This window comes from Stegodyphus dumicola, chromosome 4 (assembly GCF_044657685.1).
Source record: "Stegodyphus dumicola isolate Sdum_Otavi_A_Nest chromosome 4, ASM4465768v1".
NCBI lineage: Eukaryota > Metazoa > Arthropoda > Arachnida > Araneae > Eresidae > Stegodyphus > Stegodyphus dumicola.
The window spans coordinates 16,044,933-16,189,111 of NC_140771.1; the positions used below are offsets into that span (position 1 = coordinate 16,044,933).

The 144,179-nt window shown below is 33.5% G+C and overlaps 2 protein-coding genes across 3 annotated transcripts in view; both read right to left on the minus strand.

The window, feature by feature from the left end:
* Positions 1-428: 428 nt before the first annotated feature.
* On the minus strand, positions 429-63,055 carry LOC118205498 (aurora kinase C-like). 2 transcript variants are annotated; one of them, XM_085814597.1, is made up of 10 exons: positions 62,778-63,055; positions 62,006-62,222; positions 58,457-58,693; positions 43,322-43,389; positions 35,319-35,433; positions 32,858-32,937; positions 29,445-29,583; positions 14,336-14,716; positions 6,976-7,073; positions 429-744 (listed from the first exon to the last, which is right to left on the minus strand). In XM_085814597.1, the coding sequence occupies exons 2-10, from the start codon at positions 62,189-62,191 to the stop codon at positions 738-740; spliced, it is 1,311 nt and encodes a 436-aa protein (XP_085670723.1). In that variant the 5' UTR covers positions 62,192-62,222; positions 62,778-63,055; the 3' UTR covers positions 429-737. The 2 variants fall into 2 exon arrangements, with proteins under 2 accessions (XP_085670723.1, XP_085670724.1); XM_085814598.1 differs by lacking the exons at positions 58,457-58,693; positions 62,006-62,222; positions 62,778-63,055 and adding an exon at positions 55,568-55,805.
* A 19,244-nt stretch (positions 63,056-82,299) lies between these two features.
* Positions 82,300-144,179, minus strand: part of LOC118182835 (metalloprotease TIKI1-like) — a 1,041,016-nt gene continuing 979,136 nt past the window's right edge. The window contains exons 6-7 of the mRNA XM_085814599.1: positions 93,294-93,566; positions 82,300-83,076 (exon numbers count right to left, since the gene is read on the minus strand). Coding sequence (XP_085670725.1) covers positions 82,848-83,076; positions 93,294-93,566 — 502 coding nt within the window. The 3' untranslated portion in view covers positions 82,300-82,847. The remainder of the gene's footprint in view (positions 83,077-93,293; positions 93,567-144,179) is intronic.

Sequence of the window (144,179 nt, forward strand, 5' to 3'; positions counted from 1 at the left end):
AAGATTGCATTTGCATTCAAAATATTTTTAATTCATTTAATGGATAACAGGGATGCAAACATTTATTTACTTTGGTAGGGAAAAAAGAACTATTGCCTTAATGTTCAAATATACTAAGAAAAATTTGACATCTAAACATCTAAGTTAAATATTAGGAGAAAGGGGAAAAAAAAAAAAAAAAAAAAAAAAAAAAACCCTTCCTTTCTAAAATTATTTCTTTAATTATAAAAATGAATATATTTCATACATTCTTATTAAATTAAAAATGCTTGAAATCATTTCAGAAACCTTGTCTAGATGTTATAAATCTTTTGTTTCTGTACAAATATTGAAAAAAGTGGAATCTCATTAAATATCTGGTAGAAGTAATTATAATGGCACAATTTAATTTACTTACTACATATTCTATTTGATGTTTTTAAGAAATGTGAAGAGTAATCATTTATTTAGGATTTCTATATTTGTACAAACAATACACAGACACACTACAAATATACAAATTAATTTTACATGCAGTGAGTACATAACATTTTCAAATTTATATATTGATTGAAAAAATGCAATTTTTTAATTCTAAAATATGCAGGGATGTGTTTCCCCCAAATCGTAAGAAGCTTAATATAGCACCATTTCATTCCCATATGTAATAAATATCCAGAAACTGAATGATCTAGTTGTAGATAAGACCTCTCTGTAGTTTAACATGGCAGTGTTTATACAGCTGTAACCCAGTTCAGTTATTTCCTGGGGAAATAAATAAATTGTCATTTTTTAACATATTAAAAATATATTACACTCAGAAAATTATTAATTCTAAAAAATGGATATTAATGTGAATACCAAAGGAATATTTCGAGATGTAGGAAAACCAATACATTTATTTCAAAATTAGACTGTGTCAACTTGTCCTTACAAAATACTGTTTATGAGTTTTGCTTAGCATTGTTACAGAATAATGCTGAACTTGAGAAAATTTAAAAACATCAAAAATCTTTTAAATTTAATGGCCTTTTATTTGCATTTGAAAAACTTTTAATTCCTTCAGGAAAAATATACAATGTAATTTTATAGTTTATTTTCACAAACTTTTTAAAAAATTCCTCTGTAATCTGTCTAAATGTAGACAGACATTTATGGAGATTTTAATTGGCAAGTTCTTGACACAAATATTGTTACAAAATAAAGTTTTTCTTTGCTAAATGAACCTTCTCCATATTTCGAAAGAAAAAATCTATTACTATTTTTGGACACATAATATTAACTTTTATTTACAGTTAAACTGCAATAATTTCTAACACCAGCTATAGGTGCATTTAAGTTACTCTTTCTTTGTAATTAAAAGTACATATTTAAACATATGAATGCCTGCATATTATCCTGTTCTGCTCAGAGATTTATTGTAGCATTTCAACACAGTTTTTCTCCCCTCTCTTTTGTGAAAATTTCAACCTACCCCAGTCCTCTTAGTAACGAAGTAGATTAACCCCATTTTGATTGGACTTTTTTTACGAATTTCTGACCCCCAAAAAGCATTCTTTTAAATTTTTAATTTAATTTAATGTATGTTCTATCCTAAATTTGAAAACACTAAATATTTTGGACAGTAAGCAGTTTTTGATGGACCTATAGGTGGTCAAATATGTGATATCCCATCCACTGATCACCAGTTTTCCCAGCAATGCATCCAAGTTTTAAATTAAAAAAATACAATGTGATAATTATATTTATTAACTCTCTTATTTTGATGTGTTTAATATAATATCTACATAAAAACTATTAGAATTACATAAAAAATGATTTAGAAAATGGATTTTTAAGCTTACCGCTAAAACAGCTTTAAGGCGGGAAATCTCACTGCGAAAATTGAAACTAGGACAAGTCGCACTATCTCTTAGCAATATTCAGAAATACAAAAATAATTGCAGAATTTAAAACGACATTATGAGTAATGATGAATTTAGTTTCGATGATGATTTTTCACTTCGTCGCATGGCATACAACGCCAACCTTAGAGGCACAAAAAAAGGTCGAACGTGTGAGATGCGATGCCAACCAAGGGGTTAAGGAAGTTAGGTAGCTGCTGTCAATCATTACTTACATTAGTTTTTATCGTAAGCCATTAGCATTATGACCATACCTTACTGTAAGCTAAACTTTCAGTTCATTCTGCATACACTTTCTCATCAGATATTCCATGTGTTGAGTCATCTGTGCAAGTGAAAATGACCATGAGCAAAAAAGAAAAATTAACAAAACAATGGAAACAAAACTGGACAAATGGTAAAATATTAGCAAATTGTCATGGATTTAGGTGTTGGACAAAATGCAATAGAAGGGATAAAGAAGTCCAAAACTAAATAAAGTCATAGTGTATTAAAAGAGCATGTACTTACAGTTTAAAGGAAAAGAACATGAAAAATGACGAATATGAGAAAGTGAGTGAGGAACTTTATTTGTTTAGATAGCAAAGGGAAAAAGTAATGCCCATTTCAGAACTCATTTTGTAAGAGGACACTCTCAAACTTTATAAGGAATTTCATGGAGAGCCTGGATTTTTTGCTGATGGTGGCTGGCTTGACAGGTGGGAGATGCACAATTACACAGAGTTAAGTGTTTTTGTTGAAAAACTGTCTGCTGACTTCGAAAATGTTAATAAATTCAAAGATAGTTTCCACAGCATAATCGAAAAGGGAGATTTACATGGGGGATCAAATTTACAACTATAAGTATGGTCTGATTTTTTGAATGCTGCCTTCAAAAAGGTTTGGTAAAGAAAAATAATTCCTAAGATATTACTTCCATATAAGAAGTAAGGATAGAGGCACAATATTGGCATGCAGCAATACAACAGGCTGCCATGAACTTAAACTAGCACTCCAAGTAAATGGGGAAATGTAAAAAAGGGCACCAATAAGAATAACAAAATAACACCTGTTTGGTACAGGATTCAGTTGGATGCATACTTTCCAACCTACGACACTCAAAAATCAGACTCTCAAGGACAAAAAGATTTTTTAAATGATAAAAATGTACTTTTAATAATGATTAAACTTATGGTTACTAATTAATAATTTTTAAGTGCAAAGAGTACAAAAATAGTTAAACATAAAAAAATATTATTTACATCTTTTTAACAAAAAATAATACTTTAATAAGTTTTTACGCGAATGCTATGAACAGTGCAGACTTTGCTTTCGTTAAGAAAGAAACTTGATAATTTTGTTCATAGCAATTGCCTACGTATACCTGCTTTTGCTAATAGAAGTTTTTCCAATATACCATTACAAATATTAGATCTAAATTTAGCCCTTGTTTTCGCAACAACGCTAAAAACCCTCTCATACTCTGCATTACAATGGGGAATTGTCAGGATTACCAACATTATTCTAGGCAGTTCACTATACTTAAAAATTTCATCAGTGCACCTTTCAGTTTTCCAATTAAGCTCCACTGGGTGGTTTTATAATAATTTTCCAATAGCTGGTTTTATAATTTTATCCAAGTTTTTTAATTATAAACTTCAAAACTGACTGCAATTTATCAGCTGTAACGTCAATACCATCCTCTTTCATGACTAAAGCAAAACTGGAAATCAATTAAAAAATATATCAGAAAAAGATGCATTTGTTAGAGAAGAAACACCTGCAAATAGATCATTGACTGCAAAACATGAATTAATGGAATTATGCTTTGTAAAACTGTGTTACAAAAATCAGAAGATGGAAAAACGAATTGTACAGCAAAATGAATAACCAGCATACAAATAATGTTTCATTGGTAAAATATTTAGTGTGTATACATGTTTCAAAATTTTTCTCATTTCAGAATTATGCAGCTGTTGGAATTGTTTCAGCTTTTCCTTCCTTTTAGAACTCCTTTCAAGATAATAATATATATCAATAAAGTATTTATCACACTTACTGGTAAAGAAGCTGCCCCTTTTTCAGCCACTAAATTTAAGAGGTGACAAGTGCACCTAATAATTTGCAAATCTGAATTTTTCTGTATGTAATGCTTGCAACACCAGTCTTCAAACCTACCATTACTGGTGCCTTATCGGAACCAGGTGCTAAGCAATTATCCAGAGGAATTACATTTTCTTCTAAAATTTTAATAAGTAGATGACCTATATTTAAGCCTGTCGAATGTCCTTCTAAAGCAGGGACAGAAAGTAAACTACATTCAATTTCTGAAGACACTGGATTAAAAAAAGAAACAACTGGATACAGTTTTGAGTTGAAATATCCATAGAGAAGCAAAATGGAACTGTTTTAATGCAGTCAATAACTGAAGATTTATTTTTCATACATTTCCTTAACAATTGTAGTCATTTCAGTTCTTGCACTTCTATTAGTGATTCTAGTACTTCTTAGCAATTTTGTTAGCGGGAAACATTTTTCTAACTAAAGGTGCAGCATGATCTGATGTTTTCAGTAGCAGGTTGTGCCCCAGTAAAACGGCAGAGAACAGGCATTCTGCATTTTTGGTCCTTTGTTTCCACAGAAAAATTTAATTTTTTTTCAATAGAACTCATGTTTTTGTATAGGCACATGTTAAAGAACATCGGCCCTTCCACTGTGAGAAATCGAAAAATCATAATGACAACCGGTGCACATTACAAATGTATTACATTTCCTTGAGGAAATAAAAGGAAAGTCATCTGTATATGATTTTTGAAAAGTACATAAATATTTTAACTTTTTCACAGACATAATTAAAACAAAAGATCGTAAGTCCTTAAATAAATTACTTCTTGAAAGTACGTATATTCACACGACTCAGCGACAATATGAATGAAATAACCTTGATCTTGCTTTGTGTTCATATATGCACCAGATGACATGCAGTAGTGTTCGATGCTCATTGGAGAAATTTTTCACTGATGAAATGACCTTGGTTTTTTTATTAATGTAATTTGGGGAAAAACAAAATGCTTTCAGACACCTAAAATCACTTTTAATATATATATATATATATATACAAATAATGAAGTATTAAGCCAAGCTAAATAAAAATCCTGAGAAATCTTTAAGACTAATAGTAAGTTAGGAAAAATACCTTAATCGGGACAGTTGGCAACTCTGCAGATGCATGCATATATGGAGTCTTTTTAAGGAACTGGTTTTAGCAGCAGTTTGTTTCTTTGATAAAAAAGTTTCAAAAAAAAAAAAAGGCATTTCTCATTTTTAAAAATTCTTCATCCTATCCTGATAAAGAGCAGTTATGAGACAAAGACATAAGAGTAATGTTTCTTTAACATGACTTTGATATTTCAGTTAATGGACTTTAGGCACTTGGCACAATCAATAAACTAAAGAAATTACACATGTTGGATATAGTGGGGTGGATAATGGAATGAAAGGGAACATCACTAATTTCTGAACCATTCAGGGAAAAAGTTTCAAGAAAAGCAGATGAGAGAAAATTTTGAAATAGTGGACTTACTGAAGAAAACTCCAGGCTGGGAAGAAATTACGGATGGTGATTTCGGGGAATGAATATAGCAAGATGAAAACAATGAACTTTTAAAACAATCAGACAGCCAGAAGAGTGCCATGTTTCTCCATTGCGTATGTGACAAAGCTACGTGAAGACAAAATGAGTGCAACAGACAGTCTAGTACCACGAGATTTTTTTTTTCTGCTAGAAACCACTGGTCATTTCTTAAAGTTTCATAATTTTATTTGAGATCAAAAGTTCTCACACCTATTTTTAACAATGGAAGCAATATCTATGTCTGCATTTACTTAGGGTATTTTATAACTTTCAACACAGCCTTTCTTAACTCTAGAAGCATCTACTTTTTCCTTAAAAAATGCAAGTGGTTGATAAAGCATGTACACATATATTTGAGATTTTTTTTCTTATTGCAGTATTATGCAGCTGTTGAAATTACTTCAATTTTTCGTTGCTTTTAGCAATCGTTCCAAGATAATAATATATATCAACAATATGTTCAACCACTCTAATTGGCAAAGAAGCTGACCCTTTTTTACTGCTAAATTTAAGAGGTGACAGATGCATTTCATAATTTGCAAATATGAATTTTCTTTTTTTTTAAATGTCTGAAACATCAATCTTCAAGCCTGAAATTCCTGGTGCATTTGTGGTATGGCAATAAGTGCTAAGCAATTATCCTGAAGAATTGCACTTTCTTTTAAAATTTTAATAATTAGCTGTACTATAGTTAAAGCCTGCCTTCTAAAGTGGGGACAGAAAGTAAACTACACTCAATTTCTCAAGACTCTGGATTTTTTTTAAGGAAAAAAAAAAAAGAGAAATACAGTTTTAAATCAGTATTATTGCTTCCATCTGTAAGACAGACTGAAAATGTTTGAATGCAATCAATAACTGAAGACTAATTTTTATTCTTTTTTTACAATTGCAGCCATTTTTGTCTTTGCACTTGAGAATTTCTTAGCGATTTTACTACAGAGAACATTTCTCTAAAAAGCTGCAACATGATCCGATGAATTCTGTGGCAGATTGTGCTCCAGTAAAAAGGCAGAGAATAGGCATTCTGTATTAATAACCTTTTGGTCTTTTGTTTCTTCAGAAATATTGAAATTGTTTCTAGTCTTTCTTTCAGATGCCAAAAATCACTTTTTGCACACTCTCGATACTAACAAATAATGAAGTATTTAGACAAGCTACATGAAAATCGTGAGAAATTTTTAGAAAAAAAGAATGTTGGGAGAAATATGTTAAAAATCGGGAGTATGGTCTGAATTGGAAGAGTTGTCAACTCTGAGAGAGTATCGAATTCCTTTAAGGCTTTGTTATTTAACTTATGATAAAATGGTTATGGAAATAGATACAAATAACAGTAATTATTTATATACTATTGCCTAACTGATATTACATTAATAATTATATTTTTGCTTATAAAAATATCTTAAATTATTCCAAAAGAAATTTATCACAAGCATTCAATAATACTAGATAAAGTTATAAAGAACTACAAAAGATACTTGCTTTTCTTCAGAAATCTCAGGTCTGGTGTTTTCCAACAGCCATGGATGTTGTAAGACATCATCAGTGCTCATTCTTTCAGCAGGATTTTTTCTAAGCAACTATACAAACAAAATTCAATATTTAATTTTAAATGTATATATAATTATACAGTAAACACTTAAAGTGATAATGGTTAATGTTATCGAATGTCAAAGACCTGCTTATTTGTACGGTTACGTTATCTTCTTCCTTCACATTCGTATGGATTTGGAGTGAATAATTACAACACTACTTGATGAAGTATCGAAACACACTTTATTAACCAGTATTGTAAGGTCTAAAACACGTTTTACAGTCGTTGATGAACTCCTATAAACATGCTGACACGATCAGCGACACAGCCTTCAGGTTATCAGGCTATCACGGTGGAGACAGCTTCACTGCAAAGCACCAGAGTATAGCTCCCGACTCTGCTCGGTCGTTCTCGGAACTCCACGTACTCTCGAGACTCTCCACGCTACAACTCGCGATGCACTCAACGGCACACAGAGAACGGCTCCCGACTCTTCGGTTCAGTTGTTCCCAGAGCTCAACACGCTCTCTCGACGATGCACTAAGAGACTCCTTCGGTGAATTTAACGACCCACTCAGCACTTGCTGCCCGGCTGTCAACTCCACACGGATTGACTAACTATCTCACACTTTAGACGAGGCACACTCTCGATACTAACTAACTGACTTACTGCGAACCAGCAGGGTTTATATGACTTGTGTTCGAGAACATTCTGGGCTAAACTGGTAAGAATTCATTCCAGAAGGTTCTCCATCAGTCCATGGCATATTGCCAATTTTGTAGGCAAATGGACGAGTTCTAGCCAAATGGTGCAACCCTGCCTTCCCTTGCAATTTTATGGTAACCCTAAAACTGCTTTGCGGGAAAGCCACCTTACCACGCTTGTACATTTCGTAACAGTACAGGAAAACACATTACTCAATGTGATAAAAAAAATCAGTTATGAAATTATTATCTAATGAATTTCTTAAAGTGAAGCAATGCTGGCAAAGAAAAGATAAATCATCAAATAAGATCAAAACAGAGTATAGAAAATGCCAAATAACAAAAGGCATACCGTCAAGCATCTTGATTTTGATTTACGGTGACATTTAAATTTTAAAACCTCCTCTCAGAAAAGACAATAAAGATCTACTTTAAGCATGCAAAGTTTTCAACAAATGATGAAATAAAAGAAGCTGAAGAACTAGAAATCTCCCCAATTAACACGATTTGTGAAGAATTCAATATTTAGGAATGATATTAATGAAAAGAACTTACATCAATAAAAGAAGCTGAAGAAAAAGATATTTACATGTCATTTTCTGAAACATATCCAAGCAAATACGATAAACTGAAGAAAATGATGAGAAATGAATTTGAAGAAAAATGAATTTCCTACAAATTATGAGATAAATTGGTCAAATAATTTCCAGAAACATTATAAATATGAAGAATTCTTAAATAAACTTTTGCATAATAATTCCAAACAATAAACTATTAATGACTTTTCCCTAATTAAAATGGTTACAAAAGTACGTACTTATAAGCTATGTACAAATGGGATGACATTAAATGGCATATACTGTGTATATGGTGGCTCACATTTGTTTTTGGACACTTACAATGTTAAAATTTACTTGCATTGTTCTTGTCCTGATTACTGAAACATGACCTTAAACTTTTTGCTACATTTTTCCCCTTGATGCAAAATAAATATCAAACTGTTCTTTAAAGTAATTTATTCATAGAGTTGGAAGCAATAACTTGCATAATTCAGACACCCAAAGTTTTATTGAAATGTTTAGGCAAATATTTGTCAAAATTCTTTGTTTTAAACAAAATACATTACAAGAAGTGTTTTCTGTATTTGGAAATTATTATTTATTTAGGAAAAATATATACAGTTACATACCTGAAATAAATATGGCAAGATGCTACAAATTAATGACCAGTTTTTATTAGAATTTTAATTATTCAACACTTAAGAGATGGTAAAAGTATTTGAAATGTGCAAAATATCCTTGATATAAAATGTTCAACTATTTAAGATTATAAATGATGGAAACTGAGCAGAGTTCCACCAAGGAATCGGAGATTTAGCTATGGAATATATATATATATATAATTGCTATAAAATTATATATATACAAATATAAATATTACTGCTATAAAATTTGCAGAGGATTCAGAAGAACAGTTTGGAATGAAAGTGAACCCTGAAACTATTAAAAAGTCATTAAAGCTTATGGATACAATGGATTATCAGCAAGAAGGAAATTCTTTAACAGTAACAAAACTATTGGGGGGGGGCGAAGCCTGACATTCACAAAATCAAAATAAGCAAAGATTTATCATAGCTGAACAATGTTATATTTGCAGATGAATAAAAAAATTAATATATTTGATCCAATGTATAGATTATGTAAGACAAAACTCAAATGAAAAATAGGATCCAAAAAACATTGCTTACTGTTAAGCATGGGCTGTGGTGATGGCGATAAGGAGCGCGCCTTGCGCCCTCCGATAAGTGTGGCAACCCTAGAGGAGAAGTTTCTTACGAGTAGCGAGCAGAGCGAAACAGGCAGGCTGTCGGGCAGTGTGCGCGAAGTTCCGAAATAAAGCTTAATTTTTATTGTGCACTATGTCTTGTTAATATTTATATTAATGCAGTACGAACATAATCTGTGATATGGAATTTGAGGATTGGTGGTAAAACATAACAGGAAATCACTATAGGGCGAAGGCATAATTGGTTTTTGGGTTTTGTAGCCTCTGGTAGGGAAATTAAGTTTTTGTAGAAAATAATATGGATCAGTATAAGTATATGGATCAGTATAAGTATATAAATATTCTTAAAGAAAAGCTGAAAGCATCTGCAGGAAATCTTGCAATGCAAAATGTATTTCAGTTCTATCATAACAATCCTATACGTAAAGGCCTAAATGTCACATGTGGTCATTATACAAATGTCCTAACGTTATCAAAAAACCTTTCATATTCTCCGTACTTAAATTCTAACAACAAACATATACAGAATAACTTACAGAAAACAAGAAAAATGACATTTCTTCGAAGGCTTTATTAAAAGCAATTCTTATGGAGGAATGGAATAATCTGAAAAAAATTAGTTGATCTACGATAAAATGAATAAAAAGTATAATTTTAGCATAATTAGTAAAGAACTATTAAAGATTTAGCTATTTTCAGGTGTTTATTAAACTGTTTGTTCAAAGTGTCTGAATACTTACAAGTTTATTTTCAGAATTTTATATTTACTAAAATCATTTTGAATAATTTTTTTGAAAACATGCAGATTTTAAAAAAGATGGTCAGGCACTCTTCTGCTATCAGGACCGGATTTAGAAATGTGTATGTGTATGTGTATGTATGTGTCCATGTATGCACAAATGTACATATGTGTGTATATACACACTATATGTGTATACAATACATTTCTGATTCTGGTTCTGATAACAAGAGTACTGATGGTCAGTAGTACACATTAGAAAAATTACAATCATTTAGCTGACATTTAGTACCAAATTATTCTTAAAAAAGGTCTGAAATCAAATTTCAACCACTACATATAATAACTGAAATATTTTAAACTTGTCAGAAAATCATGCATTCTGAAAAAGAATAGCATCAGAAATTATGAATACAGTCAAAAGTCGTTAATCCGGACTCGTCGGGACTTCGGCGATTCTGGATTATAGATCATCAGTTTAAATCTCGTAAGATGGCATGCAGATATTCTAAAATTAAAAATATGAAACCGTAATTTATGAAATAAAGAACAATTATGATCTAAAGGGTATCAAAATTTGCAAAAAGAAAAAGCTTAATATTTATTTGTTTACTTTATTAAACATTTCTTTCAATGTAAGTTGTTTAAGTTTTGCTTCGTTTCATGTGATAATACTTTCTCTTTAATTCTATTAAACAGACATAATTTCTTGTTCAGTTACAAAGTTCCGCCGTTCAAGTCCTATAATTGCTGTGTCAAGAACACCGACTAATTTGTCAATCGAAATTTTTTTGTTTTCAATAACCTCTGTCACTTTTCTTCGCTATCGGAAGCGAATTATAATGAGGAGGAACTTGTTTTAAATCATATCAAAGACGGAGCATATCGAGATGAAATACTACATTTGATAAGGAATTATAAGCCAAATAAAATAAAAACATCTGCGCTGAAGATAAGGATAGTGCTGACAAATCAACTTCCAATTCATTAGGCGCCCGACGCCGAGCAGCGTGAAATTGATAAACAGATTTCGGATTTCAAAACATACTTTCGCTTTAGATCCTTTTCATATTAACAAATATATATCGGAAATTCTATTTGATATAATCGAAAGTTTAAGCTTACTTTTATAAAATTGCTCTTACAGTCTGCAAAAAATAATAAGCCGGATGCAATTCGAAAATTAAGGAACAACGCAATCATCAACATTAACTGAAATAGATAAATATTTAGCTTATACGTCCATTATACATAAAATGTGCACGCGAAAACGTATTCTGCACTTGCGCACACTCATATGCGCAGTCGTAAAAGGTCTTACGCGCACGCGTGAATGCCTCTGCGCATGTGTCAACGCGGCACATGCGCAGAAAGTTTTTAGTTTTGATGTCCGGATTATAGATCCTTCCGAATTATGGGTGTCCGAATTAACGACTTTTGACTGTATTTTCAAAACTTAACATGCCAGACATTAGATGGTATCTGTAACATAAGAATATTTTTCAAAATTACTTTCACAGTTCAAGTACTGATTTTGACTTTTCAATTAAAACTTTAACTACTTCTTAACAATTACAGTACACTAAGAAAAAGGCTTCAAATGGTACTTTTCGGCTTCCCCTTGTGGGATGTTTAAAATTTTGAGAAGAGTAAAGAAGCACACTATTACATTACCTCTCAGATTCATTCACTGGGCTGATCCCTATCAATATTGGGATGAAGCTGCATAATAAATGTGATGGGACTAAATCTAAAATACCAACAATGCATTATGCCCACTGCTATTCTAATCAATATAGTAGTTAGCAGGATTAGCTATTATATCATTTGCCCCGGTTTGAATCCAAACGATTGTAAATGTACAGTATCTGTGCTGTATAAAGGCACTTAAAATATGTGTAATGGCAGACCGCACATTGAGTTGAACAGTGTTAAACGAATGTTGCATACTGCACATGCCAAGAAAACAATTTGGTGTAATTACTATGCTGGCGTGATTTGAAAAGAAGATAAATACGGTATATGGTAGATGTATCGCCATCTAATTGTAAACAAATCTGGCGTTTAAATCTTCGTAGAGTATAATGTAAATGTAAATTAATTACTGTGTTAAAATACTATTTTTTGCTGTACTGCTCAAACAACTAGAAAGCTGAAATTATTGCGAAGTAATGTGAAGCAGTGTTTAGATTCAAAATGTAAAATATAATACTTATGAAATTCTGCACATTCCTTTGGAACTGTACAAATTTTCGTTCAGAAAAAGACTGAAATTTAGGATATATTAGTTGAAAATTTATTCATTATACTTTTAAGCAATAAAAACAATTCAGGATTTACCATACATTCCATTCGTACATACATAAAGAAACACTGAGGAATATAACAAGTGCTTGCAAATAATACTGAAGAAATTTGACAATTCTTTAATGCTAGTTATTAAATTCTTTGAAATGAGAAAATAAAAGTGCGAATATACGCTATCAAACTAAGCGAGATACTCCAGTTTACAATTACTGAATTATAACATGTAAACAAATTACATTTAAATAACGAATTATTACGAACATATGTTAACAAATATTAAATGCACTGTTATTGACAAATTAAAATGAAACATACATTAGAAAAATAAGCAAGTGCAAACGGCATGGACGTTAAAATAACTAATAAGCAAAGTTCCACAACATTGCAATTTTAAACATCACTCGACAGCCATGGAGATCACGAATAAGCTAACGTAGGGTTGCTTAGTCGCCAATATTTCTGCCCGTGCCAAAGCTACACCATCAAGCATGCACAGTAAGCGAAATTCGCTTAACACTGTTCAACTCAATGTGCGGTGTGCCATTACGCCTTAAAATACTGGCGAGCTTAAAGCCTTCATGAGAGAAGTTTTGTGATATGGGAAGATGGGTGGGAGATTTTTTTCTCTGTACACTTCAAAATTTACATAACCAGGATACACTTCTCCATTCAAAACGTATGCAGAAAAGTCTTGGTACATGTATGAAACTTGCATTGCTTGAATTTATCTGTTAGCATACATAAAGTGTATCATGTAACACTCTGTGGCATAGCATAACACAGGTTTTCTTAAACTTTTTGGTGTGGGGACCCCCATAATATTTACAAAAATTTAGTGGGACCCCACAAGGATTGCACAAATCTGACACATGTGTGAGTGAAACTGTCAGTTTCTTCATTGGTAATATAATATAATATTGCTGTTTTAGGTCATTAACTTTAATTTTTAAAGTAAAATAAAGGTTTCTTTTATAAAAAAAATGCCTTGAAATGTTTTCATTTTTTTCTTTGTCTTATCTTTTCCTATTTTTGGATGCATTGTAAAAATATTTGGTAATCGTAAAATTATTATAACAATTTAAAGAAATATAAATAATGTTAAATTTTTGGCGATCTCCTACTGCAGGTCCCCAATTGGGGTCGTGATCCACAATTTAAGAATCTCTGGTATAGTGTATTAATGCAAATAAAATTACAGCATCCTTTCATTATTCAGCTTATGGTATATTCAGAATAAAGAGAGTTGGGTTGGTACTGTTCTGTTACCAGGGCTGGATCCAGAAATGTATGTATGGATGTATGTGTGTGTGTGTATACATATATGCACAGAAACACATTTCTGAATCTGGTCCTGATAAAACAGTACCGTTGGGTTTTTTTCATAAAAAAAATAAACCCTATTAAACTAAAACCATCTTATTTGCTAGATTTCTCCCTTTTTGATCCTACTGTGTTGTTATGAATATAGTGCTAAAATGTCAAACTTTCAGACAATTCAAAAGTATTCAAAATGACGTAGCTGCCGTTCTATGCCAGAAACTAAAAGAGGCATTCTCATAGCAGTTTGAGAAATATTAACATTCTTCAAACCACTGCAAGAATGTCACGAGCACTGGAACAAATGTATGTTGTTTTGATGGACATTATTTCAAAGATGACTGAGTGATAATTTTAACATTTCAAACAGACCTGTCCTATAAGCCTTTCTTCAAGCTTTATTATAGAAATATAATTAAATTACAAAAATTATCAGAAAATATATTTTAACTTACCCTGCAAATAAAATCTTGAGCTCCAATAGAGACAAAGTGAGGAAACTTCAGTACTACCCTTCGGATGAGTGAATATGTTGAAGTTACACTGTCAGCTTCAAAAGGAGGCTTGCCTACAAGAAATTCATAACAAAGAACGCCAAGGCACCATAAATCCACTTTCTCATCATAAGTTTTATTGTCTAACATTTCAGGAGCAAGATAATCCAAAGTGCCGCACATAGTTGTACGTCTAGATGATGGAGCATGAACTGACCATCCAAAATCTGCTATTTTAAGCTCTCCATTAGCACCCAGTAATAAGTTCTCAGGTTTAATATCACGATGAATAATCTTTTTGGAATGGCAATATTTCAAAGCTTGACTTATTTTGGCCATGTACTGCAAATAAGAGCATTAGATATCATGTACGTATAGTATATACATTCTAGCATATAATAATTTAAAAACTCCACGCAGGTGTCACATTCTTTTAAATTATTACTATAATATTTACCAAAAGAATTAAAATAATATCAGTACAAAGTCTGAGATGTGGATTTGGAGGGACTTTGGTTACTCCAAATTTCAGATTATCACTTTAAACCTAGTAAAATGATATGCAGAAATTATATATATATATAAATTAACATTTCTTTAAGAGGCATTTTGCATTAAGAATTTTTTTCCCTAAATTGCCCAGAGCATGAAATCAAAATGAGATGCCAACATGGTGATATATTCTGGATTTAAAACCATATTACTGATATTCACTGTTCCATCAAATGACTGAAGCATTGCCATCACAATGCAAAACTTTAGCTACATCACCAACTGCTTGCCGAGTTCCGAAGGCTCTCCTGCGCTTAGAGAAGCTAGCTCCATGAAAAATTAAGCACGACATTACTCACTGTATTGAGACTACAGGCACACCTGTATTTTCATGGCTGCACAGGCTTTCAGCCAATAAGCTTAAAGCAGCCAAACAACAATTCCAGTACCTGGTGGAAACCGGAATCTGCAGACCCTCCAAAAGCTGCTGGGCATCCCCTCTGCACATGGTGAGAAAAAGCAATGGAAATTCGTGACCATACGGTAATTATAAGAAATTAAAGTCGCCAAGGAGCAAGAAAATGACGCCAAATTGCAATATATTTTATCAAGAAATGCAACTGCAGCCCCTTCCAATTGGTCAGCCTTCAGTTATTCTGCACTGTGATATCTCTACTGGTTAACACTTGACTATCGTTCCACAGTCATTTCGTCGACCACTGTTTAGCAGCCTGCACTCTCTCTCACACCCAGGAGTTAAAGCCTCAGTAAATCTATTTGACGAAAGATATGTTTGGCCTTCAGTGAAAGTGGATGTGGCATCTTGTGCTTGTGAGTGCTTACAATGTCAGAAATTTAAAGTGACACGCCATACCAAAAGTAAAATTCGTGTTTTTGTGCCACCTAGTGCTAGATTTGAACACATGCACAATGACTTCACAGAACCTCTCTCTCCATCTGAAGGCCTTCAATACTGTCTCACATATGTCGATCGTTTTTCCAAGTGGCCTGAAGCATTTCCGTTAATAGATATATCCACACAGTCTGTTGTAGCAGCCTTCTACCCAGGTTGGATCTCCAGATTTGGATTCCCACTCCGACCAGGGAAGGCAGTTTGAACCATCACTCTTCGATACATTAACCAAGTTCCTTGGTGCAGCTCAACACTGCTCATCTCCATACCACCTGTCTGCAAATGGCCAAGTTGAAAGATTTCATCAGCAGCTGAAATCTGCAATCATCAGTGGACTGCTGTATTTCCTACAATTTTATTAGGGTTCAGAGCCACATGGAAGGATGATCTGCTAGTAACCACATCAGAAATAGTGTACGAAGCTCCAATTCGCCTTCCAGGAGAATTCCTGTGCCCTAATCCTGGAACCCCACATCCAGTGACTTTTGTTGGAAAGCTTCGCGAATCTATGCAACGCCACCTGCAGTCATGTTTTCCTTCGGAAGAACGGAGTAAAAAAAAAAAGCCTTTAGCCGCCATATGAAAGCCCTTATGAAAGATTATGACCAGTTGAGGTGACAAAGTTGTCACAACTTCCATAAAGGGCAAAGCTAAGACCGTAATTATCAATTGGCTTAAACCAGCATATGTTACAAGAAAAGGCGCTAATGACTCAGCACACGCAACGACTGAAAGCACAACTTCCGTCTCTACAACAGCAGATGCACTTACAAAATCGGAGATTACCACATCGCCAGCAGCTATTCCTGCGCTGAACTGTGAATCATCGGCAATGGTAACTTGCTCAGGCCGGTGCGTACAGTCACCGGCATAGTAAAAATCTTGCCATCGCTGGTGGGAAGGGGGGCTGCCTGTAGCGATAACCAGACTATATTTCTTGAAAGACATGCCTCGGATGAAGAAAAGGAGACCAGGTGGTGAAATGCCTCGAAGAGAGGAGAAAGACAGGCGTCGGAGTTCACTGACACTCTTGACTTGATGTTCCGAGGTACACTGTTAAAAGCTCTTATTGTTTCGATTTTAAAATGCTGTAATATTTGCCTGTGTAAAATAAATTCTAACTTGAATATGAATAATTTCCATCTTACTTTATAAAGTTTCATCAAGCTATTTATTTATTATATATTCTAATATATACTCAGTAAAAATGCCAAAGTGTATACAGTCAAAAGTCGTTAATCCGAACTCGTCGGGACTTCGGCGATTCCGGATTATCGATCATCAGTTTAAATCTGGTAAGATGGCATGCAGAAATTAAAAATACGAAACCGTAATTTATGAAATAAAGAACAATTATGATCTAAAGGGTATCAAAATTTACAAAAAGAAAAAAAAAAAAAAAAAAAAACTTAATATTTATTTGTTTACTTTATTAAACATTTCTTTTAATGTAAGTTGTTTAAGTTGCTTCGTTTTCTGTGATAATACTTTCTCTTTAATTCAATAAACAGACATAATTTCTTGTTCAGTTACAAAGTTCCGCTGTTCAAGTCCCGTAATTGCTGTGCCAAGAATACCGACTTACTTGTTAATCGAAATGTTTTCGTTTTCAATAATCTCTGGGTCACTTTCTTCACTATCGAAAGCGAATTGTAATCACAAGGAACTTGATTTAAATCATATCAAAGACAGAGTACATCGAGATAAAATACTACACTTAGCAAGGAATTATAAGCCAAATAAAATAAAAACATCTGCCCTGAAGATAAGGATAGTGCTGACAGATCAACTTCCAATCCTCGGCGTGAAATTGATAAACAGATTTTGGATTTCAAAACATACTTTCGCTTTGTAGATACAAATTACATATTAGTAAATATATATCGGAAATTCTATTTGACATAATCGAAAGTTCAAGCTTACTTTTATGAAATTGCTCTAACAGTCTGCAAAAAATAATAAGCCGGATCCAATTCGAAGATTAAGGAACAACGCAATCTGCAACATTAACTGAATTAGATAATTTCAGCTCAGCTTATACCTCCGTCACACATTAAATGCGCATGCGCACAAACATATTAGCAGCCGTAAAGGTCTTATGCGCTCTCGTAAACGCCTGTGCGCATGCGCAGAAAGTTTGTAGCTTTGAGGTCCGGATTATAGGGGAAATCTGTTCAGAGGTCTTCCCCAGAGCCTCCAAAGGAAGCTTTGGTTCTGACTTCTTTTCGGTCTCCCCTTCTTCCATCAACTGTTTCCTCGGAGGATGCAGAGGAATTGATTTCTCCTGTTGTCTCTGTTCCTTCAGCTGTACAGAGCCACGGGCACCACAAAAAAGTTTGAAATTCTGGGTCCGAATTCTGTCCGAATTAACGACTTTTGACTGTATAAATAAAATGAAAGAATGCAGCAGAAGAACATTAAAACCTTTCCCCCTACTGCCATTAAAATGAGACTTCACTTTAAATCACAAGAGCAAATCTGGTAAATAAGGAGGGTTGTTTAGAATTGATATTTTGCTAGAAACTGTTTGACAAGAATGGAATTGAACTGCACAGTCATGCAGCAGAAACCAGATTAGTCAGTTGATCTTTTAGCAAGCCCACAGCATTAAATTTTCAGAAGTCTGTCCTTAATATCTATAAATTGTGATGTTCAGCCTTCAGTCCTTTGTAGCAAAGTCCTTGCGAATTATTTCTTCTCAACCAAAAAAGACCACCAGCACAATCTTAAAGATATCTGAAACCAAGGTTTTTGTAGCTGCGAAAAATCTTTTCTAATCTATGCAAATCATGATATATAGAAATAATTTTTTTTTTGGTTCTGCTACATTAATTGAAATGCCTTCGAATCAGTAAAGATAATTTTAGTCTAGCTTAATAGCGTCTGTTATACATTATTGGCTGTGTATCACAAGATTGGGGGGAGGTAATGTTACCCGCGTCTGTGATTATCCTTAAAGTCACACGTGCCCCCTGAGTGGTGCTAAATGGGTAATTGCCACAAAGTTCTGTGGCATACTGTGGTTTATGGGATAAGGTTCGGTTTGATGATTCTTATGACGACCCAACGGACCGCTCGCTCCTCCCTGGGAAAACCGGCAATTAAGGGGAGGATTTGAAATTTCGAGGACCTTTGATCTGGAGAGGAGGAGTCTTGTAGGAAGCAGCCATGTAGAGGATACAGGAGAAACACTGAGTTTTGCGTCTCAGACCGCCAGATAGTACAGGAGCCCGGGGCAGCCTAACCAGCATGACCTGGCTGCTCTATCAGCTGGTGTATAATCTCGCCTGCCTTGTAGTTCCAGGTGGTGCCTGGGTGGGGTCCTGCATGCCAGAACGGGGGGCTCTTCTGAGGTCACTGCTGGCTGCTGAATCCAAGGCTAGCCCCTCCAAACTGGCTCTTAGAAAATCGGAAGGAATTTTTCTCCCCCTTTTTTCAATCAAATACCAAAATGGATGTTAGCAATATAGAATCATAAAAACGCATCCTCTGAAATCCCCACTTTAACCACTGTAGCTCCTTCTAACGGAGTGAATGCGCCCTTGGATGCGGACGCTCTTCTCTTCAGGACTACAGAAACCAGAACCGCTGGTGAAGGGGTGAATGTGCCTTTGGACACAGACATTTTGAATCCAGTGGGGATGGATACTGTCTCCTCTGTCAGAAGTGCTGTGCCAGATGCGCATGCGGATGGATGACCAGTCACGAATGACAGAGGTTTTAAATAAAAGAAGAGAAAAGAGACAACGCCAGAAGGAGTGGAAACAGCTGGAGAGGGCAATGGAAGGGATCTCGATCTCTGGGGAGAAGGGAGAAAACAGATAAAGCTGGGACCTCTGGAGCGACCTCCAAACTGGTGAGAGAGAGTCATTCAAGCAATGAAGATTCTCGTAAGAGAGAATGCATTGCTGCTGACACCCCGGAAATGGCCCTCAAGAAACGATGGCTTTATAGTCAAGCTGTGAGGAAGGCAATTACTCTGTGGGTCGTCAGCAAGGATGACTCCAGACACATAACATCGGCAGATTCGGACTTCATCACTTCTATAATTGATGACCGAATTATCGATGGCTCCATCACCACCTGTAGGGCCCACAAAACAGTCCTGCAGCCGAATGGCCTCAACATTGCATGTGAGGACCAGAAGACTGTAGACGCCCTAAAGACTTTAATAAATGATCTACCTGGCCCTGAAGAAAATCATCCCGGTTATCACCATATAAAGAGGTTTTTCGCTTGGTTTCCTGGTAACAGGTTACTAAGATAACATCAAGCTCCTTGATGCCTGTAACAAGTGCCTGGATGTTAAGAAGATCACCATCAAGGCAGTCATCCCTGTAGACGAAGGTAACACACTGGTGCTGGGAGTGGGACCTGAGCTCATGGATTACCTGGAGGCCCAGAATTTCAAACTTTTTTGTGGTGCCCGTGGCTCTGTACAGCTGAAGGAACAGAGACAACAGGAGAAATCAATTCCTCTGCATCCTCCGAGGAAACAGTTGATGGAAGAAGGGGAGACCGAAAAGAAGTCGGAACCAAAGCTTCCTTTGGAGGCTCTGGGGAAGACCTCTGAACAGATTTCCCCTGTCACGACTTCATTTGAAGTCGTGGGTTAAGGATGCGGCTTTTAACTCTCTCCTAAAATCCTTCAGGGTAAGTTCTTATCTCTCATTTAACCTGTTTTAATGGTTAAGGTTAGTCAGCTAAACCTGCAACATAGCAGAGCAGCTTCATACAATTTAGCTGCTCAATTAGGTAAGCAAGACACTTTTGTTGCCTTAATTCAAGAACCTTGAGTGTACAAGGGTAAAATCCTTGGTAGGCCCATGAACGTACACTTCTTTTCGTCAGAGGGACCTAATAAAAGACCTAGAACTAGCATTTACATTTCTAAAAATATTAATATTCTGCAAGAATTTATAGATCTTGTGAGTTTCTGTGAAATAAACAATATTCCTATGATTATTGGTGGTGATGTTAACGCTCACCACCTATCATGGGGCAGTTCTGATACCAATACTAGATGAGCTAGAGGAGAAAATCTCATGGAACTTATAATGAATACCAATCTAACTTGAGTAAACAGGGGAAATCGACCCACCTTTGTCAACAGAAGAAGAGAAGAAGTCATTGACCTCACACTAATTTCTTCTGATATTTATAACCTTATTGAGAATTGGCATGTAAGTGACAATCCCTCACTTTCAGACCATTGCCTTATACAATTTTGTATTAGAGATAAAATTCCAGCTGAATGTTTCAGAAACATTAAAAACACAAATTGAGACGTTTATAAGGACTCCCTGGTTTCTAATGTCATTAACCTTCAGGTTTTAAACCATAATTGTTCAGCTGAGGACAGGATTCGTACACATTTCTGCACACGGAAATTAAGTACTTTTAAGGACTTTTAAGGACAATTAATGAAAAAAATTAAGGACCTATGAGCAAATGGAAACTGAATAAATTCAATTGAAGATATTATGTATGCCTGAATTTCACTTTTGTAATACCATCCTAAAAATAAAATAGATCCCTAAGTAGTACGCATTATTACTAAACATGAATTAACATAATTGTTAATAAGTTTGAGAATAAAATAAATTTTAACAGTTAGCTTTATTTATTCATTTATTTAATTTAATTTATTTATTTATTTATTTTTTTGTGCGTGTGTCTCATTTTGTCACATACTTGGTCAATCTAGAGGTTTAGTAAATAAGCAGGTAGATTTTTATGTCAAACTGCATAGGTTAAAATGAGAAGTCAGATCATAATCAGCATGATTCATAACAAAAGACTGACTGTTGTCACTGCTGCTGCTTGTCTAGAGAGAGACCTGCTGATTAGAACAAACCTGAAAGGCCTGATGTAGGCAAAGTTGGCAAGTGTTGAAAGTTAGTCAGGCTCTGTTTGATGCAGTTAGTGCCGTAGCTTTGCATACAGTTCCAGTTGTTGTAACCCAGTTAATATACTTTAAGGTTCCAATAAGCCATTAAAGCACCAGAGGTGATAAGTTGTTCTGTATTATTTTAAGTCTTAGTAGATGCATTAGAATGTTTTACTTGAATTTTTATATTTTATCTTGTGACCAAAGTGAGTATTAATGAAAGGCAGTAACTCGTTTTAATATGTAGAGATAATTTTTAAGGTTAAGCAGTTAGCTATAAATTAAATACTACCTAATAAAAAATTAGGTAGTTTGTAGTAAAAAATTAGGCAGCTTCAGAAAGGCTGGGATATTTTTGGCCACATTCTCGTGGACATATTCGAATCTAGCTTGGTTTTAGGATATGTTCCTAAGGCGTGGAGAACTTCACGAGGTATGTTTCTCCCCAAACCAGGAAAAAGTACATATGACAAACCAAACTCATTTAGAATGATTACCCTAACATCCTTCCAGCTCAAGCTGTTGAAACGATTGATTTTCTGGCCCCTTCAGTCAGATAATCTAAACCATACTTTTGGCTTAGAACAACACGATTTTAGGCCTGGCTTCTCCACTGAGTCGGCCCTACACCAACTGGTGTGGAGAATAGAAAAAATAATTATAGACGGACACTTTGCCATTGGGACTCTACTGGGTATTGCAAGAGCCTTTGATAACATCCGTTTCAAGAAAATACATAAGGCACTTATTGGAAGTCATATTCACCCTATGATAACTAGATGGGTCATCTTTATGATTAAAAACATTAATATCTGCATTAGTCTCACTGACTGTGAAGTAAAGAAAGATATTACTAAAGGGTGTCCACAGAGTGGTATTCTTTCTCCGTTCCCGTGGAACTAGGTATTCGACTCACTCTTAGTACTTCTAAGGGAGGAACCTAGCATGTCACAGGCTTATGCAGATGACCTTATTGTGTTACTACAGGGTTTCGTTATTGGAACCCTACACAATCAAGCTCAGCAAATCTTGAATAAAGTATCACACTGGGGTGAAACAAATGGCCTATCTTTCTCTGCTGAAAAATCAGAGGTCATAGTTTTCATGTGGAAAAAGAAATGGAAACTGGCAATCTGGTTACCCAGATTATCAGACGTAAGGAATGCATTAAATACCTAGGATGTTACCTGGACAGTAAACTCACATGGATCACCTATATAAAAGAAAAGGCACAAACAGCCACAAATGTACTAGTACTTTGCGGGCGAATCATTGGTAAACAATGGGGCCTTAACCCAAAATCTACTCTATGGATTCATACTGCCATAGTCTGGCCAATGCTTTCTTACGGATGCATGGTCTGGATCAATGTTATTAACAAAAGCACATATTTAAACATTTTACAAAAGGTGCAAAAGCTTGCTTGCCTATGCATTAGTGGGGCTTTAAACAGTACCCCAACTGCTGCATTAGAATTTTTATTGAAAATTCCACCCTTGAAATTATTCTTGAGCAGAGAAGCAATTAAAGCCATATATAGGTTGAATAAAAATGGCACATGGTGCCAAAGGACAGGTTTCGGTCATAAAAGCCACACTGACATATGCCTGGACTTGGGCAATGAGATCCCTATAATCTATATGCCCAAAGATGCAATTAATAAAACAATAGTTCCAGATAAACTATTCTCAACTTATATACCAAAAAGGAATGAGATAGAATCTCTAATTGACTTAATTTCAACAGGATCAATTGAATGTTACACAGATGGATCAAAATCCAGCTTCAACGGAGTTGGAGCTTTTATAAGAACCAAGGGATCTGGAGAAGATTTCATCTATACCTTAGTAAACTAACATTTGTTTTCTAAGCCGAGGTTCTGGCGATCAATATGGTCGCCAGGGAGCTCTTAGCTAAAAATACAGTTAATAAGAATATATATATTCTCTCTGACAGCTAATCAGCCATCCTTGCCCTGGTTAATCGTGTCAAGTTACAAAACTGTGTTTTGAACTGTACTCAAGATCTCAATTCTCTAGCTCAGGCCCATAACACCATTAGTTTATAAAGTAGCTAAAGATGCTTCACAACTACCCATGTCTGGCCCAGAACCATTTTACCCAGTTTCATATCAAACTGTTAAAAAAGAAGTAAGAAGCTAGATAAAGAACAAACATGATGATATATGGTCTAAACTACCAGACTGCGCTCATTCTTAATTGGTGCTCAGTACACTTAACTTATCAGGTAAACTCGTACACCTCAGTAGAACTAATTTACGCCAGGTAATTCAAATTGTTACTGGACATGCTTACCTGGCCAAGCACCTCCACAAATGTGGTCTTGTCAAATCTCCTCTCTGCCCAGCTTGTGGAGAAGAAAAGGAAATACCTTTTCACTTCCTGGGACGATGTCCGGTGTTTTCTGTCCCTAGAAACAAATTCCTTGGGTTTCCCTACATTAGCTTTAATCAAGCCCTTCTATACAAAGGGCTCTCTGGCATAATAGGGCTTCTGATGTATACTAAACACCTACAGGAAAGGTGAATTTAAAACCACACGAAACAAGCATTGAGACACCCTGTAATTTTTTTTTTTTTTTTTTTTTTTTGTGTGTGTGTGTGTGTGTAAAAGAAACTATGCAGGGATTTCTCTCTCATAGCTGTGTTTTGGAATATAATTTGGAAATAGATATGAAATCTTTATACACCACCTGGCCATTTGGCTTAAGAAAGTACCTCTGCCCTCCTTATTTAAATAATTATTTACTTTATTTTATTTTAGACTTGCCATCGCAACCTTGTTTGGTCAAGGGTTTGCGTTTGGTGGTTGAGGGATTGAATCAGCTCTTCACCCAATTGAGAAGTTATAACGATTTAACCGACACCCTGAATTTAGAGATGGGATCTTTTGCTGATACTATATATTTGGTGTCAGTTTGAGATCTTATCTATTTATTTATTATTTACCTTTCACGGGAGTTACCATTTAAAACCTTTGATTTAAATGATCAAATGGCGGAAGAGCAATGGGCAACATCGCCTAAGCTCTTTTCCTTCTTTTCATAAGAAGGAAGCACCACTAATGTTATGTTATCACAAGATTGGCAACAAAAGCAAAGTTGTTTTGCTAAATTTTGTCTTACTCCTATTGCATACTAAATTGTATTAGTTATTTATTATACCTATTTATTTCTTGCACATGCTTCAAAGTAATCAGAGTCCTAAATAAATAAACTCCCACATATACTTAAGGCCGGTGCTCGATACCGCCTTGTGCAGTCTCTATGTGTCCTAAATTCTGCTACAAAGCAGCTTTCCTAAGTTCTAAATTTTCACCGTGCCTAAACTTTGGATCTCAGTGCTTTCCCTAAATCATAAGAACTTCTCATCCCTTAATTTTGCCATTTGGTGCTTCCCCAAATTCCAAAAATTTCGTATTACCTAAATTCTGCCGTGTGCCGATATATTCCGCCGCCACTTCCGAGTTTATGGTGAATAACATATCAGTTATTCTTAATTAAAATAGCACTAAATGTAATCTTTTGGCCTATGCGTTTCATTAACAAAATCCATTTTCAGCATATGGAAAGAAATTTTTGTTGAATTTTTCCTCGTCAACATTTCTTATAGCATTTAAAAATCTATAATCATCGCCAAGCGTAAAGCTGCATACAAGATTGCCATACTCTTGTTATTCAATTACTAATATAAAAAAAGTTTAGACAACCCAGCATGAGTTATTGATAAACATGCAGTGATAAAAGCAAAATATAATAAATAATAACTCGCCAGGCTGGCATCAGGGATATAAAATAGGTGAATGTTTGGTTTGAGATGTATGCCAAGTAGATACTCGGCTATAGAGCCAAATTATTAATCTCACAAATTTATGCTTACATGATTGTTTTTCCATAACGAGGTATTTTATTTAGTGCCTAAGTGAAATTAAGATTCGGAATTTTTAAGTGAAAATCTCCCCATTTTATTATGGAAAGAAATATTAAATGTGCATGTGTAAAGCATTAATAAAATAAATAAATAAAAAAATGTTTGTGGCTTTGAGGTTCGGATTTTAGATCATTCCGGATTTCGGACTTTGTACTGTATATGTTTTATTCCATCAAACTCAACTATATATATTTAATTACACAGAAGTTCTAAAACTTCATATACACACAGAAAGATGTACTGTATTAAAAACTAAACAATTAATCCATACGGGAAAGGGTATAAGTCTTAAGAGATAACTTAAGTATAGGTGTAATGTAATGATACACATTAAAATATTACAGACATTGAAAATTAAAATTCTGTATCTATCGAACTATGTATGCAATGCTCAATACTCACCTAGAAAAGCTGTTAAAGGTTGAGTAAAAATAGATTATACAGGGTTCACAAACATTTCTGAACACGGAAATTACGTACTTTTAAGGACCATTAATGAAAAAAATTAAGGACCTATGGGCAAATGGGAACTGAATAAATTCAGTTAGAAATATTATCTATGCCTGAATTTCACTTTTGTAACACCATCCTAAAAATGAAATAGATCCCTAAATAGTGTGCATTATTATTAAACATGAATTAATGAACATAATTATTAATAAGTTTGAGAATAAAATAAACTTTATGCAATTTATCAAGTAGCATTAAATATTTTACACTTACGATAATTGGTCATATTTGAAAGAAGATAAGCGGTATTTACGTTTTACTAACAATTAGCTTTATGATGATTTTTTTTTTTTAATGTCTCATTTTGTCACATACTTGGTCAGTCTAGAGGTTTAGTAGCAGGTAGATTTTATGCCAAACAGCATAGGTTAAAATGAGAAAAGTAAGATTATAATCAGCATGATTCATAACAAAAGACAATGTTGTCAATGCTGCTGATGAAACTGAGAAACTAGAGAAAACTGATGGATATTCTGAGGGAATTACACGGGAAAAACTCTATGAAAAATTAAGAAGACATATTTTTAGTTAATTACATAGCCAATTTTGCTTTTGCTAAGAGCTGTTTCATAAATTGTGCTTTATAGCATTATACCTTGGTTTATTTTTCAGATTCAAAATATTGTATAATAAGTTGCCAAAATGAAACTTTATAATGTGACAGCAAAAAATGAAAATGTTTTATTTTAACACTATTTTTTAAAAATATAATTTCAATATATTATCATTATTTTAATGGAATTAATCAATGTTAAAATGTTTTAAAAAAAATCGTCGAAAAATTCTCAGATCTCGGAATTAAAAAGTTTCTTATAGAAACCGATCTTAAAATCGCCAAAATGTTGAAAAGCTGCCAATTTAGAACCGTTTAATAAAAGAATTCACACCCCAAAAGCGAAAAGTTGCTTAAGAGCTCTTTACTAGAAAAAATGAATTTCGAAAAGCTCATGTTTCACTTCTTGCTTAGAAACTCGCGTATCCCATCATTTATATTAGGAATAGAAACAAGTTATAACTCATGAGCCCATTCAAAAGATAACCATATATATGGCAGTGACTCGCCAAAAATATTCCTCAAAATGCTAATTCACACTCAAAATGACAGTAGTAAAAACAGTCAGAAGTTTCAGATGATTAAAATTAAGGACCTTCTGCTGATTTGGGCCAAAATTAAGGACCAAAAATCAACTCCAAAAAATCTAAGGACTTTTAAGGACCATACAAACCCTGTTATAGGAAAGAAACTGATATTTGATTTGATAAAATGGCAGGTCATTTGCAAGTTTCACCTATATAAATCAATTAATACTGCAGTGATCTTAAATTAATCAATAGAATCTAGAAATTCACTCTAAAAAATTAATTTTCAAAACTACTGTGATATATTTCAAAATGATAATGAATGAAATATTTAGTATTTGCTTTTAGGTTTAATAACTTTATGCAGGGGGGGATTTGGGGGGGGGGCAATTAAAAACTTGAAAGTGTGATTTTCCTTATAAAGACAACGATGAATAAACAAAGATGACTAAAGTTTACATATACTGAAGAAATAAGAAAATTATCGGTATTCTTCCCTTTCCGGGTCTGAATTCAGAAAATGTATGTATAAGTGTATTGCATTTAAGTATGTATGTACATTAGAGTTTTATTTTGCAAGGCAAAAAATAAAATGTAAAAATTTTTCAGACTTTGCTTACTCCTCAAGTCTCAATGATGTAAAAGATATATACACCAAATTTCAAGATTTGATAATATTTAGAGATTGCACATTTTGATAAGTTTTGTAAAAGCAAGCAAAAAGTAGATCTTTCGATGTTAATTACTTATATTGGGAAAACTAGAAATCACAAACGCCAAATAATATTAAAACTAGATATTATGATTAATAGGTAATATGATAAGCAAAACATGCGTTACATTAATCAACTATGAACAATGCAATCCCTTCTTTAGTTCATTTGGTGATGCTCCACTACCCTCAGCAAGAATTGTTTTTGTTGTATATTCCTAAATGAGTTGTTCAACATTCTTGTGAGAGAAATTCTTCATTTTGTGGTATCATTGAAAACTTTAAGAGTGTTCACATGGCTTCCTAGAAAATCACTGCAGTATTCTATCACATTGTGGATCCCAAACAATTCAAATAATATTTGTGTTTTATAAGTAACAAAATAGCTCAGGTCTTTTCCTTCAAAACTAAATTTTTTTTCAATCTAATCATTTCATTTTCTTTTTCATTGCAGGTTTGGTTGCAAAATTTTTAGTCATATTTTCCCTATCAGCCCGAGTAATAACTTTCAATTCTGTTCAATTCTGTTTAAGTCAATTCTGTTTTTGTTTCTGACAGATACCAGATGTCTCTTAACATGATGTCTTTGGTATGGCACTTGACACTTGCATCTGAGTAAGTACTCAGAAGCTGTAGCATATCTAAGTCATTCTTTGGAGCAGACTAACTTACAGATGCCTCATGCCAAAAGCAAACAATAAATGAGGCTAACAAAATGTGCAACCTGTTTCATTCCTTTCAATTTTCATTGAGGAATATTCAATTGTTTAGTGAAGAAGACAATTGCATATATTTGCCTTCATCATGCAGAGCCCTGGGATTCAAAAACTGAAGTCATTTTGAGATCAACCTCTTAGGTCCAAGAATAAGAGTTGTAATAACTCTTAATAGTCTTATCTTGGATGACCTTCCATCTTTTAGGACATTTTGGACATAGTTAACCATTCTCACTTGTTTTTGTAGGAAGTCTTGAACGGGACTTTCTTCATCCAGCATTGTAAAATGCGACTTCTTATCAAATAAAGCTCAGAGACTTTCGAACTTCTGAAAAATCTAAATGTCACGACCACTTAATGGTATGGCACAACACACCTCAAACTCTCCTTTCAATATTAATTTAGAAGTCAAACAATATTAGCAAACAGTCTCCTTTCAATATTAGTTCCTGAGTGTGATGATGGCAAGCTCACCACAACAATATTCGTTTGAATTCCCTTTCAATTCTGATACATGACCCTTGGATCCCTCCATCAGTACAAAGCACTTCAATATTAGAGATTTCACTAGCTTGAAATCAAAGTGATTAATGTGTGTAACCCTCCAAATATTATCCAATCTTGAAATTTGGCATATCACTTAGACTCAGGGTGTAAGCAAAGTCATGTGAAAATCACATATTTAGAAAAATGAAACACCCTAATGTATATATGTGTGTGTATATACATACACATGTGCACACATACATACTTTTCTGAACCTAGTCCCAGTAACAGAAGAGTACCAAATTGTCTTCCACACACTTACCGTTGCTGCTGTTTTCTCATCAAACCGCTTGCACTGTTGCAGAACTTTATACAGTTCTCCACCAGGAGCATATTCTAGAACTAGATAAACTCTGCTTTCATCGTAGAAATATCCATATAATCGAAGAATGTTTGGGTGCCTGAAGATTAAAAAAAATTAATAAAGGACTAAACAAGTATACATACATATTTTTTTAAAATAAACACACATCGGAATTTTTTTAAAGATTTTCAACAGGTGGAAAAATTATCAGACAAACCTTACAGCTTATAAATATGTCACAAAAATTAGATAAAATATGTAAATATTATAATTTATCATTTACTGTCTTAAATATACATAAATATAAATGTAAGCATGGTACTTCTTTACGAAAGCAGCTACCATACAGGCTTTTAGCAACATTTCAAATTAACTTGATAAAAGAATAATGTGCCAATTTTATATGGCACTACAAATTTGGGGTTTTACACTTTAGGAGAGGAGGTTCTTTTTCACCTGAAAGTAAATTTAAAATGGTCACTATTTCAAAGGGACATAATTTTGAACAATAATGAATAACATCATAAGCTCAATTTTGCAGTCTATAATGAGTCTGAAAATCAAACACAGTACATCCTACAAATCTGGCGATTAAGTTTGATACATGTGTATGGTAATTTTTATTAAATATAAATAACAGGCTTTTATTTTAAATTTTAAAAGATATACCATTATTTTCAATATTTTATACCAATTCAGATATTACCATGGCTTATTTTAAGCACCTCTACAGTCATGCAAATTACAACTTCATTTCTTTCTTCCTCCTTCATGCAGACATTTAAAAAATATTAATAACTACAATACTAACCGCTGGAGAAGGTAAAGAACCATTCTTGTACTTACTTCTGTGAGTGATGGGAGAGGTTGCTGATCTAAGCGAATTTGATAGAGGGCAGATTGTAATGGCCAAAGACTCGAAAAGAGTATCTCTGCAACTGCACGACTGATAGGTTTTTCATGATATGCCGTTGTTAGTACTTATAGATAACTTAAGTGGATAAATGACATTGAAACCAGCAATAGATTCCAAGGTTTCGGAAGTCCACACATCAATAAAGAAAAAGGACGTTGGAGACTGTCCCGCTTGGTGCAGTAAAATCGGTGCCAGACAGTAGCTCAGCTGACATTGTGCAGGTCCAAGAGCAAGTGTTTCTGAACAACACACAGGTCAAGGAACACCGCTGGATATGGGACTGCGCAGCAGACATCCCACTCGTGTGCTTCTGTTGACCAACCGTCATTGTTAACTATGCCTACACTAGGCCTGGAAATGTGGAGATTGGGCCATATATATAAGTGAAAGACAAGTTACATAGTCTGATGAATAACAATTTCTCATTCATCACAATGATGGCCATGTCAAGGTATGCCATCTTCCAGGCAAACAGTTGCTCCCCCCTTTCCCACACAGCAAGTCATACACAGGTTGGTGGTGGTAGTATCATGCTCTGTGACCCTTAATTGTGGTAGAACAGACCATGAAAGCTTATGAACTATCTGAACATAATTGTGGATCAATTGCACCCTTAGATGCCATATCTTCCCAACTGGAAATAGAATCTTCCAGCAGGACCACATCCCATGTCATAAGGCTTGAATTGTGTTGGAGTGATTCGGGGAGCATAATGCTGAATTCCAATTAATGTCCAGGCCACCTAACTTGTCAGATCTTAACCCGATACAGCAAATTTGGCATATCATGGAGTGGCAGCTCAGAGCTCAAGCACCACCATGTTGGAATATCTCGAATTTGCATGACCGTGGCTTATAGATTTGGTACAACCTAGCTCCAGACATTTCCAAGAACTTATAACATCCATGCCAAAGCAAGTTGCAGCTGTTTTGCAAGCCAGCAAAGGTTGTACAACGTGTTATTGAGTAGGTTGTCATAACGTTTTGGTCTTCAGTGTATACTATCTACCAATAAGTATTGAGACAAGTGTGATAGAAGAGAGGAAAAAATATTCATATCCAATAATTGGTAAAGCCTCCATAAACAGCAATCACAGACTCAAGCCTCCAGAGCATTCTTTCCACAAGTCCTTGTATGATGACTACTGGTATTTTCTTCCACTTAGCTTGGAGAAGACAAGCAAGTTCCTTTACTGATGTTGGATGGCTGTTGCACTCTTTAATTTGGTAATCTAATTCATCTCAGAGGTTCTCAATAGAGTTTAAATCTGGGCTCTTGGAAGCGCAGTCTGTTCGGTTAACCCTGTTGTCACCACACCAATCCATGATGGATCTTGCAACATGACAGCGGATGTCGTCATCCTGAAAGTAACGTGGGTCCAGCCCATAAAACTGCCACAATGTAAGAAGCATACTGTCACCCAAAATATTGCAGTAGGAATTGGGGTTGAGTTTATCATAAATTTAGACCAAGGTCCCCATCCATACCACGAAAAACAACCCTAGACAATAATTCCACCTCTGCCAAACTTCACTGTGGACAAAATACATTCTGGCAGAAAGCATTCTCCAGGTAGATGCCACACCCAGATCCTGCCATCTGAATGGTATGGGGTGAAACTTGATTTGATACTCCACCGAATCTGTTTCTACTGATCTACGGTCCACTGTTGACGTGCTTTGCACCATACTAACAGAGCAGTGCAGTTGGACTTTGTGATCAAAGGATTATTGGGCAGTAGCACAAGAATGAAAACTACATAGATGTGCTCCCTAACAGATGATACCGACAGGAACAACACTCCCGGATGCCTGTTGAAACTCTTGGAGTATATGGGCTATCAGTTGGGTGCAGTTCTCTTACAATCACTGCTCATCTTTCACTTCTGAATCACATAGGCTACTGTTAACTTTCGGTAATTCAACTTATAGATATGGCCCTTAAGGTTAGGCAATATCTGCGACACCTGATGATCACACCTTTCCAGAAATCAGATAACTGTGCACTTCATGGAGCCTTGTATGTGACTAACTACAATGTTGTTTCCCAGATGATATTTAATGCTAGAGGGCATGACTTACAGATATCATGCATCTGAATGTGTGTCCAAATACTTATTTGCACATAGTGTACATTGCTTAAAAGAAATTTTTAATTCCAGTTATCTCAAACCAAGTAAAATGTTTTTGATGAACTGAAGTTAAAAAACATACCAAGGTATTGTAATATAGGAAGTCATGTCATATATCAGAGATTTATATTATAAAAGAAAGTGAAGGTCTCAAGACTTCAGTTTGCATTTGCAAACTTCAGGGGTGTGCTAACTATAAGAGCAGATCAGTAAATTACTAAAGAAATTCAATTTAAATGTAGATTTCTTCAGCAACTCAGTTTGTTTATAAGCTTATAGAATAGCATTTTGTCATAAATTTAAGAAAAAGAAAGAAATTTTTACCTTAAATGCGACTGAATTTCTATCTCCCTCCTGAGTTGGTGTTCTACACCATGGCTCTGCAGTTGGGATTTGAATAAAACCTAAATCATGTTGAGAAAAATTCACTTAAAAAGCATAAAAAAAAAAAAAAAAAAAAAAAAAAAAAAATCAGCAATACTTTTCAAATTACAAGCCTACAAAATAATTTCACCCATAAAAAAAATTTGAATACCTAACAATAAGTTTAAATTTGATTATTTCTTCATTCTGTCCTAAAATTAGAATCTATTTATAATATATATCTAAACTGCATCATACAACCTCATGTAATGCTGCAATGCATATACCTTTTATCCAGTCACTGAATAAGATTTCCGTTTGCAACAATATATTATGTAATAGACTGGAGGAGTTTATTGCATAGATAGAATGATGACAGTTAGACAGATGTGCTGTACATTCAACATAATGTTATTACTGAATAAAAATTCTTTAGACACATGATCTGATTCGCATACCACCATACAATTTTTAAAAGCTTGCATTTTAAATCATAAAACAGACAATAGGCAGAAGCGAGTGGTGACATATTACTTTGATGCAGGAAAGTGGGAGAGCCCATGATGCATTTAGCAGAAATCTTATTCTGTTAATGGACAACAGACGTCTGCATTGCAGGGTTACATAAAATTTTATGATAGATTAATTTTGAAATGACAGTTTAGACTGATATTATAAACATTTACTAATTTAAGAGAACAGAAAGGGGAAGTCGATTGCTTTTATATTTTGTATCTTACATACACACATACACATATACTATTAAAACAAAATAATAATTTTCCATATTAAAAGACAAATGCAAAAGAAGTTGAGAACCAGTAAAAAACTAAATTACAATTTAAGTGAAAATAAAGTAGCTAAAATATTAGAGCTAAATATTACCAAATAGCTAAAATATTAGAACGGGTAGAATGAACAATTTTTGTTCTCTTCAGTGGAATGGACAAAAATTACTTTGCAGAAGTGCAAACAAAAAGATCAGATAGACTCAATTGGTTAAGTGTTTAGGAAACTATCAACTCAAAACTTATTTAAACCACTGAAAATTCTGAATTCTATTTTCTGCAATGTCATTTTATACATTCTTGCATTTAACAGCACCAAGGTAAATAGAGAATACACCCTTTACAATTTTTATAAGAAAAAGAACACTTAGCCCTAAATTCTTACTTCCTTGTACGAAGTAAAAAGGAAGTATTGTAATCGCGAAAAGTTTCAGGCAGCATATTTCAACGAAAATATCCCATTTTGACCTCTTTCAAATGCAATTTAACGATGTATTTCCTTGATATATGTACGTAAGGACAGAATAAAACACTCTTTTAATCCAAAAAAATTATAAAACTGCTTTAAAATGAATTCTGAAGAGAATTTTTCGCGGCGTCTGTACGAACGTACGTGCATATCTCGCATAACTCAAAAATGAATAGCCTCAGAACGTTGAAATTTTGTATATAGGACTGCTATAACATGTAGCTGTGCACCTCCTATTTTGGTTGCAATCGCCCGCACCAAACGTATATAAATATATTTATATATACATCCACTCTGTTACCCGGCTCAGTGATCTCCGTTCCTTTACTCTTATATGTTTGTAAATTGTACATTTTTTGCTTTAAAAATGATTGAATTATGTTGTTCTTATCTTCCGGTTAAGGTTTTTATGCCTTTCGTAATTCTGGAAGCAATAGTTGTACAATTATCAACAATTTAAAAGCTGCTTAAGTGCAGTTAAGTTTTAAATAACATGGCGGACATATTTGTTTACATTTGAAACTGCAGAATAGTAGATTTGTTGCCAATCTAGAGAGGCTAAGCTTTGCAACAACAAAGATAACGCCTTCATTTATTATTTAAATCATGCTTAATCTTTTCTGGAATTTTTTCGAGGAAATAAGCGTTTAAGATTTACTTCGTAATTTTTAATACAGATATTTTGAGTTTTTATGTATTTTTGCCTTGTTGCTAAGTGAAAACTGAATTAATTGAATGAGAAATACTCAATCGTCTGTGAAAAACTGTTTCTTTTTTTGTTTTGTTTGCTTAATTTCTTTTATACATCATTCTAGCTTTATTATAGCATTTGAATAAAACATGTGGCAACGATTAGATAATTCTTTAAATGATATAAATTTTGTGCATTCTAAGTTATAATACGAACGAAATATAATAGTGTTAAGTGAACCTAGCGACAGAGTGTCGCTATGGTAAACAAAGTGAATTTTAAAGAATGCATTTATTCTTTGGTGGTTTATGCGGTGTCGGCGAAGCAGATTTAATTCAATCCAATAAGTTTAAATGAAATGGAAGAAAAAATGCGTATAATTTAATATTCCGTACAAGGACTTCATGTGGTGTGCACATCAGATTTTTTTTATTTATTTTCTTTATTTAAGCAAATACAGATCAGAAAACTCACTTTTAAAGCTACAACAAATTTGCTTTTTCTCTCACGGGCTAAGTAAACGTTACCAAATTTTCCTTTTCCCAGTGGTTTCCCTATATCAAAGTCATCAAGTGTCCATCTCTTCTTCCTGAAAGATATTGTTTAATAAGTATTTAAATTGCTTCTTTTTCCCTACAATTATACAGAGTTATTAAAAATTTGTATATAAATTTTAAGACAGATACAGAATTTATGCTAAGAAACCGTATTTGTATAAAAAACATGTCTGGATGCCACCTTGAATGTGCTAGAAGACATTATCTGGCAGGAGATTAGTTGGACGATTCAAGCTATTTCCATTTAAATTGATGCTTGTGAGTGAGTAGGACATCATGAAAGTGGACTGGTGAGCATTTGTCTGCAAGATATTGAAGCAGAAATGAATGAGCAAAGATAGATATGTGCCAGGAAGAGTTCCACAAAATTGTGTGCCAAATCAATCTGCAGCAAAGGCTGACTGAAAGATGAAATAGATATGATTTTGATTAAGAATAAAGGACACAGCTACATTGAAAGAAGTGGTTGCTTATCAAAATGCTACTAAATGCATTCCACATATGCAAGCCATTTCACATAGATGAGTAATCAAAATATAACACTAATTTTTTTTTAGCATTGAGTCTGCCAGTGAGATAACAGTAAGGAGTTGCTGATATGTTCATCTTAGGAAAAAAATAAGATTAATTAAATAAGATTAATTTCGAAAAAGGCATGATCATAGACTTAAGAACTCTGATCCAACACATCTGAAATTGATTATACTCTAGGCCAGGGGTTCTCGACCGGTGGTACGCAAGAGAAAAATAGGTGGTAAGCAAAGAGGCAAAGTATTTTTAACTATTAAATTCAAAAATTAAAACTCCAACAACCTGATTGAGTTTTTCTCTAACACTCGTAAATTTATGAGATCTGAGCTTTATTCAAGAGTGGTGGTGGTACTAAATGTTTTCAATTTTTGTTTAGATGGTATGCATTAGTCAAAAGGTTGAACTGCTCTAGGCTTTTCTAATAGTATCCCGGGTGTTTAGAGAATGGCAGTTGAGGAAGAGTGGAAAAGTTTCAGGCTGGAAAGACAATTTTGAACAAAACATGCTAGTGAATGAAAGCATGTGGCAGCTGGCACAACTGTTTATAAATAAAAGCATAAAATTGCAGCTAAATACAATTCAGGTGCATTAGATAGCATATTCAAATGCATAATATAATGGACTTTAAAAATGGAAGAGTTTAATAGCAGCATGTTTATGCTATGACTGACAAACAGAAAATCATTGTTGCCTGCAGGTGCTGAAACACCAAAACTGATTCGTGACAAAAAAAAAAAAAAAAAAAAAAAAAAACTGCTTGGCCTAATAAAATTTGGTTCTTGCTCCACCATGAACATAAGATCAGAATATATTGCAAACAGAACAAATTCATAGACCCTCTTTAGCCTAATGATAATTTTGCAAGTTGTGGCCATGGAATTATGGTCTAGGAAATATTTTCATGGAGTACAGCAAGTCCGTTGATGGCTGATAATAGCTATCAGCACCATAGTTTACCTCAATGTTACTACTGATCACATAGACTAATTTATGACTGCGATAATCCTTGATACAGATGGTCACTTTCAGCAAGACAATGCATCTTGTCACTGCGCATGACTGATCTCATATTGGTTTGAAGACCATGATATACTTTCATGGTCAGCTCAGCCCTCTGACTTAAGCCCCATTCCGCATTCTTGGGATGAAGTACATAGAACAAACGATGTGCACAGTTGGACTGGAAGAAGTGGCTGTATATGAAATGCTACTGAATGCAGTCTACACACAAGCTATTTGACATTTAAATGATGCTTCTAAACCCAATATGTGACAAGTATTACATGTTAGAGTCCTGACATCCCTTTCAGATTCAGTTGTTGGAGGCATGAGATCAAAATCAACAAATGAAATTTAAATGCCAGTTTTTGCAGTTGTATGCAGCAAAGCTGGACCTATAAAGTTTGGAAATGAATGAAATTAGTGCCAATATTATGTCAACATGAGCTAATATTCCTCAGAAATGATATCAGCATCTTATTGAGACACCCCATTCAGAAGAAGAGTGGCTGTGATCAAAGTTAAAGTTCGACCAATGTCCAATGTATTATTAGAAGGCGTTTGGTTAAGCAACAAGGGACACTGCAAAATAAAGATTCAACACCTATTTTGTTAGCCAGAGTTTGAAATATATTTGGCCATATCTTCTGTCACGACTTAATAAATACAGATAGAAGTGGGTGGAATACAAGAAATTCACCATTTGTTGTACAGGTAGAGTCCTGCTGAACTAACATGTGCAGTTCTGCCCCAGTTTTGAGAGAGAACGCCCTCAGGTAGCAGTTTAAGTATCTCTCACCACCATCTGAAGAAGACTTTTGGCTAGTTGTATATTTTGAATGCTTCCTTGCCACACAGACACTATATGCTTATAAGCATCCATGCCTTCTCCTAGCTCATCAATATGGCAGTCAGCAAGGTAACTCTTATGACTTAAACAGATTTACACGATGCTGTAGGAAATACCCTATGAAGTCCCAACATACATTTGCTGCTATGTGGGATTTCATATGTGATATGTAAGAGTATCTGAATATTTTCTCACCCAGATGTATTAGCTGAACAGTCACATCAGTTGGAACAATAATCAGCACACATTTCCTACTCATATATTTCTCTACAATTATCTCAAGAATTTTGTCTGCGAGACTTCCACTGAATTTGCCACAGACTCCGTCACAAGATTATAAAGGCAGCTGTACCCCACCAGTAGCTGAATGTGTAAGACCATCGAATACTGGCATTTTGTCATGGGCTTGATCCCACTTGAATGCACTGACTACATGGCTAGTTTTCCCTATGTGCAATATGAATACAAGCCAGATTTCCTTAGAAAGTTCTCCAAGAAGGCATGTAACCCTTGCACGCTTTTCCATATTTGAATAACCTAACCTTTCAGGCAGCTGGATATGTCCACAATAGACTTAGCATTTTTTCAGATGTTTATTGACCTACATACAGACATTGTAAGATATATAATGCAATTAAGTGAAAGAACTGAGAGTGCTTTCTATTTCTTTGAAAATAGATAGCTAATATGTCATAAAATAATCCTTTTATTCTTTTTATTCATTTATTTCTAGCATCTCCAGGTGGCCTTCTCGCACATATGTTGATAGATTATTAGTTTGTTCATGTGTGCCAGACCCATCTCTCAATTTATACTAGACATTTGAATTACTATGCATAACATTAACTATTGTGATAAAACAATAATTTTGAATAGCAAAAGTAAGGGTAAAAATAGACCACATTTGCACAGTATTTCCCCCACAGATAAGAAAAATGGTAGTAAATCAAAATTCTGAACATTTTCTAAATTTTCATTGCATAACAGTTTACCCTTAACATATATTCCAAGCAAAGTCATTTAAGTAAAAAAGAAGAACATTTCTGAAATCAGGAGACGGGAAATTGGTTCATGCAGCCATCCTTTAACAGTAAAAGGCTTAACTAACCCGCATACTCGGAAATTGCCGAATATTCCGTATTGTTGAGCGTAACTGGAAAAAGAGCAGGGGGGGGGGAGATTGTAGCTGTTCTTTAGATTTCTTGGCTAAATAAATGATTTTGACATTTCGATATGTGCATCATATAAAAATAGACCAACGGAACTGAGAAATATTCTGTTTAGAAAACACAGTAAAGCTCTTTTAAGTGTTCATAAATAAATCTCAGACTGAACATCAAAATTAATAATCTCTGCAAAATACCGCAAACGGTATTGGGCAATACGTGCGTCCTAATTCTTCCATACGTGACATTACGCAATAGGAACCAGAATCAACAGCTGCCGCTATTCAGAGAATAAAAAACTAAATAAAGGAAAAGAAAGAGACTTACTAATCTGGGGTGTTTTTGATTCTAATTTTGAACAGACTGCGTTAAATTTTCAGAATAGAATCATTCTTCACTTGGGTTGGGTAGACCGCAAAACTTTTAGTCCTATTCAATCCAGATTGGACAGTGGGAAAAAAAAAGTCCGCTGCTTCAACATTAGAGATATTGCGGAGAAAAGGGAGAACCTCCCAACCTCCGCACTGTATAAGGTATTGGGCTTAAAAAAAAAAAAAAAAAAAAAAAAAAAAAAATTCTGACTATTTGATTACTTTTCTTTTATTTAAGCCATTCCGAATATTATTCCTTAGAAAGCTAATCTGTGCAAAAATATATCCATTTTTGGAAGTTTATCTACACTTCAGCAGCTATTACAACTATAGTATTATAAATATTCATACATATACTCACAATATAAGCATAACGATCATAATAAACACGAATATGAACTGACCACGCGGAACGATAATGCAAATTATTAAAATCTTGATATAAATTCAAACGTGTGTAGTATTTGGGTGGGAGGAAAAGAATACTGAATGTACCGGAATTTTCTACGTTTTTTGCAATTCTTTGACCAATAGAACGACGTGCACCTGTCTGTACTCTGTGCACCATAGGTTACGTTAATGCAGAGAAAGGGGGAAAAGCTATTTCCGGGAGTATGATTCACCATCTGATGTTCCATATAAGGAAGAAAAGTTCTTTATTTAGTTTCGGCTTTGGTACAGGTTTTAAAGAAAAAGTAAGCACCTATATGGGCCTTTATATTTTATTTTCAAATATAAGGACTTACAATAAATGATTTTGACATTTCGATATGTGCATCATGTTGCACATATCGAAATGTCAAATATCGAGCACTTGTAAGGACGGCTACAAACCCTGTTAAATGAGAGAAAATTTCAAATTCCAATACAAAATATTTTCTTTTTTGACTATTAGCTTTAAAATATTAGTTATGATCAATTTATAAACAATCGCCATATTTAAATAAATAAAAGGCAGGCATGCTAACAATGCACTTTTAATGATAATTTGCCAATTGTAAGATTATCTACAAGATTCAAATGAAAACAGAAATTAAAGAAAAAAATTACTATCATAAAATTAAGCATCCAACAACTGCTTTTTTCAGTATAAACAAAGACAAATTGCTTTTAAAGACCACTGGATGCTTTCTTTATAATAAGCTTATATACTAACGCACACCTATTAAACAAACTGTTGCATTCCATGGGTTTGTTGATGCTTCTTTTAAAAATAACTTCAATAAACCAATAGAAAATGACAATATATGTATAATAATATATCATATATAATTTGTTGTATATAATAATAAATATATTTTGCTAATTACTTAGATATATTTATATGTGATGAAAAAGGAAGTTAGAAATACTAAAGTAGGAACAACGAGATGTAGAAACTCTGAAATTCCGATGGAGAAGCTTAGAATGCAGATCTGTATGGAAGAGGAAGAATTCTGATTGCGTAGAATGCTAAAATGCTGAATCTATAATAACTAAGAAACTTGGCAGCCAAGTAAGATTTAATATTCACGTTTATCGCAATTGACGTTTGAGGCTACAATTTACATAGCATTCTTATCATGTCCATTCAAGAAAATTTACAATTTCGATAGAAAGAGAGCACACTGAAAGAGCATCATCACAGGAAGAGAGGCAGAAGTTAAAGTGCTCAATTATCCAGCATGGAAGCTTACCAAGAGAAGGTTTTGGTTTAGGTTAGAAAGGTTTCAGTTCTTCAAGTTCCAAATTAGATACATCATGCAAGCCACGTTATATACATTAATCTAGAAATGATGTAATCCAGGAAAGTTATTACAATTTTTTGAATACAGAGAGGAAATACCAAATTAAAAATATTACTAAATTAAATTATAAAGCTGATTTACATATTTTTTAAACTTACAGCCGCCAACAAATAAATAAAACAGCCTAATAAATAGTTACAAATAGCTGAAGGAGAATACAGATACAGTACAAAGTTCGAAATCCGGACGTCCATTATCCGGAATGATCTAAAATCTGGACCTCAAAACCACCAACGTAGGCTTTACGCATGCGCATTTGATTCCCCCCTCCGTACATAATAAAACATCTGGAGAGTCCCGATTCTTAATTTCACTTCGACACTAAATAAAATACCTTGTTATTGAAAAAACAATTATTTTAGCATAAATTTTTACCATCAGTAATTTGGCTCCGTTGCTGCGTATCTGCTCGGCATACATCTCAAAACCAAACATTCCACATAGATACATCGTTGATCTGATGCCAACCTGGCAAATTATCATTTATTATGCTTTCCTTTCATCACATGTTTGTGAACACATGACAAATTTTACTCAATAACTCGTGTAGCGATGCCTAAACAATTTTTTTTTAATACTAGTAATTGAAAAATAAAGGAGTATGGTAACCTTTTATGTTCACATTACACCTGGCGATGATTACAGATTTAAGTTAAATGTGCTAAAATATGTTGATGAAGAAAAATTTACCAAAAATTTCTTTCCATATGCTAAAAATAAATTTTGTTGATGATACTCATAGACCCAAATATTACATTTAGAGCTATTTGAATTAAGAATAACTGATTTGTTATTCACATAAAACCAGAAACAGTGACAGAGTCAGAGAATTTAGGAACCACAGAGACTGCATCAGGCGGTAAGCTATCCAGCGACAGCTCTCAATAAGGTTTAAGTATATGGTGGGAATTTATTTATTCAGAACTCTGATATGCATTAAGTACGTGCAAGAAATAGACATAAATATAATAAATAACTAAACTAATACAATTCAGGCTTAATTGTCTCAGTGTGCGATAGAAGGGAGATAAAATTTAACGGAACAACTTGTCGTTAATCACCAAGCTCATGATGCTTGACCAATATGTATAGTGAAGAAATAGCTAAATTTGATGACAGCTGCTAATTTTAAAGGTTTTCGTATATCGTAAAACAAAGGCGAAATTTTCCAATAGCAGTAATAAATAAAGATGATATAAAACAAGTTTTTCATTGTCATGACAATGCTTCTCGATCATTAATTAATTAAAGAATGGCAAAATCTGTAGTATGGTTCTAGATCCGGAAAAAAAACCACTACTGATAGTTAAGAAAATGACAGAGAAGTTACCAAAAACGAGAAAATTTCGATTGACAAGTTAGTCGGAATTCTTGAAATAGCAGTTACAGGACTTCAACAATGTAACTAAACAAGAGATTATGTCCGTCTACAGAATTAAAGAGAAAGTACTAGCACAAAAAAATGAAGCAACTCGCATTGAAAGAAATTTTTAATAAGGCAAACAAATAAATATTAAGCTTTTTTTTTTGTAAATGTTGATACCTTTTAGATCATAAATACTTCATTATTTCATATTTTTAATTTTATAATTTCTACATGCCATCTTACTTGATTTAAACTGATGATCTAATATCCGGAAAAATCCCAAATCCGGAATTGCCGAAGTCCCGACAAGTCCGGATTTCGGACTTTGTACTGTATTAAGCAATTTTTCCTTAGCACATAAGAAGCATTGCCAATTGTCAAAATAACTTATATTAAACTCTAAATGGCATTCAGCTCACGTTCTTTAAATCTCTAAATCTCACAGTTGAATAATAACTAACTTGCTGAAGCTCTTGGTGCCATATAGAGCATAATACAAACTAAAACCAATTGTCAAAGCTAAGAAGTATATATGCTCATATATCATGTTCCATTTGAGCTATGATTCTACAATTTAAAGGTTGCCATATTCAAACAAAGTCAGATCTACAATTTTATTTAAGAAACAAATGCTTATATATAAAGATTTAATAACTAAATAAATCAATGTATAGTATTATAACAATGCAATAAAAGGAATTTAAATAGTTACGGATACATATAATAAATATGCCAGAATAAGTCATTATACAGGATTGAAATAAGATAAATGAATACATTGCAAATAATATTAGATGCAGGTATTAATTATACAGTTTTAAATACATTTTTAAAGAAGTAATAGTCTTACTCAGATTGATCATTTGAAGAAGTGGAAGCAGTAACAGGTTTCACAGCTGCAGGTTTCTTAAAGACATTCTAAAATTTTAAAGTATTTTTAGATAATGTTAAATTGAATAAGTTTTTTAACAGTTCAAACACCTGGCAAATTTGAAAACAGATTTTATAAATACCAAGATAATACTGCATATTTGTACCTTAGAAGGAAACAGCAATAGTTACTTCCAAATTTAATTAAAACTGGGTTGGTACTTTCATATACATATCAGAACTTAATTTACATAGCATTAAAAGGGTCATCTGTCAGTTATTACTGGTTACCTAGATACAATATTTGAAAAAGCCCTACTGAAAAATTTCACAGAAGTAAAAGGTTAGATACAGTTCAATTTCTATGGTGCAAGTGAATTGGTAAAGTATAGTTTCGTAAGTTTGTTTTTGTTGATAATATACAAGAAATTGTATGCTACAAAATGATATCAAGAGTCAGTAAATTAGTAACTAATAATATTAAAAATCACAGATACCATCAATCAAAATAGTGAGTTGAAACTCTATATAAATTTCTTCAAATAGCAAGTTTATGTTAAAAATTTAAACTTATATAAATATCATCAATTTCCTCATAGTGCAGTTTGACGTTATATGTTTAAAATAATCTATTCAACTTATTTATGCAAACAGTACATTACAATTTTGCCCATCAATACTCATTTCCCCTCTTATGAAAATCATTTATAATCGTAACAACATAAAGGGGAGGAGAGATGTGAACATAACGGACAAATTACACTTGTATCAGAAGGGGTTGATGAAACTGTAAAGCAGGTCTATGATGATCAAGAGCTTCACAGTCAAATATATACTGGCAATTTTATCACATAATGAAGATGCCTCCGATTACAAAAAATTATTAATATTGTAAACTGATTATGAGAGAAACATCCCAAAATAAAAGTTATTACTATACCAACATTATTGACATTTGCCTCTTCTTACCTTTAGAAAGTAGGCTTTAGTCAAGTCGAAAATTAAGAAACAGGTTGAACAGTTTTGAATGAAGTGATTTAACAATTTCAGCAGTTTTAGGTTAAATGTAGTAATAAAAAAATTGCATCAACACATCAAGCACACCCATCCCATTAATTAAAGTTGAATTTCTTTGTAATCATAATCTGAATTTATTTCTGAAAACTTGTTTATATTCTTAAAACTAAAAAATAAAAAAATAATCTAATAAATTTTTTTTTCAAAATTTTTGTTCATGTTTTAGTCTAATTATTTGCGATTTATATGCAAAAATTTGTATTATGGTTATGCTGTATATTTTAGAGAAAAATGTAAGGAGGTCAATGAAGAAAATCATTTTTGAAAAAGCGGTTGATGCAAGAAAAGATTTGGAATTCCTGACCTTGGTAATTAAGAAAACAGTTTATCAACGAAGACAAATTGGTTCTCATTTAAAACAAGCTTTTACTTTCTAAAACCTGAATACTGAGCATGCAATATAATATTAAAGGCAAAACATTTAGCATGGTTTAAAACTGATTTGTTGGTGGTAGATGTGGGTATAAAATGGCATCAGTTTTATTAAAATAGATACAATTTTGACAGTTAACAATGCAGAGATAATATGATGACATAAAACAAAGTATCAAGGCATACTAATACATTAGTGCAAAAAACCATGTACTTAACAATTCTTTATTTCTAACAAACAATATTGTTACTTTTGTATGTGATAACTTAATTAGTACTTGCATATTAAAGCAGTACCTTAGTACATGTCACCAGATTTTCAAAAGAACGTGCCAAACTCTGGCAACCATGCACATAACCAAACTTCCACCAACTGCACTGATTAAAATTCTTCAGTTCACTGCCATTTTTGTACGCATTGTCTTTTGTTGTATTCCTGTGCCAATGGTTTTTTATGAACAAAATGATATTTTTTCCCTTAAACTAAATAATAAAATAATTTTAAAATATGAGCTTGTGGAACTTGCCAGCAATGGAATACATAATTTTACAGAAAATTTTCTAAAAGGAACAATGATAATTTCCTTGATAGTAGCTGTTGCTGAGGATTGCATAAAGCTGAATCTCTGCAATTCTGAATTTTTTATAATTCAAATTTGTATTTTAAATTGGTAAAATATGTTTTCCTTTTATATGTTGATAATGTTAATCTATTTACAACAAATATCAATAGTTTAGGAATCTGTTAAAAAAAGAGGGGGTGCAAAAATCACCGACTTAACCTTTTAAACTTAATTCACAGTTTAAAAAATGTTATGTAGATTACATGAACTTACTAAATACAGGCCACATATATAAATGATTCAACTTTAACCATTTTCCTTTGAATTAACTATTTCAATAAATCACACATATCCTATGTAAAATATCACATGCTTTACTTTGTATCTATAATGCAATTACGGGGATTCATAATGAACAGCAGCTGGTTTGGTTTGCTTTTTATTGCTTGCTTAAAGAAAGCAGGTACATTATTGGTAAGGCCAAACCCAATCCGTACAAACTACGATATAAAATTTCAGACGACACACGATGTGTACCCTAGTTTCATTTGTTCAGATGTTGGTGGCAAGGGACCACTGCATAAGAATTCTCCATTAAGCAGCTGGAAACTTTATGCAAATCTACGACTTTTCACCAAAACAGGAATTTTCACATGGATATTCTGGCATGAAAGTACCCTCCCACTCATAAAATCCAGTTTTTAAGATAAAAAAAAAAAAAAAAAGGTTCATAACAGTATACTTATTTATTTATTTATTTTTTTTCCAGAACTGCTTGGTCAAGGTTTCTGCCTTGGCAAGTAGTAGCCAACCTGCATAAAAGGTCTGAATGTCACTGTTCTAGTATGTTTTTATGCATACCTGTGACAAGGCATAAAAATTTTCCGTTTTTACTCTACAGAGTAAAGAATTAGATTGAATGATGATGAATTACTAACATGCTAATGATAGAAGTTTTAAGACAATAAGTTTAAACAGTTTACCTTTAATTTATCCCTCAACAAATTCTCCTTTGCATTTTATGATTTATGCTGAATAATTTCTAATTATTGTTTTATCTTTTTTTTTTTTTAAATACTTGATATCAAATGATCATTTGGCGACATAGTCACAGGTGCCCTGGGAGATCTGAATGCCTCATGATTCTGTTTGTTGCTGGTACCAAACAAGTGTAAAAAATATTAGCATCTTTTGAATTTGAGATATCGAGTGCCCTGGTTTTTAAAGAAATCTATGGATATTTAATCAGAAAGAAAAACATTTAGAATGAAATTTTTAAAATATGAAATAAATTTCTTTTTAAAATATAATTCCTCGAATTAGAATTTATATTTATTTATTATTTTTTTGCCTAATATTTTATTTCATGGTAAAATTAATGCAAGTGCCTTGATATATAATAAAGCACATTATCATGAGCTGTAGCACACGAAGCTCAAACTAGTAGTTTTATATGTACATAAAAAAACTTTTCCTACTCCCAGACTTTGAATCTTCTAAATGCTTAATGGTGGAGCTATAATTTTTTACCTCAAAAGTATAGTTATTCTGTATATAAACGCAGGAATTTGCAAGATAGCAAACAATGGAATATCATGATTATAACATATTTGATAAAATATTTATTTTATCAGATGCATATAATAATTATGGTGCATTAGTCACAATAACTATTTTGTAGATTTTAATTATCATTCTTGATCCAAAAATTAAATATAGCTTAAGAGATCTGAAAGCATAATAAACAGTAAGTTTAGCATATGTGATGCATAATGTTACAAACCGATCAACAAATAATATACAGCTATCACATTAACTGTTGAAAAACCAACAATTTCTTATTATACAGTATAAAGTCCAAGGATCCAGACATCCAATATCTGGAATGATCTAAAAGACGGACCCCAAAGCCACCAACAACTTAAAAAAAAAAAAAATTTTTTTGTATGTTTTACACATGCACATTTGATTCCTCCCAGGTATAATAAAATATCTCGAGAGTTCAATTCGGCACTAAATAAAATACCTCATTATTGAAGAAACAATCATTTTAGCATAAATTTGTATGATCAATAATTTGACTCCATGTATAAGTATCTGCTTGGCATACATCTCAAACCGAAACATTCTATATAGATACATCGTTTATTTTACACCTACTAATATTTTATATCCCTGATGCCAATCTGGTAAATCATTATTATATTTTAATTTCATCACCGCATGTTTATCAACACATGACAACTTGAGTAATGACTCAATGTAGCAATGCCTAAATAATTTTATGTTGGTAAATGAACAATAAAGATAATTTTTTATGTTATTAATTGGATAATAAAAACTTTTATGTTGACATTATGCTTGGCGACGATTACAGATTTAAGTTCAATGTGCTGAGAAATGTTGACGAGGAAAAAATTAACAAAAATCTCTTTCCATTTGCTAAAAATACATTTTGTTAATAATACTCATAGGCCAAAAGATTAAATTTAGTATTATTTGAATTAAGAATAACCAATTTGTTATTCACATAAACCCGGAACCAGCATCAGGATTCACATGGCCGTACCGGGCGGCAGAATTTAGGAAAGGCAAAGGAAGGCGCTTGGTAGCAGAAGTTATGACCCATAGAGACTACATCAGGCGGTAAGATATTTAGTGCCAGCCCTCAAACCTTAAGTATAGGTGGGAATTTATTTATTCAGGACTGGAATTTATTATAAGCATGTGCAAGAAAAGGTGCATAAGTATAACAAATAACTATTATAAGCATGTGCATAAGTATAACAAATAACTGAACTAATACAATTCAGGCTTAACTGTCTCAGTTAAAGAAGCAAGATAAAATTTAGCAGAACAGCTTGTCTTTAGTCGCCAATCTCACAATACATAGTCAAACATGTATAGTGAACGACAGCTAAATTTTATGATGATAGCTGCGAATTTTAAAAGTTTTCGGAATATTGCAAACCAAAGGTGAAATTTTCCAATTAACGGATTTTGTAAAGAAATGTGGAGAAGCGGTAATAAATAAAGATTATATAAAAGAAGTTTTTCATTGTGATGACAATGCTTCTCAATCATCAATCAATTAATGAATGAATGGCAAAATCTGTAGTATGGTTCTAGATCCAGGGAAAAAAAAAAAAAAAAAGCTACTGATAGTGAAAGAGTGGTTATTGAAAACAAAAAAAAAATTCAATTGACAAGTTAGTCGGAATTCTCAGCACAGCAATTACAGGACTTCAACAACGTAACTAAACAAGAAATTATATTTGTCTACAGAATTAAAGAGAAAGTATTATCACAAAAAAAAAAAAAAAAAAAAAAAAAAAAAAAAAGCAACTTAAACAACTTGCATTGAAAGAAATGTTTAATAAAGTAAACAAATAAATATTAAGCTTTTTTTTCGTAAATTTTGATACCCTTCATTCTTTCATAAATCTTAATTTCATATTTTTAATTTTATAATTTCTACATGCTGTCTTAATAGATTTAAACTAATGATCTAGTATCCTGAAAAATCCCAAATGAGAAATCGCAGAAGTCCCGACGAGTCCGGATCTTGGACTTTATACTGTATATAATATTGAAAATGTATATTTTTGGGTTGACAAGTATGAAAATGTGAAAAATGTAATGAAATCAAAGGGGTAATAAGAGGGAGAAGACAGAAAACAAGAAAATTACAACCTGATCCTTCAGTTTCCAGTTTAATATCTCAAAGATTATAACTTGCATCCTTATAACACGAAACATTCACTTTTCAATAACCGGAAGTACTGGTATAGATTTATATGTAAACCACAGACAAAAAAAAAAAAAAAGGGTCTTTGCAGTAGCAACTATTTAGTTGACAATTGTATAGCTTAAAACAATTATTTACAAAAACATACCGCCAATGAAGCTATGGTGCACAAGTTAGCAATATACACTCACTTCCAAAAGTTATGCACAGAGAGGAAAATGCTAATTTCCAGAAGCAAATCAGAATTTAAGAGGATGCAGAGGTAGATGGAAGTATGCAAATATGTTAGGTAGCAGCCAATCACGCTTTCATGTCAAGAAATATGCTAAAAGGGCAGTCTTATAAGAAGCCAGCTTTATGAAGGGTTACAGAAGTTGATTGTAAATGCTGATAGAAGGTGTTTAAAACTTTCATACAATTTGTTTTCAAGACATACGTGTTTCTATGACTTCCAGAAGACGAATGGAAGATTCTGAATGCTGGCATGCTGTGGAGTACATTGAAGCAGGACAGTCGATCACAGATGTTGCTCTTTTCTTCGCCGTTCATCATTCTGTAATTTCACGTTTATGGAAACAATTTCAAACCACACAGACAGCTGTCCGACGGCCCGTAGCCGGTCACCAGCTATTGTACGTCGAAGATTACATATGAGTGGACTGTACGCTCAGGTACCTCGAGTTTTGTGTTCCTCTATTCGTCCAATCAAGAGGGGCATGATTACAGTTGTGCCAGGAACATGTCAATTGGAATGTGTCTGACTGGGGCAATGTCATGTTTACTGAAGAGTCAAGATTTGCTCTGGAGCCAGATGACAAGTGTATAAGGGTATGGTGTGAACAACGAACACGCAATCAGTCCCAAAACATCACCGAACATCTGAGGCGGAAGCATTATGGTGTGGGCAGAGATTTCATTAGGATATCGCATCGACCTTCACATCTTTAAACGGGGTTCTTTGATGGCTGTCCGGTATCGAGATGAAGTCCTAGAACCCATTGTGAGATTGTACGCTCCAGCAGTTGGCCATACTTTTGTTTTAATGGACGATAACGCACATTCCCATAGAGCTCACATTGTCGATGACTACCTGGATAGTGAAGGGATTGTGCGTATTGCGTGACCAGCATATTCGCCCGACCTTAATCCTATTAAAAATCTTTGAGATGCTCTCGGCTGTGCTGTATCTTCACATTTCCCACCTCCAGCCACTCTTGAGCTGGAAACTGCTCTACAAGAAGAATGGCGACTGCTTAATTCTGCCGTGGTTGACCACCTAATTGAAAGCATGGTCACAAGATGTAAACTTTGTATACAGATGAGGGGGATCACATACCCTATACATTACTAATGTCCTTTTTTTTTTTTTTCATTTTATGCTGTTTATTTTCCCTTTATACATAATTCTGTTCAAGTCTCCAGTATGCCATTATCTGATAATTTATAAAAATTTAATATTGTTTTCATTTCTGTATATAATTATTGATTTTGTATTATGCATAAATATATATGCTACTTTCCTGCCGAATTTTGTGTCAATCAAAGCAGCATTTGTCGATTTTTTTGCATTTTATATCTTCGTGCTTAACTTTTGGAAGTGAGTGTATATCACTAAAAACACAAATTTTTGCCTTCATTTTTCCGAGTTGCAACACTCTCGCACACTAGAGATAAAAGTCTGCTTCAAGAATTTCAAGTGTTGCCACTGCTCACTTTCAAATCATAGAGTTTGCTAATAAAAAAACTAAGTTTTACAAAATATGAAATAAAAATACAATTAGTAAACATTAAATATGTTATAACCACTTCTAAAAATTTGTCGGAAGCCATTTCAACTGTTCCCATCTACATAAGATTTTAATCAGGCGAGATATTAATTAAAAAGAAATCGAAAACACTAAATTTCACACTCATGAGTGGCAAAAATCTCGTGCTTTGAAGATAAAAAATTCTTTATTTCGAAAAGTGCCTCCACTGCCGACTTTCAAATCTTAGATTTTGTTAACAAAAAATTTATAAGTTTTACAAAATGTGAAATAAAAAACATTGCCATAAACATATTATTATTATATAAGGTCATATTCTGACATTAAAGAAAGCACATGATGTCACTGAAATGTTTTCATACATTTGCTTTTCAAGGGTACATAGAACTTAAAAATTTTGCTTCGATTACAGTTCGCTAGTAATGGTATAAGAAATCCCTCATACAACCAGCCTATTAAAAAGTCAGGTTACATGGTTGGGCGTCTCTTGATAGGACTGAAGCCATTATGATATAACAACTTGTCTTAATAGACTACATATTAAATGAGAAATACATGTTTAAATGCAATCTAATTAAAAATCAGCTCCATAACATTGCATATTCTTTCCAAAATGTTTTGAGTAGATTTAAGGGTACCCTTTGGATTATCGTCAAGTTGCCGTTTTATTTATCACCAAGTTGTTGTTTCACTTATGGTAACCTGAGTAGTTGAATTCTATGAAAACCCTATTATGATGTAATTGGTTGCGGAGAATTTGAATGCTGGGAAGAGGTTTGGAAAGTGTGCGTCGGATTTTGGATGAAGTATGTTATTTTGTGGTTAACATGGTAAAATGGCTGAATGTGGTAAGATTAATTTGAAGTTTCTGTACAATTTGGAACGAAAGGGAAAAAAGCATTAATTCACTGGTGTGTAAATGAAGGTTTACTTAGTAGCCATTATTAAGTGTCCCGTTTGTAGGAAAGAAATGCATATGGCCGAACGATGGATGATACCGACACTACGAAGGATATTCTCGACTCTTATTTTTACAAATTTATGTGCTGACGCCACTACACAGATTCAAGTTCAGGTAATTTTAGGAAGTTTTTGGATGGTGTTAAGGAATTTTTGGTACAACTCTGATATACGCCCTACTTTCACCAAATGTGGCGATATGTGTTCTGCGCTGGTTTTTGGCACGATTGCGTGTTGTATGGGCAGCCCTGTTGATGTTGAAAAATCTTTCGCTGGAGTTCGTTGGTTCCCGTCATGCTTTGTGTCTGAGAAGCTAAGGGGGGGAGGGAGATTTAATGGTGAAAGTTGTTGAATTGAAGTTCGGCATAAGGAAATATCGTTGTGGCCATCCTGTTGAGGGGCAATGGGTATTTGGAGGTGTGGAAAGAAGGTATGGGAGATTATTTTTAGTGGCTGTGCGTGATAGAAGTAGTGATTTGTGATTATTTGTTATTTTATTTATTTGTGAACCATAGTATGAATTTTCTGGATAGTGTGTCTGGCTGTCATATAAATATGATAGTGATTACGTGGCGGCATATTAAAGGCGGTATGAAATTGGTATTTCTGCTGTTCGAAAAAGCATTAATGGTAAGTGCATTTTATTTTATTATTTTGTAGAATGTTATATTCATTGTTTTTTTAGTATGAATTTCTGTCGTTATTGCTGTTTTTTTTTAATTGTTTGAAATTTATTTTAGTTATTTTGTTGATTAGTGTGTACCGTCTAAATTGTGCAATTCGTAGATGCTTTTTAAAGTTGAAACAGAACGCTGTGTACATGGTATTCTTTGAAATTTATTGTTATGTTAATTTTTTAAAGTGAGGTGTGCGTAGTTCGTAAATTTGTTTGTTGCTTAAATTGTACTATTCATAGATGTTTTTTTAAGTTGAAACAGGATGCTGTGTACATGGTATTCATTGAAATTTAGGCTGATCTTTGGAATATGGTAACAGGTAGTTTGGCGACATTTTGGAGGCGATAAACGTTACTACCTAGGACTTTGGGAATAATGTGAGAAGCACTCAGTTCCGATTACGCATTATTTTGTTTGAGGGAAATGAGAGATCATGAGATATGTCATGTGACATTAATGGACGAATTACAGTTGTTTAATTGGAAAAGGGGGAGAAATCTGGAAATTTCGTATTTAGCTATATTCTGTCTTGTGTGAAACGTGACATTAATGGACGAATTACAGTTCTTTAATCGGAAAAGGGGGTTAATTTGGAAAAGCTTTATTGTGTGTTGTGTGAAATAATGTTGATTAATTTTTGGATTGCATGGTGCTATGTAAAGTGAATTCTAAATTTTTAATGCATTTATCTGATAATAATAATAAGTTGAGATTGTGTGAAAGGAAGGATATTACAAGTTTAAATGGCGGTGCAAGAAATATAGTGAAAATAGACATTTTGTGAAACGGAGTATAAGGAAGGGTACGTGGTTTGCTGAAAGTAGTTTGAGTATAGGTGAAATTTTATTAATTTCTTATTACTTGGTGAATAGACTTCCAGTTGACTACTGGATTTAAGATTTAGAAATTAGCAGTAGTACTGCAGCGACGTAATTAAGATTCTGAAGAAGATTAGGTAATTTAGTATTTTTAATCATTTGAGGATATTATTTTTATGCATTGTTCTAAATGTAAGGAGTAAATAAATTAAAATGGTATTATTTGAAAATTGTTACTAGCAATGATTTAGTTTAAAAGTAATTAGGATTGTAACCTAATTTTTATTAATTTAATGTATGTGCTTATTTATATTTTAAGTAGTGTTTTTTAATTTAATTATATTATAATTTAATGATCGTGATTTTGTGAGTTATATGTTTGTAGTATTTTGGAATACGTATGAGTAGTATATGTTGAGTATTTTCATGCATTTTCGTGAAATTTTTCTAATTTATGAGAAAAAAGCAGTATATATGTACATGGATATAGTGAAGTGTGTGCGCAATGCCATTTTTGTACAATTCTGAGATGTTTTTTTAAGTAAAAATAAGTCGATGTGTACATTGTTTAGTGATATTTTAATCAAATGATAGTTATTTTGTGAATTTTATGTTTGTAGGAATTTGGTATACGTTTCAGTTGAAGTAAACGTGTATGGAAATAATTTAAATATTTGACACTAAGTATTTGTAACTATTTTTAATGTTTGCATATAAATTTGTTGCTGATGTTTATAATATAATAGATAATTTAGAGGGAAATGTTTTTGGATATTTTATTTATTTTATACGTGGAAATGTTAATATTTGGAAAGGGTATATACTTTTTTGCAATGAGGTAATTTCATATATGTTCTTTTTACCGTGTTTAAAGATTCAGAAAATTGTCATGCATTTTCGTGAAATTTTTCTAATTTATGAGAAAAAAGCAGTGTACATGGATACAGTGAAGAGTGTGCGCAATGCCATTTTTGTGCAATTCTGGGATGTTTTTTTAAGTAAAAATAAGTCGACGTGTACTTGGTTTATGTGTACGTGTTATTGTGAAAAACACGCAAGGAGTTTGCGATTGTGCACTTTTTCCCAATTTTGCAGCGAATATTTTTCATGATTAAGTAGTTTTGTTAGATAAAATTTCTAGTATAAGTGTAATTTGGCTAGTAGATTGTTGGAAAAAGTGTTCAGTAAATAAAAAGAAAAGAAACATGTCGTTGCTTCCTGAAGACAAAATGGCGGCGGGAAAAAAAAAAATAGAGGGTTTCTGTAGCAGAGTTGGTCGCCAAATTTTTGCCAAGAAACCATAATCCAAAGATCAACCGAAATTTATTGTTATGTTAATTTATTAAAGTGAGTTGTGCGTAGTTCGTAGATTCGTTTGTTGCCTAAATTGTGCAATTCGTAGATGTTTTTTAACTTTAAACAGGATGCTGTGTACATGGGTATTCTTTGAAATTTATTGTTATGTTAATTTATTAAAGCAAGGTGTGCGTAGTTCGTAAATTCGTTCGTTGCCTAGATTGTGCCATTCGTAGATTTTTTTTAAAGTTAAAACATATGGCTGTGTACATGAACTCTTGTCAAATAATTTTGGTTAGAAACTTCACGGTTTTGCTATCTAAATCTTTTGTTTCGGATTTTTAGCTTAAATTGTGTGTTCAAAACGTGGTTTTTGCAATCGCGAAAACCGTGCTTTTGGAGACATTTTAGGCTTAAAGTTCGAAATGCAGTCAAAAAATTTAGATAGCAATATGGCAGCGTGGAGTTTCTCGCCAAAAACATTTGGTGAGAAATTTGGCCCCTTGAGGGCGCATATCAGAGTAGTTACGAATTTGTTTTGACTGAAGACATGTAAATTCGTAAATAAGGTAAGAGGATATTTCTTTTGCATAATGCTAAAATGAATTTCCTTTTTTATGTTATTTCATTGTTTGATTTGAAATTTAGTTTGTTGAGATTATATATTTTTCGTTGGCTGCTCCTTCAACTTTTTAAGTGACTATAGATCAATATGTACATGGACAAAGCACAATGCGTAGTTTGTGCAATTCTCTGATGTTTTTTTAAGTGAAAATAGGTCGATGTGTACACGTGCCATTCGTTGAGTGTTATTTTGGCTTTGTGTAGCTATGATTTTTGCACCAAAATAACAAGTCAAAGAATTACACAAAATCTGTGTTAACGCACCACCAAAAATCACCAAGGGGCACCCATAAATATATTTTTACCCCAAAATGTTATAAATTACCTGGTGATTGTTGGATGCTGATGATGTGCTACCTGCACTGGTTTGTTTAGTAGAACAAATATTTTTATTGCACTGTTTTTCAGTCTTGAGAGCTGGCAGTTCTTTAAGACCCTGAATTTGTTTAGTTTCAGCTACTTTCATTTGACTACTTAAAGGTTTATTCATATTTGCATTTTGCAGTTTTTGCACACGTACTGGCACTTGTGTGGTCACCTTTTTTACAGGAACTTCTGTTGCCTAGACAAAAATTATCAACGAATATTATAAACAAATTTCATGTGGAATCTAAAAAAAATATGCTATTATTAGATTGAATATTTTGACTGATATTTTTTTTACACTATAAAGAAATTTAGTTTGATCTTTGGAATATGGTAACAGGTAGTTTGGCGACATTTTGGAGGCGATAAAGGTTACTACCTAGGACTTTGGTAATAATGTGAAAAGTACTCAGTTCCGATTACGCATTATTTTGTGTGAGGGAAATGAGAGATCATGAGATATGTGACATTAATGAACGAATTACAGTTTTTTAATCGGAAAAAGGGGTAAATTTGGAAAAATTATTTTGTATTAAGCTTCACTGTGTGTTGTGTGAAATAGTGTTGATTAATTTTCAGATCGCATCGCGCTATGTAAAGTGAATTCTAAATTTTTAATACATAATAATTAATAATAAGTTGGCTACTGGATTTCAGATTTAGAAATTAGCAGTAGTACTGCAGCCGATTGGAAATCTTTCTGTAGGGAAGTGTGCGTGCCACATAATGAAGATTCTGAATAAGATTAGGTAAGTTAGTATTTTTAATCATTTGAGGATATTATTTTTATGCATTGTTCTAAATGTAAGAAGTAAATAAATTAAAATGGTATTGTTTGAAAATTGTTATTAGCAATGATTTAGTTTAAAGTAATTAGAATTGTAATCTAATTTTTATTAATTTAATGTATGTGCTTATTTATATTTTAAGTAGTGTTTTTTAATTTAATTATATTATAATTTAATGATCGTGATTTTGTGAGTTATATGTTTGTAGTATTTTGGAATACGTATGAGTAGTATATGTTGAGTATTTTCATGCATTTTCGTGAAATTTTTCTAATTTATGAGAAAAAAGCAGTGTACATGGATATAGTGAAGTGTGTGCGCAATGCCATTTTTGTACAATTCTGAGATGTTTTTTTAAGTAAAAATAAGTCGATGTGTACATTGTTTAGTGATATTTTAATCAAATGATAGTTATTTTGTGAATTTTATGTTTGTAGGAATTTGGTATACGTTTCAGTTGAAGTAAACGTGTATGGAAATAATTTAAATATTTGACACTAAGTATTTGTAACTATTTTTAATGTTTACATATAAATTTGTTGCTGATGTTTATAATATAATAGATAATTTAGAGGGAAAAGTTTTTGGATATTTTATTTATTTTATACGTGGAAATGTTAATATTTGGAAAGGGTATATACTTTTTCGCAATGAGATAATTTCATATATGTTCTTTTTACTGTGTTTAAAGATTCAGAAAATTGTCATGCATTTTCGTGAAATTTTTCTAATTTATGAGAAAAAAGCAGTGTACATGGATACAGGGAAGAGTGTGCGCAATGCCATTTTTGTGCAATTCTGGGATGTTTTTTTAAGTAAAAATAAGTCGACGTGTACATGGTTTATGTGTACGTGTTATCGTGAAAAACGCGCAAGGAGTTTGCGATTGTGCACATTTTCCCAATTTTGCAGTGAATATTTTTCATGATTAAGCAGTTTTGTTAGATAAAATTTCTAGTATAAGTGTAATTTGTCTAGTAGATTGTTGGAAAAAGTGTTCAGTAAATAAAAAGAAAAGAAACATGTCGTTACCTCCTGAAGACAAAATGGCGGCGGAAAAAAAAAATAGAGGGTTTCTGTAGCAGAGTTGGTCGCCAAATTTTTGCCAAGAAACCATAATCCAAAGATCAACCGAAATTTATTGTTATGTTAATTTATTAAAGTGAGTTGTGCGTAGTTCGTAGATTCGTTTGTTGCCTAAATTGTGCAATTCGTAGATGTTTTTTAACTTTAAACAGGATGCTGTGTACATGGGTATTCTTTGAAATTTATTGTTATGTTAATTTATTAAAGTAAGGTGTGCGTAGTTCGTAAATTCGTTCGTTGCCTAGATTGTGCCATTCGTAGATTTTTTTTAAAGTTAAAACATATGGCTGTGTACATGAACTCTTGTCAAATAATTTTGGTTAGAAACTTCACGGTTTTGCTATCTAAATCTTTTGTTTCGGATTTTTAGCTTAAATTGTGTGTTCAAAACGTGGTTTTTGCAGTCGCGAAATTCGTGCTTTTGGAGACATTTTAGACTTAAAGTTCGAAATGCAGTCAAAAAATTTAGATAGCAATATGGCAGCGTAGAGTTTCTCGCCAAAAACATTTGGTGAGAAATTTGGCCCCTTGAGGGTGCATATCAGAGTAGTTCCGAATTTGTTTTGACTGAAGACATGTAAATTCGTAAATAAGGTAAGTGGATATTTCTTTTGCGTAATGCTAAAATGAATTTCCTTTTTTATGTTATTTCATTGTTTGATTTGAAATTTAGTTTGTTGAGATCATATATTTTTCGTTGGCTGCTCCTTCAACTTTTTAAGTGACTATAGATCGATATGTACATGGACAAAGCACAATGCGTAGTTTGTGCAATTCTCTGATGTTTTTTTAAGTGAAAATAGGTCGATGTGAACACGTGCCATTCGTTGAGTGTTATTTTGGCTTTGTGTAGCTATGATTTTTGCACCAAAATAATAAGTCAAAGAATTACACAAAATCTGTGTTAACGCACTACCAAAACTCACCAAGGGGCACCCCTAAATATATTTTTACCCCAAAATGTTATAAATTACCTGGTCATTGTTGGATGCTGATGATGTGCTACCTGCACTGGTTTGTTTAGTAGAACCAATATTTTTATTGCACTGTTTTTCAGTCTTGAGAGCTGGCAGTTCTTTAAGACCCTGAATTTGTTTAGTTTCAGCTACTTTCATTTGACTACTTAAAGGTTTATTCATATTTGCATTTTGCAGTTTTTGCACACGTACTGGCACTTGTGTGGTCACCTTTTTTACAGGAACTTCTGTTGCCTAGACAAAAATTATCAACGAATATTATAAACAAATTTCATGTGGAATCTAAAAAAAATATGCTATTATTAGACTTAAATATTAAATTAACTTAGATTTAAATATTTGATAGTTTGACTGATATTTTTTTTACACTATAAAGAAATTTAGGTTGATCTTTGGAATATGGTAACAGGTAGTTTGGCGACATTTTGGAGGCGATAAAGGTTACTACCTAGGACTTTGGTAATAATGGGAGAAGTACTCAGTTCCGATTAAGCATTATTTTGTGTGAGGGAAATGAGAGATCATGAGATATGTGACATTAATGAACGAATTACAGTTCTTTAATCGGAAAAAGGGGTAAATTTGGAAAAATTATTTTGTATTAAGCTTCACTGTGTGTTGTGTGAAATAGTGTTGATTAATTTTCGGATCGCATGGCGCTATGTAAAGTGAATTCTAAATTTTTAATACGTAATAATTAATAATAAGTTGACTACTGGATTTCAGATTTAGAAATTAGCAGTAGTACTGCAGCCGATTGGAACTCTTTCTGTAGGGAAGTGTGCGTGCCACGTAATGAAGATTCTGAAGAAGATTAGGTAAGTTAGTATTTTTAATCATTTGAGGATATTATTTTTATGCATTGTTCTAAATGTAAGAAGTAAATAAATTAAAATGGTATTGTTTGAAAATTGTTATTAGCAATGATTTAGTTTAAAGTAATTAGGATTGTAATCTAATTTTTATTAATTTAATGTATGTGCTTATTTATATTTTAAGTAGTGTTTTTTAATTTAATTATATTATAATTTAATGATCGTGATTTTGTGAGTTATATGTTTGTAGTATTTTGGAATACGTATGAGTAGTATATGTTGAGTATTTTCATGCATTTTCGTGAAATTTTTCTAATTTATGAGAAAAAAGCAGTGTACATGGATATAGTGAAGGGTGTGCGCAATGCCATTTTTGTACAATTCTGGGATGTTTTTTTTTAAGTAAAAATAAGTCGATGTGTACATTGTTTAGTGATATTTTAATTAAATGATAGTTATTTTGTGAATTTTATGTTTGTAGGAATTTGGTATACGTTTCAGTTGAAGTAAACGTGTATGGAAATAATTTAAATATTTGACACTAAGTATTTAACTATTTTTAATCTTTGCATATAAATTCGTTGCTGATGTTTATAATATAATAGATAATTTAGAGGAAAAAGTTTTTGGATATTTTATTTATTTTATATGTGAAAATGTTCATCTTTGGAAAGGGTATATACTTTTTCGCAATCAGGTAATTTCATATATGTTCTTTTTACCGGATTTAAAAATTCACAAAATTTTCATGCATTTTCGTGAAATTTTTCTAATTTATGACAAAAAAGCAGTGTACATGGATATAGTGAAGAGTGTGCGCAATGCCATTTTTGTGCCAATTCTGGGATTTTTTTTAAGTAAACATGGTTTAGTGATATTTTAATTAAATGATAGTTATGTCTTGAATTTTATGTTTGTAAGAATTTGGTATGCGTTTCAGTTGAAGTAAACGTGTATGGAAATAATTTAAATATTTGACACTAAGTATTTTTAATGTTTGCGTATAAATTCGTTGGTAACATTTATAATATAATAGATAATTTAGAGGTAAAAGCTTTTGGATATTTTATTTATTTCATACGTGAAAATGTTCATTCTTGGAAAGGGTACGTACTTTCTCGGAATCAGGTAATTTCATATATGTGCTTTTTACCGAGTTTAAAGATTAAGAAAATTTTCCTGCATTTTCGTGCAAACTTTTGTAATTTATGAGAAAATAGCAGTGTAGATGGATAAAGTTAAGAATGTGTGCAATGACATTTTTGTGCAATTCTGGGATTTTTTTAAAGTAAAAATAAGTCGACGTGTAAATAGTTTATGTGTATGTGCTATTCTGAAAAACGCGGAAGTAGTTTGCGATCGTGCACTTTTTCCCAATTTTGCAGTTAATATTTGTTATGATTAAGCAGTTTTGTTACATAAAATTTCTAGCATAAGTGTAATTCGGCTAGTAGATTGTTGGAAAAAGTGTTGAGTAAATAAAAAGAAAAGAAACATGTCTTTACATCGGGAAGACAAAATGGCGGCGGAAAAAAAAAATAGAGGGTTGCTGTAGGAGAGTTGGTCGCCAAATTTTCGCCAAGTTACCATAATCTAAAGATCAACCAAAATATTTTATATAGATATAAACAATATATACAAGACTGCAAGATTTCTTAATTTTCTCTTAGGAAAAAATTGTTTCATTTAGATTCAAAACATCAAGATTAAACTCCAGTACAGCAATAGCTGCGACATGATAAGATGACAAACATATGCTTCTCTGCTGTAATATGTTGTCATTCAATGTCAGGGTGCTTAGACTTTCTGGATAAGGTTTAAGATGATTCACATATGTTATTTAAAAGAAAAATACTCCATCTGCTATGCATTGTGATTATATATTGCTAAAATAATGATGTGAAACAGCAACATATAAAATTACAGGCAGAGTCATTCATTCCAAGAATAGTCAAAATGCTTCAATGTTTTATTCTCTCTCGACCATTCTTTATGAATATCAGTCAGCAGTATACAAACATCACTAGCCAGCAAGTGTATTCAGAGGTTTTTTTTTTTAATATAAAAAGGAATAAGGGACTTGCTAAATGTCTTACAAATGTGCTTTTTACTAAATTTTTAGATTTTGCAGCAGCTTATTTTTTAAAAGCAACATTTTTAGGAGATATATAATAAATACAAATTCTTTATCAGCTACAGCTTTAACTTTTCAGCATTCATAGATTTTCTTATGCTAAAATCAAGAAAATTGATTCCACGCTTTTTTTAAGAACATTTTCATTGGCAGATAACTTACTAGCATAATCAATGATTTTCATACTTCCTCATATGGTGTATGTATAATGTGGTAATTTTTCTTGCAGCATTTCTAGAAAATGTGCAAATAAAGAGCCAACATTAATCAGAAAGAATAAGTATAACTTTGTCACTGAAGCTTTTTAACTCTTCAAGATGGTTGGTCATTCTTTTAACACAACACTGTGTTAATTTCACATTTAAAGAAGAAAAAACAAAATTAAAATATATATATATAAAATATTCAATGAGTATAAATAAAATTACTAAAATCGTACAAAATATAAGATATAAAAGACAATATATTGCATTTAAATATACACATATATAAGAAGTATAGAACAATTTTAGCTTTATAGGACTAGTATTTAATGCATTCATTTTTATATATCTAAATACAGCAGTTAGAATAGAAGAAATAATCAAAAAGGCTTACTGCACATAATTTTGGTTTCACATCACACTTAACAGCAGCATGATTAGAAACAGTTGCTATTTTACTTTTTAAGACAGGCTTATTTTCTTTTCCTTTAGAATTTGCTACAAGTTGTTCATCGTTTTGTTTGATATTAACAGGCTTAATTCCTTTAGTAATGTCAGCAAGTTTTTCACTGGATGCCATCTTAACCAATGTTTAATGTAACACAAAACGGCTAAATCAAAAGATAAAAATATTAACACATTAGAACAAACATATTTGAAATAAATTACACTGCTACCATACCTAACGTAAAATAGCTTTCTTAGACAAAATTTAAAATGCTTTTCAACAAACAAAGCCTTACATGCATAACCTCTTCAAAATAAGATACAAATTATTTAGTGAATGATTTCAATATTTAGGGAACAGTATTGCGGCCCATGAAAAGTGTCTACACATAAGAATCCCTCCAATGAAGATGTGTGTTCAGGCAAAAATTTTATTTGAATATGAATATTCAACCTCTTCCGAGATTTCCGTGGATGGAATTTATGAATGTAAAGGCTTACTCCGTACGTTCAAATACCGAAAAAATTTAATTTATGTTCATTGTTATTCATTAATATTCAAAAACTAATGCTAAATTCGAGTACGACGAATTTAAAAAAAATATGGCATGAATAACGTTATTCAGTTACTAACGGTCGCGGTGTAATTAAACAACGTCGTATACCTTGTATGAGAGTATATTGAAAGAAAAAAATTACAGATGAAAGTTATTACTCACCTGGATGTACTTAACTACTACAATAATCAAATTTACCGCACAATTTACAGAAATATAAATTCTATGCGTTAACACTAAATTCTTCTCCGGAGATAAAAGAATTCAGATGTTTGAATAACCAAACTTCAAACATATAGCTTCACGAATATTATGAAGTCAGAACAGAAAATTATGTTCTGTGTTTTCAAATTTCCTGAAGTACTTTACCCATTTATAAACGTTAAAAGCTAAAGCAGTTCAAAAAATGTGTCTGTTTAATGAAAGAGGGTTGTCTTTCAATCGCGAGTTCTTATTGGTCGAAAACTTCTCCAGCATGATCAGCATCTTCTTCGATATTTTCCAGATTTGAGTAATTGAGGCTAGAGGTCATGATTGTTTTATTTATTTATTAAAATTTTTTTTTTCTTCCAAACGTGAAGTGATTCATAAAATAATTTAAAAGATTATAAACATAGTATTATTTATAGATTGTACATTATAACCTCATCTCAGCCGGCCATATGGTAACCGCGATAATAAAGAATTCAATTGTAATGAGGAAGGCAAAAAGTTACGGCCGCATGTCTAATTACCGTTGAACCTAATCGGAGACATCCAGACCTTACGCAGTGCAACAGGTGTTAGGGGCAAACTAAATATTGTTGTCAAACAGTAAAATGTATGAAATGAGTGGCCGATGCTATTCGCACCAACATTACCCACATTAATTATTATGATATTAATGATATTAATTAACAATTATGATACTAATGATTATAAATATGATTAACAATTAGCTTTGATTATGAGAAAGCGTTTGACAAGGTTTGGCACCCAGGCCTCCTTATCAAACTTATCGGCAACAATTTTCCACCTGGACTAATCCTTCTAATTTCTAGTTTTTTGGTAAGCAGAACTTTTCAAGTTCGTATTAAGAACGAACACTCAAATATCAGTTATATGAATACAGGTGTCCCTCAGGTCTCGAATATTTAACCTTTTCTCTTTAATATGTATATAAACGAGCTTCCCAGCCACAAAGATGCAATTATCGCTTGGTATGCAGACGACACTGCCATTCTCGGCAAATCCCTCAACCCTCAAAGAGCTGTTCAAAACTTACAAAATGCAATAGATTATATTTTCCCATGGTTCACTGCATGGAAAATTAAAATTAACGGAAGCAAATCAGCTACAATTTATTTTCAAAGGAACCCTAGAAGACATCTCAATAGTATTATCATCAATAACATCCCTATCCCGAATGAAAAATGCATCAAGTATTTAGGAGTTTATCTGGACCAAAAACTCACATTCAAAGTTCCCATTGAAAATACATGCAAAAAAGCTAATCAAGCAATAGAAAGTATTTATGAGCTCATAGGAAAAATTCTAAACTCAGTCCAGCAACAAAAAGGGTAATTAATCTTCAGGCAATACGTCCCATTCTTCTTTATGCATCTCCAGCTTGGGCTGCTATTGCAAGAACTCACCGCACAAAAATTCAAAAGATTTAAAACAATGCAATTCGAATAATTACAAATGCACCTGGTTTGTGCTGAATAGCACCTTACACTACTACTTGAAAATCAAACCAGCAGATGAAGAAATTTTAAAATTATCTCATAACTTCTTTACGAAGTGCGACAATCATCCTGAAAACTCGGAAATTATGATTACACAGTAGAACGACGCCACAAAAGACCCCGTAGTACTATTCACCACTATAGTCGGTGGTAATTGTATATATATTTTTCATTCTTATTTAGCCAAGCTTTATGAAGAATTTATCATTTATTAAAGAATGAACAGCTTTAAATCAAATTTGTCAAAATTAAATTTAAAATAAATTGAATTTAATTATTGCTGTATATGTCATTTCCGCGATATACTTCTTTTGCGCTTTAAAATTTGGAAAATTCTGGCGAAACCTCTTATGGAAGCCTTTTCTGATTTTTTCTAATGTAGCAAATGTCGCTAATACGAATCATGTAATTTATTTCATGAAATAATCAAACAGTTCAATACCTTTTCCTCTGAAGTTATTTAATTAAACAATGTTCTTCATATTTGTATATTTTATTTTCATGGTTTCAGTTTATTATGTGCCGCATAAAGCATAAGCGTATAGATTTTTAAATCAAGGTTTAGTTTTCTTTGGAAAGTTCTGCTTTTTTTCTGGAAACTCCGAACCTCATCGACTTCTCAGAAAAATATATCTTAAAATAATATTTAAAGTAGATCAGTATATTATCGATACTTTATGTAAAGATCATTAAAGATTATCTTTACACAAAGTACCGATGGCAGTATTTTTTGTTAAAAATAAACATAAAACATTTATCAAAAATAACATTAAATGTAATTTACTCGTTAATGGCGTTAACGTGTACTTCAAGCGTCACCTATCCTCACATTATATGTAGTTACCGAGGTGTAGAAATTATTTTGATTAATTGATAGATGGCGCTAGCGCTGCGTGTTAACGCGACGCGACGTGCCTTCTGAATTTCCATGGACTCTCCACCGGCAGCTCAAATGGATGTTAGATGCTTCGCACACTATTCGATTAGGAACACTTCGGTTCCTATTTAAAAGATTTCGATTTTCGATTATGAAAGCATATAGATTTGTTTGTCAACTGAACCACCATGTTTTAATTAATGATCTGTAAATATTGTAATATTAAAAGTTACATTTTAAAAGTGATTGATGTCGATTTATAGTAATCTTAGAATATTTTAAAACAGCTGGGGCATAAGGCGGTAAAGAATTGGATTTAGCATATTGCAAGTGTACGAAGTCAGCAAAAGGTAAGACTAAATTTTCTAATTTGTAGTAATTTGTAACTATGGCGGAAGAGTCTGTTGCTAAATTAAAATCGAAAAGAAATGTTATCAGGAACACCGTGTCTAAGATTCTAAGAAAAATCGAATTGGAATTGAATAATGAAGAAATTGATACAAATACATTAGAAGAAAGTTTAGACCAATTAATCACGAAATCGAAAACTCTGAGTGAATTAGATGCACAGATAGAGCGTGACTTGAAATCAGAGGCCAAAGAGTTTGAAACAGAAATTCTATCTTGTATCGAATACGAAGAGAAAATTCAGTTAAAGCAAATAAAAAATTGAAAGAATTAAATAAAGTAACAAATTCGGATAATGAAAACTCTCTTAACGAAATTAATTCTAAAATCGAAAGCAATAAATGTACGCGTATGCCAAAATTAACTATCGCTAAATTCTATGGAGATTATACCCAGTGGACAAGTTTTTGGAAATCTTTGAAGGTAGTAATCCACAATAATGAATCTTTAACAAAGATCGAAAAATTTAATTATTTAAAATCATACTTATGCGGCAACGCTGCAAACGCGATAGAAGGTTTTTGTATTTCGGAACCAAATTACGATGAAGTTATTGAAATACTTAAAAACAGGTTTGGCGGGAAAGATATAATTATAAACTCACACATGCAAAAACTCCTGAATCTTACCCCAGTAACCAAATCTAGTGACACTGTAAAACTTCGCAAACTTTGTGACACTATAGAAACTCAAATACGCAGCTTGAAATCATTACAAGTCACACCGGATAAATACAGTTTATGTTGATTCCAGCCATAATGAAAACTCTAAAGTCTGATATAACCTTAGAATTCAATCGTAAAACGGATTCGTCATCTTTTTTTAATGTTGACGAATTATTGCAGTTTGTTCGTTCAGAATTGGAAAGTCGCGAGAGAAGCCATCTGTTGCTCTCCACTCATAAATCAGAAAACTCTTTCTGTGTTTATAAAGAGAAGGGAGGGAAGGGGAGTATCGCCCATTCCACTTACCAGCTCTTGGCGCCGGTTAAAGAAAACAAAACTACTAATTGGTGTCTCTTTTGTAACACATCCAAACATGTTACTGAAGACTGTGAATCACTGACAGTTGATGAGAAGAGAAATTTATTATGTAAATATGCAAGATGTTACCTTTGTCTGAAATCAAACCACCGCGTAAAGCAATGTCGAAGCGATCTCGTCTGCTCCAAGTGCAAAGGCCGACATAACCGTTCAATATGCTTTCGCGCTGAGAAAGAACTAAATGAAAAAAATAAAAGTATAGAAGATTCGCATGTTCTTTCAACATTCTAACGCAGCAAAATTAAAACTATTTCGCTTCAAACGTGTTGCGTAACACTTCGAACGAATACGCAGTCGGTTTTAATTAGAGCTCTACTGGATTCAGGTAGTATGCGTTCTTTCCTAAGCAAAGAAATCGCGGATAAATTGAAGCTTCCTATTATTCGAACAGAGACTCTTTCGGTATTTACGTTTGGAAATAAAACACCCATTAGAAAAACATTTCACGTTGTTAAGATAAAATTACAGAACAAGGAAACCCCGAATTTGAAAATCGAAATTGAAGTTCTCGTGACTGAACAAATTTCAAGTTCTGATTTACCACCTCCTAATCTGGATAGACACATTTTAGACAAACAGTTAGATGGTTTACAACTCGCAGACTCTTGGGATTGCAAAGAAAAAATTACTCTTTTGATAAGAGCTGATCATTATTATGATATAGTGACTGGGAAACTTAAGCGTTTAAACAAATATTTAGTAGCTGCTGAAACGCTATTCGGTTGGTTTCTGCTAGGTTACACTACAGGTACAATATATAATTCCACAGCCTTTAATAGTCCCCGTAGTTAAGGAAGATATAATATCTGATCAGATAAAGAAATTTTGGGAGCTTGAAAGTTTAGGTATAAAATCTGAAAATGAATCATTCGACCCATTAGACAATACCATAATGAAAAAATTCGAATCGGAAATTTTATACAAAAATTCTCTTTACAAGGTTAGGCTGCCATGGAAGTCTGATAGACAATATGAGTTACATGACAATAAAGCGATTGTGCTGAAACGATTTGAGAAACTTGTAAAGCGATTTCAGAATAACCCTGAACTCTTTTATTCGTACCAAACAATTCTACATCATTATTTACAACAAAACATCATTGAACCAATTCCAGACACTGTTGATAGTGAATCTCAAATCACATTTTATTTGCCTCACAGAGAAATCGTTCGTAGTGATCGAACTACTAGTAAACTACGTATCGTATTCGACGCGTCTTCACATGGACCTGGTGAAGTCTGGTTAAATGAATGCTTGCATATTGGTCCAAATTTGTATCCTGACATTTTTGAACTTCTATTAGCCTTCAGGCTTTATCCTGTAGCATTTACAAGTGACATAAAGCAGGCTTTTCTTCAGATGGAAGTAGATGAGAAAGACAGAGATGTAACGCGTTTTCTGTGTACTAAAAATCCATTCGATGATCCACAAAATTTTATAACTTATCGGTTCACACGTGCGTTATTTGGCTTAAATAGTAGTCCGTTTTTACTGGCTGCAACCATTAAACACCATTTGAAACAATATGAGAAAACCTACCCTGCTTCTTGCGAATTTTTAAATGATCACATTCATGTAGATGACATCATTGGAAGACACCAAAACGTTGAACTTGCTTTGAATACCAGTTTAGAATGCGTCAGCATTTTTAGAGATGCTAGTATGATTCTACATAAATGGCCCACCAATTCTCAAGAACTGCGCGAATCATGGATTAAAGAAGTTATTGAATCCGAAGAATCTAGTCATGTTTCGGAAGCTAGAAATCCTCCATTGAAAGTATTAGGAGTCGCTTGGGACAACCAAAGTGACATAATTTACTTTGATGTAAAAAATTTACCATTTCTATCAAAACAAGTTAATACTAAACGTTTTGTCCTACAAGCAATAGGACGAATTTTTTATCCTTGTAGGTCTATTATCACCGTTTGTTACCTAAGTTGTTGTTGTTTTGTGAACTAAAAACTGCTGATGGAACAATATAAAACCACCAGTTCAATTATTATATTCTTTAGAACTTTAAAAATTTTTTTATCGTTTAATAATATGAATAAGATTGAATATGTTTTATGCAATTGTTTATTTTGCTAATTTAATTTCATATGATTAGATTAAGAATAGTTTAGATTTACTGAAGTAGTGTCAAATTATATTTGATGATAACATACCTTTTTACTTCCTTGTACGAAGTAAAAAGGAAGTAAGTAAGTAAGGAAGTAGTAATCGCGAAAAGTTTCAGGCAGCATATTTCAACGAAAATATCCATTTTGACCGCTATCGAATGCAATTTAACGATGTTTTTGCGGGATATCTGTACGCAAGGACAGAATAAAATACTCTTTGCCTTCAAAAAAATTATAAAACTGCTTTAAAATTAATTCTGAAGAGAATTTTTCGTGGCGTCTGTACGAACGTATGTACGTACGTACGTATCTCGCATAACTCAAAACCGAGTAGCACCAGAACGTTAAAATTTTGTATATAGGACTGCTATAAGATATAGATGTGCACCCCGTATTTTGGTTGCAATCGGCCGCACTAAACGTATATAAATATATTTATATATATATCCACTCTGTTACCCGGTTCAGTGATCTCAGTTTCTTTACTCTTATATATTTGTAAATTGTACATTTTTTGCTTTAAAAATGATTGAATTGTGTTGTTTTTATTTTCCGGAATTATCAGCAATTTTAAAGTTGTTTAATTGCCACTAAGCCTGTTTTTAATGGCGGCCATTGATGTTTACATTTGAAACAGGAGACTAGTGGATTTGTTACCAATCTAGAGAAACTTAGCTTCGCAACAACAAAGATAACGCATTCATTTATCATTGCCAATTAAATCATGCTTAATTCTTTCTGGAATTTTTTCGAGGAAATAAGTGTTTGAGATTTACTTCGTAATTTTTAATATAGATATTTTGAGTTTTTATGTATTTTTTTTGCCTTCTCGCGAAGTGAGAACTGAATTAATTAAATGAGAAATACTCAATTGTCTGTGAAAAACTGCTTCTTTTTTGTTTTGTTTGCTTAATTTCTTTTATACATCGTTCTAGCTTTATTGTAGTATTTGAATAGAACATGTGGCAACGATTAGGTAATTCTATTCTTTAAATGATATAAATTTTGTGCATTATGAGTTATAATATGAACGAGATATATATGTTAACTGTTATATAATTATTGGATTATATAACAGTTAACTTAGTTTCCGTTATATAATTATTATATAAGTTAACTGTTATATAATTATTAATACTGTTAAGTGAATCTAGCGCCAGAGTGTCGCTATGGTAAACAAATACTAGAGTGAATTTTAAAGAATTCATTTATTCTTTTGTGGTTTATGCGCTGTCGGCGAAGTAGATTTAATTCAATCCAATAAGTTTAAATGAAACGCAAGAAAAAATGCGTATAATTTAATATTCCAATTTAATAATTTAATATTCCAATACAAGGAAATCATGTGGTGTACACATCAGATTTTTTAGAATTTAGTATAGCGATTATAATTTGAATATATTTCTATTCATTTAATGCATTTATTAATTGTTTTATAATTATATGTTAAAATACTTATTGATATAAATTTGTCTGTTGTTAGATTGATGTGAACTCTTGACAGAGTTCAGGTGGGGAGGGTGTGGAAATTATTTTGATTAATTGATAGATGGCGTGCGTGTTAACGCGACGCGACGTGCCTCCTGAATTTCCACAGACTCACCACCGGCAGCTCGAGAAATGGATGTTTGATGCTTCGCACACTATTTGATTAGGAACCATTCGGTTCCTAGTTAAAAGATTTTGATTTTCGATTATGAAAGCATATAGATTTGTTTGTCAACTGAACCACCATGTTTTGATCAATGATTTGTAAATATTGTACGTACATATTAAAAGTTACATTTTAAAAGTGATTGATGTCGATTTATAGCAATCTTAGAATATTTTGAAACACGAGGTGTACTGGTATTTTTTTAAGTGTCAAAATCTAGCTCTAATTTTGCTTTTGATTGCGATGAGACAGTGGTATTTGCCAAGGGAAGAGATGCCCGAGGAGGGCTTTTAAGAGAAACTGGCTTCCACCCCCGTCGCACATGGAAGAAAATGGAGAAACACTTTTCCGGTCACATTATGACCTTATTTAAGGACTGGCTATCTGCCCCCAAATGCTCATGCAGCTAGCCCATTTGTAGTGTCGCTTCAGTTCCGTCAAGTTTCTAATTAAATTTAGTTAAAGCGGAATGGCAACACCTTCTAGTCTCCGCAAAGAACGAAGTAAACAAACTTCGAGTTTTTGTCACGCGATGCTACGTGCATGTAAAATGTAAATAAATCTTATGAATAAGAATCTATAACATCGTAAGGAATAAAATATTGGTTCCATAGGAGTCAGAGAAGTGTTATTTTTCTATATTTGCACACCAGACACTTCACTGGTGACCCGGACGTGATCGAATTCTACGATGGCTGACGAAGACGAAACCGAAATTAAAGCAACAACTCCATCTGTCGCCAAGGTAAGCGTTAAAGTTCCTCCTTTTTGGAAGCCAGATCCTAAAATATGGTTTATTCAACTAGAAGCACAATTTAGAAATGCAAAAATAAATGCAGATCAAACAAAATATGATTATGTTATAAGTTTCATTGAACCCGATATTTTGTCACAGGTATCTGATATTTTGCTAAGTCCACCACAAGATAATAAATATGAGGCAATTAAAAATAGACTAATTTCATTATATGCTGATTCAGAGACTCAAAAAACCCAAAAATTACTGAGTGAGTTAGAACTGGGTGACAAAAAGCCATCTCAATTACTGTGTGAGATGCGTAATTTGGCTGGCGATAAAGTAACAGATACTTTCCTAAAAACATTGTGGCTGCAACGTTTACCCGTTAATATGCGTAGCATTATATCTGTTAGTAGTGAAGATTTGTCAAAAGTGGCTACAATGGCCGATAAGATTTGGGAATTAAACCCTGCTACTCCCCAAATAGCTACTGCCTCATCCATAACGGTAAAAACGGAAGTGATTGAAAGTTTACAAAAACAGGTTAGTGAACTTAGCTTACAAGTTTCTGCTTTAAACAAGCAACGCCACAGTCGTCCCTATTGTTGTAACCGATCCAAATCACGAGATAGGAGTTACAGTGGTAAGAGATCTAGTGATATTTGTTACTATCATAAAAAATTCGGTGATAAGTCATTTAAGTGTAAATAACCCTGCAACTACTCATCAACATCACAGACAAATAGTCCGGAAAACCAGCTCCCCGTCTCTCATTGACGACGGAGGGACAAGGGGTGCAGCTGAGTCGTCTTTTCATCAGCGACAAAGAATCGGCTACCCAATTTTTAATAGATACTGGGGCAGAAATTTCTGTCATTCCTCCCTTGCCTGGAGATAAAAAAAACATCTCAAAATTAGAACTCTTTGCTGCAAATGGTACGAAAATTAAAACATATGGCCAAAAATTACTCAAGCTTGATCTTGGACTCAGACGATCATTCACATGGTCTTTTGTAATTGCGGACGTAAACAAACCGATAATAGGCATGGATTTTCTTGCAAATTTTAACCTTTTGGTAGATTCTAAAAATCGCAAGTTGACTGATGGTACTACATTCTTAACAACCAATGGAACTCCTTGTTTTCAAAATAAAAATAATAATATTCCGATTTTAAATGCCGTAAATGATCCATATAAACGTATAATTACCGATTTTCCGGATTTGTTAAAACTGAATGTAGTTAATAATAAAGTTAAAAATCATAACATCGAACATTATATCGAAACCAGAGGTCCACCAGTTTTCGCTAAAGCCAGGAGACTGTCAGCTGAGAAACTTAAAGCGGCTAAAAAGGAGTTTGAATTTATGCTCCAAATGGGTTTATGCAGGCCATCCAAAAGTAACTGGTCGAGCCCACTACATCAGGTGAAGAATAAGAATCTATAACATCGTAAGGAATAAAATATTGGTTCCATAGGAGTCAGAGAAGTGTTATTTTTCTATATTTGCACACCAGACACTTCACATTCACACGTATTCGAAAACTGGACCGAACTACCACCGTTCAGCGACTTTACTGCTCGGGCGCTGGTGGGCAGCCGAGCTCTGTTGATGTTATCTGAAGTCGCATTTCATTTGTTACTGTATTTTGGTTTTGTTGCACATACGTCGAGAAAGAGTTTTGACTTAAATACTTTGTTCCGAATAACATTAAAATATTTATAGTTGTGTGGGAAATGCTGGGTATTCTGCATGAAACTGCAACCAAACATTTAAGTGCAGCTCTCGTTTAAATTTAGATTTCAAAATCGAATCTGTTGATAAGTTGTTCCGTTTTCGTCATTGGGAAGCCTTCTGATTTATCGTAGTATTCGAAAGATGTTTTATGCCGTCATACTTAGTAGTTCCTTTTCGAGAGTATTCTGTTATAATTTTCTTCAATTGAAAAATGAACTATATTTAGACGTATGTATATCATTTTTAATACACACGTCTAAGTATAGTTCATTTTGCAAAGCATTGCACGTCATTCTCTTTGACATATGACATATGTCGAATTTTTATTTTTACTCGCGAAGCACAGTTTGAAGGCCACTAGTTTAATTCATTAAGGATCTGCCGTTTTCGTTTTTTTGATAGAAATTAAGAACAATAATTATAATAATTTAATTGCTTTATCGGAATCTCTCCGAAAATGGTTCATCAAATTTGCGATATATACTCGTACTTTGAACTAGTTTGAATTATTTTACGTTTTACTTTGGTTAATGATTGTTCATTAATTACTTATATATCTTTACATATTTTTTTCTGATATATATCCAGAATAAAAGGTTAAAAAAGTTTCCTTGAAAGTGATAAGGTACTGCTTTCTTTGCAAGATAACGCAAAAATGAGAATGCCTCAGCTATTTGAAAACTTACAGTAATTACATATGTGATAAAAATAAGTGTTGAGAAACATTGAAATTAAAGTAAATTAATAACGAAGTTTACGGCGCACAGTGTCCAGACGTTGCCTAATTGGATCAGATTTTTATATTGATACTTCTGCTTGCACGTTTTCAACTAATTGTAAATTAACTTGATCACTAAAAATTGCAAAAAATTTCTTTCAACAAAAGATTGCTATTTGAACGCTTTGCATAAAAATAGACTCTTAGGAAGAAAAAAAAAAATTAATCAAAATTTATACAAATTTTAATTGAATTTTGATTAAGTTTTATGTGAATTCGCGCGAAGTCTGGTCATTATATAATTTGATAAATGTAAACGTTTGTAAAATACTTCAATAAATATATTTTCTAATATTCTTTAATCAGGAACTGTAAAATTGATAAAAATTAGCTTCGTTTAATATGATGATTTTTTCATTAAACAGTGATTAATTTTGCGCACATTTATTAGTTTTTAATTCAAAATTCTTTCATATTTCAGGTAATGCACAGAAGAAAAAACTTCATGCATATCATGTTTCCATGCAGTTTTATTATTTTAAATGTAGGATTTTGTTAGTTAAAGTCAGTTCTTAATTTTATTTCTGGAATGATTTTGAGCAAATAAAGTTTTAGATAAAAATTAGACATGAAACTTATTAAAAGTTAGACAATTTTATTCATGGCATATGACACAAAATACATATATTTGATCCCTACAGATTCTCATAGCAGTTTCAGATTTCTGAAAATATCAAATTAGCTCAACATTTATGACAAAAACTTAAGATGAAAACTCTAACAAGTCACATGATATCACACAAAAATTAAGTTTGTAAATTACATAAAATGACTAAAATGAATGAGTATAACAAGCTTAAATTTATTTGCATTTACAACTTCACATAACTGCGTACAGTTTGCAACACGTTAATGAAATCTGCAATGTCAAGCTGTTTAATCGAAGAATATATTTTGAATGCAGAAAATGCGCACGAATTTAAATTCTTTTATCCAGCATTATACTGGCATTAATTTCGCTGAAAAAAGTCTCCATGAAATTTAAAGAAACACACAATTTCCTTTTGTCACTGGCAAAAGTTCTATTCAAGCATATTGTTACGAAACTAGGATGATGAAAACGCCCTCTGCTGAGTAATATAAAAGAAACATTGTTGTCTGTTTAAAAACTTGTTGTAAAACAAAATGGTATAATCGCAAAGTTAAATCAATGGATAGAAATTCTTTTTGATACTCTAATAAAATATTCTTTTAATTTTGTGTTTATACAAAAGCGTATTTTTTTAGAATTATCAAGTAAACGGAATTCCTTTTTTTATGCTTATTAAACAATAAAAAATTTAGTAACAAATGAATAAAACATTGGTCATAAACGTAAATTAAAATTTATCTGAAACATCTGTTCAGATTTTAGCATTTAAGGCAGAAAACATTATTTAAAATCTAAAGTTTCTTTTAAATTCGAGTAAAGTCTTGAATAAACTTATTTCAAGGTACATATGAAGTCTGACTTTAATTAATAATTTAGTAGAAGTAGATTAAATCATCATAGGAAAATATATAGTTATGGTAAATTATAGTTGAATAAAAATATATAGTAAATTATAGTTATATATAGTAAATTATAGTTGAATAAAATATAAATTATTGCAAGACAAAATTAATTGCGAGTTATTTTCAATATGTAAACGAATAACGCAATATAGTAAGTTAATATTTGTAAATTGTTTTCAAGGATGAATTGAACTAGGTATTTTTTTGTCATAAATTAGTGCAAGTAGAAAACTACACAAAAATCGATTTAATTCCTTGGTCAGATAAAATAAATTTAATTGTGAATGTTGAAAGGATGGATTTTCTTTATCAAAAACTGTAAATTTCATAAAATTAGCTTCACTTATGATTTTTTTTTATTAAAACAGTGTTTGTAACTGTATGGCTGTATGCGTTTGTAAAACGGTAAAACAATGTTTTATAAGTACTCCAAATTATTATGAAATCTAGAGTCTTCAGCTCCGTCCAGACGGTTGTATAAATACCATACAGCCTTAAGCCCCCGTTTCCATAAAAGCGTTGCGAATGCATAGCGTCATTGGGAGAAACGGACAAGTCATCCTTCACTGCAAAACACCAACCGAATTGCAGATATCAATCAAAGTGAATTCACTCCCTGATTGGAGAAATGCATACCGAAAGCTATAATAACGCAGTAGTGGAAATGGGCGGGAAAATAAAAATGCCGGAGTTCAATTCACACCTGTGAGACAGGGTATAAGTCGTAGCCAATTAGAAAAGCTAAATTTGCGCATGCGTGGATGTGCCTACAGTCTTCTTGCCTGCTTTTCCGTTCAAGTCTCGCTCGCTCGCTCTGATTCGTCGACTCTTATACCAAGTCGGCATAAAGTTGGAACCTTCGAATTTTATGCCAAAGTCCCTCAACCAGTTTTTGTGACGTTCTGGTTACCTAGCAACGAGGCTAGGCTAAAACCAGTTATGACATTTATACTCTCTTCTGAACAGAGCCTTATTTTCATTATTGATGCATTCGGAATAAGTTTTAAAATCATGCAAATACTGTATTAACTTCAAGCTCCAATGATGAATAATGTTAACAGTATAACAACTCCAATTCCTCTGAATTTTCAAATTTCACCTGTTGTATGAATGCTTGTGCCTAGTTCAGACTTTAATCCTACTGACATATTTGGGATCATTTGCACGACAAAATTAATGTCAATTTCCTACAGAAATGTATTGAAAGAGAAATTCATTACATAATGGAAGAAAATAGAAGCAAAGCTCATTCAGAATCTAATAAAATCCGTGCCTAGAAAACTCAGTGAATTCATGAAAACGAAACGTCTCAATGCATTATTAGAGCAATCTTTTTAGTTTTTTAAATATGTTTGCGTGGCGCAACATTTTTTGGACCATAACTTTTTCATTTGCACACGAAAAGTGTAAATTTAATATTTACGTAATATATTTTTAATTTAGTTTTAAGGTTTTTCGATTTCGTTCAGCTCTAAGATATGGTACATAAAAAAAGTATTTCGTTTAAGTTAAATATTTAATTATTCTTCAAAGAAAAATTTGGAAGCTTGTTTTGTCCCAACAAGTTTTGAACTCACTGTAGATATCTCAGATTTTAAGAGCATTAATATGTTAATAATATATTGTTACACTTCGTAGGTGACAAGTTTAAGCTCTACTTCCGAGCAAAAAATTTAGCCATAGTTAGACCATTCCTGAATTACGTTATATATCCCAGGCTGAGCTTTGATTTTAAAACCCTCTGAGCGGCCAGGGGTTTCGCTAAGAAAGCACAAATTTCCTAAAACCACTATGATAACAAATTATTTTTTTGATTTTAATGTAAAAACTATCCTGATATTACATACCTGGATTTGTGTACTTTTGATATATTGCCTTAATTTCTTTGACATACTGTAATATGCACGTATATATACGTTCTTACAGATATCACAAAAAATATTCTAGGCCATATATATACGGCCTTGCCGCTTAGAGGGCTAAAAACCTGTAGCAGGAAAATTAACAGCTTTTAAAACAAAGGATCGTAGTACATTTACCATGGTATATTACGAATATTGTTATTCTGATCTTAAGTTTGACAGTATGCATCTTTTAATTCTCACCACCAGACGGGGTTTTTACACGATCATTGCTAATTCAAAATTTACAGCAATTTTATTCCGGTAAATTATGATTCAGCTTTCTTACTCAACTTCAGAAACACCAGGTCAGTACACTATGATCCTCATTAGTCTTTCTTTTCTCATGGTCATTTCGTCTTCTGTTATGCAACTGGTCCATTTCTTTTGAGGGAGGTTTGACTTTTCACACTTCCTATCAAATGCCACCTGACCATGCCTCCAGATCAAGAGGGGGATGCATGGTCAAGAGGGGGGAGGCATCAGTTTACCGAAATTTATTGCGCATTTCTTGTATTTCAGCTTCTATCATCAACGGCTTAGAATGTTAACCGTAGACTGAAAACGTAATCTGAGGCAGAAATCCTGTCATATAGCATGTTTGATGTTCTAAGACTGATATTTACAGATCAAGAAAATCTTCAGAATTCATTAACATGTCTATGTGTTGTTCAATTTCACACTTAATTTCTTTTTGTTAGTGTGAAAAAGATGTTATTTTTAACTGCACGGTAATAAACTACACTATTCCAAAGAAAAATTTAAAGTGCATTTGGAACACTTTTAAGATTTCTGTAGATATATCAGTACAGATCGCATTTTCTGCAATGTCGTGCAAATTCTGGAGTTTCAAAATTTAAAACAATTGAATATATTCTACATATACCATATTATATGAGATACATAAATTTTTCTTGATATTAATCTTGGAAATAAAACTGTTTAAATTTTCAATAATTATCTGGACTTGAAAAATTACTTACCAGAACAAAATTATATCTGCTTTTGGAACAATAACAATGATCGATACTTTTCCGTTTCGCCAGCGCAAATCTCGCCAAGCAGACTTTGTTGGCGACAACATACAGTATACACATGAAAAATGTTAACAAATGCTATGTCTAAGAATTTTTTATTTTGAAGGCATAAACATTTTAATATGGTTTAAAATAAAAAAAAAAAAAAAAAAAAAAAAAAAAACAATAAATAAAGACAATAAATTTGTAAAAAGACATTAATTTAAGAATTTACTGTGCTTTCATGGTTCAACATCCTGATTCGCCGGTTTCTATCACGTGACCAAAAGTGATCTCATCTCACCTAAACTACGCTACAAAAATCTAATTCTCTCAGTAATTATCTACATTAATTTCAAGTTAAATCTTAATTTGGAATACAAGTTTAAATGCAAGAATTATTTCACTTCGTACGAATAGCTTACTCAGAAATGATGTAAAACCGCAGTGCTTTACTTCGCTAGTGCATTCTCATTAGAATTGATGAATTTAACCCTTGACCTTGCCTTTTCTATATTTTTGCCTTCGGGTGAGCGGTGTGATTGCATCCTAATTGACTTAATTACCACGAATGGTCTTAGGGCATAAAATTGAACTATCTTGTAAAAATTCTATGTAGTTGTATGCGAGTATTGAAAGACAATCAATCTGATAAGAAATGGCTGCGACTTGTTTTGAAAATGAGGCGTAAAAGGTTACCAGCGAAGATATTCCGTTTGGCATCGGTTGTACCATTATTGGCGACTTTATCGTTTGCGCCGGCAAAACCGAAAAGTACCCAATGACCTATATGTGTATCATAAAGCATTCTAATCTCTGAAGATGTTACTTAAATTTAAATAAATTTTCAAAAACTGGAATTTGATCTATAATGAGAAATGATGGCAAAGTCTACAGAATCAATATATTTCTAATTTTCTGTGTTTTAATTCAAAATTTATGAACACTTTCTCGTGAATATTACCACATGAAGGTGTATATAATATACAACGGATATTATAAATAATCAGAATAAAAAAAATCTTCATTCGATAAAATGCTGAAATATTTCAACTAGAACCTAAAATAATTTTTTTCAGTTTTAAATTCATTTCATCATATGACCACTTCCTACGTTTCCATTCAGAAATTTTATAGAAATCACTGGGGAAAAAGATAAAACTTCTTAGCTTAAGAGTGTGGAAGAATCATTTTCACTAAAAAAAAAAAAAAAAAAAAAAAAAAAAAAAAAATTAGTTTAAATGAGTGGACGAATCGCAAAAAGGGAGATAAACAATTCAGAAACAATGAAATATGTTTGAGAATTTGAGATTTTTTTTTTTGAAAAATTTCACCCAGTTTGCACTTGAAAATTAGCTAAGGAATAATTTATAATCGCAAAATTACTTTTACCTACTTAATTTACATTTTGTCGTATTTAAAAATATCGAATCATCGACTTTATTTTCATCATCGACTTAATTTTAATATTTATAGGAAAAGACATACATCTACTAAATTAGTATTTTAAATGTATAGTTATATCAAATATAGTGAGTGATAAATCTTTAAATGCGTAATCTTTGCTAAACTTTTGAGTAGGAATATATACGTTGACTGGGAATTGTGCATATATATCTAATGGCAATAGGTATACATCACTTTTAGATTTTGGTATTGCTGCTGTAACCAAAGGATCGTAAATTTCACTGTACACAATATTTCTAGGTGAGTGCTTCTTAAGTCATTTTCGTAAGAGACGTATTCCAAAATGTCGGGGAATAAAAACTGAAAATTTAAGCAACCTTTTCAATATTCTTGATTGTTAGTTTGATTTGAGGTCAAGTGAACTTATTTAAAAAATGACTTGTACAAAGAAAAGCATATAAAAATATGCAGAAACAAAATGACTGTTGATGAGATAAACTACATGGAATCTTTGGGTGGTTATAGCAGATGAATCTTATTAAGTATCATTTTCATTAGTTTAAAAACTGGAGGGTTTTCTTTATGGAAGAATGCTTAATATTGCTAATGAGTATTTTAAATCAGTAGTATGGAACTTTGGAACGCAAATGTTACCCAAATTATATGTCTTCCAATAACTGTTTTTCTAGCTAGATGGAGTTTTGTCGTTCATAGGTGTTAAATGCATCTATGATAGCAAATGTAAAATAAATTCCTTTCCTTTGAAGGGCACCGGTATATAATATATACCGGTTGTTTGTCAATTTTTTAACCTCCGAAAAAATGCTAATTTTTCTACACCAAAAGCTACAATCGTAAGTGTCTAGTGTTTTCTTTCGATTCTAAATGGTAGCATCACCATATGAATGCTAAATATTTTGCAGTTATGAAACTAATATACCTCTTTGCAAAGTATCATGTTGGAAGATTCATAAATTCTATTGGAGGGAAAGAAAAAATTCAAAATCTGCAAATATATGACGTAGACATGCTGAAACTTATATATTTACTTCATTTTTGTCAGAAATGATAATTAACAGAAGATTATTTATACGATTTTAAAACCGGTATATAATATATACCGGCGCCCACACTGAGGGTAACACGCCAATAGATGGCAGCACTAGTTTTCTCCTTTTCTACCCTGTAGCATGACAGAATTTCTTTATTATTATAACAGTTTATGATGTAATAATTTTTCACGATTAATTTATAAGTCGTTTGGGATTCAATATTATGTTCATGGAGGAATGTGGAGTTTACTGACCCTGCGCTAAGACTGAATACAAGTATATTAGTTTAATTTATTCTTTGTGTACTCAGCTCGAGTTTCATTCGTCTGTGTGTAGCTAAAATTTTTATTTCAGCACTTATCCCTTTCCCAAGAAAAAGACTCATCGATTTCAAAATTGCCATCTGGGTTCAAAACTTTACACAATTGTGGGGGTTAAATGGGGCATGTTAGCCCCCAAAAGACACCCGTTGCTTCGTGTTTTCCAAAATCCTAGAATGCAAGGAAAATGAAAGAGGTGAATGACAACTAATTTGTCATTCGGGAGTCACGCCTTCTTCCCTTTGCGAGGTGTGATAAGATCACACAAAGGGAAAGCTCACTTAAAATGGAAATGTACTTAAGGTCCATCTCATGGAGGTAGGAAGTAAGATGGACCATGGAGGTAGGAAGTTCCTACCTCCATGGTCCATCTCATAGTGTAATCACAAAAACTGCTGGTTTGAAAGCATGCTTTTATTTTTTAGGGAAATTCTTTTAAATCCTTTGTTAATTTCAGATGAAAGACTAGAGAAAGAACACAAGAGAAATTTGCGCTCTGGTTGATACTAATAAGTTGTTTCCGAAATAAATTTTCACAGTTGGTGAAAGGAGAAAAAATATTTCTAAGGCTCGTTTTAGATGCAAACTAAAATGTATCCAAAAGTTGAAAAGGAGCTTCTCAAAGCTCTTATTCTGATTTTCAATCCCTTTGGTATTGCTGCTGTAACCAAAGGATCATAAATTTCAAATGATATCCTATGAAGCTAAAGGGATTGAAAATCCTATGAAGCCAAAGGGATTGAAAATCAGAATAAGAGCTTTGAGGTGTATCAAATAATAAAATTGTTTAACGGCGTTTCTTCCTGAAAAAAAAAAAAACGTTTTGAGTGTTACCTTTATTTATTAAATATCATGTTCTTTGCACTTAAACCATAAAATTCAGTTCAAGAGCAATATCGCAAAATAATGTTAAATTAAGCATATCTTTAGAATTTCCGATATACACAGTCTCGCGAGCTGAAGATAAAAGTATTTTTTTTTCTATATAACGTTGCCATTTCTCGCTTTTAAAGCATTGAGTTTGTAAATCAAAAATTCGTTAAAGTTTTACAAAATATAAAATCTATAATAAAACAAATTCCAAATTTGGGATTTCAGATGCCCATATTCGCAGTAGGATTTCGTCATTCAAAATTCGATGGCTCTATGTACCATTGTTTTATCACAATGCCAGAAATAGACAATCATTTATGCAGATTTTTCATTATTTAATTTCTTCAAATATAATGCAGGACTCTAACATTTTGTGGCAACAGTTTGAAAAGTGAACCGACGTTTATGAGTCCGACGCAAAATGCCAAAACGAGACTAATAGTCCTTCGGGATTCAAATCCCTTTGGACTAAAAAAAAAAAAAAAAAAAAAAAAAAAAAAAAGATATATTACAAACTATACAAAATTTCTGGAGTAATAGTCTAAAATTTAGTGATTTATTTTAATGACTTTTTTTGACCAGTATACTGAATCAGAGATTTATACGTAAAAGATAAATAAAAACTGTATATGATTAAGGAGCGAAATAGCAAATGACAAGCGTAAATGTTATATGAGGCTTGGAAAAGGAATTTTGATAAATGGGATTTAGAATTCTAATCCAGTTATCACGAAGTGTTTTTCTTTCCATCTAAAGGCAGCAGTTGTCTAGCATTTAAGACCAACACATGACATATTAAATCACGTTTTGATAATGGTAAGAATATTAGATGACTCAGCTGCTGGATTTCTGTAATGAAAAAATTCGAGAAGCACTTCTCTAGCTTAGCACAAAAATTATATGTGACTATTTCTTTAGGTCAGCGTAGGAATATTTTCTCTGTCCGATGACGAAGACAGTTTTCAATATCACGGATGAATGCATGCAACATAAACCAGTTTTTGTTTTGGAGTCACAGCTGATGACATGTTTACAGGTGAGTTTCTATACAAAGAAAATTGATTTTTCTTTTCAGATCATTCAGGTTATTCCGGTCAAGGCTGCCATAGGGAAGTACTGGTGAAAGGAATATGCAAATTTAGAGAACAACCAGAGCATGCACGTTAACCATAGCCAGTCGGTAATGTAATATCTGGAACCAGCAGAGTGGAAGTGGTCTGGTCCTTGGCTTTTCTGATACCACGTTTGGAAGGCCTGCTGAGGGACTTTCCTAGATTCTATCACCGGTCCTGAAGATATACTCGACATCCTGGAATAAAAATGACAATTGTTAAATTGTTAACAAAACAATTAAAAAAAAAAAAAAAAAAAAAAGAAAAGAAAAGAAAATCTGAAAGGTTTCAGATTTTCTTTTTTTTAATTACGTCGAAAGGGGTGTTTTTTTTTAACATTTCGTTTATTACCTTTATTTATTAAATATCACATCACTTAAGCCGTAAAATTCAGTTCAAGAGCAAAATCGCAAAATAGTTTTAAAATGAGCATATCTTCAGAATTTCCGATACAGAGACTCGCGCGCTGGAGATAAAAATGTTTTTTCTGTAGAACGTTGCCATTGTTCGCTTTGAAATCCTTGAGTTTGTTAATCAAAAATCCGTATTTTTCGTAAATTTCGTAATTTTCGTAAAATTTGTATTTCGTAAATTTTCTATTTTACAAAATAGGAAATGGATAATAAAACAAATTCCAAATTTCAAATTTGGTCTTCCATATTCGTAGGAGGATTACCTCATTCAAAATTCGATGGTTCTATGTACTGTTGCTTTATCAGAATGCGAGAAATATACATACATTTATGCAGATTTTTCATTATTTAATTTCTTTAAATATAAAAACAGGGCGATAATACTGTGGCAACAGTTTGAAAAATGATTCGCCGTTTGTAGTGAATGGACGCAAAACTCAAAACGAAAACAATAGTCTTTCAGGGACAAAGCCCCTTTGGACTTGGAAAAAAAAAAAAAAAAAAAAAAAAAAAAAAAAAAGACAGTTTTATGTCTTCCGTTTCAACTGGGGGTCGATTGAAGAAATTCAATTTGCGTTTTTCAGGTCTCAAAAGCTCGACTTAAGATATATATTAGATGTATGTTTAGCATTTTTCTAATATAGGTATTTTGACACAAAATCGGACTTTTTCTGAAATAACATGCCAATTGTTTTGCATTTTAGCTCCTCAGTGTTAATTGAATTTGATATATATCTATTAATATCTCTTTTTTATTGAACTTTCTAAAGGAACGAGCCAGTTTCCTTTAGAAAGTCCTCCACGAAGGCATCCCTTCCCTTAGGCAGATAGCCCTAGTGCGCTTTGCCGTAATTAAATAAACGAAACCATACCTAAGATATATGTGAATTTACATTTTGGAGTGTTTTGAAATTGGCGTATTTATTATAAGTGATAATAAAGAAAACGTGGCCTACGCATTTCTTAAAATTATTTGAAAGTATGAACGATGACTTTCTTTTCTCGCTTTTTTGACAAAGGAAAAAGGCAATGGAAAATAGGTTGCTATAAATTAAGTAGTTTGCTAAGTGCTAAGTTCAGCTTGGCGCAAACTGAAACAAATTGGCCAAGATAAATTTTTAAATTTCTCCATAAATTTCTCACCAAAAGTTGCAACATTTAATATCTAGACATAATTTCAGTCGTAGAATCGAAACATGGAAAACAATTGGTATGTTATTTCAGAAAAAAATCCGATTTTTTGTCAAAATACTTATGTTAGAACAATGCTATATATAAAGCAATTACATATCCTAAGTCGCGCTTTCGAGACATTAAAAACGCAATTTGAATTTGTTAATCGGCCCAGTGGAACAAGAGATACAGAACTATACCTTTTTTTTTTTTAAGACCAAAGGGATTTGAGTTTGGAAGGACTTTTACTTACGTTTTGGTATTTTGCGTCGGACTCCTATAAATGTCGGTTCACTTTTTAAACTGTTGCCACGAAATGTTAGAGTCCTGCATTATATTTGAAGAAATTATATAATGAAAAATCTTTATAAATGTATGTATATTTCTCGCATTGTGATAAAACAACGGTATCTAGAGCCATCCAATTTTGAATGACGTAACCCTGCTGCGAATATGGGCATATGAAATCCAAAATTTGAAATTTGGAATTTGTTTTATTATCGATTTCCTATTTTGTAAACCTTTAACGAATTTTTGAGTAACAAACTCTACGATTTAAAAGCGAGCAATGGCAACACTCTACGGTGGGGGGGGGGGAACCTTTTTATGTCCAGCCCCGTCGAACTGTGTATCGGAAATTCTAAAGATATGCTCATTTTAAAATTATTTTGCGACGTCGCTATTGAACTAAATTTTATGTTTTAAGGGCAAAGAACATGATATTTAATATATAAAGGTAACACACAAAACGTTAAAAAAACGACCCTTTGGACGTAGGTTAGAACCTAAAACCTTTTTTTTTTTTTTTTTTTTTGCGTAGCGTATACGAAAAAAAAAAAAAAAAAAAAAAAAAAAAAAAAAAAAAAAAAAAGAGAGAGAGAGAAGTAATTTCTGTTGGTGCTGTGACTAAGCTCGCCTGTCTGAAATCACAGCAAGCCTACGAAATTCTTGTGGCAAGGAGTCAATATTGCAATATTGCTCAGTTTTGAAGGAGAACCCCTTCGGGGGACCGGTCAGAGGATATCCCAACCCTCTTCCCTTACTACCAATCTCTCGAGAGGACTTTCGCTTCGCTTCATATTTAGAGTGCCCCTATGCCTCACAGACACTATACATTTTCAACATCGATGCCTTCTCCTGGATTCGAACCCGAGACTTTCGGTACAGTAGTCAGTATCCCGGTCGGGAGGCAAAGTCATTTCTGTACATTGTAAGCAAAAATAATAAATGGTCGAACCTATGTTCATTTCTTGGAAATGGTTTGCAAGAGATTACTTATGAGTACCTGCCGTTTATTGGTAGATTAATTAAAATGATTTCCTTCAGTTAAACCACCAAAACTTGTGCATGCCTATGAAAGATTTCACTGAAGTGTCAGATTTTTCTATAAACATCCCAAGTGAATTTTTACAATTCTGTGATGAAATCTGTAGCATATTCACAGGTTAAAATATAAACATATTCACAGTACTTCAGAATATGTTTCTTGAAACTAAATTCTTTTGCTTTTTTTAAACTCGGAATACTAGACGTTTCTAACAGTATGGTCTTCTCGTATCCTTTACACTAGTTAAGAAAATGCAATTCCCAGCATAGAAAAAGAATACGCCATCTTCATTTATGGGTAACCATTTAAATTTCTTGTGAATGTGGTTTTACGTATGTAGGACAAAGCCACAGATCTTTAAAATTCAGAATAAGCGTTCGATACCTCCGATATGTTCAACAGGAGAAAGCCGAAAATCACATTTCTCAATTTTTAGAGTCTAAAATTATAGGTTCGCGTCACTTTACCCAGTTTCTAACAGGGCATGGTTCCTTCATGATTGACCTGCATCGATCTAGACTACGCGAAAATGACCAGCGCTCATGCGGAATGGCAGGAGATCTGGACCACCATGTGTTCGTGTGTTCCAGAACATCATCTTAGACAGCCAGTAACTGACCATATCCATGCATAGACCGAAGTTACTTCGAAAAATTGATATGCTTTGAAATGCGTATAAGCCATTAGGTGAATATTCCACGTAATATCACAGACAGGCTGGAGTAATTTTCAGCTGCCATTCTTGTCACCAGCATAGCTCCCGTGTATTCTGTAGTTGTAGTTAATTTTTTTAAAATTTTAAGTTAGCTTTTTCTGTTCTTTTCTCTTTTATACTTACTTCCTTGAATTATGTATTTTGCCTTATTTAATGTATTATTTTTACTTTTTTATCAATCACTCTGTTAATTGCTCATATTCATAATTAATGCGGTGCTACTTTGGTAGACGGTCTCACGGATTTTGGCGATTCTTTTTCTGGCGAGCGATACGAATTATGGTAAACCCATTGCTGGACAAGTTATTTATGGTAACCGATACTTTGTTGTCATTTTATTTAAAAAATAATGCGTTTTATTATGCATAAATTCCGTGTTTTAAATATTATTTATGGCTTCTAAATATTGAAAATCAATTTAATTTTGCATTTTTATTTGAAATAAAAGTTTTAATGTTTATGATATTTTATATAATTTTATGTTGTGGATGGTGTAATCAATGACGTCACCTTACATTAAAAGTAATTGTTTTTAATATCTATAAATTTCATCTAATGTTTTAAACATTATTTATGGCTGTTAAATATTAAAATACAATTTAATTTTGCATTTAAAAAAATGATTTTATTAAGAATGATTATTTAAATAATTTTAGTTCTATGCGTGATGTAATCAGCTCCCTTATTGGTTACTGAATATTTGTGCATTCCCGCACCATTTTAAAATTTTATTATTCATCTTTTCGAATTCCTTAGATTTCAAAGCGAATGGATATGTCCGTTTCGAAGATGAATGTTGTTATTGGTAATTACCAAGAATTATTAGAATCGGAATCAAAAAATTGTCCTTTGAAACCTTATTTTGGCCAACCTGGCTTAGTGCGAGAGATGTGGATTACAGATGAAGATGGTTAAAAGAGCCGATTCTGAAGATACCCGTATTTGGTATTGTGGTCACGGTGGAAGAAATAACCTCTGTAAGGGTAAAAAATGTATTAAACATTCTTCCTTTTTTACCGACCAAATTTTTTTCATTAATATCGAAATTATGATTCCGACTTTTTTTGTGGTACTTATGAATATACGACAGGTAAAACACACAAATGTATGTACATATATTTCTTTTCCTTTATAATTGTATACTTCAATTTTTATTAAAAAAGTAATACACTGTTTTCAAAAATTACTGAGATATTTATTGCCACATATGTTTTAATGTTAAATAATTATATCCTATAAAAAGTATTTTAAAAGTATTTGAATTTAAGTAATATTTTAATTCTTTTAAATGTTGGTATGATGTTTTTAACTCGATATTCAATTTAAGTAATATTTTAATCCAATTAAACGTTGGCGCAATGTTTTTATAGCGGTGTTTTTATTCTATTTCTTTGCTATATGAAAGTAATAATTTAACCTTACTTTAGTATTTTATACTCTTAGTAAATGTATTTATTTACATTTGCCAGCCATCTTAAAAAACAACGTTTTCAACAAAAAAATTAATCCATTATTTTTAACGATATTTATTTTTTTAAAGTTTCGAATGCTTTACTATGCGTAAAATACGTAAAAACAGCGTTTTTCAAGATGGCTGACGATTGTAAAACCGCGCCAACAATTGCGCCAATGTAAATCGCCAAAAATCCGTGCAACCGTCTATCAAAGTAGCACCATTAATGCACTATTCAGCTGATTAATAACGCAGTTTGTAGAGACATTAGGTTATTTCGAAGCAGGAAAGATAAAAAATATGCAACGCCTTCGCCGGGAATCGAGCTACCGATCTCCTGGAAGGAAATTTAGTCTTGTTTTTTACTTTCTTGTACGAAATAAAAAGGAAATATTGTAATCGCGAAAAGTTCCATTTTGACCTCTATCGAATGCAATTTAACGATGTTTTTGCGTGACATCTGTACGTAAGGACAGAATAAAGGACTTTTCCTCCAAAAAAATCATAAAACTGATTTAAAATGAATTCTGAAGAGAATTTTTCGTGGTTCCTGTGCGTATGTATCTCGTATAACTCAAAAACGAGTAGCCTCAGAACGTTGAAATTTTGTATATAGAACTGCTATAATATGTAGGTGTGCATCTCGTATTTTGGTTGCAATCGGCCGCAGCAAACGTACATAAATATATATATATATATATATATATATATATCCACACCGTTACCCGGCTCAGTGATCTCAGTTTCTTTGCTCATATATGTTTGTAAATTGTGCATTGTTTGCTTTAAAAATGATTTTGTGTGTGTAATTATGGCAAAGCCTCGAGGGCTATCTGCCTAAGGGGAGGGATGCTTTCGTGGAGGACTTTCTAAGGGAAACTGGCTCGTATACATGTTACGATGCCCATGCAGCCAGCCCGTTCGCGGGATTCGAACCTCGGACCGAACTACCAGTAAAAATGATTGAATTGTTCTTATCGTCCGGTTAAGGTTTTTATGCCTTTAGGAAATCTGAAAGCTATATTTGTAGAATTATCAACAATTTAAAAGCTGTTTAAAAGCGGTTAAGCCTAGTTTTTAAATAATATGGCGGAAATGTTTATTTACATTTGAAACAGCAGAATAGTAGATTTGTTGCCAATCTAGAGAGACTGAGCTTCGCATAAATCATGCTTAATCCTATCTGGAATTTTTTCGAGGAAATAAGTATTTAAGATTTACTTCGTAATTTTTAATACAGATATTTTGAGATTTTATGTATTTTTGCTTTGTCTCGAAGTGAGAACTGATTTAATTGAATGAGAAATACTGAATCGTCTGTTAAAAACTGTTTATCTTTTGTTTTGTTTGCTTAGTTTCTTTTATATATCGTTCTAGATTTATTATAGTGTTTGAATGGAACATGTAGCAACGATTCGATGATTCTTCAAATGATATAAATTTTGTGCATTCTGAGTTATAAAATGAACGAAATATAAGGCTGTTAAGTAAACCTAGCGCCAAAGTGTCGCTGTGGTAAAAAAATATAGTGAATTTTAAAGAGTGCATTTATTCTATTGTTGTTTATGCGCTATCGACGAAGTAAATTGAATTCAATCCAATAAGTTTAAATGAAATGCAAGAAAAAACATGTATAATTTAATATTCCGTAAAAGGAAATCACGTGGTGTACACATCAGATTTTTTTCCTTGAGTTTGTAAGCTTTTAACTCATTATTAAACATTTATGCTACTAAATCAATTCATGTTTTAAAACCCATCTAAGTAATTGATTTTAAAATTTTATTACATAAATTTAAAGTAGTTAATAAATTATAAAGCAATTTATTTTCTACATTACAATATAAACATAGAAGTAATTGATTATAGTGAGCAAATTTTCATCAATTTTGTTTGAAACTATGGTATTAGTTTCTATTAATTTTTTTATTTCAAGTTTGTTCACAGTCCATAAATGTTTGATAAATGGTGAATTTTTCAGTAATTTCCTTTGTTTATACTCATTTTCATCTATGAGAGACTGAACAACTGAAATCAAGAGTAATACGAAGTAGATTATTTTATTAAAGAATAGAACTTATGACTTTTAAATATTATAAAAATTAAATTTTAAATTATTTTTAATATGATGAATTAAAAAAATATAAAAAGAACAATCTGTATTTTCAAATTTAAGCTAAATTAATAATACAATTAAAAAAATAGTTTTTACGAAAACTTTATTTTTCAATTGAATGTAATAGTTTGCCCCCGTCTGAAGACCCAATAGTTTAAAATTAAAACATTAATGAACTTTCGGTAGTCGCAGACACATTTTATTTTCTTTGTGCGATTTAAGTGGAGCTACAAACGTTAAAATTAAAATTTTGAGATTTATTTTATTCAACTGATTAAAAAATCACTATGAGGAAATAATGCGTACAAAAGCAGACTACTTCCATTTCATAAGCGAGCCATTTCCATTTCAAAATGAGTTATTTTTCCATTTTCGTAAACGAGACTTTAAGGGAAAATAAGGGGAAAAAAATGAGAAATTTTTATAAAAACTTTTTCAAACGACAGTACTATAATCATAGACAGCTAATCTCATTTCTGAATATGAAAAACTAATTTATCATGTACTAAAAGCAGTTTTATTGTGTCTTACGTAAAATTAATTTTCAAACAAATGTTTACTCTTTAGGTTTATTCATTAATTCTGATACTCATAATTAGGTTAAATCAAAGCAACTCGAGAGCTGTCTGCCTAAAGGAGCATTGCTTTCGGGGAACACATTTTAAGAGAAACTGGTCTTTATCCACTTTAAAGAGAGAGAAAACCAGGAAAACAAAGCCAGCCCGTTTGGCGGGGTTCGATCTGAGGTCGAACTACCAATGCTCAGAGATTTTACCGCTCGGCCGATTGTTGGCCTCCATAGTTAGGAAGAAGTTAAATTTCCCGAATTATGGTTAGTTATTAGTTATTCCTATCTTCTCCGTGAGCTGATCTGCCAGTTCTAATAGTATCAATTTAATCACCCAAAACCTACATTTCCGGCTGTATACAGCTGAAAATGCCCAGGTATGGCTGAAATAACTCTTTAAAAAAAAAAAAAAATCATTCAGCAAAGTCTTGACAGAGTCTTTTTAATAACCACTGGTCACAAATACCCATTTTCGAAGTAATTTTATAAATTCCGCTAACAAATTTTAATATTTTATAGAGATTTTTGGCTAGGCCTAGCGACCTAAGCCTGCTCCACCAATTGAGTACAAATGCTGATAGTCATATTACAGGCGGTACGGCAACTCAGCTGTAACTATTAATTTAATAAAATAAGTAGAAGATAACAGAAAATGTTAACTTAAATAAGGTACAATAAACACAGAGCAGAACATTTACGCAAACGCTGTACACATCTCGTGCTCGAAAAAATATTGTTACGTTATTTTCTTCCTTCACTTCATTCGTTCGGGGTTCGTGCAGAACAACACTTCTTGATGAAGTATCGAAACACACTTTATTTACCCAATATTAATTAGGACAGCTCCAAAGTCACGTTTTAGAGTCATCGAAGATCTACTATACACTCGCTGGAACAATCAGCGACACAGCCTTCACACTGTCAGGCAATAACGGTGGAGACAGCTTCGCTGCAAAGTACCAGAGTACAGCTCCCGAGTCTGCTTGGTCTTTCTCGGAACTCCACGTACTCACGAGACTCTCCACGCTACAACTCTCGATGCACTCGACGACACACAGAACACACCTCCCCGACTCTTCGCTGCACTCGACGACCCACTCGGCATTCGCTGCCCGGCTGTCAACTCGATCGACTCCGCACGGGCTGACATACTCGAGACTAACTATCTCGCACTGACTCTCCGCGTACCAGCAGGGCTTGTGTTCGGGAACATTCTGTGCAAAACCGATAAGAATTCGTTCCAGAAGGTTCTCCATCCGTCCATGGCATATCGCCAATTTTGTAGCTAAATGTTGCCGAATGGGCGATTTCTCGCCAAATGTGGCAACCATGTCGTCCCTTTCCATTTTACGGCAACCCTAAAACTGCTTTGCGGGGAAGCCATCTTATCGCGCCTGTACATTTCGTAACAATATGAAACGTCACTGTCGAAGAAACAAAAATAAAGGATAATGCAAGAAAATGACTTTGTACAAATGAATGAGAAATAATAATGCAGGAAATGAGTTAGCTGAAATAAATGAGAAAAATGATTGCAATATGGAATATATAGCTTTAAAATAATGGGTTCTGTTTGTGGCAGGCTCATTTCAATCTTGTCAACTGCTTATCATAAGAATCTGGAAAATGATTTCTTTGCGATATCATTTAGAATATTTCGTACAGAAAGTTTCGACGAACACAAATGCTTTTTCGAAATCAATAATTTGTACATGTGTTTGTTTTGTGGCATACCAGTGAAATCTCTCGGATGCGTTCAATGATAATGCAATTTATGTAAATGACTCTTATTAACGTTTTCTAGCTAGATTAATATCGAAAAGTCATGACATGCATTTTTAGTCCAAAGTTGCTTTGTCCCTGAGGGGCTATTGTTTCCGTTTTTTGCGTTGAAACTTGAATTGCGTTGAAACACTATAAATGGCTAGTATTATTAGGAATTTTTTTGGAAGCAGGCCAGATGAAAAATTAGCAACGCTTTCGCCGCGAATCGAACCGCGGACGTCTGGAATACGCGCCCAGCGTGCAGGCCACCATACCAAGAAGGCATGCCAAGAAGGTGTGGTGATCTGCACGCTGGGCGCGTATTCCAGAGGTCCTCGGTTCGATTCCCGGCGAAAGCGTTGTATATTTTTCCTATTGCCCGCTCCCAAAAAATATCTAATGTCTCTACAGCTTTACGACTTGAAAGTGTCACCTAACCCTCGAAGTATTTTCCCGCCGCTTGTCTGCTGAGGAAGGATGTCTTCGCCTGATGTTGCACCTAAATGGAAAATCGTAGACATTCCGATCATTCTTTGTTAATCACATGGATTTTTTGGGCAGCTGGAAAGCAATATTTTAAAACCTCAAGTATTATCTATTGAAAATTATTTAGCACATTTTTTGAAATATAAGTAGTGGTGAAGCGGGAGGGTGCCCGCCTGCGCATGGTACGCATGCGCCTGTATTTTCTTACGTGATTTTCCATCATCTGGGTATACTCTATTTCTTCTGAAAGTTTGTAACCGCTCCGCTGAAACGTCCTGTACAAGAAGTATCAGTATCAGGCTGAGCATGCGCATATACAGTAAATTCTGAAACATATAAAGCTCATGCCTACAGTGACTTTTATGAGAAATTGAGGTACTAAATAACAAGCAATCTTACTTTCTTCCATAAGTATCCAGTCTCACCCATAAGTCGTTGAAGCGACGCGATCTCTGGGTAGTTACAGAAGCTGATGTACTGGTTTCAAAAATACGTTTCAAATTCAACGAAGAACTAGGTAACTGATAGGAACTGGTAGATCGGTGGCGATTTGACCGACGCCCTTGACCTTTCTTTGTGGGAAAAGGTGTTCCTTTAGCTTTTCCTAGAGCAACGGATGAACGCAGACCTGGCTTCATGGAAGAGTCCATTTGGATGCTTTTCTTCGACTTGCTGTAATGAGATAATGAAGACTTTAGAATGGAATTCAAATTTCACAGTTAATTGTGTACAAATCAGAACATCATGAAAAAGTACTTCTAACTCATAAGCTATATTACTCTCATGTCCATAAATTAAGGATAATTCGGAGTCACGCGGAAATCGAACTCTAAAATAAATATATCACCTGTAAAATCACTACGCACATCTTCAAGATTCATATGCAAATTTCAGGAAGTAACCAGATGACACCGATGGTACGTCACAATGACGAGGGTGTAAGAGAGTGATTTATAAGGAATACAGACAAAGAAGTAAAATTGTTCGCAGGCGCTTTATATGCATTTCAGTGCAATAACCGAATAGTTATGACACAAAGGACGCATTTGGATGATTTTTTACGTGGTAGAATTATCGGCCGTCTGGAATGTAGGCGTACCCAACTGGAAGTATCAGACGAATTTGGAATTGCCCAGAGTGTCATCTCCAGGCTTTGGCAATGATTTCAAGATGATGGTAATAGACGTTACAGCACAGGTCGCCCCAGAGTTACAACGCCGAATGAGGACCGGTATTTGGCAGTTGCTGCCAAAAGAAAGAGGCGGAGCCCAGCCTCAGACCTGTCACGTCCGCTCTCTTTAGCCACTGGTACGACAATTTCAAGGCAGACCTGTACAGACGCTTAGGTCAGATTGGTCTATATGCTCGTAAACCTGTCAGATGCGTTCCACTTACTGCAACTCACTGTCGCCTGCGGTTAGCCTGGAGTAGAGAGCATGCATTGTGGACACCGCAACAGTGGGCTTGTGTGATGTTTTCCGACGAGTCCAGGTTTAGCTTGCAGTCTGATTCTCGTCGGACTTTCATATGGAGAGCTCCAGGTACCCGTTACCACCAAGAAAACATCATTGAACGACACCGTTACGGTGGTGCAGGAGTGCTCGTTTGGGGTGGAATTATTCTGGGTTCCAGAACTGACCTGCATGTTCAAATTGGAACCATGACAAGCCAAATCTATCGGGACGTCATTCTGGAACAACATGTACGTTTGTTTCGGGGCGCCATGGGCGCAAAATTTTTGTTTATGGATGACAACGCCCATCCTCACTGTGCAAGCATCGTAAGCGAATGCCTTCAATCGGAGGATATCACCGGTCGGAGGATATCACCGGTCCGATATCACCGAGATATCGGAGGAATATGGACTGGCCAGCATTCTCACCGGACTGGAATCCAGTAGAGCACGTGTTGGACATGCTTGGCCGACGAGTTGCAGCCCGTCAACTTCCTCCTACATGTCTACCAGAACTTCGGAGAGAATTGCTTTTTGAGTGGTGTAATATCCCCCAAGATCAGATCGATAATTTGATACTCAGCATGCCTAGACGTTGTACGGACTGTATTGAATCGTCTGGGAGACATACAATGTATTAACAATCATACCAACCATGTAATATTGTTTTTTTGTAAATAGTTTTTTTTTTTGTAATTTGCTCCAGGGAGAAAAAATCGCTAATTTTTTAAATAATATCAAACATATAGCATCTTTTTTTTGCTCTTTACCTTTTGTTTAGTAAATCAGCTTTACAAATAAGTCAGATTTGTTTTGCTTCTAACTCTTCCTTTGCCTGATTTTGCATTATCCTTAATTTATGGACATGAGTGTAGTTAGAGCTATATTAGTACTTATGAGCTATATTAGTTAATTGCTAAATCAGCAGCAGCAATGTTATCCATGAAAATAGCCTCATGTACAAATTCTTTTCTTGCTTCCATGGAGATGAAAAAATAACAAATTGTGTAATTCACGATACTGGAAACAAATTTTGATCAGTAAAATATAGAAAATAATTCATTTGAAAATTGCGGAAGTAAGAGTATTATGTGACAAATCAATTTATTGATTCAGCTTTTAATAACATAATATCAGTTATTAAATCTTCGCGGACAAATAAGTACCTATTTAAAAAGTTTCAGTCATTTGGGATCACTAAAAGATAAAAATCAGTAAAAGTAAGCGATACAAAATTTTAGTTGATCCCAGAATTAGATGAGTTTTGGAACCGCATACCAAATCCATACAAGACACTTAAAAGACAAAGCCACTTACAAAATAGCAGTTAGCCTACAGGACATTCACTAACCGTACATTTAAAGCCGTCACGGACAGTTAGGCGACAGGAAATTTAGCTGACATGGATATTTAGCCGAATCGGACATTTAGCCGACAGGATATTTAGATGACATAGACATTTAGCCGATAGGACAATTAACGTACAAGACATTAAATCGACAACATATTTAGCTGATGAAGCGTAGATGTAGATAAAAAGGCCAAGCGACAATATTTTAGTAAAGTTCGTCCATATTTATCTAACAAAAACTAGGCTAAACAAAGAAGAGGTTTATGGAGAAGAACCACACTTTTACCTTTATTTATTACTTTACTTTATTTATCACTTTTACCTTTATTATTTTACCTTTATTTATTCTAAAACGTCTATAGATTTTAAAATTTAGAGAGATTTCGACTGAAATTAGACCAACCAGGATAGTGGTTAGCGACGCTGACTGCCGTACCGATGGGCCCGGATTGAAGTCCAAGAGAAGGTTAGGTTAGGTTATTTAATTACGGAAAAGCCTCGAGGACTATCTGCCCAAGGGGAGGGATGCCTTCGTGGAGGGCTTTCTAAGGGAAACCGGCTCGTATACACGTTACACATGGGGAAAACCACGAAAACACTCATGCAGCCAGCCCGTTCACGGGATTCGAACCTCGGACCGAACTACCAGTCTTCAGCGACTTTACCGCTCGGCCGCTAGTGGGCCCGAGAGAAGACATGGATGTTTGTAAAGGCGTAGTGTCTTTGCGGCGGCATGGTGGCGCTCCAAATATGTGACAAAACGAACGTCCTCTCGAGAGGTTGGTGGTAGGGAAAGAGGGATGGACCCATCCCCCAGGCCCTCGGATCTGTCCCTCTGGGTGCTCTTCTTCACAATTGGGGGCGGAAGTAAGCAAAATTTTACTGTCACCCTATTTGATCCTCAAGGCTGCTGCCAACGACAGGCGCAATCGTGACCCCTTGCCACGATAAATTTCGTGCGCTTGCTCTGATATCAGGGACTTGATATGATGTTACTGTCAATCGGTTAGGATAAACCACACAAAAATTAGACAGAAAGCAACCTTATAAGGTATTTCTTCCGCCTTCTTAGCATACCTTCATGGCGTAATGGTCAGCACGCTCGGTGCGTATTCGAGATGTGCGTGGTTCGAGTCCCGGCGAGGGCATTGCTCATTTTTCAAGTCTCCTGCTTCCAAATAACCTAATATCTCTACAATGGCGTCAGAACCAAAAAGGGTGGTGGATGATGATTCCCCACCAGGAATTAGCGATTTCTCTAATCCCCAGTTGTCCTTTAAAAGGGATAGTAGATAAGGTATTTCTCCCACCTTCTTAGCATGCCTTTGGGGTGTAGTGGTTAGCACGCTTGGCGCGTATTCGAGAGGTCCGTGTTTCGTGCCCTGGCGAGAGCATTGCCCATTTTTCAAGTCTCCAGTTTCTAAATAACCTAATGTCTTTACAACCTTATTTTGGCAAAGATTTTGAAATCAACTTCAAAAGCTATCAGGCATAGAAGCGAAACGATTTTAAATAGAAAGAAATGAGTGAAGGAAAGCGTCGAGGTCAATGATAGTGAACGTGAAAAAATTAAGGTATTGGAAATCCGAAAGTTTTGAAAAATTAATATCATTGATTGAAGAAGGAAAACTTGATTTAAATTAATAATCTAATTTACTAATTGAAGCTTTACGGAGAATGTTTGTAGATCGAAAGTAAAAATTACGATTAAGTGCGCAATTGTGATTGGCTAACAAAATTCTTTTTCTTTTTTCTTTTCGACCGTACGATTCATAGCCGCCCAGCCAGTATACTGGTTAGTGATCATGACTGCCGTAGCGATGGGCCTGGGTTCAAATCTCGGAGAAGGCATGGTTGTAACTGTCCTTCCCCTTCATAGGATGCAACAGCGGCTACTGCTTCTATAATGAAATGGCTACAGCTCCCCGGCCCTGTAGCAGAGCGAGGATAATGGCTATTAAATAAAGCGTCCGGATGATTCATGTTTTTTGACGAGACGTTTCAACGCTGTTTCAGACTGATCGATTAAGTCAAACCACATTGACATGGCAAATTACATTAAGCTAAATTTCCACAAAATTAAAATCAGAGATGCGGATGTTTCAGGAAGAATTTTGCTAAAGTTTGAAAAAATAACCTGAAAATTGTATTTTTGAAGAATTCGACAATTTGTAACTAAAAGAGAGATAAAATGTTACGACGACAAGATTGTTAGGATTATTATTAATAGGTGAAGGTCTTTTATGATAACAAAGGGAACTTTTTATGCTCCAGTCTCTGTAAACGTTACAGTTTACAAACGAATTTAGTTTGTAGGGTTTATATTTATTTTAACTAACATTTATTTTAAGTTTAAACTATCTTTCCTGTCAAGCCTTACTTTCCCCTGGAACTGCCAATGCCAGAATATGTAAATTTGAGTAGAACGCGCAAGGATTCAAATTATCAGCGGAAGTATTATGGTTTAAATAGAAGGAAACGAGTTCGGTGAGAGAGTTATTCTTACTTAGCGAGCGCGGAGGTAGTTATCGAGAATTGAAGAACCCCGCGTTGCGGCCTATGTGCTTGGCGGGAAGTAGTTGCAATTGTTCCAGTGAGCTTCAAGTCTGCTGAATTAGCTGCGGTATTTGTAAAACGCGGTGAGTTAGTTATTTTAGAGAGCCTCGTAGTTAGAATCTTGTCTTTACTTTCTTTTTCAGGTTATTATTTTTATTTGACTGCCTAGTGGGCACAGTCTGTAAGCGTCAAGAGGACGCCATTGTAATTTATTACGTTGAATAAAAAGGGACTTAAACCCTTTATAAGACTCTGTGGTTTATACAAGCTTTCACAGTCACCTCTTGGTTGCGTGCAAGTTAGAGGCGCGCAACGTTATAAGTTTGTAATTAATTCTATCATAGAATTAATGATCTATCCAAAATTGTTACCGGGAATAACGTTTCACTCTTGCACAAGAAGCATATTCTTTTTTATGACTCACAAATTAATCGTTGCATTCTAAGTTGAACATTAGGCTACCGAAAGTATATTAACTGACATATAGTCGGGTGTGTTCTTAATCAAAAACAGGTAGAATATTGGGCAAAGAGTCCTTATAATACGTTTTGCCTAAATTAAATAATTTGACTCAATTCTGAATTGATCGAATGTGAAATGTGAAAGCTTTGTTCATCAGCATCGCAATTAGCATAATTACATGCTATAATTTTTATCAGAAAATTTGCCTTTGGTAATCGAAAGCTTCATACTTAATTTTTCTCGGGATTATCAATAGGTATTTAGCAGCTAATTTTAACTGATATCGTTCTTTTTAAATAAACAAAATCAAAATTTTTGCAAAATTTCAAAAAATTTGTAAAACAATCTGGCATTTAAGGTTAACAGTTGAATCTCTTAAGTTATGATTTCCTACGTAGCAGAAACTAGAAAAGAAGTTCCAACGTTCTTGGCAGTTCACTTTGTGATTAAAAAGCTAAATGATTCTGAGTAGGCGTAGTTAGCAGCTACAGCAGTTTATTTTTCAAGGAAAACACATTGCATATTTTGAGATATTTTCATTTAGACTACATTGCATGTAGATTAAATCAGTATTTCTCAACTTCATTATCGTTTTGAAGCCTTTCAGTTAATTTTTAAAAAATACATACATAATAATTATTGCATATGATTATATGCGATCCCTTCCTCTATCATCTGACGTTGAGTTCTGTGAAAAAGCTTTTCAAGCAATGCCACCGAGTTCTCTCTGGACGCTAGAATTTTATAGAATTTGGGTTGAGAGGCACTGACCCAAATAAATTTATTCCATTTACAAACTAACTTTTAATTAACCCTTTCGCCGTCCTTTCCTGTCCGCGAAAATTTCCCCCCAGCCATCTGTTTTTCGTAGCGTGTAATGTGGTTTTCTCTGTACATCATAACTTCCCATACACGACTTTCGTAGTGGATGAATGTCAATGAATATTAAGTAAAATTATAAGGAAATAAAGCATAATGGAAAAATAATATCTCTGCTTATTTCTAACCGCAGGATAATTTGATAACATCTGATCCAGGCGGTCCACTCCTCCCATTTTGTTGTTGTAATCTTTCACAATTATTGGTTTTTTTACAGTTCTTTTCCATGTTCCAACATCAATCATCGAGTTGTTATGGACTGTACTCATCAAACGTATATCCTTCTTGTTTTTCCAATTCACGACCTCGTTTTTTCTTTTTTTCTGCTGAGTAGACGTTGAAGCCATCTCTCACTGTCTTGTATCTTATGTAAAATGGCGCGAATATTCATAAAACCCGGAGTAAATTCAATTAGAAATAGACTGCCTGATTAGTGCTACCCTTTAGGAGTTATTAGAACACACAAACAACAACAACAACAACAACAACAACAACAACAAAAAAATCGAACAAGTAAATATATAGAAAGCGTTTTAAACGTTTAATAGTTTTAAAATGTGAAAGAACGCTTGAGGCACGTTACGGACGCTCTGCGGAAGTTTCACTTGAACGCCTAGACGCGTTACGGACGACGAAGAGGTTAATTAGAGCTTGATTATAATTTAGCTGTTCTTCATTTCCCTGGTGATTGATAATGGATAGCTTATTTTCTTGGATATTCATCTGAAAGAAATGCGTTTCCGATGTGACTGGAAAACTAATACATCAGTGCTCTTAAGAAGCCAGGGAGATAGCAAACAATTTCAGTCGAGTAAGTCTCCTACAAATTCATTATAAAATTTTTTTTTTATTTAAAAAAATTTTTTTTTTAAATGGCGTGCACTAGCCATTTCAGGCTTTGGCCACTAATAAGGCCACAAGCGGTGGTCACTAATTTCTATATAACTACGGACACTAATTTCTGAATATTGCCGAAATCATTATTGAAGTTTTGAATAGAAATGAATCTGTGTCCACTTGTTTGGCAGATGTAGGCGAAATCATTTAAAAAGTTCACTAGGAAGTTTTCGGCTTATATTTGTTGTCAACCAGCTGTAATTAAAATTATTTATTGGTATCTAAATCAAACAAGTTTTAAAATTAAAAATGGGGTATTTTGTCTCGAGGAAATATATTGATCAAAGCAAGTCTGCCACAGGAAATCAATCAAGGGTTCTTTAATATTTTCATTGATGATCTCCTTACTTCGCTGGCAATATCGGAGACAAATGTAGGCGATACAGCTAGAGCTAAAACATTCATTAAATGTAAATTTCTGCTTTTACAAATTACAATGCCCGAAGAATTATAAATCACTATAGTTGAAGAACTAAAATAGACCCATAAAAATACAATGTGGTAACTTGTGAAAGAAACAAATTAAGAAAGTAAACATCCTAAATTCGTTAAAAAAGGGAAGAGCATTAACATTATAATGATAATACAGTCTAGCCTCTCTACTGATGCTAATTCTGATACGATTTCTTGATTGACAACGGTAGCTTGAACACACTAAAGGAAACTATTTGTTTTACAAAATAAAATTTTAGGGACAACAATGAAAGCGTCATATTCAGCAAGACATTTAAAAATTTATCATGATATTATAACAGTATAATTAAGGCACAATAACACGCCGAATAAATACTAATTCAGTAGTCAAATTTGCGGTTTTGCAGCTGAGGATGGTGGTTCGGTAAAACCATCGAAACTAGTCCTGTGAAAATTTTGTAAATATAACGCTGATTTTTGTTGTTTGACTACTGAATTATAACAGTATATTTGGATATTTGGTTAATAATAATGATATTTCGAAACTAATGCAGAATTTCTCACCCAGAAAATATATCTCTTTAATAACGAAAACTGAAATCGGTACTTACATATTACCCCGTTTCCCATGATTGCTGGATCCACCAGCGGCCAAGCGTTAAAGTCGCAGAACGGTCCGAGGTTCGAATTCTGAGAACGCGCTGGCTGCATGGGCGTTTTCGTCGTTTTCTCCGTGCGTAATGTGTATACGAGCCAGTTTTCCTTAGAAAGTCCTCCACGAAGGCATCCCTACCCTTAGAAGATAGTCCTCGAGGTTTTGCCATAATCACATAAACCAAACCCATGAATGCTGGCTACCATCGAATCACAGCAGTTGGCAGAGTTCGCGCTAAAGTCGCGCAAATCATTCCTACGGAAATCTGAAAAAACTGACTAGTCTTTGTTTGATAAATAATCAGTATTCAATCCATTTCGTTCCTGCGCTTTGTAAAAAGGCTTTCATCAATTTCTATTGTTTTGTTGTGCCGTCCGAATTTACTGAAAGCTCTATAAGTACAAATCTCCGCAAGTAATTATTCCAACCTATATTGCAGTTTGGGTGGTCATAGTCAACTGACCATACTGTATACACTTGTCATATCGTGTCAACGTTTTGGTAATGGGATCCCATAATTTTGAAAATAATCCACTGTTTTGTGGAAGGTAGGTTCAAAATTTTAATAATTTTTTAAGATGCAAGCAACAGTTGCAGGAGTGACAGTTAATGTATATCATTGTTCATAAAAGTAAAATATGACTTATCGAGAATCAATGAGGTTACATGAAACGAGAGCGCTAATATTATGAATGCATTGTGACGTCACTCTCATCCGTAACTGGCGCTATATCTTGCTACTTGGCGACGGTTCCACATTAACGGAATAATACATAAGTGCCGCAAAATCTTTCAAACTATGATCCGACAGTAATTATAAAATATAAAGGACTAAGAAGTATTTTATATTTTCATTAAAAAGAACAATCTTATGGTACGAACAGTAAAAACGTGATTTGGATTCAAATTTTTAAATTCGACATTTTTATCATGTAAGTGTGTGTACAAATTCCAATACTTTTCTGTACAAGTTTCCTATACATGCATGTTGCCAAATATAAATAAAGCAGTTTAGAAACAGAATTGGAAGGTAAGGAAGAAAAGATATCTTTAAAAATGAAAATTTTTACGATGGCTGTTCTAAGCTACAAACAGATGACCATGCAAATTGCCATCGTGAGATCTTTTGGCAAAAACAATTGCAAATAGTACGGTAATTTGTTGTGTGCTTATTGCACGTGCTTCTGTTTCATTTCATTTTGGTTTATTTTGTTCATAAACATTACATTTGGTTTATTTTGTTCATCTGTTCATCATTAAACATTACATTTGGTTTATTTTGTTCATCTGTTCATCATTAAACATTACATTTTGTTACATTTAATATCAGTTATTTGATTCAGTAATTTAAACTGGATTTATTGCTTAATTTGTTAAAGCATATAAAAATTTAACGTACGGTCACTTGCTTTTATTACACAGAAGTATAATCAATAAGCATTCATATATCTTGTAACGTTTCCTGTTTTGTAATCCTTCTTAAAGGAAAATTTTCTTAGTTTACAATCGATATTTACACTGTAAGTAATGAAGCAACTTACAACCTGACAAATTTTAAGACATCGACCCGTTTGCGCCCACGTAACACAATATCAACCACATACCGTATTTATCTTCTGTCAAAAATTGCGCAAATTCTGTTTTGGGCATGCGTAGTAAGGAAATTCGTTTAATATTGATCAACTCAATGTGTGGTTTGCCATTACGCTACCGGGCGTAGGCTAAATGCTATAACTTGCCCAAATTATCGCGTTTTGTATGCGTTTAAGCCGTTCTCCTATTATGTAAACTTTGAAATGTTTACTACGCTTTAACGACTGAGGCTCAAATGAAAATAATTGATGTCCCAGGAAGATATTTTTATTGTAATTGTATATAATCTTTAAATAACTGAGTGATCGAAAACTAAACGCTTCTGTAACAAGATTTTACATCATATTTACATTGAGTGCAATTTAAAATTTTACTTTCAAATCATTCTAGAATATATATATAGAGAGTATTTACTTTCAAATCATTCTAGCATATACAGTGGTGTCCAAAATTGTGGACACTTTTGGAAATTTTTATGTTTTTGAACTTTGTATGCTTATAGAAAATGTTATGTTTCGCAAAATGCAAACTTGTATATATCATTTTAAAGAGAATTTATTACTGAATTCAATACCAAACACAAAATTCAATTATTTTCAATACAAAAAAGTTACATGTACTTTAATATAAATAAAAAACACAGTTATGAAGTGGTTTGTAATGTCTAGCTTTCCTGGCCAGTCACTGTTCTTGTTCTGAGAACCAATCAAATGTTAGTAACTGCCAGTAGAAGCTGACATTATGTTTACACTTGAAACAATTATTTTGCTTTGTTCTGTAGAAGGAGGACCTGTTTCTTATACACTGCATTTACAAGTAGGAATTTTTGTAAAAATTTTTAATATTTAGTCAAGAAGCAATGACATCAAATATACAAGAGTAGATTGAACACCTAGAAAGAGATGTAATATTATTGTGTTACGAGAAAGCGGTCTTTCCTATGCTGAAATTGCAAGACAGGTGGGTGGTTCAGTGACTACATCTGGAGTCCGAAAGTTTTGTTTACGATATCAGGAGAAAAATTCAATAAAAAACAAAGAAGGAAAAGGCCGAAAAAGGTGCACCACATCTATTGATGACAGAAGAATAAAAAGACTATGTGAAGTGATCTGAATGATGCTGGTGTTTCTGTCAGTTCAAGAACAATCAGAACATTAACAGATGTTGGACTGAGAGGTAGAATTCCACACACACACACACACACAAAAAAAAAAAAAAAAAAAAAAAAAAAAAAAAAAAAAAAAGCCTTATCTTAATTTTCAGCAACGAAAAAAATGACTACAGTGGGCAAAGGAACACATTAATTGGACAAATGAACCAGTGTTCACAAGTTATATGGAGTGATGAAACTAAGATATCCATATTCGGTAGTGATGGGCGAAAATATGTAAGATGTAGAATAGGAAAAGAGCTACATCCTGACTGCATTCAAGCAACTGTGAAAGTTAGTGTTATGATTTGGTCATGCACGTCAGCAGATGGTATTGGTCGCCTTCATGTCAGCGATGGGACACTGAATACCAGAAAATACATTGCCACTATTCTAGAACCAAAACTTCTACCTTCCATCAGAGATCTCTTTCCCAACAATGCTTCGTTTATTTTTCAGCAGGATGCTGCTCCTTGCCACACGGCCAAAATATCGAAAGAGTGGTTTCGTACAAAGAGCATTAAATTGTTGTCATGGCCAGGAAACAATCCTGACCTCAATCCTATCGAAAATTTGTGGCACCGTTTGAAAACTCCTGTCCGAATGAGGCGCTCATCAAATAAAAGGAACTAATTGAGGCTATAATTGTTTCCTGGCATCATGTAATAGCGAAAGAAGAGCTTAAAACTCTTGTCAGCTCAATGAAACGTCGATGTGAAGCTGTAATCAAAAATAAAGGGTACCCTACTAAGTACTGATAACTAAAACTCACTGCAATCATCGCTATCTAATGTATATCGATAACTATTATCGTTTAACTTTTCTCATATTGCAAATAATTAAATTTTGTGCTTTGTATTGAATTCAGTAATAAATTCTCTTTAAAATGATATATACAAGTTTGAATTTTGTGAAACGTAACGTTTTCTATAAGCATACAAAGTTCAAAAACATAAAAATTTCCAAAAGTGTCCAAAATTTTGGCCACCACTGTATATATATATATATATATAGAATATTTACTCTCACATCATTCTAGCATGCCTTAAAGATAAAAAAGCATTTTAATGGCTAATTTACTCTGGCTAATATTCACATGAATGTTTGCCAAAACTAAACTCTCTTATCTTGAATCTTCTCACCAAGGGAGTTGGTTTCATAAAGATCACTAAAAGTACAGGAAGAAAAATAAAACAGCTCTCTCCTTCCAGAAAACAAATAAATAAATAATAACACCCTTCTTCTGTTTCTGAGATAAAGAGGGTAGAGTACACATCATTAAATATTACTACTAGGAAAATGCATAAAGTAAGGCACTGTTTTACCTTAAATATCCATAATTAAATCTACATTTTCTTCCGTATGAGCCTTATCTTAAATGCTCGCGATGCAGAATTAATCTTACCTTTCTTTCTCGGTACTGCTCGACGATTTTGGCTGTAACCGAGACGGTAGGAACTATAAAAATTATCTAAATGGCAAATTACAGAATGACGTAAAACAGTAATTTCGATTCGCTCCCTTCATATGTAAACAGAGTAAAGAGTTATAAATGGTCTGGAATACAGGGGGTAAAAGGAGGGAAAAATGTATACGATCCAACCGTAACTAGGTTACGGTAATTTTTATGATGAGCAATATTCGTGGCTGTAATTTGAAAAGGGTTCCTCGTATATTTTAAAAGGAAAAATTGCTTTGAAGTTGCTTTCAATTTCCGTGGCGTTTAAATTGCATATTAATCGCTTTGGAATGGAAGTGCGGTTATTTTACTTCTGAAAATTTATTTATTTATGCATTTTTTTTCTAAGTACTGATTAAAAAATGTCCGAAGTGTAGCGAAAGGTTTCAGACTTTGCTAAGTACGTTTTTAATGCAAATTAATACTCTAAGATAATTCTTGCATTCAAATTTAGGAAATGGAAACAAAAGTTTTCACTATAATGTATTATATAAATATTTTGTTATTATGTTAATTTCTCTTTTTAATGCTCTTCGTACCATGTTTCTACATTAAAGCTCAGAATTCTATACAACTTCGTTGTTGACTTTGCTAAGTACGTTTAAAACCGATAAAACATAAAGACCGATAAAAACAGAATTCGGGAAAATGTGATATAATTTTTTAAGAACATTGTTAGAGAACATAAGATTCGATAAAGTGATCAGTACAATAAACAGCAATTCGTAACTGTCTTTATCTACTTTCTACAAAATAGATCAACAATGAAAATACAAATGAAAAAACGTACTTTCTACATTATAGAACAGGGTTGGCCAAACTTCATGTCAGTAAGAGACGCACGTTTGAATACAGGAATGTTCTATAGTCGCATCTAGATTTTCTAAAAGCCACAAGTTCATATTTACATCATTATAGAAGTAGTGGAGGAGGTTTTAAATAGTAAAAATTCCTGATAACTTTGTAAAAAGAGTCTAAACTAATTAATTACTTCCTTTTGGACACTGAATAGTTTTAGTTTACCATATTTCATACATATATCTTATATGCATGAGCCGCACAAATTGCCCGCGAAAGCCGTATCAGGCTCGCGAGCCGCACTTTCGCCACCCCTGTTATAGAACAATAAGATAAATGGAACGCAGATGGGAATCTTGCAAATCAATGGAAACTGACAATATTATTCATATTAATTTAGAAGTCAAATAACAAAAATTAGCGTTATATTTTCAAATTTTCACAGGACTAGTTTCGATGGTTTACCGAACCATCATCCTCAGCTGCAAAAGCGTAAATGAACAGGTAAGATATAATGATTAGATAAGATAAGATAAGACAGCTTGGACAGGAGATAAGCTACTGGCGCCATCTGTTGATGAAACCAAAACTAAAATATTATTTCTTTAAAGGTTGAAGGCAAAGATGGATTGGAATTAGGGTCGTTAACTAGAACAAAAAGAATTTTTTGAATGTGAAATGCCTTTAGAAAATCCAGTTCCCCAATGGAAGATGTTTTTTGAATAATTTTGGCAGCAGAAAAATTGAAAGTATGATTTTCGCACCAAAAAACATCTTCCATTGGTGAAATGCATTTTCTAGAGGCATTTCACATTAACAAACATCTTTCTGTTCTAGTTAACGACACTAATTCAATCCATCTTTGCCTTCAGTCTTTAAAGAATTTATGTTTTAGTTCTGGTTTCATCAACAGATGGCGCCAGTAGCTTATCTCCTGGCCAAGCTTTCTTATTTTATCTTATCTAATTATTATATCTTATCTGTTCATTTGCGCTCTTGCAGCTGAGGCTAATGGTTCGGTAAAACCATCCACACTAGTCCTGTGAAAATTTGAAAATATAACGCTGATTTTTGTTGTTTGAGTGTTATTGTATCTTAATATTATTCATCTCAAAGATTAATATAACCCCCTAATGTCAATGTAAATAGGATATACTACTAACAGAGTATACTAATAAATTTCGTAAGTATTTCACTAATCGTAATTATATATATTAATTAAATTAGTATAAACTAATTTTAATATGCCGAATGAAACTGAAATTGCAACACCAAGAAAAACAATGCATTTTTTTAATATAATAAACTGGGTGTTACAAAACTATTAGAGCAAAGGATATAAGGGTAATGTAGCTTCAAATAATTAAAAAAATCGATTTTTCTTACTCTTCTATACTATTGAGTTCTGTACGAGTCTGTCTGTTTGTTTATGACATTATCTATTCCGGAACGATGGGGAGTTAAGTTTCGAGAGGTATGCCCGGATTCCAAAAATTTCCAGAAATTCTTGGGAAGCCATTTTTTCATCTTCGTACAACTTTCATAAGCCGTGATATTAATTAAAAACACTGAAAACGCTAATTTTAGCCCTCATTTTCGTTTAAATGTCAGCATATAGCTGATGTTGACAACTTTTTTCATTTTAGATTAAGATAATTGACATGGTATGTTACTGCGACGTTCATTCTTTCATTGATATTGAGAAAAAGTTGTTACATTACATTCAATTTAAATCATCACGTCATACGTATACGTATTAACATGTAGTGTTCAAAATTTTGTTTCTGGTTTGGTAACAAAAATTATTTACGAATTGGTTATTGCTTGGAAAGAATGAACTGACTTCATTTATATTGAAACTTTTTATGCACTTTCTTTTCAGGTGAACATAGAACTCATAAATTTTGCTTTGGTCACAGCTAGCAACTTTGTATCAGGACATTAAATTAAGAGCTAATTTTATTTTCAGCTTTTCAGTATTACTTTGGCTTCAGTATTGCTTTCAGTAACTTATAAATATTACTTTGACCGTAGCCTGCTAGTTTATAGCAAAATACGACCTTCTTATATGCATATTTAAAAGCTTATAAGCATATGTAAAAGCCCGCTCTAAAACCAAAATAATTATTGTAAAAAAATTGTTTTAAGCTTTTGGAAATTTGAATGAAGGGTTTTTTTTTTCCAATCCAAAGGATTACTCTGAAGTACTATTATTTTCGTTTTGGCATTTTGTGTTGGCTCACTATAAATGTCTGATTCACTTTTCAGACTGTTGCCACCAAATCGTATCTCTCTATATTATATTTAAAGAAACTAAATAATGAAGAATCTGCATAAATGTATGTATGTTTCTCTCATTGTGATAAAACAACGGCACCTAGAGCCACCCAGTTTTGAATAACGTACGTTTCCACCCTAATATGGGCAGCTGGAATTCCAAATTTTGAATTTTGAATTTGTTTTATTATCTATATCATATTTTGTAACACTTTAACGAATTTTTGATTAACAAATTCAACGATTTAAAAGAGAGCAATGGCAACACTCTACGGGAGGGAAAAGAAAAACGTTTTATCCCCAGCGCCCGCGGAACTGTGAATCGGAAATTCTAAAGATAGGCTCATTTTAAAATTAATTTGCGCTATTGCCGTTGAACTGAATTTTGTGGTTGAAGCGCAAAGAACATGATATTTAATAAATAAAGGTAACACACAAAAAGGTTAGAAAAACGCCGCAGGATCAATCTAAACTGCGCAAACATGTAAGACATCTGCATAAAATGGCTAATTATTGTGTTCCGACATAGGAAATTTTAGAACTACAATAAGATTTGAGGCTGTATCAAAATTTCGAATCCTAGTTTTTCATGGTTTTAATTATAGTGACTGTGTACAGAAACCTGTGTAACATATAATTATGCATACTCACAATTTTTAATTTATAAACATACTTTTAAATTTCCTTAATAATATTAAAAAATCTGATGTGTACACCACATGACTTCCTTGTATTGGAATATTAAATTATACGCATTTTTTCTTGCATTTCATTTAAACTTATTGGATTGAATTAAATCTACTTCGCCGACAGCGCATAAACCACAATAGAATAAATGCATTTTTTAAAATTCCCTCTAGTATTTGTTTACCATAGCGACACTCCGGCGCTAGATTCACTTAACAGTATTATATTTCGTTCATATTATAACTCATAATGCACAAAATTTATATCATTTAAAGAATAGAATTATCTAATCGTTGCCACATGTTCTATTCAAATACTATAATAAAGCTAGAATGATGTATAAAAGAAATTAAGCAAACAAAACAAAAAAGGAACAGTTTTTCACAGAAGATTGAGTATTTCTCATTCAATTAATTCAGTTCTCACTTCGCGAGAAGGCAAAAATACATAAAAACTCAAAATATCTATATTAAATCTTAAACACTTATTTCCTCGAAAAAATTCCAGAAAGGATTGCATGATTTAATTCGCAATAATAAATGAAGGCGTTATCTTTGTTGTTGCGAAGCTAAGTTTCTATAGATTGGCAACAAATTCACTATTCTGCTGTTTCAAATGTAAACAAGCAATGGCCGCCATCAAAAAACATTATTAGGCTTAGCGGCACTTAAACAACTTTAAAATTGTCTATAATTCTAAAAATATTGCATACAGATTTACTAAAGGCATAAAAACCTTAGCCGGAATATAAGAACAACACAATTCAATCATTTTTAAAGCAAAAAATGTACAATTTACAAACATACAAGAATAAAGAAACTGAGATCACTGAGCCGGGTAACAGAGTGGATATATATGTAAATATATTTATATACGTTTGGTACGGCCGATTGAAACCAAAATACGAGGTGCACATCTACATGTTATAGCAGTCCTATATACAAAATTTCAAAGTTCTGAGCTACTCGTTTTTGAGTTATGAGAGATACTTACGTACGTACGTACAGACGCCACGAAAAATTCTCTTCAGAATTAATTTTAAAGCAGTTTTATTATTTTTTTGGAGAAAGCGAGTCTTTTATTCTGTCCTTACGTACAGATATCACGCAAAAACATCGTTAAATTGCATTCGATAGCGGTCAAAATGGATATTTTCGTTGAAATATGCTGCCTGAAACTTTTCACGATTACAATACTTCCTTTTCACTTCATACAAGGAAGTAAAAATAATGATCATTTACAAGATTTGTAGTTACATCTTTAAATTTACTATAATTTGTTTGGTTTACGAATGTGATTTCTCCTAAATCGTTTATCAGAATTTCACAAAATTTTGTGTCAGCCCGATGCGATAAAAAGATTAAATACTAAGTTTCTCACATAAAGACTTTTATAAAAAATAGAAATTTACGCTTCCTTTATATATTACCTTTAATTTTATGTTAAAAAATAATCGATTTAGGTATCGCAAAAGCAAAGAATATTATTTCTTAGAAAAATGTAATTAAATTTCTTTAAGGTAGGTAATGTTAATTATACATTGCTTTTCCATCTGGAAAAACAGATAAAAATAGTTGTTTGTTTATCCATAATGCTGCGCGCAGTTCATATTAGAAATTTATCTTGAGACGAAGAAGATAAGAAGATATTGTTACGGATTTGGTATTTAAATAGCTTATGTTAGTTGAATTGTAAATTAAATGGTTTTATTTCCCGTGCAGTGCAGCGCGTGACGAATATTAAAAGAAAGCTAAGCCGGAAAATTGAAAATACAAGAGCGCGTGCATGTAAAATTTAATAAATATCTCTTTTTGATTTCGAGAAAGTACTAGAAAATTCTCGCGCGCGATTTTAAAATCTTATAAAAGGAGGTAAACCTCTCAGTTCGTGGTACTTACTTAGTTTGTTGTTGTTTAGAAAACTGCTCTTGTTGACTGTAGCGAATTCGTGGATTAGCTTTCTCTAGCTGTTTTGAATTAAGTTCTTTTGAACGTTTGAGTAGTTAGAAGATAACTACTGTGAGATATTGTAAAACTGAAAGAATATGTGAGACAATTTAAGCATTTTGCGATAATAATAAATTTTTTGTTCATTTTTCATCGGACTTGTGCATTTATTTCGTAACAAAGCCGTACGAACGCAACAATATTTTGTTTTTGTTTTATTTAAAATTAGCCGCTACGTGGACAGCCTTCGTCTGGCTTTTAAATGTACCAAAAAAATGCCTAAAGGGAACACCAAACATTAAATTCAAAAACTGCACAGAATTGTACTCTGCAGAAGAACTTTATAAAAAAACGTTGATAAAAATGTATTATGCATAAAAAAACTACAATGAAATAAGCAATATCCCTTAGCACATATATTAATTATCCTAATAAATAAATTAATCACCTTGCCGTTGCAAAATCTTAAGAATTCAAATGGTATAAAGGAAGTTAAGAACTTTGTTTTCAAAAAACAATCATGCGACACGTTTTATATAATTAAAATTATATATAATCAAAACATAATATAAAAAAATTACAATGAAATAAGTAATAAATCTCAGCAGTCTAGTATCCAAAGCATTGAATGAAAAAGTGTTTCCAAAACCACATTTTTAAAAGAATGAAACTATCTTCAGAAAGCAATAACTAATCAAAATTGTGCTTTGTGGATGAAATAATTCAAAATATACAAACCTCTTTGTCATTAGCTAATAAAGAGAGAGAGAAAAAAAAAGAAATTCTTTCTGTTGTGCCTCGCGAGGCACATGCGCGTCAGAATAAGATTGCGATTTGCGTGTTACGTGTATAATTAATAATATTGTATCTCATATATTCAACAATCAGCTGTCCAGTATACAAAGCATTGAATGAAAAATTGTTGCCAAAACCACATTTCTAAAAGAATGAAACTATTCAAAATTATGCGATTTCATAAAAAAAAAAAAAAAAAAAAAAAAAAAAAAAAAAAAGGTTTTAAAAAACAATATGAAAGATTTCACATTTTAAGTTGCTTCCAAAGGTGCGTTTTTTAACGTTTTTTGTGTTACCTTTATTTATTAAATATTATGTTATTTGCAATTAAACCAAAAAATTCAGTTTAATAGCAAGGTCGCAAAATAATTTTAAAATGGGCCTATCTTTAGAATTTCCGATACATAGTTCCGCGCGCTGGAGATAAAAACGCTTTCCCCCTTGTAGAATGTTGCCATTGCTCGCTTTTAAATCGTTGAGTTTGTTACTCAAAAATTCGTTAAAGTTTTACAAAATATGAAATCCATCATAAAACAAATTCCAAATTTCAAATTTGGTCTGCCATATGCCCATATTCGTAGGAGGATTACGTCATTCAAAATTGGATGGCTCTACGTACCGTTGTTTTATCACAATGCGAGAAATATACATATATTTATGCAGATTTTTCATTATTTAATTTCTTCAAATATAATGCAGGATTCTAGCATTTGGTGGCAACAGTTTGAAAAGTGAAACAGACATTCAGTGTGATTCAACGCAAAATCGCAAAACGAAAACAATAGTCCTTGAGGGACAAAGCCCCTTAAAACTATTAAAAAAAAAAAAAAAAAAAAAAAAAAAAACCTGATTTGAATTTTTAGAAAATCAGTGGACTGCTCTTGTCTAGATGCACTTATGTACCAAACTTTGCAGCCCTGGGTCTATTAGCTTACGCGCAGCACGTACGAAAGACACTCACACACACAGACAGACTTTGTTTTTAATTATATGTAGATATAAGTTTAATATCTGGAACATAAAATAAAAGAGTAAACACAACATCAAGGATATCGAAATAAGTACACATTTCTTGGTAATAAACCAATTACAGAAGAACTCCAATTAACCGAATCAAGTGGGACTGAACCCCATTCGGATAATTGGACTTTTTACACACACATACACACACAAAAAGGTCTACTTACACTTTTATTAATTACTGCATGTACTGTATGTTGAAAAAGGGAAGAAAAAAACTATTTTAAAGAAAAAGAGCTTTTAATTAATTAAAATGAAAAGGCAACACTTTTACGTACATGTTATATAGTATACTGTACAGTACTTACAAATGCTGAAAGTCATTGTTTGCTGAACATTTCGGTCAAAGTAAGCTGTTTGACTTTATAAGGTATTTCTCCCACCTTCTTAGCGTGCCTTCGTGGTGTAGTGATCAGCACACTGGGCCAGTATTCCAGAGGTCCATGGTTCAATTACCGGAGAAGGCGTTTGCTAATTTTTTCTCATGTCTGCTTCCATAAAAATACCTAATGTCTCTACAGTGCCGCCCGAAGTAAAAAAAGGGTGTTGGATAAGGATTCTCCACACCCAGGATTTGGCGATTGGGTAACCTAGAAACCCCAGCCGCCCTTTAAAAAGGGGAGTATATAAAGTATTTCTCCCACCTTCTTTGCATGCCTTCGTGATGTAGTGGTCAGCACACTGGGCTAGTATCCAGAGGTCCGTGGTTCGATTTCCGGCGAAGGCGATTGTTAATTTGAGAGATGAAAAATGAGCAAATGCCTTTGCCGGGAATCGAATCACGGACCTCTGAATACCGGCCCAGTGTGCGAATCACTACACCACGAAGGCACGCTAGAAAAGAGGGATAAATATCTTAAAAGCTTTAAAGTAAGTCATAGTTTTAGGCATATTTTGCCATTTCAAGGGTATCTGGGTTTCAAAACTTTACCTGGAGGACTTGGATGCTATTCTGAAGTCTAATAGACCACTATAAGAATACGAAAAACGTTTTAACTGTTTGTTAGAAACACATTTTGTTATCTATTATCTACGGGATTGCAAATGCCATTATTCTTAAACAATATTACAGGCAATATTTTGTGACCCAATCGTAAAAAAAAAAAAAAAAGAAAACTGTTATTTGAGAAAGTTATAGTTGAACTACAGATTACATCCAATGATAACCTCCCAAAGATTTTCAACTGGCAACAAATCTGAAGCACTACTGGCAGGGTGTGGAACATGGTGATTCTTTGCAGATGTTGTGAGAATTTTGTATAATATGAACGGTAATTGCCCCGCTGAAAGGTATGTTGCATATACCAGCTCGGTGCACCGACCATAAAGTTCTGCATTTCTGTTCTCCGTATCAAATATTCTGTATTCCGTACACTGTCAGAATTCAAGCCAAATAAAGATTCTTTTATGTAAAGGAGTTGATGCCATTCTGAATCTGAGGTTATTCGATTACGGCACTAGTCCGAGCTCAGGTTACGATTAGTTGGGGTTAGTGGCAAGAGCTAAGTGTGTAACTTACGTGCAACAACCCTGTTTCCGCAAAAGCGATTGGAAGACATTTGTCGGAGTGATGGTAGGTAGTTTATATTGTAATAATGAAGACGACTGCATTGTGATAAGGCTTTGCAACTTATTGCCTAGCAGATCAAAGACAGAAAAGGATAAAAAAAACAAACAAGCAACAGCAACAGCCCCCCAAAAGATCTTACGTTTCTGTGAAACCATGCTTACAAAATATAATTTAACGTTTCTAAAGGAAACTAGATCTAAAAGACAAAAGTATTTAAAGTATACGTTGGAGTATTTATAGGCTATAGAACGGCTGTAGTAACAGCTAAAATTTGTCTTTGAACGAAAAATCATGTTTCTAAGTAGTCATTCTCTGTGGAGGAAAGAGTCAAGAAGCAAATTTCAGTGAGATTAATTGGTCAACTAGTAATGATTGTTAAGTTTCCCTGGATGGTGGTCAACCAGTAATGGTTGATGAGTCGTCCTCGAGTTCGGATTCCGCGTAAGGCATGGTTGTTGTGTATGTCCTCTCCCCTTTTTACGATAGTTCCCACTTCTTTGAAGTATTTATAGGCGATAGAATCTTAGGCGAAATCTTTATAGGCGATAGAAGTATTTATAGGCGATAGAATAGTTACAGCTGAAACCTGTCTTTGAATGAAACGAATATCCAGGTCATTCTCCGTGGAGTGAGATTATTTGTTAACTAGCAGTGATTGCTAAGTCTCCCTAGATAGAGGTCAATCAGTAATTGTTGGTGAGGGCCTTAGAGTTTGGTTAGCTCTGGAGTTAGGAACCTGAGTATGGTTTGGTTGTTGTGTACATCCTCTCCCTTTCTGTCGAGTATAATGTCCAACTAAAAAACGTTGCGAGAACACAAACCTTTCTGCTGTCTTATCACCGCAACGGTGTTATATTGATTCCATTGCCACGAAGAAGTATTCATCTACTGCAGCACGAAGGTCTGAGAACTTGAATGACAAATGACGTTCAGTCGAAATAAGAATCCCCGCTTGTAAAGTGACATATATTGTTTAGTTGGGTTTGCAAGATAGAGTCCTTTAAATTACAGGTACCACCAGGTACTAAAGAGGTTATGACACATGGCTACAGTCCCTGCTAGACGGGACTTTTCTGAGAAAGGAGATTCTGGTAGCACTGGTTTAAACGGGAGGATTCCTAGGAAAAAGAGCCCCGCCTGAAGCGAAGTCCCGCCTAGCTACGGAAGCAATGTTGCGGCTACGCGGGAGTTTTTCAAACCTCACCGAATATATCTCGGGTCCTGGGTAGAGAAAACCAATCAGACGAAAGTTCTGCTTCTGAAGGATCACGTGATCCCGATTTCAGCGATAATCGATTACTGTTTGGCGTTCAAGTCTTTGTAGTAAGTGAGAATGGTAACCTAGCTACGTGTGTTTCCTGGAATTGTGCGGGTTCTGAAAATTGTCCCCTTCGACGTCAAGTCCGACGTAGCCGAAAAATAATGTGATTGGGACTTTGTAAAGTCATTAGGTTAATTGGAAGCAGAAAAGATGAAAAATATGCAACCGTCTTCGCCGGGAATCGAACCACGGACCTCTGAATACCGGCTCAGTGTGCAGAACCACTACACCACGAAGGCTCGCTAGGAAAATGGGAGAAATACCATATAACCTAATGTTAGAGCTTAAATCTGTCATTAGCAATACAGCAGCTCTCTGACAAACTTATCGAAAAGTGCTTGCGGCACTGTTCTGTTCGAATGGAGCAAAAACGCATATCACTCAACAAATTCGAAGAAGTTTCTAAAGTAAACCTTTTCGGGCCGGATGGCCACTCTATTTTCAATTGTGTTCCCTCTTTGAACAGACGAGGTTGTCCACTTTAATGGTTATGTTTTTTACCTCATTTCCAGGCTAAAAGATTGGGATGAAATGTTAAAGTTGACGTCCCTGGAGTCTTAACCACTTATCTCTTACAAAGTCCTTTGTATTATATAAATTTTCCCTCATTGAGGAAAAGCATCTAAAAGCTTAGTCACTAATTCCAACATTTCCCTTCTTTTTGTGTAACAAATTCACCCCACTAAGAATCCATTAAACAACACACAAGGATCTTTGTTTCAAGAAGGGAGTGTTTTCTTAAAGAGGGAAAGCATTAGGTTCAAGATTCCTGACCTTTCAAGCCTCTTACAGCTGCCCGTCCTGAATAGGTTAAGCTATTTTACCATATATGTTATAAATAACAAATTTTGCAATGACTGCTTGCTGTATTTTTCCGTTACTGAGATATGCTTTCGAGAGAAAGGCCTCCATCAGCAAAGCCGATGTGAATGAGAACTTGGCAGATATTTAAGCAACACAATTTGCACAAAGCAGACTGAAAATTTGTTTGAAAACTGACACATTGTAATCGGCATAGATAATGAATAGGTATCGTTACAAGGTATTTCTCCCATCCTCTTAGCATGACTTCGTTGTGTAGCGGTCAGCCCGCTCGGCGTGCATTCGAGAGGTCCATGGTTTGAGTCCTGGCGAGGACAGTGCTCATTTTTCATGACTCTTGCTTAAAAAAATCCTAATGAATCTACATCGTAATTATCAGTTTTTGATTTTGTGGAAATTATGAATTCGTAACCTACTTCCGATGGCGTCAGAATCTGTCCAACAAACCACTTTGATTTGTTTGAAAACTAAATACCTGATCAACTAATACTAACACAGTCCATGAAAGATTTAAAAAACAAACCGATGCTTCTTAGCAGAAATGAAAGGAAAAGAAGATCTGCTTATTAGCAGCTAGCAAATTGCGAAGCAATTTTTAAATATATTTCAACGAAAAACTTTTAGTGCTTTCCATTTAGAGCAGTAGAGGGAAAATAATTCTCAGTATCTCTATTTTTGTACCAGAAAACTCTCTCAGCCACGGGAATTTAATCTTATTCGACGTCTGGTTTTTTTTATTTTATTATTTTTTTATAAAGCTGGCGAAAGTAAATGCGTTACGACTAATTTACTTGGTAAAGTTCACCCTGGAATGAACTGAAGAGAAAAAAAGATCGCAGTTTCCAAGTAAATAAATAAATAACAGGAAGGTGGATCAATTTTTTTGCAGAAGCAGAGCTGGAAATTCCCCAAACCTCCTGGAAATGCTTTGGACGGAAAAACTCGACACACATAAGCGGTGTTTTCTTTAGTCAGAAGAGAACGACAGAGGAAGAATGTTCTTTAAGAAAATGGTAGTTGTTGCGAAGGTTTAGTTTTATCTGAAACTTGTGCAGAGCCTTATCCCATGATTACTACGAAAGAAGAGGAGAAAGAAATCTAAGAAGACGGATCAGTCATCAATGTTTGTCTTTACTTTTGGTAGCGAAGTAAATGATAGACCTCCTCTTGAAAGGTTTTTATGTATTACTGAGATTTGATTTGATTGCTAATGAGAAACAATGTATGTACGATTCACTTTAATTGTTTTTGTTTCGTTAAGTGTAATCTTTAGTTGTGTATATTCAGAGGCAACATTGTGAAAGAAAAATGTTGTATTCTTACAAATGAATGAAGAAACACTTTTTGTAAATTAATTAAATATTTACATCCTCGCAACATTTGAATTTTAAGTTTTCCTGGTTTGCAGAAGCAAAACTTTCTTTTTTTTTTATGCTGAGATGGCGCATAAATTCAATAATTTAATTCATATTAATTTAACATGGAAAAAAATTGGCCCGTGGTTTTTTTCTCTCTCTTCCGAAGGGAAAAAATATTAAGTTATCCAAATAACGCATAAAACTTAAAATAGAAGTGAAAGAGGAGTGATGAGTTAAATACTCAGCTGAAATAAATAAATATAACATGTACAGTATAATTCAACCTTTCAAAATTGAAAAGCTAAGGAAAACACTGAAAGGGTTAGAGGTTGTAGCATTTAAGGAATTTGACTGGCTGGAGATTAGGTAATGAAAGATGCAGAAACATCTGAAAGAGATTGAATAATACTTTGTATACATTGAAAATACTGTCATGCATTTCTTGTGTATAATGTTGAAAATCCAAGATCTGAGTATGTTTCAGCCGATATGGCTCGAAAGGATTGGACTAACTTGCATTAAGGCTTGAAAAATTCTTCATTGCTTAGGAGACTGATAATACAGTAAGACCCCGCTTAACGCGGGGGATACGTTCCATCAAAGTAGAGCGTAATGCGAAACAGCGCTAAGCGAGGCTATCTTAACATGTAAATAATGGGGTTAGGGGAAGACGGATAAAAAATGGTTAGGTATTAAATTGAATAATTTTTTTAATAAAAATAAAATCAAACATTTATTTCTTACAAAAATAAAAAAAATATAAACGAATATACTTTTAAAAACAAATAAAATTCTCAGTCAGATCATTCAGTCTATTCTGGGTTTCCAATTTTCTGCCTTTTTGTTAAAAAGGCATTATGATAGATTGGCTTAATGGCATATTGCTTTCAATTTCGTAGTCAATCCGTATAGAGAGTCGTTTTTCCACTTCCTCTATAATGTGATTTCTAGAACGGGTAATTCTAGTTGCAGAGCTTGACGTAGTTGCAGTTGCCGATGACAGTATTTTTTCTTTATTCTTAAGAATTGTCCTTATTGTTGAAGTTGCCAAAATCAATGCAGCACTAATTTGAGATTGACGTTCACCAGAATCTAATCTTCTAATCACTTGCATTTGAGTTTCCAGTGAAATGCTTTTTCTGGTTGCTTTCTTTTCTTGTTTTTTATTATCACCCATGATAAAAACTAAAGATCATAATATTTGTCACTGTATTAATCGTTATAGTATTATACAAACTTACAATAATGTCAACAAATGTTGTTTCAAATGATAAAAAGCAAGAAACACAACTACACTGTTTCGGATATGTTATTTGGAAACCTAGCGCTGCGCACAATTTCGGAGAATCCCCGGGTTGAAATAAAAGAGCGCTAAACCGAAACAGCGCTAAACGAAACAGCGTTAAGCGGGGTCTTACTGTATATGTCTTCTGATAATATATCTCTATTCGTATATGTATCTTTTTAAGCAACAACCGAGTGTTCTGTTTTTTAATTTAATCATTTAAAAACAAATACTCAATGGCATTTTTCTTTTCCCATTTTTTTAAAAACATTTTTCAGTTACCTTTTGTAAGCCGAAAAAGACAGTAATATATGTATTGTGCAAAAGCTACGTGACGGAAAATGATCTTTTGCAAAATAGGGAAAAATAATTTCGTTTATTTTCTGGGAATTAAATTTTATTTAGCTAAGTTATTCTAGCATTTACCTTAGAAAGCTTTCGCTTTGTAGGCATTTAGCTTTTGTGCAAATTTGATTTCAATGTTTATGTGATTTTAAATCATTTTTACCCAAATTGAAGGCTATTACGCTTAAAACAGCAATTTGCGTCACTTTAAATGTTCGAACCGGTTTTCAAATTGTTGCCACCAAATATACCAGTCCTGTATTATATTTAAAGAAACTAAATAATGAAGAATCTATATGAAGGTATGTATGTCTCTCGCACTCTGGAAAAACAACGGTCTTTGAATTGAGTATATTGAGTCATTGAATATATACATATATACCTAGAGTGTATAATATATAATATGTATATAATATATAATATGTTATACGCCTAAAGTAATCAAATGTATACATATATTAAAGTCTATTAATTTTAAAATTAATATGCTGAAATATTAAAATTAAATTATAACCCTTTACATAAAATCATAAATTTGATAAACGTTAAAATTATAACACTGAAAAAATTTTGTTTGTCCAAAGGAGCGTCATCTCAGAAGGGCTATTAGCCTCGGAAGGGAATTTTGCGTTGAATCAACTGTAAGAGACTGAATCAGTTTTCAAAATTTTGCCATCAAATATTACCGCCCTGTATTATTATAAAGGTGTGTGTGTGTGTAATTATGGCAAAGCCTCGAGGGCTATCTGCCTAAGGAGCGGGATGCCTTCGTAGAGAGGAACTGGCTTGTATACACGTTACACATGGGGAAAACCACGAAAACGCCCATGCAGCCAGCCCGTTCGCGGGATTCGAACCTCGGACCGCACTACCAGTGTTCAGCGACTTTACCGCTCGGCCGCTGGTGGGCCCTATCATTATAAAAGAAATTAAGTAAAGGAGAATGTGCACGGATGTATGTATGCTTCTCGCATTGTGAAAGTATTACGGCCCTTAGAGCCATCAAAGTTTTGTATAAAGTGATCCTCCGTCAGAACATGCGCACCTGGAATTCCGAATTTTGAATTTCGAATTTGTTTTATTATCGATTTCGTAAAACTTTAACGAATTTTTGATTAATAAACACTACCGATTTCGAAGCGAGAAATGTCAACACTGTAATGAAAAAACATGTTTTTATCTCCAGCGCATGAGATTGTCTATCCGAAATTCTAATTATATGCTGTTTTTAAATATTTCTTGATACTGCTGTTGAATTGAATTTTATGTGGTTTAAGTGCAAAGAACATGATATTTAATAAATAAAGGTAACACAAAAAGATTAATAAAACGCCCCGTTGGGCGCAATATAAAATCGGAAATCTTTCAAATTTTTTATTATTTATTTATTTACTTGTATTATTTTTAGATTTAGATAAGTCTAGAAAAGAAAAAATTACGTTAAATAAAATTTAAGTTACGAATTGATAGAAATTTTTGTTATGAAATACAGTAATTGATGAGTTGATTTATACATTTTTCTCTCTCTCTACATATATATATATAGGGCGTAATATCCGAAGCAAATGAAAGTTACGATAGGAAAGTTTTGAATCTCTGGGAAACATTAGTAAATCTTAATTTATGATTCCTTTAGTCGTTATTAAACTAAAGAATAAACATTTATTTAATTCATCCCCTTTTAAAATTAGATAATTTTCATTTCATATTTGTTTGCACAATACTTAAAAGACGAAATTAACTCAACCAGATCAACAACTCAACAACGTATAATATTATATTTTAAACAACGTATAATATGTAGATATTTTGTTCTTATTCGGAATTGAAGCTCCAATGATAAGAGAAAATGTTAAAGCAAAATGAAACACTTCATAGATCTATAACCTATGAAGATATATCTATTCTTCTGCATCTATTTAAAAGTTGATAAAAAAGTGTGACATCGTTCTTTTGCTATACTATTCAAACAGTATTACCTTTAACTGGAATCGCGCAGTTGGTTAGATAGGCACATAATTGACCATTCATGCTGTAACGGTTTTAACTATTGTTTCAGTGCAGCAGGCAAAAACAGATATTTCTCAAGTTTTTCTACAATTGATTTGATTAAATTTCACCGGCAGCATTATATCGGGTCAGTCCATAAGTTCGTGCGCATTAAGAATATGCGTAGAATTGACTATGACGTATCTACTAAAACAGTAAAATTTTGAACCTGTTATTTTTTGTCATCGTTTGACTAATATATTCAATTCACCACTAAGTTTCGTAAATATCGAACGCATTTTAGTACCCATAGAAGATGAATATAGATAATCAGTACAAATGTGCTGTGCTACATTTTTTATTTTCGTGTGCTGAATCTGCCAGGTTTGCAGCGATAAAAATTAATAGTGTACATGCTAAACACACTATTAGTGTAAGGACAGCCGAGAAATGGTTCAAAAAATTTAAAGTTGGAAAAAGCAGCATGGATGGTGAACCCCGTTCAGGACGTTTTGAACTGTTAGAACAAAATCAAACGATTCATTCAGAAGTTTATAGTGAACAACTTTGCCGTCTAAACTCAGAATAGATCGAAAAACGCCCACGAATATCAAGAAAGTGTTGTTTCATCGTGATAACGCTAGACCGCGTACGGCTCGAACAACGCTGCAAAAAATGAGTGAAGTTAATTGGGAGTTTTGCCACATCCTGCTTACTCCCCAGATATTGCCCCAAGTGATTTTCACTTATTTCGTGCCTGACTTTTTTTTTTTACTGGGAAAAAATTTAAATTCTGAACAGCATGTACACAATGAACTTTCAAGTTTTTTTGCATCAAAGTCAGTCTTTCTACAGCAATGGCATAAAAAAGCTGCCTGTAAGATGGCGAGACATTGTAGATAATGGAGGAAAATATATAATTGATTAAAATGTTAAATTGTGGTTTTTTTATATTATTTAAAAATTTACCAAAAAAATGCGAACGAATTTATGGACTGACTCAATATTTTAGATATAGAATATCACCAATTGGTTAGTTTAATTTTAATAAGTGTCTACCAATTTGGATTCAGAGCTTCTTGGATGCATTGTAAGACAACTAACCAAGGTCAGTAGACAGACAAGGTTATGCTCTTTCAAAATCAAATTTTTCTCTTTCCGGCCCTTGAGACAGTGAGGAATCTTATGCATCTGGGGTTCAGAATTACGAGTCAAGGATGTCGACGTCACCCCTTGTTTGACCTTGATCAAGAAAAGCAAACATCATAGTAAAATAACCTTGCAACTACTGAGTAGAAGGTTTACGTAAAGTGACCTAAACGTATTACAGTTTTCTAGCAAATCAAACAAAAATAAAAGTAAAATATTTCTGCAAAACTAGAAGGAAAGTATTTTAATTTGATAATATTGCTCTCACTAAAGCCAAAAATACTTGGCAAACAAAAAATGTGACAAATATCGAACTTAAGACTTTAAGACAAATATCGAATACTGGAGAAACATTACAAAGAAAATATCTTCAATCACTTATGTCTTTCTGTTTATTTACCTCTTAACATACGTCTGAAAATAGGATGTTGATAGCATAAGTGCATGCCGTCGAAGTAACCAGTTTTCTTTCTTGTTTTCCGTTTATGCAAATGAAAACTTTAGGCGTCTATTGCCATTTTGATCAAATAAAATATGTAATCCTAAATTATATTAAAGTAAAAGGTTTGACAGTTTGCGATGTATTCGCGGAAGAAACAACATCGGAGTTTTAAATCGCAATTCTTAAAAAGAGTTTTCGTAGCGTAATTTGGAATTTCCTGTTTGATTTGATTATCCCTCATGCTCGGTTAACTGTTTAGCCCTTATTTTTCTATCAGTTCTTTAAAAGAACGTTATTTTTTCACTTTATCGGTTTTTTTTAATTCGCGATTTCGTTATTCTGTGGATTCCGGAATGATCTGCAATATCATAAAAAGGTTTCTGACTCCATTAATTATTAGAAATGTACACTGGTGAAATAAATTAAGAGAATTTGCATATTTTATCGAATTGCATGAAAAGAACTGAATTGAAGGAAAAACCACTGCTTCCAGATAAAAATGAAAATCTTGTACGGCAAATACGTAAGCGTACACGTGTGTGTAGCCGGAGCCAGCAGAAAAAAAGGCTTTATAAGTGCGTGGAGGGTAAGACGAACTGCATTCGCTAGCACACCTCGGCGAATTTCTTGGTGCTATCTTGCTGCAATCAGTTAAATTCACATCGGAACAGTAAAAATGAGTAACCACCAACATTTAGATGATGGAATGAGGTGGCGAATTATGGGAAGGCTAGAGGCAGGCCAATCGCAAATCCAGATATGCAAAGAATTTAATTTAACGCCCAGCGTCGTCTGTAACCTAGGGAAACAGTTCCAGCATACTGGATCTATCGAAAGAAAGCCTGGGCAAGGTCGTCCAAGAGCCACGACGGTCAAAGAAATCACTATTAGTCCATTTTAGCGAGGCGTAACAGAGGGGCTACAGCTTCTCAGCTCTCTCGGGACCTGTATGCAGCCACAGGAGCCCGTGTAACAAGGGTGACGGTTTCCAAAAGACTGAATGATAGAGGGTTGTTGGCCAGAAGACCGGCTGTTTACGTCCTGTTCTAATGACATGAGAGTCCGATTAGCATGCGGCAGGTAGCGTAGTGATTGGAGTACGGAACAATGGGCGACCGTTCTGTTCACCGACGAGTCCCGTTTTTGACTAAACACCGATTCTCGCCGTACTTTCATATGCAGAGAACCAGGGACCCTCTACCTACCCTCCAATGTCTGCGAAATCAACAATTATGGCGGTGGCGGTGTAATGGTTGGGCCAGGCATCATGTTGGAGGGCCGCACACCTCTCCACGTCTTTGACAGAGGCTCTGTGACTGGTGTAATGTATAGGGATGAGGTCTTGGAGCCCTATATTCGCCTTTTTCGGGGTGCAGTGGGCCCCGATTTCATCTTACAGGACGATAACGCGAGACCACATAGAGCTCTTCTGGTCGACGAATTTCTCGAGAGTGAGGATATTCGCCGGATGGATTGGCTAGCCAGGTTTCCAGATCTTAACCCTATAGAGCATATCTGGAACACTCTGGGGAGGGAAATTGCAACTCGCAAGTCCCTCCGAAACCCATCCAAGAACTGAAAGCAGCGTTGCTGAATAAGTAAGACCAAGTGCCACAGGCACTGATACTGCCTTATTTCTTGTATGACATCACGCTGCGAGGCCCGTATGGCTGTAAGAGGGGACCATACCCCCTATTAACCCATTTCTTTTGTGTCTTCTGCAACCGCTGTTTCAGACCTTCAGACTCCAATGAGTGTTACACACGAACATGTGTGTCTATTATAACTGGTGAATGTTTATTTTGTTTGTATTATATCAGCCTATGTTCACACTAAATTTTATTAAAAATCTATCCAGTAGTTCTGGAGATCGTAGATCAAATATGAAAATTCTCTTAATTTCTTTCACCAGTGTAAAAATAAAATGGCAACGTACAGAACTAGGTACAAACATGCACAAAAAGGGGCGGGCAGTCCTATATCTTTCTTTCTACTGGATCGATTGTCGTTTTCCATGTCTCGAAAGCGCGACTTGGGATATATATTAGATTTATATATAGCATTGCTCTAATATATTTTGACACAAAATCGGACTTTTCCTGAAATAACGTACCAATGTTTTCCATGTTTCAATTCTACGACTCAAATTATGCCTTGATATTAAATCTTGTAATTTTTGCTGAGAAATTTATGGAAAAATTAAAAAATTCATCTTTTTTAGTTTGCTCCAAGATTGACGAACTTCTTAATTTATAACAATCTATTTTCCTTGTTTTCATTGTACAATAGCAGAAAGGTCATCATTCATACTTTCAAATAATTTTAACAAAGCGCGTAAGCCACGTTTGGCGTCAATACCGCTTCTAACAAATATCCAATTTTCAAAACGCACCAATATTTAAATTTACGTATAGTTTAGGAAATTTTGAATAAAAGACTCTTATTTTTTGCAGTGCTTAGAAATGTATCTACTTTAAGATGATGATAAAAGTTTTATAAGTCACAATTCAAAATCTTTCCGAAAAATTATAAAAATGATTTAAAAATAAAAATTTAAAAAATAAATCATAAAAAACAGGCGAATTTTATATGGAATGAACATAAATTTCGAAATGTGAAAGGAAAAATCAAATAAGTTTAATAAAAAAAGAGATATTATTAAATATATACTAAACTCAATTAACATTGAGGAGCTAAAATTTTGAGAGCTCATTTCTTTTAAAACTAGTCGTGCGATTTTTACAAAACTTGACATTTTGGCATAATTTGAGTCGTAGAATCTAAATATGGAAAACGATTGGTATGCTATTTCAGAAAAAGTCCGATTGTGCCAAAATACCTATGTTAGAACAGTACTATATATAAGTCTAATATATATCCGAAGTTTTTGCAATACTTTATTCATACGAACACGAAGAGAAGCAATTTTGCAAGTTCTTTTCCTATCTGTCGAAGTAAATGTTAGTAGCATTAGTGTCAAATAGTTTTACAACACACTTTTAATGACTTGTTAGCTGTATTTTATTTTTCCTCATATCGAAAAACTACGAAATAGAACGATAAATAGTTTCATTAAAGAGTGTTAACTATTCATTTATTCTGTTCTCAGATTGTGAAAAAACTACTCCATGCTGAGAAAAACATTGCAAGAAAAATTAGTATATTTGGGGAATATAAATTCAAAATTTAAATAAGCAGAAAGGACATATGGAATATTACAATTAAATGCGAAAAGAAATTAAATTATTGTTTCAAATTTTTTATTCTTTTTCTATTATTTTCCAGAATGCGAAATTTAGGTGGAGATTGCTACTTTTCTTATCTTTTTTTACTTCCTTGTACGAAGTAAAAAGGAAGTATTGTAATCGCGAAAAGTTTTAGGCAGCATATTTAAACGAAAATATGCATTTTGACCTCTTTCGAATGCAATTTAATGATGTATTTGCGTGATATCTGTACGTAAGGACAGAAAAAAAGACTCTTTTCCTCCAAAAAATTTATAAAACTGCTTTAGAATGAATTCTGAAGAGACTTTTTCTTGGCGTCTGCACGAACGTATGTACGTACGTACGTATCTCGCATAACTCAAAAACGAGTAGCCTCAAAACGTTGAAATTTTGTATATAGGACTACTATAACATGTAGATGTGCACCTCGTATTTTGGTTGCAATCGGCATCGCCAAACGTATATATATATATATATCCACTCTGTTACCCGGCTCAGGGATCTCAGTTTGTTTACTCTTATATGTTTTTAAATTGTACATTTTTTGCTTTAAAAATGATTGAATTATGTTGTTCTTATCTTCCGGGTGAGGCTTTTATGCCTTTAGTAAATCCGTATGAATATTTTTAGAATTATCAACAATTTTAAAGTTGTTTAAGTGCCGCTAAGCCTAATAATTTTTCTGATGGCGGCCATTGTTTGTTTACATTTGAAACAGCAGAGTAGTGGAGTTGTTGCCAATCTAGAGAAACGTAGCTTCGGAACAACAAAGATGACGCCTTCATTTATTATTGCGAATTAAATCATGCAATCCTTTCTGGAATTTTTTCGAGGAAATAAGTGTTTAGGATTTACTTCGTAATTTTTAATGCAGATATTTTGAGTTTTTATGCATTTTTGCCTTGTCGCGAAGTGAGAACTGAATTAATTGAATGAGAAATACTAAATCGTCTGTGAAAAACTGTTTCTTTTTTGTTTTGTTTGCTTAATTTCATTTATACATCGTTCTAGCTTTATTAAAGTATTTGAATAGAACATGTGGCAACGATTAGATAATTCTTTAAATGATAAAAATTTTATGCCTGAGTTATAATATGAACTTAATATAATATTGTTAAGTGAATCTAGCGCCAGAGTGTCGCTGTGGTAAACAAATAAAGTGAATTTTAAAGAATGCATTTATTCTATTGTGGTTTATGCGCTGTCGGCAAAGTTGGTTTAATTCAATCCAATAAGTTTAAACGAAATGCAAGAAAAATTGCTTATAATTTAATATTCTGTACAAGGAAGTCATGTGGTGTATACATCAGATTTTTTCTATTATTTTCCAGAATGCGGAATTTATGTGGAGATAGCTGCTTTTCTTCTCTTTTTTTTTTTCAACGTCTATTAAGGCTACCACGTTAAAGATGTTTCGTGGCACAACTGTATTTACTTGCTGCCACTAGTTTTCTACGGGGGTTTAAAAAACAGGAATTATCTGAAACCTGTAAGTTAGTTCAACTAGTTGTACATATCTTCAAATCTTTATTTCAGTTACCGCCCAAGCAGAGGCATAATATGTAAGCGATGAGTTGACGCATTGTAAATTTTTAAAAAGTTAATATAGGGTACTTTTAACCCTTCTTCTGCACAGTTACTACTCTTATAGTTCTCACAAAGGAGTTAATCAAGGTTAATCAAGTGGACTCTACAAATATTTTATGATATTGCTGTTGAATTGAATTTTATGTGGTTTAAATGCGAAAACATGATATTTAATAAATAAAGCTAACACAGAAAACGTTAAAAAAAGCCCCTTTGGGCGTAATATAAAATCTGAACGCTTTCAGATTTTTTTGTTTTACATTTTATTTTATTATTATTATTGTTTTAATTTTATTTATTTAACTATTTCTTATAAGTATCTGTGATCAAAACGATTTTCATTTTCCCTATTCTTCGTATTTTGCCTCGGCTTTCACATTTTACATCCCATGCCTCACTGAACTAAGAAAATTGTTAGCTTTCACATGTTCTGTTACTCTTTAAAGTTGTGCTGAATTATATTAATATAACTTGTATCACAGTAAATAATTTTATATAAAAATGTTACAGATATTGTTACAGTTATTTCCGCCTTTAATAGTCAAAAGTAGACAGTTATTCAGGAGAAACAGACAACCAGAATTTCTCCATCCATTAATCGGGATTCTAGGATACATACAACTAGGAGATAGCTTTAAATTAATTTTTTATTTTAATACTGGTTGATATATGATGGAATTAAGCTGAATCAGGTTTTGCATGAGATAACTAAAAATATTTTTAAAAATTCCTATTATGAGTAAGATTTTTGAATTTATGCATTTTCTTTATTGAAAAATTTAAAAAATTAGAGTTGGTTTTTCTTATGTTAGCTTTTGATATATTTTAACGGATGTTATATGGCTTTGAGATTCTAAATATTTTGTTAGAATGGCAACCAATCAAAAGTTGAGCAATATAAAATTTTCAATAAATTTCATGTAAATGATTATCCTTTTATGTAATTTTTGATTTGCATAAAATTAAAATCGATCAAGGACATTGATTTTTTTCCATAAGAGAAATTTTTTCCGAGATAAAGTTTTCCATAAATTACTCTTCGCTTTACACTGCAATTATTTTCTTCAGTCTGCTTTTGGCGGAATCAAAAGAATTTACGAAAGGAATATATTCGAAAAAACTGCGGTCACATTTTCCTTTCTCATCGACAGCACGAAAAGTACACATGGGTACAAGAAAAGACATTAGTGTAGCAACCTTAGAAACAAAGTTTAATTCAAGCTCATTTTTCTTCTTTTGTCAGCCGCCTGAGGGGCAAATTGTGTCAGCGACATAATAACACGGCTTAAAAGCTCTTTGGCTAAGGGCCAGTATGGTATTGAAAGCCCAGAAGACTTTTTATTCCATAGATGGTGTTAGGGATATTACTTACTTCCGTTGTGAGCTCGAAGAGACTTCCTGTTCACATTTTTGGCGAACTGCAAGTACGGATTTAGCGTAGAGATGCAAAATATTTTGAGCCATTTAAAGTATAGAAAAAACGTGTGATGTGAAAATTTTTCATTACTGTTGTTTTTCGTTGGTCTCTTAAAATTACTTGTTGATTAATTACGTCCGGTTCTTATTCCCATATTTGAAGTTTAGGGTTTATAAAAATCTTTCGATAAAATCATAGTTGCTAGATAATCAAAATCTGAATGAACAGATTTTCCGATATTAATCTGAAACACATACATACAAAACTAAAAAATCTGATGTGCGCACCACATGAGTTCTTTGCACGGAATATTAAATTATACGCATTTTTTTCATTTCATTTACGCTTATTGGATTGAATTAAATCTACTTCGTCGATAAACCACAACAGAATAAATGCACTCTTTAAAATTCACTATATTTATTTACCATAGCGACACTCTGGACCTAGGTTCACTTAACAGTGTTATATTTCGTTCATATTGTAACTCGGAATGCACATGTCTATGTCTATGTCTTATCACTTAGTAAGAGGCAGTCGACCATTAACGGCCTTTACCAATATATTATACTTGACTTTTAAATGCTTGAAGAATCGAGTAAGTTGTATCCGATAATATGGAAGTACTTCTGCACATGATATGCTAGAACTCAGAGATTACTAGCGACGTTGGCTCCTGTGCCGCCGTCAGTAGAATAAGTAAACTTTGAACAAATGAGGCGCTCGTGTGACGCCATCTATTAGTAGGGATGAAAAGCATTTTAGTTGACTGGAGCTCTGGTGGCACGATATCTTGCAGGATGTATTGTAAGGCACTTTTAAAATTTAATAAAAATTATTCTTCTGATAAGCAATAATTGGAAAGTAAAATGATGAAAAACACAATTTGCAGTACATTGAAACGTTTCACAAGAGTAAAAACTATTTACATACAAAATCTACCTGCTTTGGCAGAAACAAAGTCCATAGCGCTTTGTAATTTGATAAGTAAAATTATTAGTAAAGAAAATGAAGTAAAATCTTGGATAAATAAGAGGAAAACGAAAATATATACATTACCATCGACTATTATGGTGAATATCAGACTGCACAAAATTTATACCATCCTAAGAATTATCTAATCGTTGCCACATGTTCTATTAAAATACTATAATAAACTTAAAAACGATGTATAAAAGAAATTAAGCAAAGAACAACAGCAACAACAACAAAAAAGAAACAGTTTTTCACAGAATGATTTAGTATTTCTCATTCAATTAATTCAGTTCTCACTTCCCGACAAGGCAAAAATACATTAAAACTCAAAATGTCTGTATTGAAAATTATGAAGTGAATCTTAAACACTTATTTGCTCGAATAAATTCCAGAATGGATTAAGCATGATTTAATTCGCAATAATAAAAGAAGGCGTTATCTTCGTTATTGCGAAGCTTACTTTCCCTAGATTGGCAACAAATCTACTATTCTGTTGTTTCAAATGTAAACAAGCAATGGCGGACATGGCAAAAATTATTAGGCTTAGCGGCACTTAAACAACTTTTAAATTCTTAATAATTCTAAACACATTGCATACAGATTTACTAAAATCATAAAAACCTCAACCGGAAGATAAGAACAGCCTAATTCAACCATTTTAAAACAAAAAATTCACAATTTACAAACATATAAGAATAAAGAAGCTGAGATCACTGAGCCGAGCAAGAGAGTGGATATAGTATATATACATATATTTATGTACTTCTGGTGTGTCTGATTGCACCCACAATACGAGGTGCACATCTACATGTTATACACTGACTACCAACAAGTATTTGGACACCTGTGATAGAAAAGAAAAACTAACTTTATTCAAAATCAATATTTGGTAGGATCTGCACGAGAGGTAATTACAGCGTGGACCCTCCGGGGCATACATTCCACAAGTCTTTGTATGACAGCTAGTGGTATTTTCTTCCACTCGGCTTGGAGAAGACACAGAAGTTCCTTCACCGATTTTGCACGATAGTGCACCCCTGAATTCGGCGATGCAACTCGTCCCAAAGTTTCTCGATAGGGTTCAGGTTTGGACTCTGGCCAGGCCAGGCCATTCGATGAACTCTTAGCACCATACCAAGGCTTGGTTAACGTCGAAACATGACAACTGGCATTGTCGTCCTGAAAGTAACAGGGGTCCAACCCGTAAAACTGCTACAACGTAGGAAGCACATTGTCATCCAAAATAGTGCAGTAGGCATCGGAGTTGAGCTTACCATGAATGGGGACCAAGGGTCCCAGCCCATACCAGGAGAAACACCCCCAGACCATAATTCCACCTTCGCCGAACTTGACTGTTGGCACAATGCATTCTGGCAGGAGACGTTCTCCAGGTAGACGCCAGACCCAGACCCTGCCATCCGAACGGTAAAGGGTGAACCTTGATTCGTCCCTCCAAAGAACCCGTTTCCAGTGATCTACGGTCCAATTTCGATGTGCTTTGCACCACATTAACCGAGCAGCGCGGTTGGACTTTGTGACCAAAAGCTTATGGGCAGCAGCACGACCATGAAAACCAAGCACATGTGCTTCCTTACGGATGGTATTCATTGAAACAATACTTCCTAATGCCTGTTGAAACTCCTCGCGGATGAGGGCTATCGTTTGGGTGCGGTTCTTCCAAATTTTTCTGAACAGCACTCGTCGGTCTCTATCCCCCAGTTTCGTTGGTCTGCCGACTCGGGGCACATTCCCACAATCACCCCTCACCTTCCACTTCTTAATCACATAGGCCACTGTCGATATTGGGTACTTCAGATATGTCACTTAAGGATCGGCTTTATTTGTGATACCCGATAATTATACCTTCCTTGAAATCAGAGAGCTCCGAACTGCGAGGCATCTTGCATGCGACTAAAGCCGATGCTGTTTCCTACACGATATATACCGGCGGAGTCCATGGCGTACCTTGGGACCGCAGATATCGTTATTTGCATAGGTGTCCAAATACTTATTGGTAGTCAGTGTATCAGTCGTATATACAAAATTTCAACATTCTGAGGCTACTCGTTTTTGAGTTTTGCGAGATACATATGTACGTACGCACAGACGCCACGAAAAATTCTCTTGAGAATTCATTTTAAATTCGTTTTAAAATTTTTTTGAGGAAAAGAGTCCTTTATTCTGTCCTTACGAACAGATGTTAAGCAAAAACGGAACTACTCTGATATGCGCCCTCAAGTCGCCAAATTTCTCGCCAAATATTTTTGGCGAGAAACTTTACGCTGCCATATTACTATCTAAATTTTTTGTCTACATTTCGAACTTTTAGCCTAAAATGTCTCCAAAAACGCGGTTTTCGCACATGCAAAAACTACGTTTTGAACACACAATTTAGCTAAAAATCCGAAACAAAAACAAAAAATTTAGATAGCAAAAACGTAAAGTTTCTAACCAAAAATATTTGACAAGAATCCATTACAAACTACGCACACCTCGCTTTAATAAATTAACACAACAACAATAAATTTCAAAGAATACCATGTACACAGCATCCTGTTTAAACTTTAAAAAAATTCTACGAATTGCACAATTTAGGCAAGGAAGGAATCTACGATCTACGCACTCCTCGCTTTAATAAAATAACGTAACAACAATAAATTTCAAATAATACCATGTACACAGCGTTCTGTTTCAACTTTAAAAAACATCTACGAATTGCACAGTCTAGACACTAAACAACAAAATAAACTAAAATAAATTTCAAACAATTTAAAAAAAACAACAATAACGACAGAAATTCATACTAAAGAACCAATGAACATAACATTCTACAAAATAAGAACAAAGATAAAATAAAATGCACTTACCATGAATTAATGCGTTTTCGAATAGCAGAAATATAAATTTCACACCGCCTTTAACATGCCGCCACTTAATCACTATCGTATTTACATGGCAGCCAGACACACTATCCAGCAAATTTATACTATGGTTCACAAATAAATAAAATCACAAATCCCTACTTCTATCATGCACTGCCATTAAAAATAATCTCCCAGACCCTCTTTCCACACTTCCTAATACCCACTACCCCTCAATAGGTTAGCCACGATGATATTTCCTTTTGCCGAACTTCAATTCAACAACTACCATTTTATCTTTCCCTCCCATTTTCTCAGACACAGAGGCGAATCAACGAGCTCCAGCGAAAGATTTTTCAACGTCAACAGGGTTGCCATAGAACACGCAATCGCGCCAAAAACCAGCGCAGAACACATATCGCCACATTTGGTGAAATTAGGGCGTATATTAGAGTTGTACCGCAAAAACATCATTAAATTGCATTCGATAGCGGTGAAAATGGAAATTTGCGTTGAAATATGAGGCCTGAAGCTTTTCGCAATTACAATATTTCCTTTTTACTTCGTACAAGGAAGTAAAAAGCAGAAGAATAATAGCCTTAGTTTGTTGAGCTATAGGTTGAATCAAATGGCAATACACTGTAAGCTAGCTACTTGCGATAACATGTAGAAGATAAATTAAAGATGTTACGTTTAGCGCAATGGCAATATTTACCAGTTCGCATAGATCGCAAATAAGTGATAGCCTAATGAAACATAATTTAACATTAAAGATTATCAAAACATCAAAGCTGTTTTTCACCCGTAAACTTCGTGATAGTCGCCGCTGTTACTGATGGTAATAGATAAAATCACTGTGAACAATAAATTTTGTTGCTGTAACAGCTTCCGAAGCAAAATGGATAATACAACAAAACGTAACTTAACATTCTAGAATATATAAAAAGATTCCGCTAATGGCATTTCTAGTGACAAAAGAAAAATATAGTCATGTGCTCTTTATTTCAAGCATATAACTCTAAAGTTTCTATTCGGTTAATTTCTAATAAATTTAAAATTAACACACGCTAAACAATCTGCAGAGTCGTTAGGTTATTTTGAAGAAGGAAATGTGAAAAATGTGCAATGCCATTGCCGGGACTCAACCTGGATCTCTCGAATACGCGGTGAGTGTGCTACCGTTACACCACGAAGACATAATGGAAGGAGGGAGAACATACCTTATAATCTTTCCAAAAGAGCGATATTGTGATAATTTTAAACAGATTTTCTTACAACTAGCAATACAGAGAAAAATAGTCTAGTATTAACCTGGAAGTCAATACAGATAACAACATCTGCTTCATTTTCTTGCCAATTTGCTCAAGAGATCGACAGCAGTTTTTTTCACGATCGGCGTTATTGTATAATTTACCAACTGCTTTGTTGAGGAAAAATGTATTGAGAGAATCTTCATATTTAGTGCTCAGCAAATTCATCCGCATATACATGTAGAAGCGTTTCTTTCATAAATTGTTACCAAACAGCCATTATGATCTCTGTACCCTCCCGTATGGAAAACTTATTGCTCATGGGAAGAGCTAGGTTTAGATTGCCATTGTTACACTTAACGCAGAAGCTGGTTTATCGCTTCTAGTGCTGTTTAGCTATTAATATAATATACCACTCAAAGGTAAATTAAACCAGGATTTTAATATCCACTTCTGATGAGGTTACAAACCGAAATGGTAACGTAATCTAAATTTCTTCTCGTGCGAAACTTAACAAACGTAGGCTACTTTCTTAGCGCTAAGATTCCAATTTTATGCAGCAATATTCTAAATCTCGAACCCACAAGTACCTGTTTTTGATCTGATGTAATTAGCTTATCAAGAAACATACAAAGAATATCGAATAATTCTAATTGCTTCGTAATTATTGCAGATGATAGGCAAGATGGCAGCAATACGGGGCAGGCTTCAATACGCTAACAATGGAGTATATTACCTTGGCTTTTAAATTAAGCTGCTGGTCATTCAGTTTACAAAACACTTCTGGGTATCATGGTGAGCCAAAAAGACTAAGGTAGAGTTTAATTTTAAATTAACTATCAGAAAAACTCAGAAATAGTAATTGTCTGAAGCTTACTAAACTATGTCAGAAATTATTAATAGACAATTACAAAGAGATATTCATACAGTGTTCGTAAATACATTCAATTATGAGCGTGTCTCTGTTAAGGATCAGACTGTCGAGGAATATACGTAAGCTTCTCATATTTCTTATCTAAAGTTGAGAGTTTTAAAACATTTGGTTTTCCTTTGGATATTGGATGATCATTTTCCAAAATTTTCATATTATTTTTTTTTTATCAAATATCTGTTATTCATGATCCGTTTAAAATTTAAAAAATTACTTATTCGTTTGTGTATTAATGTGTCTAAAATGCGAGACAATTTATTTAAACACCTACCTTGAAAATATGGTTTTGTTTTGTTTATTTAATTATGGCAAAGCACACTAGGGCTATCTGCCTAAGGGGAAGGATGCCTTCGTGGAGGATTTTTTAAGGGAAACTGGCTCGTATACACGTTACACATGGGGAAAACCACGAAAACGCCCATGCAGCCAGCCCGTTCGCGGGATTCGAACCTCGGATTGAACTACCAGTGTTCAGCGACTTTATCGCTCGGCCGCTGGTGGGCCCCCTGAAGATATGATAGAAAAATAAATTTCTTTCGAAAGAAGAGAAAAATTTATTATATTCGGATTCAGGAACTAAAATAGCAAAATTTAGAATTAATTTGGTCAAGGCTTAAAAAGTGAATTTTAAGATTTTCACGAAAATGTTATTTTCTTTATCCGAAAACCCTTGAAAGATTAAACTTGCTTTTTCGATTGTTAGTTCTTATTATAGAAAAGTGTCATTGTTTAAAATTTGATCATCGGAATAAAAAAAAATTAAAAATTATAAAAAAAATCTGAAATATTTCAGATTTTAAATTACGTCCAAAGGGATGCTTTTTAACGTTTTGTATGTTACCTTTATTTATGAAATATCATGTTATAAAAAGGTTCCCCCCCCCCCCCCCGTAGAGCGTTGCCATTGATCGCTTTTAAATCGTTGAGTTTGTTACTTAAATATTCGTTAAAGTTTTTCAAAATATGAAATCGATCATAAGACAAATTCCAAATTTCAAATTTGGGATTCCAGATGACCATATTCGCAGTAGGATTACGTCATTCAAAATTGGATGGCTCTAGATACCGTTGTTTTATCACAATGCGATAAATATACATACATTTATGCAGATTTTTCATTATTTAATTTCTTCAAATATAATGAAGGATTCATAACAATTTGTGGCAACTGTTTGAAAAGTGAACCGACATTTATAGGAGTCCGACGCAAAATGCCATAAAGAAAGTAATAGTCCTTCGAGACTCAAATCCTTTTGGACTAAAAACTGCCTCTGAATTGAAAAGTCAATCGAATGGGCGTTTCGCATGCTGAATACAGTAGATCATAAACATGAAATAATCCAAAGAAAAGGTTTCTGAAAAGCAGGTATCTTATTTTATTTTACTTCATTATAATTAGTTTATGTCTAAAGGCTTTATTTTTGTAAGAAGATTTTGGAAATAGGATAATGTTAAGCGGTAATGATCTAAGGCAAAATGGCCCAAAACAAGAACTTTTTGTAGCAAACATTTATCATGTTGATGAATTCATTTCCCTAGTTTAAGACTGTTGCGTCGATTTGTGCCCTTCTGCATCTTGCTAAAAGCGTTCTTGCAGATTCAGAACATCCTTTGTGTCGTCAGGGACACTGCAAACACACTCAGCGACCCGTATTAATTTATTCCGCCTTTACCGCCAACTCATCATGCCTCCCCCCCTACCGCTTGTTACCTCACCATACAAAATTCTCTCGCAAGAGAACGCTAAATTTTCAGTATTTTGCCCTACCCCAAATCCCTACCTAATCAGGAAAAGGCTTTTTTCTTTTGTGCTTTTGTTGTCGGCGAGTCTAATACAGAGGGTGGTGTAATTCGTCTTTTCTTTACACAAAGAAGAAGCAATTTAGTCCACTGTGTTTGTATTGTGTGTAAGTTTGTATTGCAATTTTTTTAAATAAAATTCTTTAGATAAAATTTAAAAACTTTAAATAGTTTTCTGTTCTGGAGTTATAAATTTGTTCAGCTAAATAGATTTCCAACGTGGTCGTCTTTTTATATTAATAATTATTATTTAGGGAGACAGTAATAGGCCCGGTGGCGCAGCGACTAGCACGCCGGCGCAGCAACACCATAGGTCCGAGGTTCGATCCTCGGCTTGGGTAAGGTTGACTCAGCCTTTCATCTCTTGAGTGGTCGATAAAATGAGTACGAAGTTCGCTTGGGGACTAAAACTAAACACCAAATAAGACTAAACACAAGTCTGAACTCTGTGGGTCCTTCGGCAAGCTGACCCCTTGTTCAGGCTATATGTTCAGGCGACCCGGGGCCACACGGTCAGGAAAGCTGCTATCAGGGCACTGCAGGGCAGGGCTCACTAAGGGCTGTTGCGGCGTTTAGTTTAGTTTAGTAGTAATGCGATGAAACTTCGCACACTGTATTTTTTAGGACACTTTCAAATTATTCAACCTTGGAGTTAATTTCCAAGTAACAAGTAATACACAAGGAGTTTAACACTCTTAGGCCAAATATAAAATGGTGAAAGAAATATCTAAACAAATACATTTTGTCACGCACAGCGTACACACCGATTGCAACTACAGGCGGTTCTAGAAAATCACTACAAAAGTTGAGTATCTTTGTGCATACATAAAATAAAATACTTAAGATAAATAATTGTAGCATTCTGATGAAATATAACAGAACCTGGATTTTTGAAACTAGTTTATGTTTTACCAATGGACTGCCAAAAATATTCTAGAACGAAAATGAGGAAAAAGCTCATCGTCATTAAGGAAGGACACTGAACAACTAATTCACTACTGCAAATTAAAGAATTTAATTAAATAATTAAGTTAAAATATTCATTCGTCTTAGCCTATAAAATCCTTTCAAGATTTTCACAATGTTCATGTGCAGTAATAGGATTTGTTTTAAGTTTTTTAATATTCGCAGCGAGTACATGTTATTTTTTAAAATGAAAACGTGTGTTTACAACACATGAAACCAAAGACATGGACGTTCTCAGTATCAGAATAAGATAAATTGAATCAGAATGAATTTCAAATTTGTTTTATTATCTATTTCAGATTTTGTAAAACTTCAACGAATATTTGATTAACAGACTCAAAGATTTCAGAGCGAGCAATGGCATCAGTGTAAGGAAAAAACCATATTTATCTCCAGCGCGCGAGACTATCAGTTGGAAATTCTAAAGGTATGCTCTTTTTAAATATTTTGCAATATTGCTAATGAATTGAATTTTATGTAGTTTAAGTGCGAAGATCATGATATTTAATAAATAAAGGTAACACATAAAACTTAAAATAAAAAACGCTCCTTGGGCGTAATGTAAAATCTGAAAGCTTTCAGATCTTTGTTTTCATATTTTGAAGAACTTTTAATGAATTTTTTTAAATATGGATAAGAAAAATTAATAAAATAAGAAAATATTTGTCGCAATAAAACAGCCAACAGCAGTATTAACTGCTTCCTTCTTTATATTTGCGCAATTCACCAAATCTACCAGTTAGTTTCACGGACTTGAAGATGAGCTATATATATGTTTTACATATAACTTAAACATGAAATGATACTATTAACACAGAAAAATGTGTTGAGTGTGCGATTGCATCCACAGCAAAGATACAACAAGCAGTTAACCTGAGTTCCTTAGAAATATCTTCATTCTTAAAAATGATTGTCCAAAATGTTCGAATATCGGCAAGGGCATTGCTGATTTTCCGTATTTCATGCTCCGAAATAAAGCTCTACAAATGTGTTAATATCAGTACTTAACTGAATGTTGATGCTTACCGAATATGTAAATATTAGCATAGTCTACAATGCTTAATCCCCTCAACCTAAAAAAAAGCTTTTAAATATTATGAAATTAATTTAGTGAGGAACTCATCACTCATTACTTAAGTGATGAACTCATTGTTATGTTACATTTTTCAAATACTAAATTTCATGAAGCTTTAAATTAGAGGAATATATCCCATCACTTTTTCTACACTAATACGTAGATAAACATTTAATTCAATCACTCTTTTAGGGCGAACAATTTTATCAGAGCTTGGTATATGTTGAACATAACTCCCTCGACTCATATTTGTAAGTAACAAATAAAATTGCTTCAGTTTGATTTGCTGAATGAGAATTCTAGTTACAGCTAATTGAAAAAAGACCAAAAGAACTAAAATAAATTTCGTCATTATTTTCTACTCTTCTTTTAATTACGGAAACTTCAAAAACATGTGTTTTTCTCCTTTTGCATGATTAAATGTAAAGCATTATGCGTTTGCATTGAGACAGAGGGGAAGAGATATTTCGTAATTTTTCTCAGACACACAAATTACAACCGTGTTCAATCTTGCCCATTGCATGTTTCGTAAATTTCATGGTTTTAATAATTAAATCTTTATGCAAAGATTTAAATAAAATTTGTTTAGGATATTTTTAATTATATTAGTACTTAAGCATCTTTTGAATAGTTACAGAAGTTTCATAAAAAGTAGGTTCAAAATAAGCATGCTTTAGGTATAACAGTATGTAACTGGAGGACGTCTTGCCGTAGGTATGAACGGAAAAAGACCTTCAGTTATAAGGTATTTCTCCGGCCTTCTTAGCTTGCCTTCGTGATGTTGTGGTCTGCACACTGGGCGCGTATTTCAGAGGTCTGTGGATCGATTCCCGGCGAAGGCGTAGCTCATTTTTCAAGTCTCTTGCTTCCAAATAATCTAATAACTCTACAACTGGCGCCCGAAATAAAAAAGGTGGTGGATGACGATTCTTCACCACTAAGATTTGGCGACTGGGTCCCCTAATCTCCCAGTCGCCTTTAAAAGGTGGAGTATATAAGGTATTTCTCCCGCCTTCTTAGCATGCCTTCGTGGTGTAGTGGTCTGCACACTGGGCGCGTACTTCAGAGGTCCGTGATTCAATTCTCGGCGAAGGCGTTGCTAATTTTCAAGTCTTTTTGCTTCCAAATAACCTAATAGCTCTACACAGTCAGGTTCTAACATTCCATATAGCATCATCAGAACTTCTTCGTCGCATTGCAATGCAATTCTTGTCTTCCAGAAGAAACACTCGCATCATGCAAATGCGATTTTTACTAACTAATCGCCTTTCATTCCTCAACACAACAACACATTCGGTTTTATCCCACCAAATAACCTTGATTCCCCGCCTGATATTTCACGCCTTTATAACTTCATCTTCATTTGCATTTTATACTTCATCAATCTACCTATCTTTATAGCCTACCACGTGATTCCGATATGCGTCGTGGCACCTTTTCACCCATTTGTGTAATAAACCTTGATCCGCAATTCCCTGGTGCTTGACTGATGACATCATATGTTCTCACGGCACTTTGAAAATCATAGAATCCAACGGCTTTGTTATAAAATAATTATTTCTATGAACGCTAAATCATCGCATGTTTGTTATAAAATAATTCGTTTTACAAATCTTAGAGAATTAATGATTAGTGACCCTGACTGCTGTAGCGATGGGCCCGAGTTCAAATTCTGGATAAGGCATGGTTGTAACCGTCCATGCCTTCAAAGGAAGCAACGGTGGCCACCTGGTCCTTGTAGCGGCGCAATGGTGTAAAGCGCCAGGCCATTAAAAAATCCTTCTGAAGCTCAATACATAGACGTGCTCATTTTCAGTCTCTCCGCAGTCCAAAACCCACCTGATACGCACTGTGCATGTTAGGATACATTTTCCTGAAACCGTTAATTTTTAATGAGAAATATGCTAATATATTAATATTTAATAAACTTTTAAGAATCTTGTTATTTATTTAAGTTCAATTCTCTAGAAGCTAGATTTCATAGGCATAATTATAATTTGTAAAACCATATGTATTGCAAGTATATTCTGTTATTAATATTTTGAAAAGCAACTTCAACATGTCAGTTTTATTTCTCCAATTAATCTCCTCTCTTGAATTTTACAAATGCATTTTTACATCAATCGTATCACGATTATTTTCATGTTAGAAGTTTCCCTTGTGTAAATAAGGCATTTTTGCTTTCATTTCCCTAATTCTATTTGTGTAAACAGGAGATAATGCGATTGCGTGTCGTGAAAATATTCTCGTTCTTCTTCTTTATCCTAAATATTTGCATTTGAACCTTTTACGAAAGGGTGTTATTCATTAGAGAAAGCAAGAATGAGTGTAACTACAACAACAAACTATACGTGATTGGAAAAGTAATTCATTTGATTCTTTATTTGGCAGCATGAACTAATAAAACAGATATAACCACACTTTTCTGCTGAAAAATCTTTGCAATCGTTTTGGTAATCTGAGATTGCAAATAAGACAACGATAATAAAAGATTTCTAGCCGAAGTTTAAGCAAAAATTCTGAGGAAGTAAAATGATGCAATTCACCTTTGATATATCAAACATGAACGATGAATTTTTGATAAAAATACAAAGGTAAGTAAGAGTTTTAGAAAATAAAGATGTTAATTACTTTTAAAATGTCCGCTGTCTTTCAAAATGAATCTTCGCGAACTTGAAATTTTAAAGTGTGTTGTTAATTTAGATAACTAGTGTAAATACTGCAATTTAAAAGAAACATGGTTATGCATTATAAAATTCATTGCGCACATGGAATGCGATGAATATTACTGTACAGTTTTAATAAAAAAACTTTTTAAAAATTAAACAAAAAAATTTAAAGCTTTGTTTATAATTCAAATATGCTTTTGTTCAAAATATTAGAGAAAGATTTCAAATCCTGTTCGTGAAACAAATTTCAAATCCCGTTCGTCAGACTTCCAATAACTAAATTTAGCTACTGTATTAATGTACACTCTGTACTATAAATGGTGGAAAAACATATCCTGTTCGTAAAACTTCCAATAACTAAATTTAGCTATTGTATTAATGTACATTCTGTACTGTAAATGGTAGAAATGATATCCTATTCGTGAAACTTCCAATAAGTAAATTTAGCTATTGTATTAATGTACACTCTGTAATATAAATGATGGAAATGATATCCTATACGTGAAACTTCAATAACTAAATTTAGCTATTGTATTAATGTACACTCTGTACTATAATTGGTAGAAATGATATCCTGTTCGAGAAACTTCCAATAACAGTCAGGTTCGGCGGAGGTGGAAAATCTGATCTGGGGTGTTTCTCCTGGTATGGGCTGGGACCCTTGGTCCCTATTCATGGTAAGCTCAACTCCGATGCCTACTGCACTATTTTGGATGACAATGTGCTTCCTACGTTGTGGCAGTTTTACGGGTTGGACCCCTGTTCTTTCAGGACAATGCCAGTTGTCATGTTTCGACGTTAACCAAGCTTGGTATGGTGCCAATGGAGTTCATCGAATGGACTGGCCTGCCCAGAGTCCAGACCTATCGAGATCCTCTGGGACGAGTTGCATCGGCGAATTCAGGGGTGCACTACCCGTGCAAAATCGGTGAAGGAACTTTTATGTCTTCTCCAAGCCGAGTGGGAAGAAAATACCACTAGCTGTCATACAAAGACTCGTGAAAAGTATGCCCCAGAGGGTCCACGCTGTAATTACCTCTTGTGGAGGCTCTACCAACTGTTGATTTTGAATAAAGTTAGTTTTTCTTTTCTATCACAGGTGTCCAAATACTTATTGGTAGTCAGTGTATTAATGTACACTCTGTACTATAAATGGTAGAAATGATATCCTGGTCGTGAAACTTCCAATAACTAAATTTAGCTACTGTATTAATGTACACTCTGTACTATAAATGGTAGAAATGATATCCTGTTCGTGAAACTTCCAATAACTAAATATAGCTATTGTATATTAATGTACACTCTGTACTGTAAATGGTAGAAATGATATCTCGTTCGTGAAACTTCCAATAACTAAATTTAGCTATTGTATTAATGTACACTCTGTACTATAAATGTTAAAAGTGATATCATGTGGTTCATGTTGTAATTAATGCAAGTGGAGTTAAAGCATCGGTGCCATGTCACATTGATCAGAGGATGTTGAGCAACGATACCGGTTTGTTTGATCAGAAAGACCATGCCGTACCAGAGTCACTTTATATGCCATATTGTTCGCCTTGTGATTTCATTATCTTTTATTTAGATGATTTTTCAGACCATTTAAGCTATGAGAACTACAAGATTCTCAGTTTATGACATGCATCAATAAATGGCAGTCTGCCAATGAGCACGTTGTGTGTGTGCTAGAGCACGTTGTGTGTGCTACAGCACGTCTGCGCTAGAGCACGTGTATGTGCTCCGATGAATGCCACTTGGGAAGCTATTTGGCTAGTTAGTTTGACAGTTCAAAATAAATTTTTATTCTTTTAAGCGCTAATGTTCTTTAGCTGTTGTATATGACGCTTACTATAT

What these genes read in the sequence shown, in the direction of transcription:
- LOC118205498 (XM_085814597.1), bottom strand. Translation starts at nt 62,191, where the DNA reads ATGGCATCCAGTGAAAAACTTGCTGACATTACTAAAGGAATTAAGCCT. An exon ending in AATTTGTTGTAGCTTTAAAA is followed by an intron (nt 32,938 to 35,318) that starts GTGAGTTTTCTG and finishes AACATGATTTAG; the next exon opens with GTTTTATTCAAATCCCAACT. An exon ending in CTCAAGATTTTATTTGCAGG is followed by an intron (nt 7,074 to 14,335) that starts GTAAGTTAAAAT and finishes TTGTTTGTATAG; the next exon opens with TTGCTTAGAAAAAATCCTGC.